Genomic DNA, 134,828 nt, shown 5'->3' on the forward strand with positions numbered 1-134,828 from the left:
AGGGGAGAGTTGTTCATCTGTGACATCATAGATCTTGGTCGCATTGCCAATGGGAGGATCTCCATAGCATTTGTGATCTCGACATTCAAATGCTCATAACTCTTCTATTGCTAGTCCTATTTTACTCAAACTTTTGTTGATCTTATTCTTTGATTTTTCTGCTTTCACAAAAGCTAACTTGCTCCAAGAGTTTCATTCTCCTTTAATGAAAAAATGAGGGATGGTTTAGATAGCATATAGTCTCAGCTACAACATACTCGAAAATCAACAAAATCCAAGCATAAATAACGGCGAAATTGCTCGCAAAAGACAGCAATGTAGAATCCAGATTTGAGAAAAAGTCATCTCGCATAGGGATTACTAGTCCAGAATCTGCACGGTCCTTATTTTCCCTACACACTTGATTCAAGCCGTCGAAGATGGCGTTATCAACAAACTCATAATAATGCTACGCAGCCCACCCAGGTGTCACGCGCGTAAAACATTCCCCATAGACTTGTGTGTTAAAATGGCACTTTTGAAAAATTCATAAAAAATAAATGTGAAATTAGAGGGTGGAATGTTTACTATCAATGGATAGGATATATATCTGACATTCCAAATCTGACCAGGAAAGGGTACCGTAGCCAGCTCATTTTAAAAATAAATCGCCATTTATGAAGATAACTATGAATCGATCGAATTCATCAACTGAAACAGTAAAATAGCCCTAATTATTCCGCCAGTCAAAAAATAGTTCCAAATCACTTATTTATCTTCCCAATTTGGGCGAAGTAAGTTCAGTAGTTACCATTTCTAGAATCAGTGTTAGATTTTGAATCACATTCATACATTTTTGTCAATCAGCAATATCAAATTGACAAAAATTCGAATGGGTTGGGTCGAACGAATATCTTTAGCCCTCCTGATGTAATTAGGCTCGTGGAACCCCCAGCCTTTTTCGCCGGGCGTCCTAATTTAATGATCACGCCATCATCGGCTGGTAGCAAGTAAGTAGGGAGAGGTAGCGTCAGTGTGGTGGAGATCAAAATTAAATAGGCCAGATTCTGGACTAAGGGATTACACGCCAAAAGTAATGGATCAAGTGATAATAGGGTAATAATAAAGTAAATAGGGTTGTTTATTACATTATTTGCGATTCTACGTGATTCAATATTCAAAGGAGACGGTATACTGTACAGTGAAAGGTCGAATAGACAAAAAAAGTGAAGGAGAAAATTGTTGGAGACGCCCGGACTCGAACCAGGGGTCTCGAGGTCCGAAGTCAAGTGCGTTACCGATATACCAAAACATTTCCCATAGCGATTAAACGTAAACGAGAAATGGAATTCTCAAATCCCACGTTGCAAGTGAAATATGAGCATGATCTCGGCATCTGATCGAAAAATAAAGGGCACATTTGTGATAGCTTTTTGTCTCAGCTACAACATACTCAAAGCTCAGCGTAAACAAAGATAAAACGACGGAGATATTGCTCGCGAAAGACGAAAATGTAGAATCCAGTTTTGAGAAAAAGTCATGTCCCATAGAGAATACACGCAAAATGTGAAAAATTGACATGCCTCCTTTAATCGCAAAAATACGCCATGAAGCCTTTGTCAAAATGAAATATCGTGGCGACTACATTTGTAGAGAATATTCTAAGGTAGAACATATCAAAATTTGAAAGATAATTGATCAACATTTGCATAGATACAATCAATTTTCCAAAAATCTGCTGACGTCATAATATGAAAATTTAAATTTTGAGTTCGGAGGCCATTATGATGACGTCATGAGCTAATTGAGGGTCAAATGAAACATGAAATCATATCTCCGATTCATACTCTATCAAAATATGAAAAAAAACTTGGGGTCACCTTGCATCCTAAAGCGCTACAATGGATTTTGTACAGGCATGTTTTTGCCCATGTATGCTGTGTATTACAAAAGCTCGCACGCACGGTAATTATCTTAAACGGACGCTCATTCCGTTATTAATGGGCAGAAAAAGTTGAACAAGGTATCAAAATGCTTGAAAAAATGTGCCAAATATGATGACAGAAAAAAATTGGCGATTCTATTTTGGAAGATGCAATTACGCGCGAAAATGCGCGCGCATGTGCGTGCGCGCGTTTTTTTGCAAAATGCTTAAAATGGCCTGAAACGTATGGAAAATTAATTTGGAACGAATTTGAGCATTTTAAAATTTTAATGCGCGCGTACGTGCGCGTCGAGGTGCGCGCGCGGAATTTGATGAAATTTTTAGTTGACCGTTGACCTGAAGTTGATGTATACCAAATATAGTTGATTTTTGATGACTCGTTATCGAGATATGATAATGACCTGATTTTTACAAAATGGCGCCTGGATGACGTCACGATGACCTAATGACCTTGAAAAAAGGAGGGCACACTTCCGAAAGCTTAGAATCTCAGCTACATCATACCAAAAGCTCAGGGATAACTAACAAGAAAAAATGGAGATATAGCTCACGAAATAGATTATAGAGGAATGTAGAATCTAGTTTTGAGAAAAAGTCATGTCCCGTAGAGATTACACGTAAAATGAGGAAAAATGACATGCCTCTTTTCATCGCAATTTTACACCATGATGCGTTTTTCAAAATGAAAATTCAAGTTAACTGACGAGAAAGAATACATTCTAAACCACAACATATCGAAATCTGGGCGAAAAATGATCAATATTCACGGAGTTATGATCAAATTTGCATAAATTTGATGACGTCATTTTTGAAAAAATGAAATTTTCAGTTTAGGCGCAATTTTGATGACGTCATGATCAAATTGAGGGACAATGGTGACATAAAATCAAATCTACAACTCATACTCTATCGATATATGAAAAAAAATTGGGGTCAACGGACTATTTAAAGAGCTAAAGTGAATTTTTAATAGGCATGTTTTTGCCCATATATGGCCTATAGTAAGAGCTCGCGCGCACACGTGCTGCAAACTTTAACGGGTGATAATTTCGTTATTAATGGTCGTAGAAGGTTGATCAAGGTATCAAATTGCTCAGAATTATATTATCAATGCAATGATATAAGAAAAACGGCGTTTCTGCGTTGCGTTGAAGGCGTTACGCGCGGAAACGCGCGCGCATACCTGTGCGTGCGCAAATTTTTGAAATGCTTAAAATGACCTAAAACGTACTTTACTTTGGTCAAAAAGTTATTTTGAGCATTTTAAAAATTTGACGCGCGCGTCGTGACCTCCAGGTGACCTTTGATGACATGACCTGTTGACCCTTGACCTGAAGTTGATGTGATGTTAATTTGATTGATTTTTTATTATTGATAATGGAGATATGATCGACAATGTGATTTTACAAAATGGCGCCTGGATGACGTCATCATGACTTGATGACCTTGAAAAAGTTGATTTTACTTGAACTCATAGGGCTTGATGACTGACAGAAATTTGAAGGAAATTGACCATGTCGATTTCGAGTGAACGTGTGTACAAAAAAGTGTACGGAAGAAATAAAAATAAATAAAGAATAAAGAAAATTCTGGCGAAATCAATAGGTGATCTGTCGTTGACAGACCACCTAATAAAGAATAAAGAAAGAAAATTCTGGCGAAATCAATAGGTGATCTGTCGTTGACAGACCACCTAATAAGTAGATCTAACATGTTTTTTAACATATTTATCACATTTTTACATGTTGTTTCACAACCACAGGTATGGCAAATTTGAGACGTAAGCCACGCGTTAATTACCTGGAACTTTCACGCGGGCCATCATTACCAAGCAGTCGTACAAAGTCTGAACGTTGGTCATCTAAGAAGCTCTACCCTCTGACAGTAATCGACACCAAAGTGGAAAATGGCAGCTTGAAAGTATTAGTGCATTATGTCGGATGGGGAAACAAGTACAATGAATGGCGTGATGCTGCTGAAATTGTAGACATACCCTTGGAATATCTGCAATCAGATGATTCGTCAAAGAAATTGTTTTATATGAATTTGGCTACTGCCATCAAAGAGGCACTGCACGGGCAACGTAAAGTCATCAGTGTAGTTGAACTTCGGATCCCCATCGTAAAAGATATTTTTGAAGATCTTCGACGAAGATGTAAATGTAATTACCATTCATCTGCACCAGCAGCGCTTATTTTGAGAAATTTGAAAGCTCTAAATGAATGTGTGGGGGACAGATGGTACTACAGAGTATTCAACAAGGCAGGGGACTTTGCATACATCAGAGATGGGACATTCTCGTGTCGACTAGTAGAACGCGTACCCCTGGTGGAATTTTCTGGTGAAGGAATGCCCGAATTCACCCACCGTGGATTTGTTATTGTTGTCAAATTTCAACGCATGCTTGGCAACAAGATGGATTTTGCCTTGTATGAAGCTGCAAACAATTGAATAATACATTGTGTACTTCTGTGCAGATGTTTGTAGTATTGGGAGTTTATATTACTATCTTAAACATGTTTACATTAACATGTAATTTGACCTTACATACATTGCAGTAGAATGTTCAACAGTGCAAAATATTCATGACATGTTTTTAAACAGCTAGAAGTGGCTTTATTGATTCACCACCCTGGGTATTCGAAACAACATAATACTTTAAAAAAAAATCCAAAGAATAGTATTCATGTATGTTTTATTTTAAATTAAATGTATGTATATGTTTAGCAATTTGTATTAGGTATATTGTACTTGTATTCAGGATTCATTTGATGCCTTGAACCAATGTACTTTGTATACATGTAGTTATAGCCATGGCTAATGTAAGTAGCATGTGTGTTCTGATATCTTTTGCACTATCTTGTGCTGTGTTGTTGGCAAATGGTATGCCACAGCCCACCGAAGAGTATCCATATATTGTTGAGCTTGATGTGAATAACTTGCTCTTGTACAATATTGCCTCTAAAATTAGCAGTGGCCCAGAATTGAGTGATGATGAGGTTCGTTCAGTTTTGACCAAGGTACTAAACACCCATCACATCACTCTTGAAGGAATAGATCTGTCTTCTGTTTTCAAAACCCTTAAACAGAAAGTAAAGAGTTTGTTTCAAAAATCAAAAAAATGTGTCAAGGCTGGAGGCAAATCAGTGGAGATGCAATTAAGGAAATGGAAAGAAACGGAGTATTCATTAAAACTACCTCATAAATCAGGCAGCCCCACGAAGCGTAAACTACAGGAAGATGTTCAGGAAGAAAAAAGTAAACGGATTAAGTTAGAAAGTGAATTAACTGTGTTAACAAATAAACTGGAACAAACAGAAGGCAAAAACCTAGAACTAGAACGTAGAGTTCAACGCCTGAAAAATCCAATGAAAAAACAAAAAGGTGGGCGAGGAAAAAACAAAAATAAACTCAAATATACGCCATCCCAAAAATACAGACACCAAGCTAATGCACTGAAAGAATTTAAAAGTACAGTACAAGAAGGGGCAAAAAAGGCTGGTTTTACCCCCATTAAAATTGAAATTCAAAATGACAAGGCCAAGACAATCAATCTCATCTTTGAGGAGAGAGAAGGACCTATTACTGAAACTGACATTGATGAGATGCTGTTTATTTTGGACTCCTTTAATATCCCACAAAAGGGATATCATGAATTAGCACAACGCTTTGCAGCTCTGCCACGATTGTTTTCAATCAATGAAAGAAAACAATCTATAAACTCTGAATGCCGGGTCAAAGAAATTGATGTAGTACATGGAAAAATAAGAATCACTGGAGTTTACCGTTTCTTAGAAGACTGTCTAACATCAGTACTCTCTGATCAAAAAAGGTCTCACTTAAAGGGGAATCCAACCCAAATAAAAACTTGTTTTTATAAGGAAAAGAAAAATCAGACAAGTTGATAGGTGAAAGTTTGAATAATATTGGACAAACAATAAGAAAGTTATGAATTTTTTAAAGTTGTAAATATTGGTAATCACTATACCCATGGAGACTTCAAATTGGCCGCATATGGGATGTCATAGTGATGTAAGGCAAGGACTACTCTTCCATGTACTCCAATACATATTATGGCTAAAATGTCATTTTTCCCAAAAGTTTATTTCAAATCAGATTTTTCTTTCATGAGGACATAAAACAATATACTACCTGGGTTATATTTAGATTACTGCCCCAGGGGAATGGGTACTTAGAAGAAAACCACAAATCCCTGATAATAAAGTACATGGCCTATGGGAAAGTTGTCCTTGCCCTTGTCATAATTTACTTACCCAGTTGCCAATTTGAAATCTACATAGTATTAGTGATCTCAATTTTAAAGCAGCTATAACTTTCTTATTGCTTGTCGTATTTCTTTCAAACTTTCACCATTCTGTTTAATTTATTTTTCTCCTTCCCATCACAACATTTTATGGCCAAGGCTGGATTCCCCTTTAATTGTAAATAATAAAGTGAAAATAAAAATCAGTGGTGATGGTACAAGAGCCGGTAAAAAAACACATCTAGTCAATGTCACAATTACAATTATAGGAGAAGAAAGCTGTAAATCTGAACAAGGTAATTACCTACTTGCGATTTTAAAATGCCCTGAAACTCATTCTTGTCTGAAAGTAGCTTTGTCAGATCTGATAGAGGAGTTTGATGGGTTGAGTGAAATAACTATTGATGGTAAAATTGTGAGTGTGGAAAAATACCTGGGTGGCGATTTAAAATTTTTAAATCAAGTTACAGGAATTGCTAGCTTCGCAAGCAAGTACTCTTGTTTGTGGTGCAAGTGCCCAAAGGAATCTCGATATGACATGACAAAAACATGGTCCATGACAGATGAAATGAAAGGTGCTCGTTCTGTGAAGGAAATTTTAAACTGTGCCTCGAAGAAGATGTTTGGGTGCATTGCAGAGCCACTTTTTAGATCTATTCCTGTCATTAATATTGTTCCAGATACATTACATTTGTTTCTGAGAATTTCTGACCAGATGATTTATCAGATCATAAAATACTTACAAGATGAAGACAACTTTGTTCGGATATCTGAAGAACGGCTTAGCAAGTGTCAACATTTACAGCGTTTTAAACAGTTTATTGAAAATGTTGGTATCCCAGATTGGAAATTCTTTATCAGTGATAGTAAACTGAATTACGACTCATTTACTGGCCCTGAACATCGCACAATTATGGAAAATATAAACTTGACACCCTTATCCCAGACCATCCAAAACTGTCTGGTATTAAGTCTTTGTGGACCGATTTCAAAGTGTTGATGGATAGCCTAAATCAGAACATGTCTGATGATCAGATTTCAGATTTTGAAAAGGCCGCACGAAAATGGGTGGATTTGTATGGCAGTAATTTGTTTCTTTCTAAAGATGTCACTCCATACATGCATATTTTCTCCAACCATTTGCCTGAAGCTATGCGGTTACACGGAAACGTTGTAGATTTTTGTCAACAAGGACTTGAGAAACTAAGGGTGCGTTTATCCGCCACTTTTTCACCCTAGAATCATGATCTGAATCATGATTCAAATCACGATTCTGCAGAATCACGATTGCATTTAGTCGAAATTGAATATAATCATGATTAGAATCACAAACATGAACTACGAAAAAAGGGGCGTTTGGAAAGACGTTTCTACAGAATCACGTATGAAAATGTTCGAATAAACGATATCGTGATTTGAATCATGATTATATGACCTCACTGTGTCGGGCTACTTTCGGTTTGACTCTTGCCAAGCTCAAGGCTCTCTATATGCTCATTGTATGTACATGGTTACTCTGCATGCATTTCTTGTCATGTTCAAGTTCTGTGTTGGTCATCGCATCGTCCACTACTTTTCATTTTTTGGTCATGTCTTCAACTTCAAGTTCTAGTGAATGAATTAACTGGACAGACAATGATCTCAGTTGTTGTTGAGTATAGAGTGTTAATATTAAATTGGATCTACGCTGAAATTCACTTCCGAACACCATTTTGGATAAACTAACAAGATGAATAGAAGCATATGGACCCTATAGAAGTAAACAAAATTAGGTATAGACTGAATTCTGGAAGCAAAAGATTTTTCGAGAGCCGAAACACGTGCGAAAAACTTCCTCTGTCAAACTGCGCACTAGTGATGCGCACTGGATTGGCCCGAATCTGAGGAGAAACAGCATTGTAATGAAGGTCGTCTAAACGCTGATTCTGTGACATCGTGATTCATGTTTGTGTTTTGAATCATGATTCAAATCATGATTCAAATCATGATTCTGGCTTGAGGTCGCATAAACGCAGCCTAAATCACCTGGTCACAAAATGGTATTTTCGCTCTACGAATTTCAGTAAGGCCGCTCTTAAACAGATTATACACAAACAATTCAGGATCAATAAACTAGAGGGAAAGTGTAGGCGTGCCCCAAAATTTCAAATGACTTGTACTGCTTGTAACAAAAGTGGTCATAATAAGAGAACTTGTAAAGGGCCAGAAAATACAATTTAATTTAATGTGGAGCCTTGAAACATTTGTTTCAAAGAAGCATTTTGAAGTTGGCTTCAATTGATTTGGCTAGCCAACTAGAATGAAACATTTTTTGTGTATATACATGGCTATACATTAGCTTATGTGTGTTTGGATTTAAGCTTTTACGCTTTACATTTGGGTAGATGTAAGCTGGTATTCTCTATTTTATCATTACTTGAGTCCTTGTCTGTTATAAATTGAGATGCCTACAATAACTTATTTCTTATCCATAATATATATGTATGGGTGGTGCATATATACTGGCAGGAAAACTTAATGTATTGATTTAGGCAGTGATTGTTTCATGTTCGCAGTGAGCGAAGTTTTGCAAGATTACCCGACAGTTGTCGTTTTTGTCACCATGATAATTTCACACCTCGATGTACGCAGTTGATTGCAGTATGCATTGCATTCTGTATCATGTCAACATTCACGTTTGTAACAACTAAAAAGCTGTAATAAAAAAAATAATTATATGAAAGTGAAACGTGCTAATAATTGACCATTGGTCTGCATCATACACCTCATTTATATTTTTATGCTGTTATACAAATTGCAATATGTGTGCTATTGTTTACCTATTTTGTGTCATTTTAGATACAGTTTTAACTTAAAAATTATTGTACATTACAACATCAATCTCATGTCTGTATTTTTTTTTTTGTAATGTGTGCTATTGACAACTCATCGTGCAACTCAAAAGAGGTTTTGATATAACGTTAATATTTTTTTGCCAAACTGGTCAAAGCTTGCCAAAGAAAAGTTACAATTGTTTATCTGTCAAGTTGTTTTTCAAATGTATTTTATTATACTTCGGTTTGGAAGTGAATGGATTGTACAGGGTATTACTATTAGCAGTACAAGGTATGCTCAGGAATCACGAGGCTTAAATATGCAATTCCATTTTTCATCAAATTGATCCAAGCTTGCCAAAGTTATTTGTGTATCTTTATATCCATATTTATAAATATAAATGCAATACAAAGAACATAAGCATAATGTAAACCAATTTACTAGTGTTGGAACTGCCGAAACTGTGCTTATATGCAATCAAATCTTTAAAAAGAATTTGTGGTTACATAACATTAAAAAAAAATGAAAACAAAAAAATAAACACTGACATCATACATGTGCCAAGTTCACACACACAAAAAAATAAAATGCAACAGTGTAAGACCTAGAGCGAAGCATGATGATGTACGTACTATGTTTGTTACATTTTACATACTGCTGTGCATAGATTTGTGCATGTATTAAAATGATGTGTTTGATATATTGTGTTATAATTTTTACAAGAGCTGTCATACATTAACACTGAGCTCTTTGGGGAGTGCAAGAAATACTCCACACAAAGAAATTACAGAGGCATAAATGTTACCAAAGATTTTCATGAACTCTACTACTTTTGTGAATTGTGTTTTCCAAACTTGATCTAACGTTTCTGAGCCTGATGATTTATGCTGGTTGAATGTATACATGTACTTATTGCTGTACATAGACTTGTGCATGTATTGATATAATGTGTTTGATAATTGATATACTGTACTTTGTTTGATATACTGTACTATGACAAGTGTTGCCATACGGTACACAGCTCTTTGGGAATACTCCACACAAGGAAACTATAGAGGAATAAATGTTACCAAAGATTGAATGTACTCCACTACTTTTGTGAATTGTGTTTTCCAAACTTGATCTAATGTTTCTGAGCCTGATAATTTATGTTAGTTAAATGTTGTAAACATGTACTTATCGTTGTACATAGACTTATGCATGTATTGAAATAATGTGTTTGATATACTGTGTTTTATATTTGACCAGAACTGTCATACAGTATACACTGAGCTCTTTGGGGAGTGCAAGAAATGCTCCACACAAAGAAACTACAGAGGAATAAATGTTACCAAAGATTTAATGAACTAATTTTGTGAATTATGTTTTCCATACTTGTTCTAATGTTTGTGTGTGTGTGTGTGTGTCAATTTGTGTATGCACGTTTTGTGTGTTTAGGTGTATATGTATGTGATGTTTTTACCAAGATGCAAAATGACACCAAGGAGCTATTTATAGCTCCTTGATGATACACTGTCATGTGTGTTGTGTGTATGTGTGTGTTTCAATGTATGTTTGTTTTTGTATATGTGTGCGTGCATGTTTATGTGTTTATATGTACATGTGCTATAGCGAATGATTGTGTATGTGTGTATACTTTGCGTGTATGTGTGGCCACACAGGGTTTGTAAACTTTGTATGTATGTATGTGTCCGTGTTATATAAATATGTGTGTGTGGGTGTGTGTGTGTGTGTCATGATTCTCTTTTGACCAACAAGCAAAAATACAATAACTTAACTAAGAAAATACATGTATGATGTAGTATTAGTCACCAATGAAGATGCTTGTAATCATGCCAAATCTTAAGAAATATAAAATTTGTCATAATACCAAAATAATCACATAACAATATGCAGAAACAACATAAACAACTTTTGTATTTACATGTAGATCTGCCCACTATAAAAAAAAAAAAAACGAAAGAAAATGCCAAAAACATCAAGCCTACAGTGTTCTGTATGCATGTAGATTTTACGATAATTTACCCATTTTCCATAATGGACGCGTCCGTATCGTAGTTTCGTAAGCTGGCGTGCGCATTGGACCGGAGAGCTCATGAATAATTCATGAAGCGGGCGGCGTACGTCGGTGACCCGCGGAACCCGGTCATTTTGAGCAAATGCGAATTTCCACCCCAAACTTTTCCATATGAATTCTACACCCTACACATACTATAATAGCCCCCTTTCAGCTCAGCAAACGCAACATATGTTATTCACATCTGGTTCCAAAATACACTGGGTCATTGATTGCAAGAAAATTGCCTTCTCAACGCTAACCTGTGTGGATTTGTTTACGTTTTGTGAGACGTTGGGGTCGATTAACCCTAAAAGGACTGGGCTATTTGAGATGTATTGAGGACGAGGTGGGGGGGGGGGGGAGGGCCATGATGCCCCCATCTTCTGATCTCAGCCGCCGTTCGCGCCAAAACTCGGCACGTACATTCTTTACCACATAAACTACGAGCCAGTATAAATTTTTTTTTTATTCATGAAAAACATTATTTGCCTATTTTACACCCAATTTCACTTCACTGTTATTCGATTTTGATGAACTTTTCAGCATTATGCTCTGTGAATTTTACTCTATTCATTCAGATATGAATTTGTTAAGCCCGGAGCATCCCTTACATTGATCTCCCCTTGTATGGATTTGTTTGTCTTTTGGGGTCACTAGATTTATAAATTTCCTTCCCACATTTATCATATACATAGAGGTTTTGAGGTGACAAATCTTTTTCTGTTGCAGGTCCCCATTTGTGGAATTCACACCCATAAATGTTGCCAGTTGAAAGAGCTCTTCTACAACAAATTATAGACTCACCACATGAAGCAAGAATTTGCTTAATTGTTGTGGGATTACTTGTTATTTTGACTGCCAACTTCAAAATATTGCATATTTGTTTTCTTGTCAATTTGTTCAATTTCTGTGTATTTATTGATTTCATTTTGTGTATTGTATAAGTTGTTAATTGTGGGCCTTGAGTGTCATCGACAGATAAGTGCGCTATACAGTGCGTATCAAAAAAAAGTTTACACTTAGAAAAAATCCTGTAAAATTATATATTTGTAATATCCTGAAGATTTTTCCACATTTTAACATTGGTACAGATCCATTTCAGCAAATGACGATATAAATGTCGAAAAATATTTCCGCTTGAATGAGCACCACTTACTTTTGAAAAGTTAGTGAAAAATGATTTGCGCAGAACTCTGAAATAGTGATGCGAATAAAAGTAGACCTTAATCATGAAGAACACGGAGAATGTAGCTAGTAAAATTGATTTGAAGATATCTTTTACCTTTTTAAACTTGTTTCCTTGCCAAAAACACTTCAAAGAGTGCATTGCACCCCACCCCACTCCCCCACACACCGAGGCCATCGTGACGATATTTGCTTTCCACTGAGCTGTGATTTACATGAAATGGCTTAGGCTTGATTTTCATTTTGTTAATCATTGTCAAGCTTGGGAAAAGTGTGGAGAAACAAGTATTAAATGAAAAATGAAATATAAACCCCTTTAAATGATAAACAAGTGGAATGCCTCTGGCCGTCTCACCTGCATCACGCGATTCAATATAGCAGCAGTGCTGATTTTGAAAACTACTATAACTCGCACAAGATGTTCAGTGATACTTGGTTACTCTTATTTCCACGTTTTATGAACTAGACCAATACACTTATAGAGATATGATGGCAATTCAACAAATACCCCCAACGTGGCCAAAGTTCTTTGACCTTACATGACCTTTGACCTTGATCATGTGACCTGAAACTCGCACAGGATGTTCAGTGATACTTGATTACTATTATGTCCAAGTTTTATGAACTAGACCAACACACTTTCAAATTTATGGCTGTAATTCAACAAATACCCCAATTTGGCCAAAGTTCATTGACCCTAAATGACCTTTGACCTTGATCATGTGACCTGAAACTTGCACAGGATGTTCAGTAATACTTGATTACTATTATGTCCAAGTTTCATGAATCAGATCCATAAACTTTCAAAGTTATGATGGTAATTCAACAGATACCCCCAATTCGGCCAAAGTTCATTGACCCTAAATGACCTTTGACCTTGGTCATGTGACGTGAAACTCATGCAGGATGTTCAGTGATACTTGATTAACCTTATGTATAAGTTTCATGAACTAGGTCCATATATTTTCTAAGTTATGATGACATTTCAAAAACTTAACCTTAGGTTAAGATTTTGATGTTGATTCCCCCAACATGGTCTAAGTTCATTGACCCTAAATGACCTTTGACTTTGGTCATGTGACGTGAAACTCATGCAGGATGTTCAGTGATACTTGATTAACCTTATGTATAAGTTTCATGAACTAGGTCCATATATTTTCTAAGTTATGATGACATTTCAAAAACTTAACCTTAGGTTAAGATTTTGATGTTGATTCCCCCAACATGGTCTAAGTTCATTGACCCTAAATGACCTTTGACCTTGGTCATATGACATGAAACTCAGGCAGGATGTTCAGTAATACTTGATTAACCTTATGGCCAAGTTTCATGAACTAGGTCCATATACTTTTTAAGTTATGCTGTCATTTCAAAAACTTAACCTCAGGTTAAGATTTGGTGTTGACGCCGCCGCCGCCGTCGCCGTCGGAAAAGCGGCGCCTATAGTCTCACTCTGCTATGCAGGTGAGACAAAAACTTAGTGAAAAAAGTGCTGGAGATGTCTGATATAAACTTTTGTTCAGATTCAGTTATGTCCTCAGATCCAGCTGGCACAAAAAGGGTAAAGGTTGTGCTTACTAAGTGTTGAAATTTCAATTTGGGTGTCAAAATTGTTACATAATGCTTAAATGTATCTGTTTTATATCAATTGACAAAAATAGCAAGGGAAATGTATGAGAAATGTTTCGCAGGGTAAGTTTGATTTCGCCCTTTCCCCTTGACACAGTGTGAAAACAAGCATTTCTGCGCAAACAGATTTATGCGAGCTTTACAAAAATGGACAGTGCTCACTCAAGTGTAACATTCTGTCAAAACTTTTACTTTCATTGGATAGAAGAGACCCAAATCAAAGATTATATGTGAAAAAATTACCCACATGTAGTATATTTTTTAATTCCCAGGGCTTTTTCAAAGTGTAAACTTTTTTTTTGATACGCACTGTATTATAATTATTACAGAGTTTTCATAAAATAGCCTCAACACACATATAGAAATTCTTAACTCTTAACCTGTGTGATTTGTTTGGTGATAAAGTGGGGTCGATTAAATGCCTTACCACATTGATCGTACACATAGCGCCTTGGCCCTTAATCAATGTGGATTTGGTGCTTTAGAAATACTTTTTTATTATGGGTTTCTCCCCTTGAATGGATTCGTTTATGTCTTGTTAGATCATAAGATTGACTAAATGCCTTACCACATTGATCGTACACATAGCGCCTTGGCCCTTAATCAATGTGGATTTGGTGCTTAAGAAATACTCTATATTTTTATTATGGGTTTCTCCCCTTGAATGGATTCGTTTATGTCTTGTTAGATCATAAGATTGACTAAATGCCTTACCACATTGATCGTACACATAGCGCCTTGGCCCTCAATCAATGTGGATTTGGTGCTTTAGAAATACTCTATATTTTTATTATGGGTTTCTCCCCTTGAATGGATTCGTTTATGTCTTGTTAGATCATAAGATTGACTAAATGCCTTACCACATTGATCACATACATAGGGCTTCTCCCCTGTATGGATTCGTTTATTTCTTACTAGATGACAAGATCGACTAAATGCCTTGCCACATTGATCACAAACATTGGGATTCACATCTGTATGAATTCGTTTATGTGTCGTGAGACCATTAGGGTGATAAAATCCCTTACCACACTAATCACATACAGAGGGCTTCTCATCTGTGTGGATTTGTTTATGTCTTGTTAGAGCACTAGATTGATGAAATGCCTTATCACATTGATCACACACATAGGGATTCACATCTGTATGGATTTGTTTGTGCTGTGAGACTATAAGGTTGATAAAATCCCTTACCACATTGATCACAAACATACGGCTTCTCACCTGTGTGGATTTGTTTATGTCTTATTAGATCACTAGATTGATGAAATGCCTTATCACATTGATCACACACATAGGGATTCACATCTGTATGGATTTGTTTGTGTTGTGAGACTATAAGGTTGATAAAATCCCTTACCACATTGATCACAAACATACGGCTCCTCACCTGTGTGGATTTGTTTATGTCTTGTTAGATCACTAGATTGACAAAATGCCTTATAACATTGATCACACACATAGGGATTCACATCTGTATGGATTCGTTTATGTGTTGTAAGACTATAAGGTTGATAAAATCCCTTACCACATTGATCACATACATAGGGCTTCTCACCTGTGGATTTGTTTATGTCTTACTAGATGACAAGATCGACTAAATGCCTTACCACATTGATCACAAACATTGGGATTTACATCTCTATGAATTCGTTTATATGTCGTGAGACTATTAGGATGATAAAATCCCTTACCACACTGATCACATACATAGGGCTTCTCATCTGTGTGGATTTGTTTATGTCTTGTTAGATCACTAGATTGACGAAATGCCTTACTACATTGATCACAAACATACGGCTTCTCACCTGTGTGGATTCGTTAATGTCTTATTAGATCACTAGATTGATGAAATGCCTTATCACATTGATCACACACATAGGGATTCACATCTGTATGGATTTGTTTGTGTCTTGTTAGATCACTAGATTTACAAAATTCTTTATTAAATTGATCACACACATAGGGATTAACATCTGTATGGATTCGTTTATGTGTTGTAGAGACTATAAGGTTGATAAAATCCCTTACCACATTGAACACATAGATAGGGCTTCTCACCTGTGGATTTGTTTATGTCTTACTAGATGACAAGATCGACTAAATGCCTTACCACATTGATCACAAACATTGGGATTCACATCTGTATGAATTCGTTTATGTGTCGTGAGAATATTATGGTGATAAAATCCCTTACCACACTGATCACATACATAGGGCTTCTCACCTGTATGGACTCGTTTATGTCTTCTAAGAGCACTTGATTGATTGAATGCCTTACCACACTGATCACAAACATACGGCTTCTCACCTGTGTGGATTTGTTTATGTCTTGTAAGATCACTAGATTGACAAAATGCCTTATCACATTGATCACACACATAGGGCTTCTCACCTGTATGGACTTGCTTATGTCTTCTAAGAGCACTTGATCGATTGAATGCCTTACCACACTGATCACAAACATACGGCTTCTCACCTGTATGGATTTGTTTATGTGTTGTGAGACTATAATGGTGATAAAATCCCTTACCAGACTGATCACATACATAGGGCTTTTCACCTGTATGGACTCGTTTATGTCTTCTAAGAGCAGTTGATTGATTGAATGCCTTACCACACTGATCACATACATAGGGCTTCTCCCCTGTATGGATTTGTTTATGTGTCACTAGATGATCAGATCGACTAAATGCCTTACCACATTGATCACACACATAGGGATTCGCATCTGTATGGATTTGTTTATGGGTTGTGAGAGTATGTTCTTGATAAAATGCCCTACCACACTGATCACATACATAGGGCTTCTCACCTGTATGGATTTGTTTATGTGTTGTGAGACTATTATGGTGATAAAATCCCTTACCACACTGATCACATACATAGGGCTTCTCACCTGTATGGACTCGTTTATGTCTTCTAAGAGCACTTGATTGATTGAATGCCTTACCACACTGATCACATACATAGGGCTTCTCCCCTGTATGGATTTGTTTATGTGTCACTAGATGATCAGATCGACTAAATGCCTTATCGCATTGATCACACACATAGGGATTCACATCTCTATGGATTCGTTTATGGGTTGTGAGACTATTAGGGTGATAAAATCCCTTACCACACTGATCACAAACATACGGCTTCTCACCTGCATCGACTCGTTTATGTCTTCTTAGAGCACTTGATTGATTGAATGCCTTACCACACTGATCACAATCATACGGATTTTCACCTGTGTGGATTTGTGTATGTCTTGTTAGATCACTATATTGACAAAATGCCTTATCACATTGATCACACACATAGGGATTCACATCTGTATGGATTTGTTTATGTGTTGTGAGACTATTATGGTGATAAAATCCCTTACCACACTGATCACATACATAGGGCTTCTCACCTGTATGGACTCGTTTATGTCTTCTAAGAGCACTTGATTGATTGAATGCCTTACCACACTGATCACAAACATACGGCTTCTCACCTGTGTGGATTTGTTTATGTCTTGATAGATCACTAGATTGACAAAATGCCTTATCACATTGATCACACACATAGGGCTTCTCACCTGTATGGACTTGCTTATTATGTCTTCTAAGAGCACTTGATTGATTGAATGCCTTACCACACTGATCACAAACATACGGCTTCTCACCTGTATGGATTTGTTTATGTGTTGTGAGACTATTATGGTGATAAAATCCCTTACCACATTGATCACATACATAGGGCTTTTCACCTGTATGGACTCGTTTATGTCTTCTAAGAGCAGTTGACTGATTGAATGCCTTACCACACTGATCACATACATAGGGCTTTTCACCTGTATGGATTTGTTTATGTCTTTTAAGAGAACTTGATTGATTGAATGCCTTACCACACTGATCACAAACATACGGCTTCTCACCTGTGTGGATTTGTTTTATATGTATATTTAGCTCAAATTTTTCACTAAATTCCTTACCACATTGATCACATACATACCGTTTCTCACCTGTATGGATTTGTTTATGTAATGTGAGATAATAAGATTGACTAAATGCCTTACCACATTGATCACATACAAAGAACTTCTCATTGTCAATAACTTCCTGGCATGATGCAAAATATGAATCTATACGTGACTTACACTCAACTGTCATATTTACTTCATTTCCTTCTTTCAAAATCTCCTTATCACCAAGTTCAAAGTCATTCGATTTACAGGCAGGTCCATGTATTTCTCCATCAACAATCTGTAGAAAGCCTTCATGCAATGCATACGATGGAAAGACGATACCATCAACCCCATGTTTGTACTTGAGATGTCTTGATAAGATGAGAGGAATAGCATATAATGATCCACAGAACTCACATCGGTAGATTCCAGAATCTATTTGGATAGAAATATTGTCATATTTATATATGATTCAGAGATTAGGCATGTAAAGGTATCTATTAAAAAAACTCAAACGTAATGAAAAAGTACATGGTACATGGAAAGGCCCCCCCCCCCCAAAAAAAAAAAAAAAAATTGAGGACTTAAAAGGATGGTCCAGGCTGGAGATATCTATATTTCAATAAATAGAGTAAAATTCACAAATCGAAATGCTAAAAATTTGCTCAAAATCGGATAACAAAGTTATTTAATTTCAAAGATTTTCATTATTCCGGTGAAACAGTTCTAATCATGTCTTTATGAATATTCATTAGGTGGGCTGATGATGTCATATCCCCACTTGTTCTTTTGTATTTCATTATATGAAATTAGGTTTATTCAAAATTTGTCTAACAAGAATTAAAACAATTGGATTGACAACTGATAAAGTGCATTAGTTATTTACTGCCGCAACTTATTTCATCATAATGGAGACACATCATTTACACATGCATGAAATAATTAAACATTTATGATTTCATGCAATAACATAAGAAAAAGGAAAGTGGGGATGTGACAACATCAGACCACCTAATGAACATTCATGTCAATGTGCATATAACTGTTTTCACAAAATATTGATAAACTTATAAAATTCAATAACTTTATTTTTTGTCCGATTTCGATTATTTTTTCAGCATTTTGCTCTGTGAATTTTACTCTATTTATTATTCATATTCAATATTTTTAGCAAGGACCATTCCTTTAAGTGTAATGAAGAGTTTTGGAGGACAGTCACGTCATCAATTGCATGCAGATATATTACCAAGTGACTTGTTCCAAACCAACATACAATCTGGGATGATATATCATCCATGACTGCACATATAAACTAGCCTTGAAGGCAAGGGATAAAGTTCAGCAACCAAGAGAACTGCCCTCACCCCTATAATTTTTCAAGTAAAGAAATGGAGGGGGGTGGAAAACCAAAGGAAGAGAAGACAATCAAATAGAGATGCATTGGTTATGTCGAGAAAAGAAGACCATAAGCATAAGTTTTAAAGAATGAATGATTCTAGAACTTCTTCTAGAATATCCATTGGGATAAAATGTGCTTATAATAATGGACAGATTTTTGTTGACTGTGGCTGAATATGGCATACATGTCCTTCATGTACACAACGGTGTGAGTAGATTAGATTATGATCTTTAAAGGAGAATGAAACCTTTGGAACAAATAGGCTTGTGTTGAAACAGAAAAATCTAAGAATAAGAACAAAGTTTGAGAAAAATCAGACAAATAATGAGAAAGTTATGAGCATTTGAATATTGCAATCACTAATGCTATGGAGATCTCCCATTACCAAAGGATGTGTGATGTCACATGTGAACAACTTTCCCTTTGATCATTTGATGGACTATAAAATACTCCCAAAATTTCTCTTTTGGCTTTTTCTTCTTGTGATACAAACAATTTATCCATTACGCATTCTTAAAAAAAAAAAAAAATCTGTATTACATGCCCTCCTATAGAAATAACACACGATCTACTAATAGATGTGATACAAGTTGCAGTTTAAGTGAAATATATACTAAAGTAATGGAGAGAGATGTTCACAAGTGACATCACACATCTTTGTCGCATTGCCAATATGAGGATCTCCATAGCAATAGTGATCGCAATATTCAAATGCTCATAACTTTCTCCTTACTTGTCCGATTTTTCTCAAACTTTCGTTGATCTGTTTCTTTGATTTTTATGTTTTCACACAAGCTATCTTGTTCCAAAGGTTTCATTCTCCTTTAATAGTCAAGGAAGAATGTATTATTTCTCTCATTTTTGGGCACTTTCCAACTCTATCAAGAATAGATACTCTAAAGAAGACTTGAGATGGGAATTAAAGCAGATATGAACCAATAGCGGCATCTCGAGTCCTCAACTACTCATACCTGGCCAGTTTCCTGACACATAATGCAAGTGTAGTCTAGTGATATAGACCCACTTGAATGATAACATGTTAATTAACTACTCAATATATTTATACTTCAATAATTATGCTACCAAGTAGCAAAACAATTACTTTTCCTCTCAAAACATTTTAGTTTCTCTATACAAATACAATCATAGGTCAATTTATTCTCTGTAGTATTAATAGATATCTGATGTTTATTTTAAGACTATGTGTTTATAACGCACAATCAATGAGAGAACACACACACTTCACTTCCTCTTTAAAGGGGAATCCAACCTAAATAAAACCTTGTTTTTATAAGAAAAATAAAAATCAGACAAGTTGATAGGTGAAAGTTTGAACAATATTGGACAAACAACAAGAAAGTTATGAATTTTTAAAAGTTGTAAATATTGGTAATCACTATACCCATATGGGATGTCATAGTGATGTAAGGCAAGGACTACTCTTCCATGTCCTCCAATACATATTATGGCTGAAATGTTATTTTTCCCAAAAGTTTTATTTCAAAATATATTTTTCTTTCATGAGGATATAAAACAATATACTACCTGGGTTATATCTAGATTACTGCCCCAGGGGAATGGGTACTTAGGATAAAAACCACAAATCCCTGATAATAAAGTACATGGCCTATGGGAAAGCTGTCCTTGCCTCTTGTCATATTACTTACCCATTTGCCAATTTGAACTCTACATACTATTAATGATCTCAATTTTAAAGCAGCTATAACTTTCTTATTGCTTGTCCGATTTCTTTCAAACTTTCACCATTCACTTTAATTTATTTTTCTCCTTCCCAACACAACATTAATGGCCAAAGTTAACTCTTTGTGCGCTGGACCATGAACCCATCTGTACTGAATTATTTTCAGGGAGGGAAACAATGCATTGTTTGTTGAGTGTGAAATGCGAAGTTCGCACGGCACCGAGTGTGCATTGGTGGGAAGTACGCGTGGAAAGGGTTAAATGGATGTACACAATTTCAGTACCTTATAGGGAAGATTCTTTCTTCACTGGTTAAACATAACCCATTCGTAACTTGAAAGAGGTCAAATACATATTGGTTCGTATTCTGAAGTCGGGTTTAACTTAAACTCAGGTTTAAAGTTGTGGTTAAAGTATGGATAGGCAATTGTTACATAAATCACTAACAGTAGAGATATCATATTTCAGCTCATTTTTGGCTCTCAAATCATTCATAATTGTCTAGGAAGTATAAATAGATGATTGTCTTCACCATCGATGAATAAGGAAAGAGCACAGAAACATACAACTTAATACAAATTTTGACACTTTTGGCTTCCCATAATTTTAGCACAGAGTTAGACCATGGTCTAAGTTAAACCCGACTTCAGAATACGGGCCATTGGGTTTTTTGTTTTACCTGAGAGTGTTCCATTCTGTCCATCATCTCTTCCCTCCACTTTTGAATACGGTGGGCGGGATTGCTTTGGAGTCTGGTCGCCCCCTGGAGCCACTTCTATCAAAGTTTGTTCTTTCTTCTGATCACATGACTGAGAGTTGAGATCACCTGACTGGGTTCTGAGATCACCTGATTGCTTGGGAGTCTGGTCACCCCCTGTCAAAGTTTGTTCTGTCTTCTGATCACATGACTGAGAGTTGAGATCACCTGACTGGGTTCTGAGATCACCTGATTGCTTGGAAGTCTGGTCACCCCCTGCAGCTACTTCTATCAAAGTTTGTTCTGTCCTCTGATCACATGACTGAGTCCTGAGATCCCCTGACTGGGTTCTGAGATCACCTGATTGCTTGGAAGTCTGGTCACCCCCTGCAGCTACTTCTGTCAAAGTTTGTTCTGTCTTCTGATCACATGACTGAGAGTTGAGATCACCTGACTGGGTTCTGAGATCACCTGATTGCTTGGAAGTCTGGTCATCCCCTGCAGCTACTTCTATTAAAGTTTGTTCTGTCTTCTGATCAAATGACTGAGAGTTGAGATCACCTGACTGGGTTCTGAGATCACCTGATTGCTTGGGAGTCTGGTCACCCCCTGTCAAAGTTTGTTCTTTCTTCTGATCACATGACTGAGAGTTGAGATCACCTGACTGGGTTCTGAGATCACCTGATTGCTTGGGAGTCTGGTCACCCCCTGTCAAAGTTTGTTCTGTCTTCTGATCACATGACTGAGAGTTGAGATCACCTGACTGGGTTCTGAGATCACCTGATTGCTTGGAAGTCTGGTCACCCCCTGCAGCTACTTCTATCAAAGTTTGTTCTGTCCTCTGATCACATGACTGAGTCCTGAGATCCCCTGACTGGGTTCTGAGATCACCTGATTGCTTGGAAGTCTGGTCACCCCCTGCAGCTACTTCTGTCAAAGTTTGTTCTGTCTTCTGATCACATGACTGAGAGTTGAGATCACCTGACTGGGTTCTGAGATCACCTGATTGCTTGGAAGTCTGGTCATCCCCTGCAGCTACTTCTATTAAAGTTTGTTCTGTCTTCTGATCAAATGACTGAGAGTTGAGATCACCTGACTGGGTTCTGAGATCACCTGATTGCTTGGAAGTCTGGTCATCTCCTGCAGCTACTTCTATTAAAGTTTGTTCTGTCCTCTGATCACATGACTGAGAGTTGAGATCACCTGACTGGGTTCTGAGATCACCTGATTGCTTGGAAGTCTGGTCACCCCCTGCAGCTACTTCTATCAAAGTTTGTTCTGTCTTCTGATCACATGACTGAGTCCTGAGATCCCCTGACCTCTCATCACCTGATGCTGGATTGGTTTGTGTCTGGATAGCTTCATCATAGTCCTTCCATTCAAATAGTCCGATGATTCCCTCTCCTCCGATATCATGAGCATTAAGCAGATTCCCATCATCATCATACTCAGTCTCCACTTTAATAGTGAACTAAATAAAGAGAAAAATGGACAAACTGTCACATCTATGTGATGACATGATATACCATGTTACTTTGACACATGATCAGATTCATCTTATTCTTAGTCTGCAGTCAAAACGCAAGTTGTGATAACATACAGTTGGAGGATTATACTATCTAGATTTTCCCAATGATTTCATTTTATTTATTGGACTTTGATGACTCTATTGATCTCCAATATATCATTTAAAAGTCAATTCATGAGGACTTTGCATTGTTCTGTTCCAGTCCATAGATGATTCAAACATTATCAGGGCCCCTTTAACTGAAGTGGGCTAGACCAGAGGGTGATTTTTTAGGCTGTGGAACAGAAACTGAATTGAATGCAGACAACTGTATCTAGATTAAATCATATTTCATGTGGGTAAACGGATGTAAAGTGGTTGGCTTGGTTTTCTAAATGAATGAATGAATGAATCTTTATTTCGTTTCAATTCCGATATCAAACAACAAAAGTAAATAATTACAGGATAATATACATAATACATGCACTACTTTTTATGGAACATTAGTAACACCCATGAGAACAGATGGAAATGAAATGTGGTGACCTACTAAGAAGCTTAGCTTGTTGGCCATAGACCACCAGAATGTTAAAAACTTATATTAGCAATCATTTTAAAACATCATAGAACAAGCAAACAAAAAATTTGAGTAAATAACCAAAGTACAGATATACATATTTACAAAAGATACACTAAAAAGTAACAAAAAGGTGAAATGCAGAATGCAAACATTCTATTAGACCTAAAGTATAAGAATCTGAAATTCGAAAAGAAGAAAGAAAAGAGGAAAATATAAAGAAAATAGGCAGAGCTCTATTTTTGCATAGATAATTGTGGGAAGAATACAATTTATAAAGTTAGACGAGATATAACAAGCAGGCATTCGTTTACTGATTTAAGTATTTCTTCAGTAAATCGGTCTTTAACTTGTTTCTAAAAACACTAAGGCTAACTGATTGCTTCAATGAAGAAGGAAGGGAGTTCCATAATTTTGGCCCTGTATAAACAAATGTATTTAGCACCAGAATCGGTAGACTAGCTTAGCCGGGGTAATATAGGAGCGACCTTGAGCAACTAGCAAGGTGGATACGTGCGCTATTCAAATCCTATATTATTATTATAAATTATTACATGAGGTCCTTTCACTATATGGACATATCGAGCATGGTGTGTAATCTGGTAATTCACTAGCGAGTTAAGTGACACTGGAGTCGATTCATCTTGGAACCGAAGCCTTAGGTCAGAACCAAAGTCAGTTCTGGGAAGCTGGGAATCACTCGAGCCTAAAGGGAAAAACTAAATTGTTTTGATTTCAATATAGTACGCTATAATTTATTATTTGACAGGTACTTACATGGTTTGTACTCTCTTCATGTAAGTTGTTCTCCTTTATGTCATCTGGCTTTTCATCATTGACAAGTACATGGGAAGGTTCTGGATTTTAATAAATACCCGGTATATGAAAAGAAAAAAAAAGAAGTCAACATTTTCTTCTCATCTACATGTATTCTTGCAAAACGTATGAAATGCATATAATTTGTTGTGCAGCACTTGAAAGAAATAATAACCAAAAAAGGTGAGTGTGGATAAGAGAAATGCTTCAAGGAGCAATGGGTAAATTAAAGTTCAGTGTTGACCTTTTGGTGTTGGTGTTAGGTCAATTTTTACACGATTATAACGCCAAACATATTTGAAGATGGTCCCGAAAAGTCAATCCCTAGTTGTTGACATGTCAATAATGTGATTTGGATCAGTTTTACAAACTATGAATAAGTTTTGGAGCAAGGGGAAGCAATCCAAATTTCAACACCTACACCAATGCCCAGGCCAACACCGGACTTGAAATCACCCAATGAGCGGGCCATAACACCCTCCGGTACCCCCAAATGAAAGCTTTATTAACAAACGTACCTAACGTCATTTCCTCATCCTCGCTATCATTTTCCTCTTTGATCTCTAGTTTTATGTCTTGCTGACGTTGCATAAACATAGGTGGATTGACCTGTAATCCTATTTAAAAAAACAACAAGAAAAACAAACAAACCATGGGTTAATAATAATCAGAGATTTGACAGCAATCTAGAAGACTTATGGATAAAAGAAACAGGTTGCCTTTGTGATTGAGCTACACGGTCTTATCATCTCTCAATGAAGAAACAAGGATTTCCATGTGAGCCTGAGAATTATTTATTTAAACATCATCTACAAACGTTTTTAAACATGATCACCGAGCCGATCATAAAATAATACGTCTCACCAAGTATAATGCTCTTGGCTATTCTTTCAATTCTTAATAATATTCATCTGTATCTCACTCATAATCTGGAGTTCACAATCTGATCATGTAGGATGCCTTTCTGAGATCTTTTTCATAAAATTGCCTTGTAATCAAACAAGAAGTTAATGGTTTTCTCCTAAGCACCTTTACCCTCCAGGCTGCAATCAAACATTGAAAACAAAATTCTATAGGTCCTTATAAAACAAAAATAGCCTTCTGAGCTAAATCATTATTTTGTGGCCCCTGTAGGCTGGCTGTAAGCCTACATAAGCAGACAATTCTGAAATCCTCATACCATTTTGTTCAAACTAACAATCTCTTCTGATATTTCTTGTTAATTTCTGTTTGGGTTGTATACCCATATCATGGCACTAACTTCTATTCCTAAAACATAAAAAGAAAAAAAAATTCTGTAATAGGTTAATGCAAGTAATAAGTATAAAGATGAAACACAGAAATTTAATGGATTAATAAATAATGTTATTAAATAATGAGCATCGACCATACATACCAACTTTGTTCACCATCTCATAGTTTTCTTTGACGTTCTTGATACAAATTCTCTCATAACTGCTGAACATTGCCCATTCCTTGGCTGTGAAATAAACCTGGACATCTAAAAGATACTGATCCATCTCTGGCAGGGACATGGTGGCTTGCTTGCAAACTGAAGGCAAAAATATTTTCCTGTACCAAGAGTGAGACTGGAAGAAAAAGACAATTTTTTTTAAAGATTACATTTGAATTGCAGTTAAGACATCATGCACTGGTCTCACTGTCACTGTCAATCTCAGCATAACTCAGCAGACTGAGATTTACTTGCCTAAATCATTCCTTTTTTTCAACATAAAGATAAGGACCCGAATTCACATATGTTCCGGCATTTATTGAAAATTGCCCGAGTCTAAAAGTCAGAAAAATCAAACAGAAAACTATTGAAGCTTCATAATGCAAAAACAAATTATAGTTATACAAAAGACATACGACTACCATTGTAAAGCTTAGAATCCAATCTTTCGCCTGATAAAAATCTTACGTTATATTCTATTCATTCACCAAATTTATGTACTGATTTGAGCGAGAACAATTTGAAAACAGGCTAACAAAACTCACTCACTCAGTCTCATCTCACATTCTGTCTATAACTTACAGCCTAGATTTGACATGTTAAGCCTTTTTGCTATATTCTTTGTTCTAAAATGTCTTTTCACAAAATGAAATTTGCATCACTGTTTGTTGAATATATTTATCTATTTTTAATTGCAATGTTTATTTTGTCCTATCTCACTATTCCACAAAATCTTGAAATGTATCGCCATATTTTGCATCCTCCATTCAACATACTACATAGCGCATCACATACGGTACATCATGTTCGAAAGTCAATCATCAATGCATATACAAGCGTAGTCAGCTGGCAGCCGTCTGTTTCGAGTTTTTAAACATTTTTTATTTTTCTGTATTTGGTGAGTGAAGCCAACGGAGTTCAGCTGAACGCCCAACATAAGAGAGACCAAAGCTTTTGGTCTAATAGTAATACAAGCGCTGCTAAATAAATTGCACCGCACATGCACTGATGCAGTCCTGAAACTGGACTTCTGTGATCTATGCAAATTCAATGGCAATGCTTTAGATTTTTTTCAGTCTTTTTCTTTTTAGATTGGTCAGTTTGTGTTTTTGATCAAGGAATAACGACGTTCTGAGCTTCGAACTCAATAGTTTTTTTTTTTACTATCTCCAACTCCAAGTAGCTTCACAATCACAGGCACACAGCTCAGCTCAGCGCAGCAGCGGTAGTGTGTGTTAAGACGCCGTGGGTTCCCGGTCGCGTATTTTTTTTTTACACCACTGCTCCGCCAAAATTCTCCGAAATACGAAAGAAACGGCTCGCGGGCAAGTCTAATTTGTGTGCTCAATTCATGCTAGCGCTAGTACTTGTAGCAGCTAGCAACATCAAGCGATCGAGCTCGCGCGGTGGATTCGATTTCCCTTAAGTCCCCACGTCACGTGCGTGATATCTTCATCATCATCACGATCATGGTCTGATCTTTGGTACTGTTAGAGCTCATAAAAACACCATTTCATCATGGACAGTAATGACCGTACAAGTCGAGATGAAACTGTCAATCCTCATGATGTCATTCCCATTCAACTTAAGGTAAATTTGTTTTCTTTAAGACTTTATAATATCTGCTCAGCAGATGTTTTGTGTGCAGTTTTGCATTGCCATTGCATTGGGCTTTCTCAAACATGCATGTAAAACTCAAAGTTTCTGCCTTTTTAAAATTTTAATTCTGGAGTACGGTAGTGGGGGAAGGGTATTTTGAAAGCAATTCTGACACTTGATGTTATGTTATACCGAGGTTTTTACCCGACTGCTAAGAAAGCAAGAATGCCTGTGACTATGCACATGCATGCATGGTCATGGAAGTGCACTGCCATGCCCATGGCATGCCGGCTATGCTAAGCTGCGCTGCGGTGGTACGTTGGTGCAACGTAAGACGCGCGCTGATGAAGCATTTGGCCGACCCCAGCCGGCCAGCATACACACTCCGTCTCCGTCGACTGGCTTTGATTTGTGCAACTACAAGTACAAGACTCGATACTTTTTTTATTTCGTCAACAAAGACAACGATAATAATGATTATTTTTATTTACCTTATCACGATCTGTCCTCTCTCTTCTTTTGTCGCTGACATTAGAATTTCTTCGATTGGGGGGTTTCCGGTGAACAAATATCGTCGGGATAGCGTCAGATTTCAGCATTTTTTTTCGGGGAGTGTACCCCATTATCTTTGCACGGACATCTTCTCGGAAACAATCCAGCTCGAAGTGGTCCTCGCAAACGACTCTACTCGCGTTATATTTATATGTTTTTATGTCAAACTTGTCAGTCCCAATATTGTGAAGCCACTGGGCACATCTCTCTCGATCTCGGATCGGATTTGGTATAGAAAACGCACTTTTATGGTTATTTTCTCCCGGCCGAACCGAGCAGCCGTACGCCTGACACATAGGCATATTGCAGCTTAGACCAAAAGCTTCGGTCTCTGTTATGTTGGTTGTTTCAGCTGAACTCCGTTGGCTCCACTCACCAAATACAGAGACCGAAGTTCTAGCGCGATCTGTACAGGGGACAATGGCCATATGTTTATGTGTATTAAGTTCGGATAAAACAGGGCAGTGAAGTTGCGCGACAGCCGAGATAAGTCACTGTTTTTGTTTCTTTTAACTTGATTTTCCCCGTTTTTTGGCAATTAATGCCAAGAGGGAATGTTAATTTGCATTTCGGTCGCGTTAATTTTCAAATGTTTGATTCATTAAAAAGACAAAAATTGAAGAGCCCCGACGGGGGGATTTTGCATTGTAAGTCCCCTAATGGTGGCTGCACGATAGCGAGCCGTCTGTGTATGAGGAAACAAAAAAAAAATTAAAAAATGTTAAAAAACTCCTCGAAACAGACGGCTGCCAGCTGTCTAATTGCAGCTGTGAGACGTCGCGCGCTGGATCATGATTGTTGCGAAACCAAAGTGGAGATGGTACGTCACAGTCACGTGACCGATCTCGCTACATGTGCGCGAAATTTAATTCTTTTTGCCCCAAATAACCGTTACAAGAAATGCTCTTAAAAATCTCCAAAGTCGAGTAAGGAGATAATACTTTTTGAAATGGCTCCTGTAATTATTTACTACGGGCTAAATATTTTTTGGAGCTGGCCTGGACCACCCCTTTAAGGCGATTATTCAAGTTATGCAACTTTGCACTTCTGAAAGGTTGAGTTTATAGCCTTAACTTTATTATTATGATAACCAAATATTATTTCATTGATATATTGTACATATTAGTATACTCCCATTATTCATATACCGTAAAACAGGGCGAACAGGAACACCAAGGTGACCAGGGACAAAAGGATCCGCTTTTACGAGTTGGATCACTCTGTGGACCCTGTTCTGTGATAGACCTTTCAACCTGTTTAGAAATGAACAAAAAAAGTTAAAGCAAAACATGGTCTAAGTAGTTTGAAACAATGTCTGTAAAATTTGTCCCTATTCACCCCGGCATTCGTGTTCGCTAGGATTTAATGTATTTCTCCCTCTTTTCTTATTTTTATGCATCTCCCAGAGGCATTGTGTTTTAGGGTTGTCCGTCCATAGTCCATCTGAAAATCGTTACAGCAATTACTTAAGAACAATGGAGCCAATTTTTACAAACCCTTCCTCAAATATGTACTCTGTATCAGCATGTAATGATGAGCTGATCAGATCGTGTGTTGAGGGGATAAAAGGTCACATGGCTGAGAAACTTGTGAGAGGCGCGACTTATATATATATATGATAAGGAATTATTATGCTTGTCATTAAGGGTTAAGCCTAAGGGGTTTAATTTCTAATGGACGTGGTTCGAAATCCAGCTGTGTGTGACTGTAACAAAAGGGAATTTTCTCCTTGAAATTTTGTGATATTTTCCCAGGTAACAAGCCAACGTTGGCTCCACGTTGGAAACTTGAAAGTCGTTGGACGTTGGGAAAACTTGATGGATTAACGTTGAATCGACGTTGGAAACTAGTTTGATGGAAAGATGATGGACAATCAACAATGACACGACGTTGGCAACGTTGGAAACTTGTTAGTCGGAGAGTTGTTGGACAGTCGACAATGTCACAACGTTGGAAACACGTTTGATTGGATAGTTGTTGAACAGCCAGCAAAGGCACAACGTTGGCAACGTTGGAAACTAGTTCGCTGGAAAGTTGTTGAACAACCGACAATGGCACAACGTTGACAAAGTTGGAAACTAGTTTGTTGGAGATTTGTTGGACGGTCGACAATGGCACAACGTTGGAGACTAGTAAGTTGGAGAGTTGTTGGACAGTCGACAATGTCACAACGTTGGAGACACGTTTGATTGGATAGTTGTTGACAGCCAGCAAAGACACAACGTTGGCAACGTTGGAAACTAGTTCGCTGGAAAGTTGTTGAACAACCGACAATGGCACAACGTTGACAAAGTTGGAAACTAGTTTGTTGGAGATTTGTTGGACGGTCGACAATGGCACAACGTTGGAGACTAGTAAGTTGGAGAGTTGTTGGACAGTCGACAATGTCACAACGTTGGAGACACGTTTGATTGGATAGTTGTTGACAGCCAGCAAAGACACAACGTTGGCAACGTTGGAAACTAGTTCGCTGGAAAGTTGTTGAACAATCAACAATGACACGACGTTGGCAACGTTGGAAACTTGTTAGTTGGAGAGTTGTTGGACAGTCGACAATGGCACAACGATGGAAATTAGTAGGTTGGAGATTAGTTGGATAGTCAACGATGACACAAGGTTGGCAACGTTGGAAACTAGTTCGATGGAAAGTTGTTGAACAACCAACTATGGCACAACGTTGTCAAAGCTAGAAACTAGTTCGATGGAGATTTGTTGGATAGTCGACGATGGCACAACGTTGGAAACTGGTAGATTGGAGATTAGTTAGATAGTATACAATGATCGACACAACGTTGATAAAGCTGGAAACTAGTTAGATGGAAAGTTGTTGAACAACTGACACTGGCACAACGTTGGAAACTGGTAGATTGGAGATCAGTAGGATAGTCGACGATGACACAACGTTGGCAACGTTGGAAAGTTGTTGAACAACAGACAATGGCACAACATTGGAAACTAGTGTGTTGGAGATTTGTTGGACAGCCAACAACGTCACAACGTTGGAAACGCGTGTTTGATTGGATAGGTGTTGAACAGCCAACAAAGGCACAGCGTTGACTACGTCGGAAACTAGTTCGATGGAGAGTTGCTGAACAACCGACAAAGGAACAACGTTGGAAACTATTTTCTTGGAGATTTGTTGGACAGTCGACAATGGCACAACGTTGACAAAGTTGGAAACTAGTTTGATGGAGAGTTGTTGAACAACGGACAATGGCACAACGTGGACAGCGTAATTGGAATAGTTTATTGGACAGTTAACATTGACACAATGTTGGAAACTATAGTTTGTTGGATATTTGTTTGACAGTCAACATAATATCCTGGCATAATATACACAGTGTTGAGAACGTTAGAAACTGGTTCATTGGAGAATTGATAATTGATAAAGTTGGCGGAGTACAGCAAGTCTGCATATGCCGACTTAACCCAAGACAAGACAAGACTACTGGCATAATTTCCAATGGGGCCAAGGGGGGGGGGGGGGTCGATCAAGTAAGTTTGCTTGTCTATCCATGTCACCCTTGGTATCCCCCAGCAATAAGGGGAAAAGTAATCGAGAGAGAAGGAAAATAATGGGAAGGGAAAGAGGAACTAAAACTAAGTCTAAGGGGAAAACAAAAATAAAGATGGGGTAGAATAGCTGAGGCTGCATGCACCTGGGGATGCAAATGTGTCGATTAATATAGAAAATAAAGAAGAAAAACAAGAAAAAAAATGTAGTTCAAGACCAGAATTTCCAGAAACGCCCTCGTCGATCCTTTGCAGCTGGCAAGGCCTTTCACAGTAAGTACGAGATATGTCATAGGCCTACCGTCACATAACTAGAAGAAATTGAAGAAGGAAATACAAGCATCAAATGTGCCTATTTAAAAATACCATACTATTCTGATGCGCAGAATTAGTCGCGACGTCGGACTCCTTCTGTCATGTCTGTGTAGTCTGCTTCCTTCAATTTTGAACTTGAAGAATCTGGCAGAATTTGGACTGGATAGTGGATATAGATAAGTAAATTCCAGAATATCTAGTGATCTGGAACAGTACTTATAAGCTGTATATTTAGGACCTACAATCTACAGTTGAATTTTCTTTGCACTTGCAGATAATCGGTAACTGCAACCATTGATCCCCTCCGAAAGATCCCGGAGTCAGCTTCTGTGTGCGTACAGTCCGACGCTAGTATATTCGTGTACTGTAAGTAGTAGTAAAGTAGTACTTAACACCAGTCACTGCACAGTATAACATACTAACTAACCTCGTAATTAGCTTGTGTGAGTGACTAATACTAACCTCGCAATACGTGTGAGTGGGAACGAGTATGCGATACCAATGGCAAGGCAACAGTCATTGGATGATTTTCAAAATTCAAGTACGTACAGTGTTGAAATCTGGTGTTGGTGTAACCCAGTATACTAATACTAACCTGGCAATACGTGTGAGTGTAACCCAGGGAGCTCCGGCCCGCTGCGCGGGCCGGAGCCCAGGGGCTTACCGTGTAATTCACCATACCCACGGTAGTAGCGTGAAGTATGGTCTAAATATTAAATAATTATCCGAATAAATAGTTAAAACAGAAATTAAGCACTTACCACGATTATATGGATGAAGGTCTAACGAGTGGCAGCTTCCTGACATCGAGGCACAGACTGGAACCTAAAAAAACGAAAAGTTCTGTCGCGGTAGCTCTCCTCTTTCAGAATTCAAAACAAAATGGCCGATTGAGACCTCGATGTCAGGAAGCTGCCAATCGTTAGACCTTCATCCATATAATCGTGGTAAGTGCTTAATTTCTGTTTTAACTATTTATCCGGATAATTATTTAGACCATACTCCCGGGGGGGCCACTTACATTGACGAGTGGATACCATGCGCGACCAAAAAAAACACGTAAAAAGGATGTCCTTTTCACGATAGGGCACGTTACGTACGTAACGTGATTAGGGTGTCAAAAACACAAAAATAATGAAAAAAGGGTGTCTATTTCGGTAGGAAAATTACGTGTTTAGGGTCGAATTTGCGGGAATGATAAAACAAAATTAAAATGTTTTATAAAGGATGTCCATTTTGCCCCAACACTTCGTGTTTATAGAGTCCGATTTGCGCGAGGTGTAGAAGGTGGGGTCGTACTAAACCAAATAAGGTAAAGCCGACGACAGAAGGACCCGTAACAATAAAACATTCCTGTACTTGTTTAGGGGTTCATTTCAGGGAATATTTGCCAAGAGTATCGTTTTATTTCCAATACTTGTTAAGGGTAGGGTTTCACACGCCAATACTTGTTAAGGGGTGCATTTTCAGAATATGGAAATTACGTGTTTAGGGTGCTTTTCGAGACCCTATGGTCGCGCATGGTATCCACTCGTGAATGGAAGTGGCCCCCCCGGGACCATACTTCACGCTACTACCGTGGGTATGGTGAATTACACGGTAAGCCCCTGGGCTCCGGCCCGCTGAGCGGGCCGGAGCTCCCTGGGTTAGTGTTGGTGTTGTGACAACACCGTACTTGAATCAGGCTGGTGTTAAGATTGACCTCGGAAAATATGGTGTATTTCCGGCAGTTTGTGTTGAAGGCTGGTGTTGATTGTCATCTGCTGAACCCAACACTGCACTGTGGCTGCATGGTGTTGATGATCTACAAGCAATTTCCCCATTCAGCAACACCGACGTACCCCAGGGATTGGGAGAATCGTGATTTAAAGTTCAGTGTTGGTGTTGATGAACTGTAGCTATTACGAACAGGGGGCGAACACGACGAACCATCTCCGTAAAATTATCTTTTACATTTAAGATGAGAGCAAATCATTAGAGTTTTAATACATTTCAATGAAAAATAATATTACGCTTGGTGTTGGAGCTCAGTTCAGCAGCCCTTTCACGCACTCAACACCGTACACCGTACTTGAAATCACCCAAATGACTTGCTACCTGGCATTCCTGCCTTATTTATTATACGCTGCCTTGAATTGACTTGGTCGGTCCTGCCTGGCCTAGCCTGGACCGAGTGTTTTCCAACTGCAGTCAAACCTGTAGTTGCTATGTGAGGCATGCTACACTTGACGCTGAAATATCATTTAATAGTTATGGCACGAGCGAGACTAGGCCATGGCCATGCATATTGAGATATCAGTTGACTTCTATCTTAATCAAAAAGAGGCACTCTTTAGTTACAGTAGGCAGTAGCTACGTTACTCTGAGTGAGGCCAAGTTACGCGACCTCCTTTTTTGATTTTGTAAATACTGAGAGACTGCAATTACACATGTGAGTTTTTGTGATGATTACTGACGTTGCAATTGGCATTGCATACCGAGTCATTAAACAATTGTAGACAGAAACAGAGATTGCAACTCGCAAGAAAATGTAATACATCTTAATTTTTATTACATATGCATATGTTTTTTTGGTATTAGTCTTGTTTGAGAAAAAGAGGATGTCAAAAAAGTTTGAATGCTACAAAGGCCTCAATAAATATCACACGTAATTATCTTGATTTCTCTTAATTATGTGAAGAGACTTGTAACAGAAAGAATGAAAAGAAATGAATAGCTGTAATAATAGTTGTAATGTTTTTTGATAGAATCATGAACAGATTACAGATGATGATGGCACAGTGTTGAAAACTGTTTGATGGAGATGGCGCATCGTTGGATTTGTTTAGAATTAGACCAACAAAGAATCAACGTTACAACAACATTTAACCGATATTAGACAAACATTGAATCAACGTTTACGCCAACGTTGGACTAACATTGGACTAAAGTTGAATCAACTTTCCATCAACATTGGACCAACATTATACCAACGTTGGATCAACGTCACCCAACGTTGGACCAACATTGGACCAACGCTGCCATACCTGCCTCATCTGGACAATGATTATGCACTCATGAATATTCATTACATCAGTAAATGACCAAAATTTTAGGTAATATTGCTATAATAATTAGAGTATTTATGTTTATTCAATATTTCCACCATGAAAAGTTTCAGAAAAGTATGTGGCTCCATTACCATATCATATATAATCAAAACATATTATTCTAAGTGAAATATTCAAGGTTAAGTGTGGAAAATGATATTAACTGTATTCTGCCAAGTATAGCAAAGTTGCTCTATATATAGGAGTCAATGACAGGTTACAGTGGATAGGTGTAGGATGATAGGAATAGGATATAGGATTAGGATGTAGGATTTTAGGATAGGATAAGACATATGATGATAAAGATTTGAGTGTAGAGTTGTAATGGTGGACTTCACCTTGAAACCAATTAATGTTTTGTTAATTACTGCCATACGTTGGAATAACGTTGGAGCAGTGTTGGAGCAACGTTGTGACAACGTTGTAACAATGTTGGAGCAATGTTGCCAGACAACGTTGGAGCATTGTTGCTGGACAGCGTTGAACCAACGTTGTAAACATAGTTGGACTGACGATGTATGCAAGTGCACGTCCATCGCTGCTTCAACGTTGCCCATCAACGTTGGAGCAACGCTGTTATTGATGACTCAGCCGACATTATACCAACGTTGGAGCATTGATGGTGGACAACGTTGAACTGACGTTGGAAATGTTGTTGGTCTGACGATGTATGGACGTGCACTTCTATCGATGATACAACGTTGCTTACCAACGTTGTAGCAATGTTGTATTTGTCTATTTAGCCAACATTGGATCAACGTTGCCAGACAACGTTGAAACATTGTTGCTGGACAACGTTGAACTAACGTTGGAAATGTTGTTGGTCTGACGATGTATGCGCGTGCACTTCTATCGATGATGCAACGTTGGCCTGCCAACGTTGAGGCAACGTTGGGAAAAAAATTCCCAACGTTGATCCAACGTTGGTCCAACGCTGTATTGTTACCTGGGTTGTTTTCTACTGAAATGTATGTGATAATCAAGAATTGAGGTTCACGAAGGTTATTGAAATGATTAATGGAATCTCGCTAATAACATTTATCCTTCAGACTGGAGAGAACATGTACACAGTAAGAAGTCAGAGTGAGGAGGGAACACATGCTGTGGACATGAAGGTGGGAGTTATTACTTGCTTTGTCGGAAGAACTGGCGGGGCCTGCAAAGTGCAAACATCAGGAAGCTACAATCAAACATTTCAACGAGACATCTACTAATTTTCTTCCATCATCTTCAGAAGAAAGGGCTCTCATATTGAAGATTGCTACTGGAAGTAAGTATGTTGGATATGATTTGTTCATTTATTGTCTCACCTGCATAGCAGAGTGAGACTATATGTACTCCTCTTCCGACGGCGGCGGCGTCAACATTGGAATCTTAATTACTAAGGTTAAGTTTTTGAAATGGCACCATAACTTAGAAAGTATGTGGACCTATTTCATGGAACTTGGACATAAGGGTAATCAAATATTACTAAACATCCTGCCCGAGTTTCAGGTCACATGACCAAGGGCAAAGGTCAGTTAGGGTCAACAAACTTTGGCCATGTTGGGAATATGTCCCGGGGGGGGGGCACTCAGTATATAATGCATAGTGGGTATGTGCCGCGGAGGGGACCCCCATTTTCACACTCAAATTTTCGTTCCGAGGCATAGCATTTTTGTCTTATCGAGACAAAAAACAAAGAAAGCCGCTCCAAGGCATAGCACTTTGTTCTTATCGAGAAAAAAAAAGAAAGAAATCCGCTCCAAAGCTTCGCATATTTTTCGTTACGCCGTTCCGGTCGCAAGAAAAGCGGCCGCCGAGCGCTGTCCGACCATCGTCTCTGCGCTAGCGCACCCAGCGGAGGCCGCGTATAGCTGCATCATGCACGCATATGCCCGTTCCATAGGGGTACATACGCACGTACTCGCACGCTGGCGATCCGTTCCAAGGACCCCCGTTTTGACAAAATTTTAGTTCCGAAGCCCGTTCCGAGGACCCTCCTTTTTACAATAAGCCCGCTCCAAGGCCCCCGTTTTTTGTCTCGCCCGCGGCACACCCCTACCACTTTTTTGGTCGAGTGCCCCCCCCCCCGGGGAATATGTGTTGAATTGGCATTATAATTGAGAAAGTTCATGGATCTAGCTCATGAAACATTGACAAAAGGGTAATATAGTATGAATGATTGTTTTGCACATGTCTTAGGTCACATTATTATGGTCTAAGGTAATTTTTGGACAATGGACATAATATTTTATTATCATATTGTTTTCTTCTGTGAATAATTATTCATTAGCTCTTTTCAAAGGCAGCTCTGCTTGCTATATCAAATTGCGTATTGCAGGCGAGACCGCCAGAGGCGTACCACTTGTTTATTTATCTATTTAAAAATTTATTTTTACTTTCTTTCACTTGAAATTTAGTGCAGTTAAAGTGATCTCTGATCTCAAGTCCCCTTTAAAGTGGGATGTTTCTCATTCACTTGTACACAAATCTCAAGTGAGAGGCCAGCCCGGTCAATAAATGTTTGGAAAGCATGAAGTTCACCGAAATTTGGAGTCTGATGCTTGGATTTGTAATGATCTCTCTTAGAAGTCTTTCTGTAATTCATCCAACATCCACGTATGATGTAATGTACACAGAAACGTTCTTAAAGCCAAACCATAGTCTACTTGCTGAGACTAGCAATTCTATAGCGTTACCATCTTCCAGACAGCGCCGCATCTATTACGTAACAGCTCTCTGGAATGGAGGAGACAAGTAACTTTGCAGGCGCGAAGTTTAAAAACAGAAGTTAGAACAAATTGCCCTGAGAAACCCCCTCGGGCTATTAAATGATTGACGTGTAGGGGCTTTAGCAAAACCCTAGTTAATGTGAGAACTGAGAATATCGGCATTACATTGAATTTTGTGTTATGGTTTCTTAATGCGGTTGAATAGGATGTCCTAAAACTTGTAGAAACATACTATTGCAACACAGCCCTGAGAGGGTGACCTGCGAATAAACATGAAGCTACTAATCTCTGGTCTGAAGCCTTGTCTGACTGGCCCATACTTTCTGAACGGTCAGACCCTTTAACATATTCTATTGTAGGGGGAGTGAGTAATCAATCAAATTGTTTGTAACGCCACATACACAATTATTTTTATTCCGTTTAGATGATGTGAACGTTCCATTCAGATGGCTAGAATCACTCCAGTCTGTTGAACCAATGGTAGGATCAGGAGAAGGTCAAACAGAACCATCTCTGCAAGATGTGCCAGATGCGAGTGGATCTATGCCTTGGAGCACGTTGGCTGGATCCTTTGATGCAGACAGTGGTGATGACTTCGAAATGGAACCAAAGAAAGTCCAAGACCCACAGCTTGTGCGTATCCAGAGTTTGGAAGTTCAAAGAGACTATTTCACAATGCTTTTGATAGACGTCTTCATGGTGGCAGTAGTTCAGGAAAGTGTGAGTTACATTCATACTATTCATTGAAATTGACAAATACCAAAAAACATGTTTTATTCAATCTATAGATGACATGAGTGCCACTATGCTCTTAAAAATAAATTTAAAACAAAGTCGTATCATGTGAAAAAGTGATGCTACAAATCAGTATTTATTTATATTCTGATAAATATTCTGAGAGTAGTGACATTATTATTATTACTGTTATTATTTTATTCAGCAATTTCAGAGTAATGAATACAGAAAAAATAGGCAATCACAAGTTACATGCATGAAAGTAATCGCAACATAGTGTTGTATTCTCACTGATTTGACCTCAAAACAATGAACATTTTCATGATGAATCATGGATTGACAAAGCATTCCACTTAAATGATAGTGTTCTACATTTGTCGTTTCATATTTTTTTTATTGTGCATGAATTATTTTGATGATGTTTGCATGAATTTGTTATTTGCCATCCATTTACATGTTCATTGTTTCAATGCATGTGTCTAACAGAAACACTTTCACAAGAGGAAGAAGAAGAAGCAGCAGGCAAGGTGATTGAACAGGGAAAGGGTTTGATTCGGGGGGGGGGGGGGTTGACGAGTGGATACCATGCGCGACCATGAGATCTCAAAAAGCACCTTAACACGTATTTTCCATATTCTGAAAATGCACCCCTTAACAAGTATTGGCTGGGGAAACCCTACCCCTAACAAGTATTGGAAACAAGACGATACTATTGGCAAGTATTCCCTGAATTGAAATACGGACGTCGGTCATGGGTTTTACCTTTACCTACATCATTGGTTTTAGTACAGCCCCACTCGCGCAAATCGTAATCTTAACACATAGTGTTGATTCTTGGGGCAAAAAGTGCTTTATAAAACATTTTTGTCTTGATTTTTATACCCTCGCAAATTTTGACCCTAAACACGTAGCTTTCATGGAAACCCTTTTTTCATTATTTTAGTGTTTTTGACACCCTTATTATGTTACGTCAGTAACATGTCCTATCTTGAAAACGACATCCTTTTTACATGTTTTTTGGTCGCGCATGATATCCACTCGTCAATGTAAGTGCCCCCCCCCCCCCCGCGTTTGATGATTTTAACCCAAAACATTTGTATCAATCAGGTACAATGCAAATGATCAACAGTGTTGAATGTTCAAAATCTAACAGATTCTAAATGTCATTCATGTGTTGAATATAACTCATTTTTTATTATCTTTAATATAATTCATTTTTTATTATCTTCATTTTCCATTCTTGTTCTGCATGACTTTTATGATGTGTTACCTCAATATTGTGCCAATGGATTAAGAGCATCTGATCATTTTGCATGAGTAAGTAGAATTATTTGATATGTGTTTTTAAACCATTAATCTTCACGTCCCAACATACAATAACATGAATATCAGTCATTGTTTGTTAAATTTTCACAGATAAAAAAAAGCAAAGGGAGTAAAAAATTAATGAAGGCATCTATCAATCCATCCATCCATAGATATGTTTATCAGTTTATCTAAAAATAATTAGTATGTGCATTTGATATTTTTCCCTAAAATAAATTTTCAATAACATCTAAACTATGCAAATAGTACAACTTGTTTTGATGAGGATCATGCCTTTATAGAGTTGTGCATGCATCAGCATTTTTTTATGAGGCAGTAAAGGTCATGATAACACTTTGAAATCGACCAGTAACCTTATTTGAGAATTGACCTCAGAGCATTTTGATTTGCAATTGCCTTTTTAAACAGCTCTCACATGTTACAGTTACTGTAGTTATATTTTGTTTGATAAATTAAAATTTAACCTATTTTTGAATCACTGTTATTTTTATTTTAAATCATGTTTATCATTCATTTGTGTATTTTTTATCTATGAAATACATGTGCCTGTTGACTTGAAGTATTTTCTTTTCTTTGGTTTCAGCTCCAAATCATTTGGAGGAAGGTCTTCAGGAAATGTTTGAAGACATGAAACGAAGACTTCAAGGAAATCCTGAGGTGTTTGAGGGCCCTGTAAAGAAAATGTTGAAAAGCTATTCAAAGTTGAAAGGGAATAACAGTTTAACCTCAGCCATGAGTATGTTTGGTCGGTATAATGGTATCAACTTTGCAAAGCGTACATGTACATCATCAAAGACCAAGGCTACTGATCAGTCACCTCTCACCTCTGGGCCCAGCATTGGTGTTCAACCGTTGTCAATCGCCAGGAGAAAAGTGAAGCTTGGGGGTAGGAGAAGCTTAACAAGGGGCCGGCCAACCAAGCAAGCTGCGACTCAGGAACATGGTTATGCCAAAGGATCCCACTCTCAATCAGGGATTCCAAAGAGGGCAAGAGTAGCTGCACCACATTCACTGAGCCATGCCACTACAATGTGCCAGTCTCTTGGAAAGACTCACAGTTCTAAGTGAATCTTAACAGTGCATATATGCCCAGGGGGATCAAGAATAGTTTGATTCCTTAACTATAAAATCTGGGGTCTTCATTCAAAAGTTTTTTCTCTAAATACTGGTCATAAATCGCGACGACCAGGTATGCAGCTCTGATGTTTCGCGTGTTAGAAAAAAAAACGTGGTTTCATGTAAAAAATCAGTGCAACTTGTGTTGTCTCACCTGCATAGCAGCCACCGCTCTTCGGCGGTGACTATCAAATCTTAACCATAGGTTAAGTTTTGAAATGACTGCATAACTTAAAAAGCATATAGACCTAGTTCATGAAACTTGGCCATAAGGTCAATCAGGTATTACTGAACATCCTGCCTGAGTTTTGAGTCACATGACCAAGGTCAGAGGTCATTTAGGGCCAATTAACTTAGACCATGTTGGGGGAATCAGCATCAAAACCTTAACCTAAGGTTAAGTTTTTGAAATGTCATCATAATTTAGAAAATATAGGGACCTAGCTTGTGAAACTTGATCATAAGGTTGATCAAGTATTACTGAACATCCTGCTTGAATTTTACGTCACATGACCAAGGTCAGAGGTCATTTAGGGTCAATGAACTTTGGCCAAATTGGAGGTATCTGTTGAATTACCATCATAACTTCGAAAGATTATCAATCAGATTCATGAAACTTGGAAATACAAGTTATCATGTATCACTGAACATCTCATGCGAGTTTCAGGTAACATGACCTAAGTCAAAGCTCATTTAAGGTCATTGAACTTTGGCCATTTTGAAGGTACATGTAATTATTAGATTGCTGTCATAACTTTCAAAGTTTATAGATATAAAATATAAAGATATAAAATGTGGATATAGGGGTAATCAAGTATCACTGACAAGTTTTAGATCACATGATCAAGGTCAAATGTCAATGAACGTAGTATTGTATAATATGAATGTTTTTTTTTGTGAATATTTATTTTAAAGTAGTTTTCAAAGTCAGCACTGCTGCTATATTGAATAGCGTGATGCAGGTGAGACAGCCAGAGGCATTCCACTTGTTTTTTTTTTTTTGGGGGGGGGGGGAGCACCCCGAGTGCCCAACCGTCAGTATGTCACTGTCCAAAGGCACCATAACCTTTGTAGCACACAATGAAAGGATTTGAAAAAAAGAAACACTCTCTCCCATACTTTGGTAAAAAAAATTGTTCTTACCTAAAGAAGGAACATTAAAAACTAAAAAAGGACATATAAAAAGGAACAACAGAACTATTCAAGCAAATAATTAGACTTGGAAATTAATTTTGACTGTATAATTCGAAAATTATGGCAAAAATAATGAAAAAGATGAGAGGAAATCTGCTGATTAGCAAGAAGTCCAACCATCATATTTATCATTTCATGCCATTTTGGCGCAAGCCTCATTTTTAGCTCCAGAAAAAAAACATTCCAAAAACATTACGCTCAAGCATGAACAAAACTAAATCATTTTAATGGCAATTGAAGTATAAGACTTCAGAGCACCTATTGACACCAAAATATAGAGATCATAATTTGAAACAAAAATTTTATAGACTTTTCAAATCTGTCCCGTTTTTTTTTATACGCACTGTAGGGGTAATCAAGTATCACTGACAAGTCTTAGGTTGCATGATTAAGGTCAAATGTCATTAATTGTCAATGAACATAGTATTGTATCATTTTATGAATTGTGTTTTTTGTGAATAATTTTGGTATAGTCTTTTTCAAAGTGATTAAAAAAACCCAAAGGGAATAGGGTTACGTTCTTATTTGTATGAAGTTGAACATATATCCAAAACCATCTAAAGTCATCCTGTTACCACATTATTGTCTAAAGGTTATTGTTGATATTACGTAAAAGGGTTCCGAAAACTATTTGAGTTTGTAACAGAGCTGATATCAGATATCTTTCTGAATGCATTTCAAATAAAGAGGAAACGACGTTTTTTAATCCGCTGTATTCCAATGTGATTTTGTATTGAAAATGAATATTTGAAGATATTGTCTAGTGATGAAGAGTGATGCTGAGCAAAGTGCTGAAAGAATGTGTGAGGGCAAGTTTTTGTAGTATTTTTCCTAATAGACCTTCTGGTATTGACTTGTTCTGAGGTTTTCCCAACCTGAAATACTCTTCAAAATCACAGAGTATACATTTGCAGCAATGCTTGGTAGTACGCACCTGTTGGACAAAGTTCAGTAGTAGCTGTGATAAAAGACTGAGATAGATGAATAGAGAGGGGAAAAGGGAGAGGAGTGAGAAAGAATGAAAGGGTAGGATGAAGTACAAGGAGATTGATTTTGGAGAAAAGATTTAGAAGAATTGGGCCTTAAGCAAGAGGGGATAATGCTGAAAAAGAAAGTCTATCCAAGCAGAAAAACCAGATGAATAAAACAAAACGTTTGAGGAAAATTGCACAACTAAAAGAAAATTATGAAATTTTTATCATGAAAAACTAAAAAAATCACAAGACAAATTGCTGATTTTATGAAGTCATGGATGTACCACTAACCATTTATTTGTATTCATACTGTAAAAATTCATCATTTGACCAATCACATAATTTATTCAGAACTTCAAGTTAACCTTTTCATATTGTTATGTACGTAGGCCTTCTTAAAATATCTAATGAACTCAAAATATTGAGCTTGTCTATACTTATACCTTAAATCACTCAATTATAAATATTGAATCATTAATTAATATAAAGTCTGTAGTAATGGAAACATGAAAAAAAAACATATCTATCATCGAGATATCCTGGTAAAAGTGTTGAGGAAATCGAAATTTCGAAACAGTAAAATTTCATAGTAATGATATACTAGCAGATAAAATAAATGGTTAGTAGTGCACGTATGATGTCAGCAAGTTGGTTATTGCCCAGTGATTTTCATTTCATTAAAATTTCATAACTTTCTTATTGTCTGATTTCCCTCAAACTTTTTAGTTCTGTCAATCTGATTTTTCTTGTCCTGTTGATTTTTTTTTTTTTTTTGGGGGGGGGGGTTGGGTTATCTTTCCTGTTAAGAAAAATTTGAGAAAGAAAGAAAGAATGGAGGGTAGAGACAGGGGAAGCGGTGGGGGGGGGGGAGCCCCCCCCCTCCCACACACACACACACACATCTTATCTGCCCCATAATAATGATAATATAAAATCGTATTTCTATAGCCATGATAGCGCATATAACTGCAGAAGCAGTCCCTGTATATGTGCTTCATAAACAGCTAGAGAAAAGCAAACGTTCGCATATCAATACCGTAAATACAGACAAAATTCAACGACAAAATGAGCCTATTTAACAACAAATGCAGGTCTTGAGTTGGTAAATCGCAAGAGAGCAATGCTACGGAAGCTTAAAAGTGCCACCGAGATGACGAGATAATTCCTCGTCTTCTCGACTTTTTGGGTCCGATAAAGCGAGAAGGCGTGATCCGGTATCTCATCTTCTCAGCCTTTTTTGTCCAATAAGGCGAGACGGTGAAATTCCAAATCTCGTCTTCTCGACTTCTCGGATACGAGAAGGCGATAAAGCGAGATTCCAAATCTCGTCTTCCCGACTTCTCGGCTATGTGAAGATGAGAAAGCGAGATTCTAAATCTCGTCTTCTCGACTTCTCGGGTATGTGAAGGTGAGAAAGCGAGATTCCAAACCTCGTCTTCTCGACGTCTCGGGTATGAGCAGATGAGAAAGCGAGATTCCAAATCTCGCTTTCTCACCTTCTCGTACCCGAGAAGTCGGGAAGACGATATTCGGAATGTCGCCTTCTCCCCTTCTCGTACCCGAGAAGTCGAGAAGACGAGATTTGGAATCTCGTTTTCTCATCTTCTCATACCCGAGAAGTCGAGAAGACGAGATTTGGAATCTCGCTTTCTCATCTTCTCGTATCCGAGAAGTCAAGAAGACGAGATTTGGAATTTCACCGTCTCGCCTTATTGGACAAAAAAGGCTGAGAAGACGAGATACCGGATCACGCCTTCTCGCTTTATCGGACCCAAAAAGTCGAGAAGACGAGGAATTATCTCGTCATCTCGGTGGCACTTTTAAGCTTCCGTACAATGCAGAGGCCACTGTCGCCCAAATATAGAAAGGAGAATGCTGGAGAAAGAGAGAGAGAGAGAGAGAGGACGAGTGCTGAAATTTACACGAAGAAAAGAGATAGTCTGCAGCTAAAAACCCTATTTCTTTGTTTCATGCATCTGAATATCTGCAGGTGCCATAATTGCGAACAAAATGTTCATAAAATCTTTTTCGCATATGTAGGAATTGATATGTAATTCAAGCGAATTAGGTCCAAACAAACTAAACGCTTTTTAAAAGATTATCTTATTCATATGTTGAAATAAGGTTTGTTTTTTAAGGCTAATTTTTTTTTTACGTATCGCGTGGTCAACTTGTTAGACTTTTGCGCGAGCCGTTTCTGTGGTTTTTTTTAATGTTTTGGCGGAGCAGTGGTGTAAAAAAAAAAATACGCCGGACGCGGTCTTTGGTCCCCGGTATAGACTCGGCGCCGCGCCCCGTCTACCGGCATCGCTGGAGCGCCCGCGAGCTCGGAGCTTACCTCGGCTCTGGATGAATATTGCAGAAAATACAAGTCTGCAGTCTGATTAACCCACCAGAATTATATGATGATTATCTAAAAAAATTATAATTAAATCATTACAAAAAAATCATAAATATTTTCGTTGATGGGTTGAATATAAATAAGAGATTGTTCTATCACAACCAGAAACAGACTTATTTTTCTTTCAAGTTAAGGTAGTTATGGAAAGCTATTTGCGGTGGTACGGTACAAGGGAGTAGGACCCAGGGGCCCGTTTCTCAACACATGGACAAGTTAGTCATATCTTTATCCACCAACCACGGAGTTAGTTCCAATCTTACTAAACCTGTTTCTCGAAAGGCTTCCTAACTAGAATACCTTGATATCGATATACTATCGGTAAAAAGAGCAGACGAGACGTAGCCTTAGTCACAACAGAGCATAATTTTCCAAAAGAATAATTATGACAAAGTTGCAAATATTATGATGAATTGGGAAATAAATCTTTTCAAAATAATAGCACAGGTGAATTATGCATCATACATACTTAGACCATGAAGACTGGAGCATTCAATTGCAGAGAAAATTAAATTATGAATACTTCATTTCATGACTAAAAAATCACTTGTGGACGTTGAGATGGGTACCCCCGGGATACCCAATTTTAATAGTTTACGAAAGTAAACCATAACGGTTTTCTCTGTAAAATGATGATAATTATACGGACTTTTACGATTCCAAACGTCATCAAAATATAGTTTAACGAAATATTTTTAATCATTGATACCGAAAGATACGATATTGGACAAATTATATGCATAAATTAGAGATAGAATTTATCCAACTGTTTATAGGGGTCTGAAAACAGCAAATACGAGTTCAGTTATGGATGGCCTGACGTGGTAGAATCTTTATCGATTAAATCATTTTACTATTTCAAAATGAATGGTTCTGTGGCGTTTACCAACAGTTTTTATAGTTTCTTTGTATTACAATTATCATTGAATGCATTAACCCACTTGTTTTGTGATGTAATTTCAACCTCTATGATTGATTACGTAAGATTATAATTTTAAAATATCTAGGCACTTTCGCATGTCATAGTCTACCCACGTGATGCCATACGTCATTAAGAAAGAAGTTATGACAGGTTCGGAGGTGTCATAAATATTTAGTGAGGTTGTTGTACCCGATCTTGGTAAAGAGGGCTTCGTGAAACGGTTAGCGGACAAGTAGCTCACTATCTCCGATTTAGTCAAGAAGTTAGACTTATGACGGTGTTGAGAAACGGGCCCCTGATCGTAAAGGATAGGAAGTCCCCCTTCGACGAAATTTTGCAACTACTGGGCTGGGGATTTATATTGCAGAGGAAAGCATGTAGTCATAGGCGGATCCAGGGGGGCCGAGGGGCCCGGGCCCCCCTATTGGCGGAGCAAAAAAAAAAAAAAAGGGGAAAGAAAGAAGAAAAAAAAGGGAAAAGAGAGGAGAAAAAAAGAGAAACATAAGAGGAGGTAGACGAGTGAACAGTGCAGTGGCGTACCGTGGGTCACGGCTTTGGGGGGGGGCACCAGCAAAAATTTTGAGTCACTTAGTGAGCGCGCGAAGCACGCTCAGTTGTCAGGTATACTGACCTAATAGAGACATTTTAAGGAAGCACTTGCATGTAGTCATTGTAATCATGAATAACATACGCATCTCAGCAATCAAATAATGCGAGCGCGATGCGCGAGCTGGAAATTGTTGATATTCAGACCTAAAGAGGGACTTTATAATCGAAAATTTTTGTATATATTGATCCCAAACAGGGAGATCTTAAAGACTATATTTTAGGAATCTGTTAATAGTATACATATCTCACCATGTAGTCGTCTAATGCGAGTGCCAAGTGCTTGCTGATTTTGTTAGAATTACATTTAAACACATATGAAACACTTGTAGTCATTGTTATCATGAATAACATAGGCATCTCACTAATCAAATATTGCGAGCGCGAAGCGCGAGCTAAAAAATTAGGAATTTCAAACATGAGGAGGGGCAATTTAAGGCTTGTTTGTAGGAATTCACTTAGACCATAGGTATTTCACTAACCAAATGATGCGAGCGCGAAGCGCGAGCTGAAAATTTTGGATATTTAGATCGGAAAAAGGGACATTTCAAGGACTGATTTTAGGAATTCATGGAGAGCAGACATATCTCACCAATCCATTGAAGCGAACGTAATCACGGACAGGAAATGTTTTATATTAAGACCTTAACATGGGGCAATCACTTTAAGTAGTCATGAAAAAGAACCATATGTCACTACATAAAACAATAATATATTTGGTGTATATTGACTTGAAAACGGGAGGTTTTCGTACAACAGGTTTATATATCTCATTAAACAGACAATGCGAGCACCAGGAACAATGAAGTCATGGACCCTAAGCGAATTATGTTTCATAAAGTTATGATAAAAATGTTTCCTATGTAAAATAACATAACATCATAACATGATTATAATACAATATACAATTATAATAAATAATAATTTCTTCTTTCCCACTACGTTCCTCTTCCTTTCTCCCTCTTTTTCTCCTTTTCCCCGTTTTTTTTTTTTTTTTTTGGTCTGCCGATTGGGGGGGCACGTGCCCCCCCATGCCCCCCCGTAGTTACGCCACTGCGAGTGAATAAAATAAGATGAGGGGAAGACTTGGAAAATAATTTCTAAAATCCGTCATGTCGAGATATAAAATTTTCGCTCGCGCTTTGCGCTCGCATTGCCTTTTAGGTGATTTACATATCTTGCTCAATATGGAGCTTAAAATATCAAATTTTGAAGTCAATAAACAAAACATATTTCAGCTCGGAAATTGAACTTTTATTATTTTGTTTGATTTACAAATTGATTTTCAAAAAGTGCTATGTACGATTTTCTGTTTTATGGTCTGAATATTAAAATTTTCTGCTTGCGCTGCGCTCGCAAAATTTGATTGTCAGGTACCTATTATTTTCCTGTATTCCATTTCATTTTATTTCATTTATTTATTTATTCAAGTCCATTAAAATACATTGAGCATATAAAAATATCAAAATACATAAAGAAACAAGTAAACAAAGATACATAGTAAGATGCAAGTAAGATTTTAAAAAAGGCTAAGATTGTATAAGGATAATTACAGTACATGCATAAAAAATGAATATCCCCATTCAGGTCAGATTGCTGTGTAAAAACTTATCAGCTAGCGCTGCACGCTCGCATTTTGATTGGTGAGTTATGTATATCTCAATATTAATTCTAAATTTAAAATCCCCATTTGATGACAGTTTAACATAAATTTCGGCTCGCGATTTCCGCTCGCATTGATTGTTGAAAGATATCAACTCATGCATCTTATTCATAATTACAAAAATGCGTTAAAATAATGTCCAGTTTTCAGGCCATAATATTAACAGATTTTGCAAAATATCAAAAATTGTCTGTTCGCGCTTAACGCTCGCATTATTAATGTAGGAAACTTTCTAATTACTCATGATTTACAAAACATGAACAGAGTGTCCAGAATTTTTCCGCTTGCACTTCGCATCAATTGTTTAGTTATATACTTATCCTTTTCACGATTACAAAAAGTGCTTAGAATTTCCATTATTCAGGTAGAAATGTCAAAATTTTCAGCTCGCGGCTCGCGCTTCGCGCTCGCATTTGATAGTTTAAATAGTTTAAACGTCTTCATGGCTAACAAGCAGCCGTTAACAGATCCCTTTTTCGATCAGATCAAAACGCGTATATTAAAATTAAATAAACAAATTCTGCTCGCATTAAATAGGAAGATTTCCAATTACTCATCCTTTTCATGATATACAAAATGAATAGAGTGTCCTATTTTTAGGTTTAAATCTCGAATTTTTCAGCTCGCGCTTCGCGCTCGCATCAATTATTTAGTTATATACATTTTCCATTCTTCAGGTAAAAATGTCAAAATTTCAGCTCGCGCTTCGCGCTCGCATTATTTGATAGTTGAAATATGTAAGATCTTCATTGCTAAGAAGATGCCGTTAACAGATCCGTTTTGTATCAGATCAAAACGCATATAAAAAATTCGCGCGAGCACTTTTTATTAAATAAGGCTTATGATATTAAATGAATATATATATGCATATATATATATATATAAAGCTTAGAAGTGACTATATATTAGGACTACCCCTTCTAAGAAACAAACAAAAATTAACTTCGAGCGACCGATCGGGGAAAATGTGGGTGAAAAAATTTTCGGCCCCCCCCCCCCCTATTGCCGAAGGCTGGATCCGCCCCTGTGTAGTGACGAGGGAAAAGCAAAGGAAACTGGGCAGAATGTTAAAGTGGAAGAGAAAAAAAAAAAAAAGGGGAGAAACCTTAGGATTGAGGGGTCAAGACCCAGGGGGACTCGGGGAGGGGGGGGGGGAGGGGTACTCAGTATAAGTGTATGATACCGGTAAGTATAAACAAAACAATAACATATCAAATTATTTTACATAGTTCTTTTTCAGCATACATTCATTCTTTTTACATGTTGTCCACATGACATACACTATTTTATATAAAGAGCTCTAGTGATGCCTACTTCATAACATAAATAAAAAATAATGACCACAGAATGATCGCAGAACATTTTTCTACTATTGATTACATAGACTACACTGTACGATTCAGGGGCGGATCCAGCCTTCGCCAATAGAGAGAGGGGGGGGGGGGCGGTGGATTTTTTTTCCAGCCACATTTTACCCGATCGGCCGCTCGAAGTTGATTTTTGTCTATTTTTTGAAGGGGTATTCCTATAATAGTAAGCTTTATTCTTATAAATCAACATACATATATAATAATCTCTTAAACCTCATTTTAAAAAGAAATTCGAACGCGAAGCGCGAGCTATTTATTTTAAATTTTATGTATTTTGTCCCAGAATTTAAATATTCTGGGCAATATGTTTGTGATTCTAAACAAGATGTGTACCCAACTAAATCATTACTGCGAGCGCGAAGCTTTGATCTGATAAAAAAAGGATCTGTTAACTGCTGCTTGCATAATGGAGACGTTACATATTTCAACAATCAAATATTGCGAGCGTGAAGCACGAGCTGAAATTTTTACATTTCTACCTGAAGAATGGAAATTCTAAGCACTTTTTGTAATCGTGAAAAGAATACGTGATGATGATGATGGCTTCTTGTAAAGTGCCGGTATTCGCCTCAGCTGGGCCAGCGGCGTAACAGGGGTCGGTGGCCAGGGGGGGCAAGAGCCAAAAATTTCCCGGTCATATTATGGAACAGGCAATGGCGTCATAAGGCAAAAATTTTGAGGGGGCGACATGGCGTATCGGGCAAATATATATATATAAGCGAGCGAGCAAAATTTTTTGACATTTTTATTGCAAAAATCAAATTTTGTGATAGATTTTGACATAATGTTAAAAAGATGATATCATATTTCACCCTCCTCTTTCCTTTTTTCTCTCTTTTTTGTACGACACGGTGATTCAGAACAGGAATTTTTGTTATGATTGTGAGCATCAGGGCGAAGCTCGTTATGCTCTAGGGGGCCGAGTATGGCGCTTCTGGCAAGAAGTAGCTTAATATAGGTCCCGAGCGAGCGAAGCGAGCGAGATAAAAATCACCTTTTCATGAGAATCTAACATGAAGATAGATTTTAACGTGATATTCAGAAAATATAATACACTTTCCTTTCTTTCCTCATTTTTTTTTGTTTGGTTGTAGAACTTTTGGGGGCCATGGTCCAAACTCATCCATATAACAGTGCTTTATGGGTGGGGTCCGTGGCAGAGCCCCGGAACCTCTTGATATCAAAGCCATTTTAAACCTTACAGATGGCCACTTATTTTAATCAAATTGCGTGTATATTTATATAGCTTAAACATAAATTCAATACAGTTGTGTATCGTAATCATCCAAATATTGTGAGGGGCACACCATAGCAAATGTGGGAAAAATTGTAAAAAGTCGCCAGCGAGCGAAGCGAGCCAGAAAAAAAATGGCCTGTTAAAATGAAATTCTAATTATGTGATAGATTTTTACATCATTATAGCAAATATCATGTCATTTTTTTTTTTTCATTCATCTCATTTCGCTGCCTCCTTCATTTTCTTTTATTTCCCCTTGGCTGTTGAACCACCCCCCGGTACGCCAGTGCTTCAACGTAAAGCTTATGATGCAGGAAGGGTCCATATAGGGGCCCGTTATAGAACCCATTAAAGGTTACATATGAAGAGCCCCCACTGCACGGGCTCTTGACTCTTGGACAGAGCCTTTGGAGATTTAGCAAGTTTATGATAGACTTTCATACGACATTATGCTATATACCATCCATTTTTCTTCCCGCTCGTTATCTCAATCCTCGGCAGCCCGGTAGTGTACGTTATCTTGTCCCTATTCTTTATTTTCCAATTTAGATTTTGGCTAATTCCATTCTGCCTTTATTTCCCGCTTTTGTTTGCCTTTTTGTCATCTTTAATTTATTTCCCTGTCTTACTAATCATGCTAATGTATTTGTATATCGGGGCGAATTGTTCTTTCTCACTTGTTCTTTTTTCCTTCTTTTTCCCGTTATCTTTCCGTTTTCCCTTTTTTATGTTTTTTCCTAGTTTTCTTTCCCTTTTTATATGTTTTTTCTTAGTTTTCTTTTCCCTTTTCCTTTCCCTTTCCCCCTTTTTCTTTCCTTTCCCTTTCCCTTCCCTCCCCCCTTTTTTTTTTCTTTTTCCCGTTTTTTTTATTTTCCCCGGTGAGCTCCGCCAGGGGGGGGGGGGGGGCAGCTTGCCCCCCCTGCCCCCCCCGCCTGTTACGCCACTGAGCTGGGCGCTCATGGCGCTTGCTCAAAAATAGGAAATATCTCACAAATTTCAATGTCTTGAAACAGTGCTTAGGATCATCATTCAGTTCAAGTACTGATATAACTAAACAATGGATGCGAGGGTGAAAAAATTGAGATGTGCACCTAAAAATGGGAAACTCTATTCATGTTTTGTAAATCATGAAAAGGATAAATATAAAGGGGGGGGGGCACGAGCCGGCTTTGCCCCCCCTGGATCCGCCAGTGTCTCCATGGGTAAAGTGATTACCAATATTCACATCTTTTGAAAATTCATGACTTTCTTATTGTTTGTCCGATATTGTTCAAACTTTCACCTATCAACTGAATTGTCTGATTTTTTTTTCTCTATAATAACAAGTTTTATTTGGGCTGGGTTCCTCTTTAAGCAAAATGTGCAAGCAATGATGATCTGGGGCCCGTAACACAAAGGTTAGCAATGATCGCAGAACATTTTTCTACTATTGATTACATAGACTACAATGTACGATTCAGGGGCGGATCCAGCCTTCGCCAATAGAGAGGGGGGGGGGGGGGGCGGCGGATTTTTTTTTCAGCCACATTTTACCCGATCGGCCGCTCGAAGTTGATTTTTGTCTATTTTTGAAGGGGTATTCCTATAATAGTAAGCTTTATTCTTATAAATCAACATACATATATAATAATCTCTAAACTTTAGTTTAAAAAAGAAATTCGAGCGCGAAGCGCGAGCTCTTTATTTTGAATTTTATGTATTTTGTCCTAGAATTTGAATATTCTGGGCAATATGTTTGTGATTCTAAACAAGATGTGTATCCAACTAAATAATTACTGCGAGCGCGAAGCTTTGATCTGATAAAAAAAAGGATCTGTTAACTGCTGCTTGCAGTAAGCCATGGAGACGTTACATATTACAACAATCAAATATTGCGAGCGTGAAGCGCGAGCTGAAATTTTTTACATTTTTACCTGAAGAATGGAAACTCTAAGCACTTTTTGTAATCGTGAAAAGAATACGTGATGATGATGATGGCTTCTTGTAAAGTGCCGGTATCCGCCTCAGCTGGGCGCTCATGGCGCTTGCTCAAAAATAGGAAATATCTCACAAATTTCAATGTCTTGAAACAGTGCTTAGGATCATCATTCAGTTCAAGTACTGATACAACTAAACAATGGATGCGAGCGTGAAAAATTTGAGATGTGCACCTAAAAATGGGAAACTCTATTCATGTTTTGTAAATCATGAAAAGGATAAGTATAATGGAAATCTTCCTTCATTAATAATGCGAGCGCAAAGCGCGAGCAGAAGATTTTTGATATTGTGATCTGAAACTGGATGATTTAAATAGAGAACAAGCTGCGTATCTGAATAAACACGCGAACGCGTATTTCAGATCACTTTTTACGACCTAGAATCTGGGCATTCTAAATACCCCTTTTTTATCATGAAAATCAATAAGGCGAGCGCGAGCTTAAAACTGATATTCCGATCTGAAAAAGGGTCAATTTAAGCTGTTAATAAAACAGCCTAAAATGAGTCATTTAAAGCACTTTTCTAATATGAATAAGATGCCTGAGTTATATTTCAACAATCAATGCGAGCTGAAATCGCGAGCCGAAAGTTTTGATAAGCTGTCAATGGGGATTTTAAGTAGTTTGTTACCATGGTTACTGAATTTATATTAATATATACATATCTTACCAATCAAAATGCAAGCACTAGCTGATACATTTTGTCAATCTGACCTGAATAGGGATATTTTTAGATCTTAATGGAATACAAGAAAATAATAGGTACCTGACAAATCAAATTTTGCGAGTGTGCAGCGCGAGCAGAAAATGTTAATATTGATTCAAACCATAAAACAGAAGTTTTTACATGCAGAGCACCTTTTAAAAATCAATTTGTAAATCAATCGAAATTTTTAATTTCCGAGCTTAAATATGTTTTATACAGTATATTGATTTCAACATTTTATATTTTAACCTCCATATTGAGCAAGAGATGTTAATCCCCTATAAAAGGCAATGCGAGCGCGATGCGCGAGCGAAAAATTCATACAGTGACATGAAATATTTTTTTTCAATTATTTCCCGATTCTTCCCTCATCTTATTTTCTCGTCTTCCTCCTGTTTCCCCTTTTCTTCTTTTTCTCCTCTCCTTTCCCTTCTTTTTCTTTCCCCCCTTTTTTTTTGCTCCGCCAATAGGGGAGTCCGGGCCCCCTGGATCCGCCCATGCGATTAATCGTGAAAATCAAGCGTACGATTAATCGCTACCCTATGTGTTACGGGACCCAGCTTCCTCGTCCTCGGGCTAGATCTTTTTCTCTCCTTCTATTTCTCCCTCGAACTGTTTCTCCTGGAACTTACAATGTACTTCATCTCTCTTTCATTCCGCTCCTCTCCATTCACTCTTAAAATGAAATATTAAATCAAGGATTGAAAGGTTGGAAGAGCGACAAAAATCCAAATCCAGCCATCCAAAATAATGTTATATCCAACCTTGCATAAAGCCGAATCCAACAATTTAAAGGTCAAGTCCACGCCAGGAAAATGCTGACTTGAATAGAGAAAAATCAAACTAGCATAGTGCTGAAAATTTCATCAAAATCGGATGTAAAATAAGAAAGTTATGTCATTTTAAATGTTTCACAAAACAGTGATATGCACAACTATAGGTGAGTCAGTCGATGATGTCCATCACTCACCTTTTCTTTTGTTTTTTATTGTTTGATTATACAATATTTCATTTTTTTAAGATTTGACAACGAGGACCAACTTGACTGAACCATTATTATGCTAATTCCACACGTCCAGGGAGGAATTAATCGTTGTATCACTTGACAATGAGGAGAAAATTAGAATATTTCATATAATAAAATACAAAAGAAAAAGTGAGTGTATGACGTCAAAGTCTCCTCATTTGGATACTAGCCAGGATGTGCATATAACTGTTTTGTGAAATCAAGCGAAACTTTAAAAAGTCATAACTTTATTTTACATCCGATTTTGATGAATTTTTCAGTGTTATGCTTGCTGGATTTTCTCTTTTTATTCAAATCAACTTTTTGTTGGGGTGGACTTGTCCTTTAACGTTACTCTAATAAAAGTCTCTATAGATCTAGAAGTCTATAGCCTAGCCTTAGGCTACTTAAAAATATATATATTTAAAAAGCCCATGGAAGCCATAGAAATCTTATCTTTTTATCACAATTAACATCTAAAACCTTTTCTCTCTCTCGGTCTTTTGTATTCTTTATGACTTCTCTATATCTCTCTGATTTTCACACTGTCTCTCTCATTTTCCCCACTCTCTGTCTGTCTCTCATTCATTTTCCCCGTGTAGGTCTCTTTAATTTTTCCCTCCCTCTCTCAATTTTCCCATTGTCTGTCATTTTCTTCACTGTCTGTCTGACTCATTTTCCCACCACTGTTTCTGTCTCACTCATTATCACCCCCCCCCCTTTCTCTCACTTTCACTTCTTTTTGACATCCCGCTGTACTTATGATTGAGCAACGTTTAAAAAGTACAAACAACCGCAGTCTAATGTACATTGTAAGGTACATGTGCAATGTACTTACATATTTATTTCTGACCAAATACATGTAATGATAACATTTCTATATCAATATAATTGCCTCTTGATCGACTGCTTACTGAGTACACCGTATTGTAATACATGTTTCCATTGTATAGTTAGATTTGGATTTCACTCTCTAATGATTATTGAAGTTCTTCCTCCAGTTCAACCGAAGATGCTTAACTTAATTGAACCTATCTATATTGAAAGAGAAGTCTGCTATGAATCAGCTTAATATATTTCATCAATAAACTGATTGGCTTTCAGTGTCAATAGGCAGTCTAGCTGTACATACAAGAATGTCGCCCCCCACACACACCTTGATAAAGAAAAATGACTCCTACCCCCTGTGCTGCCACGGGTAATTGCTGCTTGTGTATATAAATTGAGTTAAAGGCAAAAACATACATAAAAAACTAATTTAGGGCAGATTTCATGCGCTTATTTACAACATCGATCACAAAAAGGTGGCTTCTCACCTGTTTGGACTAGATGCCTTGTTCCTGGAACGCCGTGTGCAGCGCTCTTCACATCTTAAGCTTTTTCGGAACATTTCATTAACTTTCGTTAACAGAATCTTTGTCGTCACTAAATAACGCTCGTTTTTTATGTTGGCATTTTTTCATTTTTTTTGGGAAATACATGGATACAACACTTAATGGTTTAACTTACATATCACTGACTTGAAATTAAAAAAGTTGAAACTGATTACAAAGAAAATACAGTTTTTTATTATATGTCACGTGATTGATGACGTTTTTTGACCCCTGTACCATAATACGTTCGGGGGGAGCCACTTCCTTTCAAAGATGCACAACATGATTGTCCAAGAAAACTCGTAAAGCCGGTTTAAGTTTCATCGTCGGGCGATATATGCGCGTACAAAAGAATGGGTATCAATAGCAACTAATTTATTATTCTTTATTTTGAATGAATACTCAGGCGTTGTTGTTTTTAGTAGGTTTTCTCATAGTGTAAACAACGTCCCCCGGGTACAGAGGTTTTGTTGCTCTCGGGTACTTTCCGATTTGAGAATTATCTTGTTCGTTTTGATCATCGTACACGTTTTTTATTCGGAAATATTCGGAAAAGAAAACGCAGCTATATTTAGTGCATCACATAATTATGTGCACACTGCATATCGCATATGTGGGTCATCATTGAAATTGTTCGCCGTATCATTCAGGGTGATGGGTAAGTGAAAAGTATGGTCGTGTGACCTTACTTCGCGCGTGACCATATTTCGTGGACGGTCGTATATCTCAGAAAGTACTTAATATCGTGAAAATCTGATATCACTACAAGAAAAAGCGGTCAAAATTTATCCTGTAGTGAAAGTTTCTAGTTGATAAGATTGGAATTTGTTTAAGCTAGGGCTAGGCGATTGGGCAGGCGCGCGCACCTGCCTCGGCCGATCCTCGCCCACCACTAACTTAGCACTTAGCAGGCAGGGTAGGACTTCGGACACATCGACACATAAACATCTCCAACTAAAGTGAGTACACTAACTACCCCAACATTCACTTCCAATCTAAAAAAACACAAGGTGAGAGGATATATTCCCTGTATGGGCAATGCATCCTCTCACCACCCAAATTTTTTGATCAACAACTGTCCTTTTTCCAGCCAAACGTTCTCTGCTCTTTAATTTATGATTAACATCGGCAGTGAAACCTGATCTTATCCTCAGCATCCTAACATAGCTTCAGACCACTACCTCTCTCTAAAAAACGCCCATTGTCAACCACAATACAATCCATGAAATAAGCACAATTTCAACACAAACCAAAACCAAAAAGCCTGTGTATCCATTTACATCTTTTATGATTGATAAGATATCCACGCATAAAGGATTTGGACATGTTCAAAACCATCACCCCACCCCATGTGCGCCACAAATTCTACACCCTACACATACTATAATAGCCCCCTTTCAGCTCAGCAAACGCTCAATATGTTATTCACATCTGGTTCCAAAATACACTGGGTCATTGATTGCAAGAAAATTGCCTTCTCAACGCTAACCTGTGTGGATTTGTTAACGTCTTGTGAGACGTTGGGGTCGATTAACCCTAAAAGGACTGTGCTATTTGAGATGTATTGAGGACGAGGGGGGGGGGGGGGAGGGCCATGATGCCCCCATCTTCTGTTCTCAGCCGCCGCTCGCGCCGAAACTCGGCACGTACATTCTTTACCACATAAACTACGAGCCAGTATAAATTTTTTTGAAAATTATTTATCATGAATAAAATATTCAAATTTATTCATGAAAAACATTATTTGCCTATTTTACACCCAATTTCACTTCACTGTTATTCGATTTTGATGAACTTTTCAGCATTATGCTCTGTGAATTTTACTCTATTCATTCAGATATGAATTTGTTAAGCCCGGAGCATCCCTTACATTGATCTCCCCTTGTATGGATTTGTTTGTCTTTTGGGGTCACTAGATTTAAAAATCCCCTTCCCACATTGATCATATACATATACTTTATCTGTTGCAGGTCCCCGTTTGTGGAATTCACCCCCATCGGACATTAATGTTGCCATTTGAAAGAGCTCTTCTACAACAAATTAAAGACTCACCACATGAAGCAAGAATTTGCTTAATTGTTGTGGGATTACTTGTTATTTTGACTGCCAACTTCAAAATATTGCATATTTGTTTTATTGTCAATTTGTTCAATTTCTGTGTATTCATTGATTTCATTTTGTGTATTGTATAAGTTGTTAATTGTGGGCCTTGAATGTTATTGACAGATATATGCGCTATATTATAATTATTACAGAGTTTTCATAAAATAGCCTCAACCACATATAGAAATTCTTAACTCTAACCTGTGTGATTTGTTTGGTGAGAAAGTGGGGTCGATTAAATGCCTTACCACATTGATCGTACATATAGAGCCTTGGCCCTTAATCAATGTGGATTTGGTGCTTTAGAAATACTCTATATTTTTATTATGGGTTTCTCCCCTTGAATGGATTCGTTTATGTCTTGTTAGATCACTAGATTGACTAAATGCCTTACCACATTGATCACACACATAGGGTTTCCCACCTCGATGGGTTCGTTTTGTCTTGCAAGATCATAAGATTGACTAAATGCCTTACCACATTGATCACATACATACAATGTAGGGCTTCTCCCCTGTATGGATTCGTTTATGTCTTACTAGATGACAAGATCGACTAAATGCCTTACCACATTGATCACAAACATTGGGATTCACATCTGTATGAATTCGTTTATGTGTCGTGAGACTATTAGGGTGATAAAATCCCTTACCACACTAATCACATACATAGGGCTTCTCATCTGTGTGGATTTGTTTATGTCTTGTTGGAGCACTAGATTGACGAAATGCCTTACCACATTGATCACAAACATACGGCTTCTCACCTGTATGGACCCGTTTATGAAATTTGAGATTGTCAAATCTATTACATGCCTTACCGCATTGATCACATACATAGGGCTTATCACTTGTATGGATTAGTTTATGCCTAATGAGATCCCTATATCTATTAAAGGCCTTACCACATTGATCACATACAAAGGGCTTCTCACGTGTATGGGCTTGTTTGTCTTCTGAGATGATCAGAATGACGAAATGCCTTATTACATTGATCACACACATATAGGGATTCATATCTGTATGGATTCGTTTATGTGTTGTGAGACTATAAGTTTGATAAAATCCCTTACCACACTGATCACATACATAGGGCTTCTCACCTGCATGGAATTGTTTGTCTTACAAGATGATCAGATCGACCAAATGCCTTACCACATTGATCACACACATAGGGATTTGCAACTGTATGGATTCGTTTATGTCTTCTGAGTGCACTTGATTGATTGAATGCCTTACCACACTGATCACATACATAGGGCTTCTCCCCTGTATGGATTTGTTTATGTGTCACTAGATGATCAGATCGACTAAATGCCTTACCACATTGATCACACACATAGGGATTTACATCTGTATGGATTTGTTTGTGTTGTGAGACTATAAGGTTGATAAAATCCCTTACCACATTGATCACAAACATACGGCTCCTCACCTGTGTGGATTTGTTTATGTCTTGTTAGATCACTAGATTGACAAAATGCCTTATTACATTGATCAGACACATAGGGATTCACATCTGTATGGATTCGTTTATGTGTTGTAAGACTATAAGGTTGATAAAATCCCTTACCACATTGATCACATACATAGGGCTTCTCACCTGTGGATTTGTTTATGTCTTACTAGATGACAAGATCGACTAAATGCCTTACCACATTGATCACAAACATTGGGATTTACATCTCTATGAATTCGTTTATATGTCGTGAGACTATTAGGATGATAAAATCCCTTACCACACTGATCACATACATAGGGCTTCTCATCTGTGTGGATTTGTTTATGTCTTGTTAGATCACTAGATTGACGAAATGCCTTACTACATTGATCACAAACATACGGCTTCTCACCTGTGTGGATTCGTTAATGTCTTATTAGATCACTAGATTGATGAAATGCCTTATCACATTGATCACACACATAGGGATTCACATCTGTATGGATTTGTTTGTGTTGTGAGAATATAAGGTTGATAAAATGCCTTACCACATTGATCACAAACATACGGCTTCTCACCTGTATGGACCCGTTTATGAAATTTGAGATTGTCAAATCTATTACATGCCTTACCGCATTGATCACATACATAGGGCTTATCACTTGTATGGATTAGTTTATGCCTAGTGAGATCCCTATATCTATTAAAGGCCTTACCACATTGATCACATACAAAGGGCTTCTCACGTGTATGGGCTCGTTTATGTCTTCTGAGATGATGAGATTGATGAAATGCCTTATTACATTGATCACACACATAGGGATTCATATCTGTATGGATTCGTTTATGTGTTGTGAGACTATAAGTTTGATAAAATCCCTTACCACACTGATCACATACATAGGGCTTCTCTCCTGCATGGAATTGTTTGTCTTACAAGATGATCAGATCGACTAAATGCCTTACCACATTGATCACACACATAGGGATTTGCAACTGTATGGATTCGTTTACGTGTTGTAAGACTATAAGGTTGATAAAATCCCTTACCACACTGATCACATACATAGGGCTTCTCATCTGTATGGACTCGTTTATGTCTTCTGAGAGCACTTGATTGATTGAATGCCTTACCACACTGATCACATACATAGGGCTTCTCCCCTGTATGGATTTGTTTATGTGTCACTAGATGACAAGATCGACTAAATGCCTTACCACATTGATCACACACATAGGGATTCACATCTGTATGGATTTGTTTATGTGTCTTGAGACTATTAGGATTATAAAATCCCTTACCACACTGATCACATACATAGGTCTTCTCATCTGTATGGACTCGTTTATGTCTTCTGAGAGCACTTGATTGATTGAATGCCTTACCACACTGATCACATACCTAGGGCTTCTCCCCTGTATGGATTTGTTTATGTGTCACTAGATGACAAGTTCGACTAAATGCCTTACCACATTGATCACATACATAGGGATTCGCATCTGTGTGGATTTGTTTATGTCTTGTTAGATCACTAGATTGACGAAATGCCTTACCACATTGATCACAAACATACGGCTTCTCACCTGTATGGACCCGTTTATTAAATTTGAGATTGTCAAATCTATTACATGCCTTACCGCATTGATCACATACATAGGGCTTATCACTTGTATGGATTAGTTTATGCCTAGTGAGATCCCTATATCTATTTAAGGCCTTACCACATTGATCACATACAAAGGGCTTCTCACGTGTATGGGCTCGTTTATGTCTTCTGAGATGATCAGAATGACGAAATGCCTTATTACATTGATCACACACATAGGGATTCATATCTGTATGGATTTGTATATGTGTTGTGAGACTATAAGTTTGATAAAATCCCTTACCACACTGATCACATACATAGGGCTTCTCACCTACATGGAATTGTTTGTCTTACAAGATGATCAGATCGACTAAATGCCTTACCACATTGATCACACACAGGGATTTGCAATTGTATGGTATAGTTTATGTGTTGTAAGACTATAAGGTTGATAAAATCCCTTACCACACTGATAACATACATAGGGCTTCTCATCTGTATGGACTCGTTTATGTCTTCTGAGAGCACTTGATTGATTGAATGCCTTATCACACTGATCACATACATAGGGCTTCTCATCTGTATGGACTCGTTTATGTCTTCTGAGAGCACTTGATTGATTGAATGCCTTACCACACTGATCACATACATAGGGCTTCTCCCCTGTATGGATTTGTTTATGTGTAACTAGATGATCACATCGACTAAATGCCTTACCACATTGATCACACACATAGGGATTTGCATCTGTATGGATTTGTTTATGGGTTGTGAGACTATGTTCTTGATTGAATGCCTTACCACACTGATCACATACATAGGGCTTCTCACCTGTATGGACTCGTTTATGTCTTCTTAGAGCACTTGATTGATTGAATGCCTTACCACACTGGTCACATACATAGGGCTTCTCCCCTGTATGGATTTGTTTATGTGTCACTAGATGATCAGATCGACTAAATGCCTTATCACATTGATCACACACATAGGGATTCACATCTGTATGGATTCGTTTATGGGTTGTGAGACTATTAGGGTGATAAAATCCCTTACCACACTGATCACAAACATACCGCTTCTCACCTGTATGGACTCGTTTATGTCTTCTTAGAGCACTTGATTGATTGAATGCCTTACCACACTGATCACAATCATACGGATTTTCACCTGTGTGGATTTGTTTATGTCTTGTTAGATCACTAGATTGACAAAATGCCTTATCACATTGATCACACACATAGGGATTCACATCTGTATGGATTTGTTTATGTGTTGTGAGACTATTATGGTGATAAAATCCCTTACCACACTGATCACATACATAGGGCTTCTCACCTGTATGGACTCGTTTATGTCTTCTAAGGGCACTTGATTGATTGAATGCCTTACCACACTGATCACAAACATACGGCTTCTCACCTGTGTGGATTTGTTTATGTCTTGATAGATCACTAGATTGACAAAATGCCTTATCACATTGATCACACACATAGGGCTTCTCACCTGTATGGACTTGCTTATTATGTCTTCTAAGAGCACTTGATTGATTGAATGCCTTACCACACTGATCACAAACATACGGCTTCTCACCTGTATGGATTGGTTTATGTGTTGTGAGACTATTATGGTTATAAAATCCCTTACCACATTGATCACATACATAGGGCTTTTCACCTGTATGGACTCGTTTATGTCTTCTAAGAGCAGTTGACTGATTGAATCCCTTACCACATTGATCACATACATAGGGCTTTTCACCTGTATGGACTCGTTTATGTCTTCTAAGAGAACTTGATTGATTGAATGCCTTACCACACTGATCACAAACATACGGCTTCTCACCTGTGTGGATTTGTTTATGTCTTGTTAGATCACTATATTGACAAAATGCCTTATCACATTGATCACATATATAGGGATTCACATCTGTATGGATTCGTTTATGTGTTGTGAGTGTATGTTCTTGATCAAATGCCCTACCCCTTTCATCACATACAAACGGCTTCTCCCCTGTATGGATTTGTTTTATATGTATATTTAGCTCAAATTTTTCACTAAATTCCTTACCACATTGATCACATACATACCGTTTCTCACCTGTATGGATTTGTTTATGTAATGTGAGATTATAAGATTGACTAAATGCCTTACCACATTGATCACATACAAAGAACTTCTCATTGTCAATAACTTTCTGGCATGATGCAAAATATGAATCTATACGTGACTTACACTCAACTGTCATATTTACTTCATTTCCTTCTTTCAAAATCTCCTTATCACCAAGTTCAAAGTCATTCGATTTACAGGCAGGTCCATGTATTTCTCCATCAACAATCTGTAGAAAGCCTTCATGCAATGCATACGATGGAAAGACGATACCATCAACCCCATGTTTGTACTTGAGATGTCTTGATAAGATGAGAGGAATAGCATATAATGATCCACAGAACTCACATCGGTAGATTCCAGAATCTATTTGGATAGAAATATTGTCATATTTTTATATGATTCAGAGATTAGGCATGTAAAGGTATCTATTTAAAAAACTCAAACGTAATGAAAAAGTACATGGTACATGGAAGGGCCCCCCCCAAAAAAAAATAAATAGAGTAAAATTCACAAATCGAAATGCTAAAAATTTGCTCAAAATCGGATAACAAAGTTATTTAATATCAAAGATTTTCATTATTCCGGTGAAACAGTTCTAATCATGTCTTTATGAATATTCATTAGGTGGGCTGATGATGTCATATCCCCACTTGTTCTTTTGTATTTCATTATGAAATTAGGTTTATTCAAAATTTGTCTAACAAGAATTAAAACAATTGGATTGACAACTGATAAAGTGCATTAGTTATTTACTGCCGCAACTTATTTCATCATAATGGAGACACATCATTTACACATGCATGAAATAATTTAACATTTATGATTTCATGCAATAACATAAGAAAAAGGAAAGTGGGGATGTGACAACATCAGACCACCTAATGAACATTCATGACAATGTGCATATACTATAACTGTTTTCACAAAATATTGATAAACTTATAAAATTCAATAACTTTATTTTTTGTCCGATTTTGATTATTTTTTCAGCATTTTGCTCTGTGAATTTTACTCTATTTATTATTCATATTCAATATTTTTAGCAAGGACCATTCCTTTAAGTGTAATGAAGAGTTTTGGAGGACAGTCACGTCGTCAATTGCATGCAGATATATTACCAAGTGACTTGTTCCAAACCAACATACAATCTGGGATGATATATCATCCATGACTGCACATATAAACTAGCCTTGAAGGCAAGGGATAAAGTTCAGCAACCAAGAGAACTGCCCTCACCCCTATAATTTTTCAAGTAAAGAAATGGAGGGGGGTGGAAAACCAAAGGAAGAGAAGACAATCAAATAGAGATGCATTGGTTATGTCGAGAAAAGAAGACCATAAGCATAAGTTTTAAAGAATGAATGATTCTAGAACTTCTTCTAGAATATCCATTGGGATAAAATGTGCTTATAATAATGGACAGATTTTTGTTGACTGTGGCTGAATATGGCATACATGTCCTTCATGTACACACCAGTGTGAGTAGATTAGATTATGATCTTTAAAGGAGAATGAAACCTTTGGAACAAATAGGCTGGTGTTGAAACAGAAAAATCAAAGAATAAGAACAAAGTTAGAGAAAAATCAGACAAATAATGAGAAAGTTATGAGCATTTGAATATTGCAATCACTAATGCTATAGAGATCTCCCATTACCAAAGGATGTGTGATGTCACATGTGAACAACTTTCCCTTTGATGGACTATAAAATACTACCAAAATGTCTCTTTTTGCTTTTTCTTCTGGTGATACAAACAATTTATCCATTATGCATTCTTCAAAAAAAAATTAAAATCTGTATTACATGCCCTCCTATAGAAATAACACATGATCTACTAATAGATGTGATACAAGTTGCAGTTTAAGTGAAATATATACTAAAGTAATGGAGAGAGATGTTCACAAGTGACATCACACATCTTTGTTGCATTGCCAATATGAGGATCTCCATAGCAATAGTGATCGCAATATTTAAATTCTCATAACTTTCTCATTACTTGTCCGATTTTTCTCAAACTTTCGTTGATCTGTTTCTTTGATTTTTATGTTTTCAGACAAGTTTTCTTGTTCCAAAGGTTTCATTCTCCTTTAATAGTCAAGGAAGAATGTATTATTTCTCTCATTTTTGGGCACTTTCCAACTCTATCAAGAATAGATACTCTAAAGAAGACTTGAGATGGGAATTAAAGCAGATATGAACCAATAGCGGCATCTCGAGTTCTCAACTACTCATACCTGGCCAGTTTCCTGACCCATAATGCAAGTGTAGTGTAGTGATATACAATGTAGACCCACTTGAATGATAACATATTAATTAACTACTCAATATATTTATACTACAATAATTATGCTACCAAGTAGCAAAACAATTACTTTTCCTCTCAAAACATTTTAGTTTCTCTATACAAATACAATCATAGGTCAATTTATTCTCTGTAGTATTAACAGATATCTGATAATGTTTATTTTAAGACTATGTGTTTATAACGCAAAATCAATGAGAGACCACACACACTTCACTTCCTCTTTAAAGGGGAATCCAACCCAAATAAAACCTTGTTTTTATAAGAAAAAGAAAAATCAGACAAGTTGATAGGTGAAAGTTTGAACAATATTGGACAAACAACAAGAAAGTTATGAAGTTTTAAAAGTTGTAAATATCGGTAATCACTATACCCATGGAGACTTCAAATTGGCCGCATATGGGATGTCATAGTGATGTAAGGCAAGGACTACTCTTCCATGTCCTCCAATACATATTATGGCTAAAATGTTATTTTCCCCAAAAGTTTTATTTCAAATTATATTTTTCTTTCATGAGGATATAAAACAATATACTACCTGGGTTATATCTAGATTACTGCCCCAGGGGAATGGGTACTTAGGATAAAAACCACAAATCCCTGATAATAAAGTACATGGCCTATAAGAAAGTTGTCCTTGCCTCTTGTCATAATTTACTTACCCATTTGCCAATTTGAAATCTGCATATTATTAATGATCTCAATTTTAAAGCAGCTATAACTTTCTTATTGCTTGTCCGATTTCTTTCAAACTTTCACCATGCACTTTAATTTATTTTTCTCCTTCCCAACACAACATTAATGGCCAAAGTTAACTCTTTGTGCGCTGGACCATGAACCCATCTGTACTGAATTATTTTCAGGGAGGGAAACAATGCATTGTTTGTTGAGTGTGAAATGCGAAGTTCGCACGGCACCGAGTGTGCATTGGTGCGAAGTACGCGTGGAAAGGGTTAAATGGATGTACACAATTTCAGTACCTTATAGGGAAGATTCTTTCTTCACTGGTTAAACATAACCCATTCGTAACTTGAAAGAGGTCAAATACATATTGGTTCGTATTCTGAAGTCGGGTTTAACTTAAACTCAGGTTTAAAGTTGTGGTTAAAGTATGGATAGGCAATTGTTACATAAATCACTAACAGTAGAGATATCATATTTCAGCTCATTTGGCTCTCAAATCATTCATAATAGTCTAGGAAGTATAAATAAATGATTGCCTTCACCATCGATGAATAAGGAAAGAGCACAGAAACATACAACTTAATACAAATTTTGACACTTTTGGCTTCCCATAATTTTAGCACAGAGTTAGACCATGGTCTAAGTTAAACCTGACTTCCGAATACGGGCCATTGGGTTTTTTGTTTTACCTGAGAGTGTTCCATTCTGTCCATCATCTCTTCCCTCCACTTTTGAATACGGTGGGCGGGATTGCTTTGGAGTCTGGTCGCCCCCTGGAGCCACTTCTATCAAAGTTTGTGCTTTCTTCTGATCACATGACTGAGAGTTGAGATCACCTGACTGGGTTCTGAGATCACCTGATTGCTTGGAAGTCTGGTCACCCCCTGCAGCTACTTCTATCAAAGTTTGTTCTGTCTTCTGATCACATGACTGAGAGTTGAGATCACCTGACTGGGTTCTGAGATCACCTGATTGCTTGGAAGTCTGGTCACCCCCTGCAGCTACTTCTATCAAAGTTTGTTCTGTCCTCTGATCACATGACTGAGAGTTGAGATCACCTGACTGGGTTTTGAGATCACCTGATTGCTTGGGAGTCTGGTCACCCCCTGCAGCTACTTCTATCAAAGTTTGTTCTGTCTTCTGATCACATGACTGAGAGTTGAGATCACCTGACTGGGTTCTGAGATCACCTGATTGCTTGGAAGTCTGGTCACCCCCTGCAGCTACTTCTATCAAAGTTTGTTCTGTCCTCTGATCACATGACTGAGTCCTGAGATCCCCTGACCTCTCATCACCTGATGCTGGATTGGATTGTGTCTGGATAGCTTCATCATAGTCCTTCCATTCAAATAGTCCGATGATTCCCTCTCCTCCGATATCATGAGCATTAAGCAGATTCCCATCATCATCATACTCAGTCTCCACTTTAATAGTGAACTAAATAAAAAGAAAAACGGACAAACTGTCACATCTAAGTGATGACATGATATACCATGTTACTTTGACACACGATCAGATTCATCCTATTCTTAGTCTGCAGTCAAAACGCAAGTTGTGATAACATACAGTTGGAGGATTATACTATCAAGATTTTCCCAATGATTTCATTTTATTTATTGGACTTTGATGACTCTATTGATCTCCAATATATCATTTAAAAGTCAATTCATGAGGACTTTGCATTGTTCTGTTACAGTCCATAGATGATTCAAACATTATCAGGGCCCCTTTTACCGGAGTGGGCTAGACCAGAGAGTGATTTTTTAGGCTGTGGAACAGTGCCTTCAAGAAACTGAATTGAATGCAGAAAACTGTATCTAGATTAAATCATATTTCATGTGGGTAAACGGATGTAAAGTGGTTGGCTTGGTTTTCTAAATCTGTGCGGAGATCGCTCTCGTGATGCATGGTGAGGCAACACAACATAATAGGTAAGGGATTGGAGATAGATGGTGATCCTTCAACTGTGGGTGGAGTCATCAAGGGATTCGGTTCAATGGCTAAATAAAACTGTGTCTAGATTGGGGTCTGTTTTGGCAAGTTAAAGGGATGGTCCAGGCTGGAGATATTTCTATCTCAAGAAACGGAGTAAAATACACAGAGCAAAACGCTGAAAATTTGATCAAAATCGGATGACAAATAACAAAGTTATTGAATTTTAAAGAATTGCATTATTCAGGTGAAACAGTTCTAGGCATGTCTTTATGAGTATTCATTAGGTGGGCTGATGATGTCATATCCCATCTTGTTCTTTTGTATTTTATTATATGAAATTAGGTTTATTCAAAATTTTTCTACCAAGAACTAAAATAATAGGATTGACAACTGATTAAGTGCATTAGTTATTTATTGCGGTAACTTATTTCATCATAACGAGGACACATCATTTACACATGTATGAAAAAATTAAACATTTATGATTTCATGTAATAACATAGGAAAAAAGAAAGTGGGAATGTGACATCATCAGCCCACCTAATGAATATTCATGACGATGTGCATATAACTGTTTTCACACAATATTTATAAATTTTAAAATTCAATAACTATGTTACTTGTTATCCGATTTTGATGAAATTTTCAGCATTTTGCCCTGTGAATTTTACTCTATTTATTTAGATATAAATATTTTCAGCCCAGAAAGTCCCTTTAATAGTTGTAGAGGCCTAAGCTCCTCTTCTAATTTGCGCTGAGGCAATACCAACAGTAGGTAAAGATTATCAACTCTTGTTGGCTGCAGACAGCCAGTGAAGGCTCTGGAAGGTGCACTCAGGATAGAGTCAATCTCTAAAGCATGGAATGACCTAAACTAATTGAGCATGAAGGGGATTATACCATGCTTACGGAATGACACTACACTAAAAGTACAGCGTAGATAAGAAATAGGCTTTGGCATTAGAGCCGAGTAATCGAGTCTACCCGATTCCTGTCACCAGAGTCAAGGAGGCGACACCTATTGTTTCAGAGCCGATTACATGAGCCTGAGGGTTTCACTGCAAAAGAGAACCGATTCTGTTTGTAACACCACCTAAAAGTCCCGTTGATAATCTTTCAAGACTTAGTTTATAATTCTAGGCTCAAACCGTTGTTTGGAAATCTTATACATTAGTGAGTTTATTGTGGAGGTGGACCCTCCAGACCTGCTAGTGTCGTGGAGGGACTGCGTAAGCAGACTACTCCAAAATCCAAGCAGACATTGGGTCAGGTTTCTCTTATCTTTTGACAACATTATTGCCCCCTTCAAGATACACACTTTCAAGGTGTCAAAAAAAAGAAAAAAGAAACCCAAAGCGTTGATTTGAGAAAGAGGAAACAGAGAGGGGGTAAAAAAATGAGAAAACAGAGAGAGAGAGGGAAAAAGAAAGATGAGGACGTTTATAGTCTGCTGTGTACATAGGAAGGAAGTAATTCCTCAAAAAGCTGTGCGCACCAGAATCGGTAGACTAGCTTAGCCGGGGTAATATAGGAGCGCCTTGAGCAACTAGCAAGGTGGATACGTGCGCTATACAAATCCTATATTAATATTACTATTATAAATTATTACATTAGGTCCTTTCACTGTATGGACATATCGAGCATGGTGTGTAATCTGGTAATTCACTAGCGAGTTAAGTGACACTGGAGTCGATTCATCTTGGAACCGAAGCCTTAGGTCAGAACCAAAGTTCAGTTCTGGGAAGCTGGGAATCACCTGAGCCTAATGGGAAAAATTAAATTGTTTTGATTTCAATATAGTACGCTATAATTTATTATTTGACAGGTACTTACATGGTTTGGACTCTCTTCATGTAAGTTGTTCTCCTTTATGTCATCTGGCTTTTCATCATTGACAAGTACATGGGAAGGTTCTGGATTTTAATAAATACCCGGTATATGAAAAGAAAAAAAAAGAAGTCAACATTTTCTTCTCATCTACATGTATTCTTGCAAAACGTATGAAATGCATATAATTTGTTGTGCAGCACTTGAAAGAAATAATAACCAAAAAAGGTGAGTGTGGATAAGAGAAATGCTTCAAGGAGCAATGGGTAAATTAAAGTTCAGTGTTGACCTTTTGGTGTTGGTGTGTTAGGTCAATTTTTACACGATTATAACGCCAAACATATTTGAAGATGGTCCCGAAAAGTCAATCACTAGTTGTTGAGATGTCAATAATGTGATTTGGATCAGTTTTACAAACTACATGTATGAATAAGTTTTGGAGCAAGGGGAAGCAATCCAAATTTCAACACCTACACCAATGCCCAGGCCAACACCAACACCCAGGCCAACACCGGACTTGAAATCACCCAATGAGCGGGCCATAACACCCTCCGGTACCCCCAAATGAAAGCTTTATTCACAAACATACCTAACGTCATTTCCTCATCCTCGCTATCATTTTCCTCTTTGATCTCTAGTTTTATTTCTTGCTGACGTTGCATAAACATAGGTGGATTGACCTGTAATCCTATTTTAAAAAAAAAACAAGAAAAACAAACAAACCATGGGTTACTAATAATCAGAGATTTGACCGCAATCTAGAAGACTTATGGATAAAAGAAACACGTTGCCTTTGTGATTGAGCTACACGGTCTTATCATCTCTCAATGAAGAAACAAGGATTTCCATCTGAGCCTGAGAATTATTTATTTAAAGATCATCTACAAACGTTTTTAAACATGATCACCGAGCCGATCATAAAATCATACGTCTCACCAAGTATAATGCTCTTGGCTATTCTTTCAATTCTTAATAATATTCATCTGTATCTCACTCATAATCTGGAGTTCACAATCTGATCATGTAGGATGCCTTTCTGAGATCTTTTTTCATAAAATTGCCTTGTAATCAATCAAGAAGTTAATGGTTTTCTCCTAAGCACCTTTACCCTCCGGGCTGCAATCAAACATTGAAAACAAAATTCTATAGGTCCTTATAAAACAAAAATAGCCTTCTGAGCTAAATCATTATTTTGTGGCCCCTGTAGGCTGGCTGTAAGCCTACATAAGCAGACAATTCTGAAATCCTCATACCATTTTGTTCAAACTAACAATCTCTTCTGATATTTCTTGTTAATTTCTGTTTGGGTTGTATACCCATATCATGGCAATAACTTATATTCCTAAAACATAAAATGAAATATTTCTTTAATAGGTTATTGCAAGAATAAAAATGAAAAACAGAAATTTAATGGAATATTATTAAATAATATTATTAAATAATGAGTGTCGACTATACATACCAACTTTGTTCACCATCTCATAGTTTTCTTTGATGTTCTTGATACAAATTCTCTCATAACTGCTGAACGTTGCCCATTCCTTGGCTGTGAAATAAACCTGAACATCTGAAAGATACTGATCCATCTCTGGCAGAGACATGGTGGCTTGCTTGCAAACTGAAGGCACATATATTTTCCTGTTCCAAGAAAGAGACTGGAACAAAAAGACAAAGTTTTTTTTTAAAGATTACATTTGATTTGCAGCTAAGACTTCATGCACTGGTCTCACTCTCATTATCAATCTGAGCATAACTCAATAGACATAGATTCACTTGCCTAAATAATTTCTTTTTTCAACATAGATAAAGACCTAATTCACATATGTTCCAACATTTATTAAAAATTGCCAGAGATTGAGTCTAAGAGCCTTGCATTGTTTACGATACTGGCAGCTACAATCTGTTCAGAGTTTCTTAAAATTTAATTTACCTAGTGAAGCAAGAAAGGCATGATGAAATAGACTGCAAGCTTTCGGTCTAACAAGATATGTAGTACATGTACAGTCTATTCATTGACCTTACAAGCTTGGACAGAGGTCAGAGACAGAGTGCGTCCCAGAAAAATGAAACAGAAAACTATAGAAGCTTCACAATGCAATAACAAATATACGAAAGGCATGTGACTACCTTACGTTATCTTACGTTATATTCTATCCATTTACCAAAATTATGTACTGATTTGAGCGAAAACTATTTGAAAAAGGCTAACAAAAATCACTCACTCGGTCTCATCTCACATTCTATCTAGGTATGATCTAAATATTCTCGATATTTTCAAACAATACCAATATTTGATAGGAGTATTTATGCACGATTTAATTAATAATCGGTTGCCACATCGTTTTATTTATCATTTTTCATTCATAGACCATCCTTACAATACGAGAAATAGAGAAAAGCGAAATGTTAATCTTGACAAAACTAATACCAATTTGGGAAAACAATCAATTTCATTTTCTGGTCCTACTCTATGGAATCATCTGCCAAGTAATATTAGAAACACCCCCAGTCGAAAGATATTTAGGAAATTGTTAAAACTAATGCTACTGGAAGATTATAATTAATTTGGTACCGTATGGTAAATACTGCCTGAAAACAAATAATTCTGTATAAAGATTTTGTGAACAATTAAGGTATTTTTTCTTGTAAATAGTGTAAATATGTTCACTAAAAATGATCGCAATTTTCTGCAACAGTAATAAGTAGAGTTTATACTGAAATTTTTTTCCCAATAAAATGTGCGAGTAATATTCTTACCGGTGCAGGAGATGCAAAAGCAGAGGTGCATGTACGTGTAGATTGGATGTTACTCTGAAAAGTTTGGCCATCATTTCCACTGGTTGGTGCTGCCAAGACTGTTTGGATATACTGAAACATAACATGATAGATTATTGGTATTATGATACTGTACATCTAGGGGAGCGTTTCATGAAAGGACTTGTCAGACGTTTTATCCGACAAGTCCTATTTTATCCGACAGTTACCATAGTAACATTGCTTATCAGCCAATCAAAATCAAGGAAAGATGTCAGATCTGACAACATGTCGGACAAAAATGTTGATGAAACGCTCCCCAGGGGGGCGTTTCATGAAAGGACTTGTCGGACGTTTTATCCGACAAGTCCCATTTTATCCGACAGTTACCATAGTAACAGTACCTCTCAGCCAATCAACATCAGAGAAAGATGTCAGATCTGACAACATGTCGGATGAAAATGTTGATGAAACACTCCCCGGGTTACCCTAAATGATATCAATTTGTAGTAAGGTATCATACCTAAAAAAACTTGATGGCCTACCTCCCCTCAATGCTTTGCACAATATTTTCGGAGTGCACAATGATAGCGCTGAAAAATTCCCTGACTTTGAAGTCTTTTGCAACTTTTGAGACCGAATTCGCACTTTTTAGGAGACAATGTCATGCAAAATTTTTTTTTTTAATACTTTGCGTACAAAATAATTAGGAGATGGAATTCATTCGGCATGATCACACGGACAACAACCGAGATATAAGGGGGGGGGGGCGCATCATGGCCCTCCCTCCGGCCCTCTATCTCAGAAAGCCCAGTCCTTTTAGGGTCAAGTCGCCATTTTTAACCTTCACATATTCTGTATTAACTGTACACATACAGGTAATTTTACTTTTCCCTTTGTGTTTAGCCAGTGGGTCAAGCAGGATTTCTCAAACAATTTTTGACATATATAAACTGGATGGATTCTCGACTACCAAAAGTAAAAATTCACGCCTGTGCCATTGTCAAATCAGAAACAGATTACAGAACTGACTTCTTAACTTTTCAAATATGAGCCAGATGAAATCAGATTGTCACTTCCATGTTTTCTGGTGCATAGTGAGTGACCCATGTGACTTTTGACTTCTGATATAAATACCCCCCCCCCCCCCAAAGAAAAACAGCATTGCCCCCCCTATGCACACACTGCACATGTACGTGATCCAAGTATGACGTTAGTTGATCTGTTAAAGGATTCCTGAGTAAAGAGTATCATAAAATCGAAACGGGGCGGACGTGGACTGTGGGGCAGACCATTAAAAGAGTCACCCTAACACATATTTGTAGCTCTCGCATCAACTACAGTGAACATAAACATCTAGGGGTTTTATGTGTGTATCAAAATCCTCATTTCAGTTAATGGCCTCCCCCTCTCTCAAAAAAATACAAAAAATAATAAAAATACAATAACATAATGATTAAAAAAAAATATGCCAAATAAATTATGTATCTGAATACTGTAAAGAATTTGTAATAATGTAATTCTTCGGCAAGACAGTATGCTTAGAATGCCTGTATTGATTTTATATGAAATCCAATAACATTAAGAATTATATGCAATCTAAATGATGCCGCAATGTATCCTTCAATATATTACACTTGTTATCAATATCACTTTCACAGTAAATATTATTCCAGTCATTATGAACAATCCAATCTCCAAAGCTTTGAATTCCATTTCATGGTTTTAAGACTAAGTATGTACATGTATGGTCCATAATCAGGGGCCAGGGAAGCAGGGGGGGGGGGGGGGCTGGGGGACTTGTTCTTCCCCAACGTTACGCGACGCAAGCGTCCGTATCGTGGGTGAAGAACAATAGAAAACAAGATGGCGGCGTAAACATCGGGCAAGTCTCTTCCGTCTATTCATGATATTTTCCTCATTTTTTTGGATGAATTCTTGTCTAGAAATAAAATCCATAGCGAAGAAATGTCGAAAATGAAGTTGTATCCCATGTACATGATTTAGGGCCACTCACACAACATGCGAGGTTAGTATACTAACCTCGCACAACGCATGTCATTTCATAATGAATTTTGACGTTTTCATTCATCACACGAATGTGAGAATATTCAGATTCAGATTCAGATTCATTTATTTCACACCTCTTTAAAATACAAAAATACATAAATACAAATAAAAATCTTATACGACAGAACAGATATTGACAAGTATAAAGTATAAGTAGTCATAAACAGATAGTAAAACACAGTAAATATAAACAATGATTTCCGCTGTATGGCGGATGTGGGGGAAAGACAGAAAGCCATTGGCCTATCGAGGTCTATCCCCCTGATTACCGTACAACAGGAAAAACAAAACAAACACAATGCAAGAAAGGGGATAACAGAGGAATTAAAATCCTAACTAACGGGGGAGAGGGGGGGGGGGGTGGCAGGCAAAGGAGGGGACACAAGTGTTAATTATTTAATATTGTATAATATTGTATTGTAATAAGTCATTATGGCGTATATACACATAAATATACTGATACAGATGTATATATAACATTTAGAAGTTCACTTAATTATTCTATATTTTATGATAAATATGAATTAAAAGAAGAAAAAAAAAAAATAATAATAATATTTGCACCAACATGCTGTATGACATAAGATGCAGATTAAGCTATATTACAGTATGTAAGAGAGCATGTTTGTATTTTCTCTTGAATATGTTTAATGATTGACTATCTTTTAAATGATTTGGAAGGCTGTTCCAAATCTGGGGCCCTTGATAGCATATACTTGCTCTGGAAACATCATATTTAAGAAGTGGAATATATAGGTCTGTAGAATTTCTGCAGTTATATTTATTTACGTTATAGTTATAGAGGAAATATTCATTAATTGAGAGAGGAAGTAGATTATGTATAATAGAATACATAAAGACTGCAACGTGAAACTTATAAAGGTCATTCAAAGGGATGATTTGTAGTTTTTTTAATAATGGTTCGGAGTGAGCATAATAATTTGAGTTTGTTATAATACGGATAGACTGTTTTTGAAGTTGAAATAATCTTTGGAAAAGGTATCTATGACATTGTCCCCATACAGTTATACCATAAGTAAGATGCGAGAAAATCATCGAATAATATAAATTTACAAGGACCCTCAGTGGGAGGAGGTCCCTTACTCTGTATAATGCTCCAGTAAATCTTGATATTTTCCCTGAAATATAGCCGACATGATCTTTCCAAGTTAATTGTGAGTCTATCCATATGCCAAGAAATTTCACAGTATTTTCTCGTTTTATTTCGATGTTATTTATCATTAATTGCATATCACAGTTGATGGATCTGCCTTTCGTGTGGAATATAACATATGAAGTTTTTTTAAACAATCTTATAATGTAATCTAATTTTAAAAATCAGCACGAACTTATCTATAAAAATGGATTTTAAACGCTTACCTCCAAATCTCAGCCAGTTACTCCGTCCGATCCTTAATACTGCAGTGGAAATTACGCAAACAACAATCGAAATGCGAATTTTTCCTATCGAACAGTCTAGATTCAAGTCGCCGGCGCATAATAGGAAATTGTACAAAAAATCAACAGGTTGCATGTCATGTATAATCGCTGATGGCGCTACATCATAAAATAACGCTGAACAGCGAAAAAAATGCGGAGCGCCTAGAACGCAGCCAGCAGTACAGCTGATTTGACGTAAACAGGCAAGTTTATTAAATAATATCGCGCGCCTTCTCTGTGCGTATAGAGAGAACCAGCGAATCGGGGCCATGCCTGCTTCGACATCAAGAAAAATCATCGATATAAAGTACCAGAAAGACAGAGAGGAATTGAAATTGGCTTCATATCGTTTTGTAAGTTTCATATCCAAAGCTTATCTGATCTTAAATCCATATATATTGCTTATTTAAAATATATAGCCCGAAAGGCATTGCAAGTGCCGTGCAAGTGGTTATCCTGTGGACGGCGGCGGTAATGTACCCATACTCCATAGGTGGATTTAGGGCTAGGCCTAGATCTTTTAGAAAGAAAGTAGAAATCTCGGGGGCGAAAGTTTCAGGTTTTTTGGTGGTACACGCAAAAGTATAGGAAGGAAGACCTGGCTTCGTATGAGAGTAACCTTACGTTAGTAAATGATTTTTAGAAGCCTCCTGGCTAGGGCTACAGCCTCAGCTCGGGACAGGTGCACCGTACAGCTGTATCGGCGAGGATGCCGAGGCTTTCCCTCGCCTCGGCCCTCCCTAGACAGCTGGCAGCCGTCTGTTTCGAGGAGTTTTTTAACATTTTTTAATTTTTTTTTATTTCTCCTCGTACACAGACGGCTCGCTAGCGTGCAGCCACCATGGCATTAGGGGACTTGCAATGCGAAATCCCCCCGTCGGGGCTCTTCAATTTTTGTCTTTAATGAATAAAAATTTTGAAAATTAACGCGACCAAAATGCAAATTAATATTCCCTCTTGGCATTAATTGCCCAAAAACGGAGAAAAATCAAGTTAAAAGGAACAAAAACAGTGACTTACCTCGGCTGTCGCGCAAATTCACTTCCCCGTTTTATCCGATCTTAAGTACATAAACATATGGCCATTGAGTCCCCTGTACAGATCGCGCTAGAACTTCGGTCTCTGTATTTGGTGAGTGAAGCCAACGGAGTTCAGCTGAACAACCAACATAACAGAGACTGAAGCTTTTGGTCTAGGCCCTCCCTAGACAGCTGGCAGCCGTCTGTTTCGAGGAGTTTTTTAACATTTTTTTATTTTTTAAATTTCTCCTCATACACAGACGGCTCGCTATCGTGCAGCCACCATTAGGGGACTTACAATGCAAAATCCCCCCGTCGGGGCTCTGCAATTTGTGTCTTTAATGAATCAAACTTTTGAAAATTAATGCGACCGAAATGCAAATTAATATTCCCTCTTGGCATCAATTGCCAAAAAACGGGGAAAATCAAGTTAAAAGGAACAAAAACAGTGACTTACCTCGGCTGTTGCACAACTTCACTGCCCTGTTTTATCCGAACTTAATATACATAAACATATGGCCATTGAGTCCCCTGTACAGATCGCGCTAGAACTTCGGTCTCTGTATTTGGTGAGTGAAGCCAACGGAGTTCAGCTGAACAACCAACATAACAGAGACCGAAGCTTTTGGTCTAGGCCCTCCCATGATTACATGGCCATGGCATGGTAGCGAGTCGATCGTTGACGTTGTACCACTACCACAGTCATGACAGTCATGACAGTGCAAAGATACATTATTTACATACAAGCGACAAAACGGGAAAAAATCATTCTAGGCCTACTTACTTTTTGAGCTTCCATCCTTGCCAATCTCTTCTCCGTACTTTCCCGGGCTTTCGGCTGGGGGCCACGATGGAGGAAAATTGAAGGGACAGCATCAAATTTCAGTCGTTTTGGGGGGACTTTCCCAGGCAACTCTATCACGATCTTTTCAAAGCAGTCGTCGGTAAAATGCTCGCTACAAACAACATCACTCCTCGTGAATTTGGAGGAAGGCTTGTTGAATTTCTCTACCTTTAGTGCAGCCACCCATTTTTTAGTGATTTCTGGCCTCTTCTGCGGATCAGGAATTCGGTAAAAGCTGCATTTGTTGCCCTTTTCTGACCGATTTCGGCAGCCATACGCCTGGCAGTATACCATCCTGATTTCAGACCAAAAGCTTCAGTCTCTGAACTAAAGTTGTGGTTTAACTATGAATAGCCAATTGGAGCACAAATCCCTAACACTACAGTACACATTCAATTAATTAACTCTGTCATATGACACCCAAATTGTTTATAATTGTCTGTGAATGATAAATGAAGCACTTTTCTTCCTTATGAAAGCAAAAGGAAACAAAATTGTAAACATAAGAAATATACAATATAAACATAATTTTTTAACTTTTGGCTTCCCATAACTTTAGCACAGAGTTAAACCGTGGTTTAAGTAAACTTGTTAACTAAAAAAAAGGGGTGAACGCTTCATTTTTTTGTACAAATGTGCCTCTTGGCATGTACAGTATATCCCTTGAACCCATTGGAAATTTTTTATCAAAAGAGACACTCTGTATCTATGGAAATTAACCCTAATTAGCATAAATTATGTAAATTAGGCTAAAATGAGTAATTTACTAAAAACAGCTACTTCATAGAAATGTCAGTCAACATCGATGCAAAGCGTTTGTGGAAGTAGCATAAGAAAACTAATGAAAAAAAAGAATGCGGTAACCGTACATTTTCATTACCTAATTTGCATAGATTATACACATTTTCAATAAAAAATGCCTCTTTTTCAAATGATTCTGTATAATATAGATTGAATAAAACTCAATAAATGTGGTAATAATGGTAGGAATGTGTCTTAGGGTTTGGGAAAGACATTGGACAAACGATTTTTTTGAAATATGCAAATAATCCCTAATTACCGTAATTTATGCATAAAACTGCAAAATGCTTTGAACATTATATAGAGAAACCGCTTTAATTATGTAGAAAGGAAAAGAAACTGTGCATGAGAAAACTAGTTCTTTGTATATATTGCCTTAAACTTTTCATTTGTTTGTGATATTTTTAGTGCATAATTTAATTGCATAAATTATGCAAATGAGTATATATTAAGCTTTTGTGTGATGTTGAATGATCTGAATTTAACTGATATAACAATATATGTTTAAAACAAGGTTATTAGAAGTATTCGGGCACAAGGGATTCACTTCATCTATGCAAATGACCACTTATTACCATAAATACTATAAATGAGTTAACCTATACTAATTCCCTTTCAACATCAGCGGAACTAGCCATTGTGAGTCTGAACGTTAAAGGGGAATCCAGCCTTGGCCATTAAATGTTGTGTTGGGAAGGAGAAAAATAGATTAAACAGAATGGTGAAAGTTTGAAAGAAATCGGACAAGCTATAAGAAAGTTATGGCTCCTTAAAAATTGAGATCACTAATACTATGTAGATTTCAAATTGGCAACTAGGTAAGTAAATTATGACAAGGGGCAAGGACAACTTTCCCATAGGCCATGTACTTTATTATCAGGGATTTGTGGTTTTCTCCTAGGTACCCATTCCCCTGGGGCAGTAATCCAAATATAACCCAGGTAGTATATTGTTTTATGTCCTCATGAAAGAAAAATATCATTTGAAATAAAACTTTTGGGGAAAATGACATTTTAGCCATAATATGTATTGGAGTACATGGAAGAGTAGTCCTTGCCTTACATCACTATGACATCCCATATGCGGCCAATTTGAAGTCTCCATGGGTATAGTGATTACCAATATTTACAACTTTTAAAAATTCATAACTTTTTTGTTGTTTGTCCAATATTGTTCAAACTTTTACCTATCAACTTGTCTGATTTTTCTTTTCCTTATAAAAACAAGTTTTTATTTGGGTTGGATTCCCCTTTAATGGATTGAACAGTAGACTGAACTTAGGTATTTTAGATCTATACCTAAAGACTCTTTGATGTTATTTGTCTTTCGGAAACTAAAAGTGATATTCCTGACCTATCTCAATCTATTCTACATGATTACGAGTGTTGTAGTATGCAGAAAAATATACATGCTCAATTTAAATACGGGGGCTTTCATGGTATGTGTACTTTTATGAAAAAAAGATTTTTGCTTTTTCTGAAAGAATCCAAGGTACAGTGTCTGAATCGATAATTTGGATTAAAATTGATAGCAATGTTCGTGGTTACGGTTTCGTTTTGGCTGCAGTTTATTTACCTTGTGAAGGGTCTATACATCACTCTAATGAGGTTTTCGATAATTTTGTCCATGATGTAATTGACATTAGAAGTAGAAATGATTTACCTTTTTGTTTTCTGGGCGACTTTAATGCAAGGACTGGTACACTCAATGACTTTTTAGATTCAAAAGGCAAGGTTTGAACTTGACTGGATTTGACTTTTTTGATGATGATGATGATGACAACGGTATTCTTAAGGCATTGCAGGAATTTGGTATAAATACCAATCGCTATAATTATGATAAGCATGTGAACAATAATGGAAGTAAGCTTATTGATATTTGCCAGAGTTTTGATTTCAAAATAGTAAATGGAAGGTTTGGAGATGACAGGAATTTGGGGGACTACACATGCTTTAATAAAAACGGTGGTTGTAGTACAATTGATTATGCTTTGGTATCTTACCCACTCCTTTATCATGTAAATGATTTTCGAATGATACTTTTGATAAATGTTTATCTGATGTGCATTCTCCTATTATGATAACTCTGCAGTCAACTCGTTTTCAGGCTCATTCGTCTGGGAGCGAATTAGAGTCTGTACTTGTAAATGATGAAGGTGTAAGTATGCCTGCAATGACTTTCAAATGGTCAAACAATGTCATAAAAGATTTTTCACAAAATATTAATGATTCAGTTGGTACTATTCAAAATAGTTTGGACTGCCTTATGGAAAATGTTAACCAAGAGGAACTTGACTTATTTTACTCGCAAGTCTGTCAGGTTTTTCAAGATGTTGGGGCATCTAAATGGAAACATCTCAAATCTAAAAATCAAAGAAAGAGAAGTGTTGAGAATAAACTGTGGTTTGATGCAGAATGTAATGCAGCAAGGAGTGAGTATTTAAACATTAAGAACTGCATAAGAAGAAGAAGGAAATTGAACCCTGAAATACACACTGATCTTGATAAAGCTAGTAAACATTATAAAAGGTTTTAAGAGGAAAGAAAAGACAATATGAGAAGAATTTAAATGACTCTCTTCGTTCTTTGAAGACAGATGATCCAAAGGCGTACTGGAAAAAGTTGAATGCTAGTGAGAATGAGAAAAACTCTGGTGACAAAGTTTTGTTATCTGATTTTGCAAATCACTTTCGCTCCTTAGGTAATAGTCTGTCTGAAAATGATATACCGTTAGTAGACCTTGTAACTAATTTAGGTGATACAAATGACGTATTGAATGCACCAATTACAATTAACGAAGTTGAAAAAATGATAATGAACTTGAAAAATGCTAAAGCCTGTGGAAAGGATTTGTTACGAAATGAATTTATGAAAAGCTGTCCACGAAGCATGCTTAAGATTTTAGTAAAATTTTTCAATGTTGTTTTGAATAGTGGCTATGTCCCCACAGAATGGTGTATTGGAATAATTGTCCCCATCTATAAAAACAAGGGGCAAGATACCAACCCAGATAATTATAGGGGAATCACACTGTTAAGCTGTTTAGGTAAGCTTTTTACATCTATTTTGAATCAAAGGAATACGCAGTTCCTCGAGGCTGAACAAATAATTGGGGAGGAGCAGGCTGGTTTTCGTTCAGGCTATTCAACGACTGACCATGTGTTCGCTTTGAATTCTATAACTGATTTTTATGTAAAAAAAGAAGAAACGTCTATACTGTGCTTTTATCGATTATTAAAAACTTTTGATCTAATCGATAGAACAAGTTTATGGCTTAAACTGTTGAAGCTATAGGCGTTAATGGCAAAATATTTACTATTATCAACAACATTTACAAATATGCAAAGTCTTGTGTTACTGTAAATGGTAAATGTTCTGAATTTTTTACATGTAACATTGGCGTTTGCCAGGGGGAAAACCTTTCCCCCTTGTTATTTGCAATATACTTGAATGATTTTCAAGAACATCTTAGCAGATTCTATGGTGGTCTTAGCTCTTTGGTAAATGACATACGTGGCTACCTAGATGATGAAGATGTAGAAACCTTTGTTAAACTACACTGTCTTTTGTATGCTGATGATACCATGATTTTAGCAGAAAGTCCAGAAGAATTGCAAAAAGCATTAGACGGCCGAGTAGAAAATTATTGTAATACTTGGCAGTTGACTGTCAATACAAGCAAAACCAAGATTGTTATTTTCTCAAAAGGAAAAGTTTCACTTTTAGTGGTGATGTGATTGATGTTGTAGATGATTTTGTATACCTAGGAATTCGATTCAATTACAATGGTATAGTTTTAAGAAAGCAATATCAAAGCAAGTAACACAGGCCAGAAAGGCCTTATATTGTATGCAGGTAAAAGCAAAAAGATTACAACTTTCAGTATAGATACACAGTGCCACTTATTTGATCATATGGTATCGCTGGTATTACTGTATGGTTGTGAAGTGTGGGGGTTTGAGTGCATAAAGCAAATTGAAATTTTCCATAGGAAATTCTTGAGGACAATGCTACATGTAAATAGATGTACACCAGACTGCATGGTGTACGGTGAAACAGGACGTGGACCGATATTGAACCAAGTTAAATGTAGAATGATTGGATATTGGTTAAGAATAATTAAGGGAAAACAACAGAAGTATTCAAATATTTTCTATAATATGCACACTGTCAATGAATCATCCTTCACATCACTCTGGCTAAAATGTATCAAAGATATTTTTTTAAAATGCAGGGTTAGGTAACATTTGGTTGCATCAGGGTAATGGACATAGCAGTCAATGGATTCTCAATGTTCTGAAAACACGTCTTTCTGACATGTGTCAACAGGATTGGAAATCATCAACCTGGTCTAACCGTATTTGTACGAATTATAGGATGTTTAAAAATTATCCTCATATGGAAACATACTTTTTAGTAGTAAGCCAGAAAGATATTGTTACTCTGAGCAAATTTCGTTGTCGGTCACATACACTCCCTGTAAATAATAGTAGGTATGATTTAAGTTTATTGAAGGCCGATACAAATTGTCCACTTTGTTTATCCTCAAACTCAGGTGATGAATTTCATTACCTTTTTGAATGTCCTTTCTTCCAGAAGGAGAGAAACTTGTATATACCAAGACATATCAATTACATCAGGTCAAGTGGACTTAAAATATCTAAGTTATTTAATTCTGCTGATACTTGCCAGCTAAAAAAAAATAGCAAAATTTGCCAGAACTATCATGTTGCAATTCAACCAGTCACCCAAGTCAAATATTGAGGACGATGTGCCTAATAACAAAAGTAATACCAATATAATTGTACGTACCCGTAGCGGTAGGATAATAAAACGACCAGACAGGCTAGTCTTGTACAACGTTTTAAAATACAAACAAAAACAAAATCAAAGAAAAAAAAAAGTAGCTTAAGTATGATACTAGTTTTTGTTTATTTAATCTATACAATCCATATTAAACTCTTATGCTCTGTGTTATATCATTCATGTACATTACATGTTGTATTTACTCTGTATTCAATATAGGCTGAATATTTTTATATACTATTATGTTCACATTTATTATGTTTGTATATCTTTTGTAAATATGTTTCTATGTTTGTACTCTCATACCCCGAGAGGGGGTCGATAGAGTCAATAAATCTTATCTCTCTATAAAGCCCCTTTCACAATTGACGTACGACCATTTGCGACCTTTTGGTCGTGCGACAGGCTGCAACAGGCATCAATCGCTAGTCATCTCATAAGATCGCACAGAGGCTTTCACAGTTGCAACAGCTGTCGTACAACAAAAACAACCAGTAAACCCGTTGCACGAGTAAGTCGCATATGCTCTTATTGTGCTCGTGCGATCACATGCGAGTGTTGCACGAGGGATTGCGAGTGAAACGGTCGCATACAAGCGAATGAAACGGTAGTGCAATGTTGTAAGCCGTTGCGATCGGTCTTGCAACAGTCTTATGGCCCATATTATTATCGCAACCAGTCGCAAGACAGGTCTCTGTACATGTAGGTCACTTGCACGACCTCCAGTCAAGTAAATGCGACTACTTAGTTGTGCCACCTCTCGCACCAAGTCGTACAACGTTGAACAACACTCGCACGATGATCGCCCGACCGATGGTACGACCCCGGGTACGGCCTGATGCGAGTGAATCGATCGTATTTGATCGCGTTCGGATTTTAAACATGTTCAAAGTTCAGATGTGACCAGTCACGACCACCTCGAGTTCGTGCGACCGTCTACAACGACTGCGAGTGCTCGCAAGACACCAAGAGATCGATCGTGCAACAACAAGAAACAAGTGGAATGCCTCTGGCCGTCTCACCTGCATCACGCGATTCAATATAGCAGCAGTGCTGATTTTGAAAACTACTATAACTCGCACAAGATGTTCAGTGATACTTGGTTACTCTTATTTCCACGTTTTATGAACTAGACCAATACACTTATAGAGATATGATGGCAATTCAACAAATACCCCCAACGTGGCCAAAGTTCTTTGACCTTAACATGACCTTTGACCTTGATCATGTGACCTGAAACTTGCACAGGATGTTCAGTGATACTTGATTACTATTATGTCCAAGTTTTATGAACTAGACCAACACACTTTCAAATTTATGGCTGTAATTCAACAAATACCCCAATTTGGCCAAAGTTCATTGACCCTAAATGACCTTTGACCTTGATCATGTGACCTGAAACTTGCACAGGATGTTCAGTAATACTTGATTACTATTATGTCCAAGTTTCATGAATCAGATCCATAAACTTTCAAAGTTATGATGGTAATTCAACAGATACCCCCAATTCGGCCAAAGTTCATTGACCCTAAATGACCTTTGACCTTGGTCATGTGATGTGAAACTCAAGCAGGATGTTCATTGATACTTGATTAACCTTATGTATAAGTTTCATGAACTAGGTCCATATATTTTCTAAGTTATGATGACATTTCAAAAACTTAACCTTAGGTTAAGATTTTGATGTTGATTCCCCCAACATGGTCTAAGTTCATTGACCCTAAATGACCTTTGACCTTGGTCATGTGACATGAAACTCAGGCAGGATGTTCAGTAATACTTGATTAACCTTATGGCCAAGTTTCATGAACTAGGTCCATATACTTTCTAAGTTATGCTGTCATTTCAAAAACTTAACCTCAGGTTAAGATTTGGTGTTGACGCCGCCGCCGCCGTCGCCGTCGCCGTCGGAAAAGCGGCGCCTATAGTCTCACTCTGCTATGCAGGTGAGACAAAAACTGCTGCAGGCGGTCGTAAACTGGTCGGACGTCAATTGTGAAAGGGGCTGAACGGTCGCATACATGCGAATGCAACGGTAGTGGAATGTAGTAAGCCGTCATTTCGATCGGTCTTGCAACAGTCTCATATTATCGCACCCAGTCGCAAGACCGGTCTCTGTAGGTCTCCAGCACATGTGCAAGTGTAGTACGACCTCCAGTCGACTAAATGCGACTATACTTAGTTGTGCCACCTCTCGCACCAAGTCGTACAACGTTGAACAACACTCACACGATGATCGCCCGACCGATGGTACGACCTCTTGCGAGTTCGAACATAAAATGGCTAATTTTCGCAGTTTATACCTGATTCCCAATTAACATGTGGCACAACTAAAATTAACGTTCATATTATGACATGAAGATAAAAGTAAATACAAATAGAACAGTTTGTTTGGTGTAGATACAACTTTTACAATTGGTATAATTATATAGTTCAAGACTGTCTATTATTTAATTGCTTGTATCATCTAAATTGATTCTCTTCTAACATATACGAGGGCGTTGGTCCAAAAGTTAAAGAAACTTTTAGAGTTTACTATACGCTGCGATGCCACATTTAGCAAAACAAATTTTATATTTATGAAACCTCTTCTGCTCTTGGAAAAATTAGAGAAAGACAGAAAAGGTTTCTGTGAATGCTTATTTTGAGCCATGTTTTAGTCAAACGAGTTACTTACATACGATGTTATTTAAGGAACTCTGCACTTCAAAAATTTATATTATTTATATTCATATTATGACATGAAGAGAAAAGTAAATACAAATAGAAAGTTTGTTGGGTGTAGATACAACTTTTACAATTGGTATAATTATATAGTTCAAGACTGTCTATTATTTAATTGCTTGTATCATCTAAATTGATTCTCTTCTAACATATACATATGTTATTTAAGGAACTCTGCACTTCAAAAATTTCTTGTTTATGCTTAGTCCCTACTATATTATTATTATCAATGTAACATTATTCTATCAATTTATGGAGAAAAATAAAACATTGCTATGCATGTTACATGTTACAATGACGTTCTGGTAACCAAAGCCTAACCCCATTAAGAGCATCTCGAAGGTACTCCCCACCCCTTTCTCAATATTAAGAGTTATATCATTTTTATTCGAAATTATCGCTATCATTTCCACTGATCTTTTGAGAAAAAAGACAAAGACGTCCTGGTACATTAAAGCCTATACCCTTTACTATTTACGTTGCTTGTCAAAGTAGCCCCATCACTTTCCTTTGACTCTATCAGTCTATTTAAAATATCCTGTTAATATCGCCCCTTCTGTAACAGCAGCGCTTTTGCTGAATATTAAATCAGCTTTTATTTTCATTAATGTCCAGGAAGGATAAAGATTAAATGAAGAGAAATCCTGACAAAATAAAGCCTATTCCCATCGAAACCTATAAGAAATTACACGACTAATTATCTTATTAATTACATGTCTGCAAATTCTGCTACACTGTATAACACTTCAATACTAGTTACATTAGCATTTGGAACATCAATGCCTCTCCCAAAGGAAGCCCCCATTCTAGTATACGGGCACACATCAAACTATATTATTGTGCGTAATATAGACATGTATTCTTTAATTTAGATGGGTATTGGTACATTTTCCACTATCAATTGTAATATAAAATATGAAGAGATTCCATTGGAAAAGGTGCCTATCCATTAGCTAGCCATGGTAACCATTGACAAGTAAGAGGAATGTTTTTTTTGCCTCAAAGGGGTTTTTAAAAGTGTAGTATATAAAAGGAGTGGGTACGCTCTGTACCATGAATTTTCTACATGCAACTTGTGAAATGATGCCTCTTATAGATCTTTTCAAGGATGGTTTATCTAATAAAATGTAGAAATGTGGGGGTACTTCGACGGGCACACGATGTTGGATATGTTTCAATGTGCCGGATTTTCTCTACCTGTAACTTGCAGACAGGCAGAGTGTCCCCTTTATGTTTTTTTTTTTTTAGAAATCAATAAAAAAGAATGGAAGTGACTTTTCCATGTAGAAAAAAAATGACGTTTTGTCAAAATTGAGAGTACAAAAAGGACGCTAGTTTCAAACATAGAGTCAAATGCGGAAGGAGGTGTGATACTTTCGACATGCAGGCTCCTTTATGGGATGGGATCTAATGAACTAACATGAAATCGACAGAGCAACGTCTCGTCTATCTATTAAATAGAGGTTCCATAAAACTAAAATTTGCTTTGATAGGTACTAAAGACGCATTTTTGCCACAGTTGGGGCTACAAAAACATGAAATATTTCAATATAGTCAAAATATGGAAAGGGATGGGAAACTAGCTCCCTTAGAAGTAGGCTTTGATTTGACAGAATTTCTTATTTACCTGTGCAATAGAACAATGCCTCCTCCAGGGCACTTTGAACAATTTTTACAGGGGGTGCTGAAAAGTAAAAAAGATCCATTATAAAATGAAGGTCACTTTGGGCCCCAAGACATTTAACAAGCAAAGAAATAAAAAGGATTGCACTGCAAAATGAAGGTTATTTTGGTAACTTTTTTTTCGTTTTGTCACATCTGCCGGAATTCCAGGGGTTGCTGTCTATGGAGAATAATACACGCAATACCCCTCCCCCGAAAATCTTGGGGTGCTTCAGCCCCTGCTTCCAGTGATGCAGGGCCTCATCTATCGTTATAGACGCTGCTTTTAATAAGTGCCCTTTTCCAAATGAGGGCTTCATTAAGACGATATTTTCAATATACATTGTCAAAACAAATTAAGGGGTGGGGCAACTTCGACAGGCCCCCGTAATGTACACTAACTTATTTTCATGGGATAGAAACAATGCCTTCTCTGTTTTTCCAATAGGAGAATGTAAAGCGGCTTTACTTTGTAGTAGAAATGCATCTTTCTTCCGATGGGGCACTAAAAATATTTCATTTTAACGTAGAGTGGAATCAATAAAGGGTTGGGGTAGTTTAGAGCTCACGTGTAGCTGTTCTTCAATGTACCACAGCTCCTCTACATGTCACTTTAGAGTATTTTCTCCTCAATCTATTCCAAGATATCAATACAAACAAAAGTAATCTTTTGGGAGTACTAAAGACAATAAATTATTTTCGAATACATAAAATCAAAAGGGGAAAGGGTACCCTAGGCATGCTCATGTTGTGTTATAGACTTTACTGTGCTAGAGCATTATTACAAACTGCAGTGTACTCCCCTCTGAATAAAAGAGGTTCCCTAAATATAAAAGTTGCTTTACCAAAAACGCCATTTACCTTGCCGGTGGCTTTAAAAACACGATATCTTTATATAGTGTTAAAATACGGAGAGAGGAGGGGGTAAATTCGGGGGGGGGGGGGGCTCCCGTGGGCGTAGGAAACTTTTTGACTGATGTATCATAATTCTGTCTTTTCCAAGTCGATAATACAAGTCAAACTGGCTTTGTAAAGTAGCGGGAATCCAGTTTTGCCATTTCGGGGTCCCCAAAAGATAGATATTTTAATAAAATATGGATTGAGGTGGGGGTACTTTCGTCATGATTCATGTGTCTATATTTTTGATGTGCCAGAGCTTCATTATAGTAACCTGTAAAGCGATGCCTCCTCTTAATTTTCCAAGAGATGCCGTAAAACAAATGGCGTTTTACCGATACCGAAATGTATTTTGCTCGTATATACCCATAGCTTACTGTGTGGCAGACACACCAACGAAAGCGATACGAGAAGCCGATGAAAGCTTTTGTGTTGGGATTGTGTTACTTCGAATGACATACCATTGATCGCTTTAAGTCGGATTCGTGAGTGTGACTGCATAGAGGTTTGTTTTGGTCTCGTTTTAGCGCGATACCACGTAATACATTTGACGTAATTATTTGCCCTCATTCTAATCAAATTAAGACACTAATACTGTCGGTAGGAATCCCAACTTTGAAAGTAGGAAATGTTTACTATGTATCCAATGAGGAGAAAGCTAATGATCTAAGTGCTCAGTTCTCTTCAGTTTTTACACATGATAATACTTCATGATAATACTTCATCGGTACTACCGTACACATCAATTGAAGATCTCTTCATCAGCTTACGAGGAGTGAATAAACAACTGAAAGAACTTAACACCAACAAAGCCAGTGGTCCAGATGAAATACCTGCTAGAATGTTAAGAGACTTTGCTGAGATTAGCCCAGTCCTTACTCATCTCTTCCAACAATCCTATGATGAGGAAATTCTTCCAAGTGATTGGCTAAGAGCTCAAGTGGCCAGCATCTACAAGTCTGGCGACAAGAGTAACCCAGCCAATTATAGACCGGTGTCACTCACATGCATCTGCTGCAAGATCCTAGAGCACATTGTATTGAGCCACATGTCAAAGTACTTGGAAAAGAATAACATCATCAACCCAAACCAACATGGATTTAGGAAGGGACTGTCATGCGAAACACAACTTGTTGAGACCATCAATGACTGGGTATACAACATCGACCAGCAATGTCAGACAGACGTCTTCTTTCTCGACTTTAGTAAGGCCTTCGATAAGGTATCACGCAGGAAGCTGCTCTACAAATTGGAGTATTATGGCATTACTGGTCAAACGCATGGATGGATCAAAGCTTTTATATCAGGCAGATCTCAGTCAGTTCATGTTGATGGAACATCCTCACCACGAGCCAGTGTTCTCTCAGGCGTGCCGCAAGGCTCAGTACTCGGGCCTGCGTTATTCCTGTTGTACATCAATGACATCTGTGAATGCATCACAACACCAATCAGACTCTTTGCCGATGACTGTGTGCTGTATCGCAAGGTCGAGACAAGAGATGACCACGCAATTCTCCAGCGAGATCTTCAGCATTATCGGATTGGGCAAAACTGTGGGATATGTCTTTCAATGTCAAGACATGTGCCCACATGTGTATCTCATTGAAACGACAACCTTGGCTTGCACCTTTACCATCAGTGCCAACCTGTTCCAACGGCAACCTCCTGTAAATACCTCGATGTGACCATCACAGACAACCTGAGTTGGAACTCCCATGCACAGATATCCTCCAAAGCTGCTCGAACTCTTGGAATCATACGTCGAGCATTGGGTAAATGTGACCTGAAAGTAAGAGACATTGCGTACAAGCAACTTGTCAGACCTCAACTTGATGCTTCATGTGTATGGAATCCTCATATACAGAAAGATGTAAACATTATTGAGAACAACTCTTCACTGGGATACTCTCCAACACAGACGTCTTCTTAGCCAATGTGAGATGTTCTACAAAATTCATCACAATTTTATTTACATCAACATGCCACATCAGATTAAGCTAAGCAGCAATTCTCGTCCACAACGTTCACAACACACTGGACATCAGCCCGAGTACACCCAGCCTTTTTGTAGAGTGAACTGATACATGTACAGAATGTTTCCAAGAACCATCCGTATTTGGAATACTCTCCCAAACGCTGCTGTAATAGCTGGCTTCCGGGGAGCAACATTGCCTATCATTCAGCAAATGTTGCCTCCCCCTCCCCTTAATATGTTGTAAGAGGGACACACACGCACCACCCGCACACTGCACCTAGCACACTGTATATAGTGCACCAAGAATACCACCACAGGATCACCACATCACCTGAAGCACTGGCAGCACCTGACACAGCATAACCCTCTCTAGGACAGCGTGTACGCTTTTTGGGAGAGTACTTCTTCAAGGTCATGAAGCATATCAATGTTTTTGCTGATATATTCTATTTCATGTAGAATGTTGACATTGTGCATTAATTGCTGTTATTAATAAAACAGTTCAGGTGGGTGTTTCATAAAGCTGTTCGTAAGTTAAGAGCGACTTTAAGAACGACTGGTGATCCTTTCTTACGCGCAAAACCATCGCTAATGAATATACCATTCGCCATAAGAATCTATAAAGCAAGTTAAGACATTCATACTGTTATGAAGCATATCAATATTCTCGTTGATATACTAGTATCCCCTTTCTATCGAATTCTGATATTTTGCATTAGTTGTTGATGTTAATGATAAAACAGAAAAATATTAATTCACATGCAAAATTTTGGCCGAAAACATGGAAATTTTTGGCGTAAATTCTCACCTTTTTCGAAAAATATTAACCGGACAGTCCCGAAAACGATTGCAATCGATTTATAATATCTTAATCATAGTGAATTGTGTTTTCATTTCAAGATTTTCCCCTTGTCTGTGCAAAAAATGTTAAGGATAAGGCATATCAATGCAAATTAGATGCATTTCCCCTATTCGGATAGTTCGGGACTTTTATGGTATGTTGTACTATAGTGACCTCACAGGAATGCATTGTGGTGAAAAAAATTATGTTGCAATTTGTTCCGAGTTTGGTAAAAATTTGGGTTAAAATGACTGGACTAATGTGTTTTACGCTAGCAATCACAAGCGCACGCCGGGGTCGGACCGGTCGGACACCGAGTTGTTCGTCGCTGACGTCACCCCCCCCCCCCCCACGGAGATATGAGCAAAATGGCGACCTCCACGGGTCTTTCAAATAACTTTGACTTGGCATATCATGGGAAATAGGAAACCGCTCTTCCTCATTTTAATTTTATTTTAATCAGTGAAATGTAATCGGCTTATGACCAGATAATAAATCTATCCTTTCATTTTCCTTTAACATGATTTTGTTTTCACACTTCAATATAAGCCTATAACCACTGGTTGACACGATTATATTCGGTTACACTTCATAATTCCGAAGGTTCGTTATTCAGAAGGTTCTTTATTCCGAAGGTTCTTTATTCCAAAGGTTCGTAATTCCGAAACACGTCAATTGCCTATACCTCGATTTTCGTTAATCCGAAAACGTAAAAGGGTTCGTTAATCGGAAAATTTGTGGCGTTATTCCGAAGGTTCGATAATCTGAAAACGAAATAAGGTTCGATGTTCCGAAGGTTCGTTAGTCCGCAAACGAAATAAGGTTCGTTGTTCCGAAGGTTCGTTTGTCCGAAAACGAAATAAGGTACGTTAATCATTACGTTTTCGGACTAACGAACCTTCGGAATTACGAACCTCATTTCGTTTTCGGATTAACGAACCTTCGGAATTCTAATCTCACTTTGTTTTCGGACTAACGAACCTTCGGAATTACGAACCTCATTTCGTTTTCGGACTTACAAACCTTCGGAAATACGAACCTTCGGAATAACGAACCTTCGGAATATCCGAACCTTCGGAATAACGAAGCTTCGGAATTACGAATGTATATACGCGTTATATTCAATCGAAATTAATACTTTTGAAAAAGTCAAATTTAACTTCTTAGTCTTATGTGTCTGGTGAAAATGGACATTTCGTATATTGACAGGGTCAAAGAAAAGCAAACAAAACAAGTCGTGTATTTTTACAGCAGATCTAATTTATTTATCAAAGTGAGAGTATGCATAAATAATAATAAATACAGCATCATATTTTTCTCTGGTTTAAAAAAAAGGGAAGTGTAATACGCATAATACATTTATAGATCGTTCTGAAGTATGATTTCGTTGATGTGCGTCGGATTTTCCGGTCAAATAAATCGATTATAATTTTTTTCTTTATTGGTAATGTCAGTCACCCAGGGATCTGGGAACGATTTTTTTTTTTACTGGGGATGCTAATTTAAATTTGACCCCCCCCCCAAAAAAAAAGGGTTTCACTACAAAATGAAGGTCATTTTGTTCCCGAGAAATTCGACAAGCAAAAAAAAAGTTGTTTCACAATAAAATATTTAGGTCACATTTATCTATTTTTAAACACCTACCAGAATTCCAGGGGGTGCTGCCTATGGAGAATAAGGGCCATGCAGTCACCCAGATATAAATTCACTTGAGAAAATTGACTTTGAAATAAAATGAATACAGCAACAACAATAATAAATCAATATTGAAACGCTGTGAACCAGTGGATAAGTCTCCGGACTTTGAAAGAGAGGATCGTGGGTTCGAATCGAAGCCATTGCTCTATTCTTTCAACAAGGATTTGATTCACAATATGCTTCCCTCAACCCCAGTGAGGTAATTGGGTACCGGCAGGAATCCCATTTCCTAAAAAAGCTGTAAGTATCGGAATCGGTAGACTATCTAGCCGGGGTAGCGCCATGTGCGCTTAACAAGGTGGATATGTGCGCAATTACAATACCCTATAATAATAATAAAAATGATAATAATAGTAATAATAATAATGAAAATAATAGAAATAATAGTTATATTTAAAAAAAAACCATAATAATCATAATAATATTAATAATAATAAGGATGATAATAATAGAAATAATATAAATCATAATAGTATATAATCATCATCATAATGATATCAATAGTTATACAAATGATAGAAATAATAATAATAATATTAAAAATAAGGATGGAAATAGTGATGAAATCGTTCGAATAAGAAAGATAATTTCCCTAAATCATAGCGCACATTTCGACCTAATAGGTTCGCAACATTACCCCGTCTTAGCTAGTCTACATATTCCGTTGCTCTCACAGCTTTTTGAGGAATTACTTCATGACAGTACCCATTTACCTCACCTGGTGACCGTTTCATTAAGCTAATCGTAAGTTAAGAGCGAATTTAAGAACGACTGGTCACTGGTGAGCCTTTCTTGTGGGAAATTCATTGGTGATATTTAGAGCGTCAGAAAGGTATTTGAAGTCGCTCTTAAAGGGATGGTCCGGGCTGAAAATATTCATATCTAAATAAATAGAGAAAAATTCACCGAGCAAAATGCTGAAAAATTCATCAAAATCGGATAACAAAAATAACGAAGTTATTGAATTGTAAAGTTTATCAATATTTTGTGAAAACAGTTCATGCACATCGTAATGAATATTCATTAGGTGGGCTGATAATGTCACATCCCCACTTTCCTTTTTCTTATGTCAATACATGAAATCATAATGTGTAAATGATGTGTCTCCATTATGATGAAATGAGTTGCGGCAATAAATAACTAATGCACTTAATCAGTTGTCAATCCATTTGTTTTAGTTCTTGGTAGAAATTTTTTGAATAAACCTAATTTAATATAATAAAATACAAAAGAACAAATGGGGATATTACATTACCAGCCCACCTAATGAATATTCATAAAGACATGCCTCGAACTGTTTCACCGGAATAATGCAAATGTTTCAAATTCAATAACTTCGTTATTTGTTATCTGATTTTGATAAAATTTTCAGCATTTTGCTTTGTGACTTTTACTCTATTTATTGAGATATAAATATATCCAGCCTGGACCATTCCTTTAACTATAACGAACAGCTTCATGAAACACACATGAGTGTAGCCTATAATCTAGGCGGAGGCTGCAGTTATTGTCTTTGCTGTTATGCTGAACGTAAGCGATACGTCTGATCTGATCATGCAGCCACAATGCGTAGTCTTCGCCAGATCAGACGTATCGCTTACGTTCAGCATAACAGCAAAGACAACAACTGCAGCCTCCGCCTAGATTAAAGCCTAACATCAGTGTTGAGTGAGGCACATTGTGGATTTTTTTTTCTGTAGCGCCGCTATGACCTCCAAATATAATCAATGGTGCTGTTCAAAAACACAATCATCATGCATATTTGCATAGTTTACCAAAAATAGGCCTATACACTAAAAAATACCAATCTTGATTACACATTACTGTAATGAATTATACACATAAATTATGTACTATACTGTACATCTAAGAACTATTGTGATTGTCATGTACATGGAAATGAGAAAGCACCTAATAGATTAGGAATCTATATATGAGGAAAGAGATGATAGTGAATAAGTCTTTAAAGTGGAATCCAACCCACATAAAGAATGTGCTTTGAAAGAATAGGGACAATCAAAGAAACAGATAGGGTAAACTCTGTACAAAGATGGATGAATTAGCGGTAAGAACGTTAAAAATTTTGAGTTGTAAAAAGTTGTAATCGCTATTGGGAATTCAAACTGGCAACGTATACTTGTGATGTCATTGTAATGTAAGAAGGGATCACTATTCCAGTTTCATTTTTCTCCAATACACAAGATAAACTAAAATGTCATGATTAAAAAAGGATTACAACTTTTTTTCCTTCGATCTGGAAATATCGCTATATATATTATTTCTTTCTTACATGCAGGCTAGGGTCTCGTTTCAGACTTGTTTACTTTTCATCAGTCAATCAAATTGAATGAATTCGGTAGCTTTAAACTATTATTGCGAATTTAAGTTTTATGAAACTGACTCCTAATGGAAAAATTACTTATAATTTAAAAAAACTATTTAAAATTACTTAAATTTCTTATAATATTGTTACAATGCATACTCACCCCAAATTGCCGATTTGATATTGATATCGTCATATGAATCTTACATAATTTTGAATTGTATATCTAATCTGATCTCTTTCAAACTTTCGCAATTATATTTTTCCCTTCACTAATTAGATCAGTTCATAAGGTTGGATTCCACAGGGAGTAAATACAGATCAATGGATAGGATGAAAAGAATAAATTAAAATGAATGTGAAAATAATTAATTGTACATATTTACCCATCAGAGTATATCGCATCTCTCCACGAACGAATATATTTTTTTTTCTTTATTGATTTTTTCCTAACCAAATATATAGACCTATATATACAAACAATGTTCATCAGATTGTATGTTTTCAATCATAAAATACAAAACCCTTGTGACTAGCTTGGTCTCTTCCAAATCTTGCTTAGTTTTCAAGATATTATCATTGCTTTGCCCCTAAAACGAAAAAAAAAAAAACTGCATAAACGGGACTATATAGCGTCGAGAGCGAAATAATTCCATTCGAAAATCCCTTCTGTGCATGTGGTTATTATTTCAGGTTAGCTTGTGAAATTCCACACATCTTCAGAGTTCATTTAATGATAATTAATTAAGAAAAATTGGGTCAGTCTTGTATCAAGGCCTTCAGCACTTTTGGGGTGGTACTATTCAATATTGGTCGAGTGCGTCGTAGAATTTATCCCTCATCAGGATGACAAGGAGATTGGCACCCTTCCTGCGACCAGCATAACCTGTAAATTATGGATGACAACAAAGTATATAAATTAGCTCGAAATAATAATTATTATTCAGCTTCTGTTCCATTATTCAGGATAAAGCATGATTAGTTTTTCTTCATGACTCATCGATAGCAAAAACAAGCAAATTATTTGAGAGGGTGCATATGGCTTTAATTGGAAACGAATTCGAGAGCGCTCAAGGTAAATAATTTGACATTTCAAAATTATGTCGTAGAAAATACATTTTTGTTTTACTTGTAGATAACCTCAGGAAGAGAATGACATCCTTAACCCCAATCGCTTCCCCCTGTCAAATAATATGGATATTTCAGAGGTAAATAGCCAAAAAGTCACCATTTATGTATTATTCTTTTCTTGAATTCCACCCCTTTCTTCCGCAATATCTATCTCACGTATTATATCCTATTTTCGTAACTACTTTTTGATTTACTATAACTATTATATTACTATAACTGTTATGATTTATTATAACCACTGGAGGGGGGGGGGGGGTTGGGGTCGAGGGATCGCGCCTCTGATTGAAATTAATTACCTTGGCTAAACCATGGTTTGGTTGTATCACAAAAGTCGGCATAATCATCAAATCCCGCGTTCTCTGAGCCAATGTCGAGGAGACTGTTGGCCAACTGCTCGTAAGGGGAGTCAACTGGCACACCAATGGCCGTGTAGAAGGATTTCCGGTCGTGACAGAGAGACACCAAAGCGGGGATGGCTTCGGTGAGCAGCTCGATGTAATACTCGGTCATGATGTCCTCAAAGAGCGTGCCCAGTGTCGGCTCGAACAACTTATTCGCGTTTGGACAGATGGTTGTCGCGTTATTGGGGTCAATTCCATACAAGTTTCTTGTGGCATTTGCCACCAATTCAAAGACAAGATCGTAATCATCACGACGTTGACATATGTTGCCAGTACCAACGTCCCGGCCAGGGTCCAACAGGGCAAGCGTGCGGATATACTCTGTCACGAACGTGCAGAATTTGGTGGGGTCAAAATTGTCGGCCTCCTGCAGGATGTATTTACACACGGGTTGTACCAATGTCTTCGTACTACCAAAGACACGATCGACGTACTTCAGGTGATCCAGTAGAGGCAAGATGTCAGTGCAGGTGTATTCCAGAGCATCGAGTAGTCGGTACGACTCGATCGGACGGTTGTCATCGAACCGATTTCTTGACCTCGACGAATAACCGGTTGCGATGACGGCAGAGAAGAAGACGAGTGCAACGATCACCTTCATAATTGATGTCTATAAATAGGCTTCCTCGGCTTAAACTTGTTTATCTGTGGTAGAGTAATAATGCAATAATTAAATTTAAAAAAAATGTATGAATTCATGGTTTTTAAATGAAATATAAGAAAACAATGTTTATTCTTGTATAACTTCATTCTATTTTGCAAGGCTTGGCAAAGTACTGTCTCATTACAAGTTCGAGTTGGGAGTCATACTTTGCAATGGAATAGTGTTATGTGTTACATCTATTTGATGACGACTTCAAATATTGGTTTGGGATGATATAAGAAATTATGCTACTCGGCTGATGAACGTGTAGGAACATGGAAAGTTTAAGATATCTCATAGATAGGCCCATGTTTTAATGGTGGAATTGCACTTATACTACCACGAAAATAATGCATCAATAATCGAACGCTGTGCTCTCTTTCAAGGCATAGCTTCTAACTTGCAGATGAAGTTGATACAATGCCCGGCGTCAACAGAGAAACATGAGGGGGGGGGGGGGCGGGGAGCAACAGGAAAATATTAAGGATTATGCACACTTTTTGCACGAAAAAATAGGGAAAGCCGATATAGTTCAATTTTTTAGTGGGTCCATCCATTTCCATCTTAATTTAATTTCTATTGAAAAATAGTATACTTATTTAAAACCTCCAATGTGTTGCCCAAATTGTCTAAGTGTTTTTTTTCACAACATTTGCATTATTATTTTGTTTTTTTGCAACGGATAAAAATACTTATGTTTATATATGGTATACAATTTGTTTTTGTTTGATGGAAGTAAAATAAATAAATTTGAAATTGAACATTGTATTATGATGAAAAGAAATTAAGTGATTTAATTTAGTCCTTTGCTCGAAATGTGAAACAAGGGCATGCAGTCGTGGACAGCATAAAATAGTAAATATATTTTTGAAGGGAATTGACAGTGATATGCATACGATTTGTGGTATGCATCTCTCTTACCTATCATGTTTTGTTTATAATATGTTGTCATTATGAAAAAAATACTTCTGTCATGACAGAGAACATATACTCTAGATACAGTGATTTTTTTTGGCTCATCGCGTCGCTCAGTTGCCTTCTAAAAATAACCCCATTATCTATAAGAATAGCAATGAGATAATTCGTTGCCCCCATATACAAAATGATATGCAACTTAATTCTCATAAATGTACATACGCCCTTTGTCTGTTCATGCGTCAGAAAATTTCTTACATTTTGTCAAACCAAGCGACATCTGCACTGTAATTCGATGCGGCTTGGGTTTTCCCAACATGAGTAACAGGGCTCGAGGTTGGGGATTCCCCGAATGGCTAACTAATATATACATGCAGAGGCGTCGATCCTGGGGGGCAGGGGGGGGGGCGATCACCCCAGCAATCAAAATATTGGGGGTGGGGGGCAAACATGTCGTTTTGCTCCCCAATAATTCTGCATGTGCACAAATAAGATATGATTGTAATGTTACAAAGAAAGCGAGATTGAGATAGACAACTCGTTCTTTATTTAAGATCGTACAAAAATGTCCGCTTTTCAGAAATTGAAATGGAAAAATGGAATATAAAAATTTTCAGCTTGCGCTTCGCGCTCGCATCATTTCTGTAACAAAAAACCACATTTTTCATGATCAAATAGATGAATAAAATGTCCCGTTTTCAGTTCTAAACCTCGAAAGAACTCCCGGTTCGATTTGCAATAATCTATTGTTGGATATATATCTTGTTCTTTATTAAAAATGTCCATTAAACTGTCATTTTTTTTAGATCAAAATATCAAAATTTCCAGCTCAGGCTTCGCGCTCGCGTCTATTGTTCTTTTAGATACCCGTCATAATCATTACTACCGAAATATCAAGCTTTCAGGTCAGAATATAAAGAAATTTCAGCGAGCTCTCGGCACTCGTATTATCTGTGCAGTGAGATATGTATCCTCCTCATGAGTTACTACAGTCATAAACAGGTACCTTTTTCCTGTTTTCAGGTCAGTATACTAATGTTTTTTTTCTCTTTCTCATGCATGAGTCATGTATATATATATATATATATATACATGACTAATGAGAAAGAGACCAAAAAAATTATATATATACATATTATGTATACACACACACACACACACCCACACACACACACACATATATATATATATATATATATATATATATATAGCCCTATGTGTAGTGGGTGAGTTTGTTTTGTATGATCGAGCGCTTTTGGAACTTGATTCATGATTTTGCCCCCCCCCCCAATCTGAAAATGGATCGACACCCCTGACTACATGCATTGCCCACTGATGCTGAAGCATCCCCAGTAAATTATCACAGCTAAGATTATATTATAGACATCATAGGCGACTAAAAATTGAAATGAAAAGTAGGAAAAGGGGAAAGAAAGAGCGAGGATCGAAAGATCGCCGACCCGCATAATTATGAAAATACTCTGACTCCGCCTCTGCAAAGATAGATAACTAACGTTTAAAGGACAAGTCCACCCCCAAAATAATTGATGTGAATGAATAGAGAAAAATCAAACAAGCATAACACTGAAAATTTCATCAAAATCGGTTGGAAAATGAGAAAGTTATGACATTTTAAATTTTTGCTTGATTTCACAGAACAGTAATATTCACATCCTGGTCAGTATGCAAATGAGGAGACCAATGACATCATCCACTCACAATTTCTTTCGTATTTCATTACATGAAATATGAATTATTGTAATTTTGTCCTCATTGTCATGTGAAACGAACGTTTAGGCTTATTCCTCCCGGAACATGTAGAATTACCACTGTTTTAAAATTATGTGGTTCAAACAAGAGGGTCCTTATTGTCAAATCAGTAAAACTTGAATTATTGTATAATTCAAACAATGACAAACAAAGAAATAGTGAGTTTTTTGTATTAAGAAATGTTTATCGACAACTTCAATTTATATACAAAATAAAATACATATACTGAAGTTTGATGTCTTTACAAATTGATGAATACCTTGACAACTCATAAATTTAACACTATTTTTCCCCCTTAACTGTTACAATAAACTATATCAGGCATCTTCAAATACATTATTATGAATAACATTGACCATGTTGACGATAATTATATACATTAGGAATAAGCTTATACAATAAATTCAACATGTTCATTTTTCCAAGTGTCAAATATTAACATAAAAAGAGATTTTCCAAATATACAAAAATAAATCATTAATAAAACCTAAACGAATTGAAGCTAAGATAAAAAAAACTGTCATATCATCTGCATAATGTTCTAATTTAATCTAAAGTGAGGGACATCATCGATACTCTCATTTGCATATCACTGAATTGTTAATATTACTGTTTTGTGAAAAACAAGCCAAAGTTTAATATCACAACTTTCTTATTTTACATGCGATTTTGAAGATATTTTTAGTGTTATGCTTCTTTGAACTTTCCCTATTGATTTAAATCAACTTTCTTCTGGGATGAATTTGACCTTTAGGGGGTTCGAATAGATTTCATAATATCTCTTAATTTGATTCTGACGGCTAGACATGGCTAGAAGAGACCTCTGACTAAATCGAAAAATGTCAACTAACTCAGTTTGGGGTAAAATCTAACACACATAAATTGTGAGGGCGAGTTTAAAATAAAAGGATATAGCATTCTAATGGGGCTATTCTTTTCACTACGTGGTTACGCAAAAATCGTCTCCCGGAATAACTCCTATTATCATGATGGAAAATTAGCGGACAAGTCAATCGATTCGTGCATCCTGTAAGAAGTCCCTTAAAACTCTTTTGTTCTAGGCAACTGCCTTCATTAATATATGTCATTCTATTTTTTTGTTTGTATATATAAGTTAACTGAAATTTTGAGCCCTTTGAGCAATGTGGGAAAAGCGCGTTATAAATGTTGAGTATTATTATTATTATCATTATAAACTTGAATTTGAAGCAATGCGAATAAATATTTTTTATGGAAATATACTTACCTCTTGAATTCAGGAAACTCTAGTTTAGCGCAAGACTTTGATGCAAGTTGGAGATCTAATCTAGATGTACGATCGATGCGGTTAAGATTAGTGGTATGAGGACCAAACCCGTTGGAAGGTATTTAAGTAGCTTTGCTTTCGCATAGGAGGGTGTGTGGGTGTGTGTGTGTGTGTGTGTGTGTGGCTAGGGAAAGGGGTTTAGTCATAAGTGAATCATCACATTCTTGTGCAATTCTTTCATGTGGGGACTTTTCTATGAGGACATAATATACGTGGCGCCACGCCATACGCTTCTTCATTATGTTGACATTTATTATGTGTGGAAATCCCCAGATTTCAAAATAATGTTTTGACTACGATCACAAATCCCAATGGATTTGTTATAATTTGTTATGTTATTTTACAAATATTTTGTCAGATTTGTATGTTTTTCAAACTGAATAAAAACTGCTACACTCTAAATTCCAAGGATTTAAAATTAAAGGTCAAGTCCACCCCAGAAAAATGTTGATTTGAATAAATAGAGAAAAATCAAACTAGCATGATGAAAATTTCATCAAAATCGGATGTAAATAAAGAAAGTTTGGGCATTTCAAAGTTTCGCTTATTTTTCAAAAAACAATGATATGCACAACTCAGTAACATGCATATGAGTCAGTTGATGATGTCCATCACTCACTATTTCTTTTGTTTTCTATAATAGCAGGGCCCGCTGGGAGAACAGTTTTCGGAACTGAAGCGGCTTCCCTGGGTAAATATACCTGTATTATTATTATTATTATTATTATTGTTTGAATTATACAATATTTCAATTTATACAGATTTGAAAATAAGGACCAACTTGACTGAACCATATAGTATTAAACAATGCTAATTCCACATGTTCAGGGAGAAATTAATCATTTTTTCACTTGACAATGAGGAGAAAATAATATTTCATATAATAAAATGCAAAAGAAATAGTGAGTGGATGACGTCATCAGTTTCCTCATTTGCATACCGATCAGTATGTGCAACTATTTTGTGAAATTAAGCGAAATTTTTAAATGTCATAACTTTCTTATTTTACATCCGATTTTGACGAAATGCTTTTTGGATTTTTTTCTCTTTTTATTCAAATCAACTTTCTGTTGAGGTGGACTTTTCCTTTAAGTAGCATTACATTCGCACGGATTGGTGTGTGTTTGTTTGTGTGTGGGTGAGTATGGAATCCATGGAAAGAGGTTTGGTCATAAATGAATCAATACATTGTTGGCGCCATGCCATACGCTCTAAGTTGAGATGGCACTGCACTCTAATACAATTTCATCTTTGTGGAAATCCCCATCTTTCAAATATATATTTTTTTAAAGTTCACACCTAGTTACCAATAATGCATATTATAGCATTTCCATTTATTTGAAAGCAGGATAAAAGAGGATTGTAGATTAAATGCCTTGCTCACGGGCATAGCTGCCGTGGCCGGGGATCGAACTCCGGACTTTTTCATGTATAGCCAGGCGCCTTATAGACCACTCGGCCACGGTATCTCCACATGATGTAACAATGATGTTTTGACTACGATCACAACTGAATGATCAATAAAGACTACGACACTGTAAACTCCAAGTATATGAAATAAATCCAGATCGGCTGTGAATAGTGACCAGTCGAATATTAGATTGAGTTTAAACCTTGTAGATTTAAATATGAATCTGAAAGATTTGAATTTAAATCTTTTGAGATTTGAAAGTTAATCCTAAAGATTAAAAATAAATCCAACATTCAGCTGATCACTATCCACAGCCGACCTGGATTTGATTTAAATCCTTGGAACATAGAGTGTAGTACAAAAAAGCTGACCAGGGGCCCAGGCCCTTGTAATCTTAAGCTTTCTTTTTTCTTACACCCATAACAGGGGCATTTATTTCCATTAAAAAAAAATCAATTTCACATACAAAACTCGGAAATATAATTGCAAAATATCTGGCAAAATATTCCCTTTTTCCTTAAGTCCTTATTAATGTCTAATCCAATTTTCGATTCGTTCACAAAGGTAACCCATACATTTCTTTCCTCTCTTCTTTCTTCTGTACGTTTCTTAAAATTATCGATTTATAAATACACCAAAGTGCTATAGAAATGATACCATCGATCGGGGTAAGGATATGTTGTAAAAAGTTTTGAGCCGTTATCGGAAAGGCGCTTTAAAAACTAGCTATAATTATTATCTTCTTTTCTTGGTAATTTTTCAACAAAATGTCAATATCAAGAGCAAGGTCTACTTCATACACATCTTTAATCAATGAAAATGAAAAATTTGTGAAAGAAAGGTCTAGTCAAATTCCATATAGATCAAAGCTATCTCTTTGCCATTACATAACTTTTTTTGTGGGAATCTATATTTATACAAGAGTTTTAAATTCAATTGTTTCAATTTGTTTCTTTTATATTTGCAAAATTTCTCTGAATCTAAAGCTTATAGTGTAGTGGCTGGCCGAAAGGGAAGGGGGGGGGGCAGCTGATTTTATCAATCATTTGTTACTTCTAATATTCATACAGGGTGGCACATATCACTTACCAGATGGTCTTTCATGTGGCCATGTTAAAAAAACACAAACGATAATAATAGTAATAATACAATACAATAATAAACTTTAATGTACAGACACAAATGGTATACAAACATGTTATTCAATAAAATATAATGACATCCTTCTGAATTATTTTATTATCAACTCTGACGATATGAATCAAATTTGTGAATTTGGATTTCGAATTTACAACAATCGAAATTATATGAAGTATATAGATTAAATGATAATTATGAAGTAAATTTGACTGGAAAAACTTTGATAACCACATATCAAACTGGAGAGAATGATTATCAGTGAACATGAGATACCAACGATTTCTATGTACAATTTCGACTCCAATTTGACTGCTTACAATGGAGTGGAGCGTTGTGGCCCAGTGCATGGATTAGTCTCCGGACTTTGATATGTGCTGATATTTCTGATAAATATCAGAAATAATTCATGAATGAAATCAGCTGCTCCCCCCCCCCCCCGAATCCAAGCCGTGTCGTAATTTCCTTCGGCAAGAAATTTATCCACATTGTGCTGCAATCGTATCAAAGTATCAAAGCGCAGTTAATTATATGCACATAGTAACTTCGTTATGGACATATTACTTTTATTGCAAGACCGCTGAAAATTTATATATTGACGTGGACCGTGCCTAAAAAATAAGATTATTATTGGTACCAAAAGGTGAATGTATTTACCAACTATTTTAAGGAAGCTGGGATTCAGTAGTTTCCTTTTAAAATGTGAATATGCATATATATATATACATATATATATATATATATATATATATATATATATATATATATATATATATATATATATATATATATCTTTTGAATTAATTTACACCTCATCTGCAGATAACATAGATTGTAGATTGTGTTTAAAACTTTACAAAGTAGGTGACATTTTGATAGAACTTTCAAGTTGGTTAAATTATGTAATTCCTGAAATTAAAGGACTCTGTTTATACATATCTGACTGCATGATCAATCGTAAAACCGAGAAGATTCTATGACTGGAGTTCCAACAGGCAACAAATTTATTCAAGCAGCTGTTCATTTCTAAAGAAGCACAAAAGAAAGAACGGCAATAAGGACCCTTTTGATGTCCACCTTCGAAGCCGCCAGTTTTAGTGAAGAAATCCGAGGGGTGAAATTTTGCGAATATTCATTTGTATAAATTTTCCATCTTTCATAGTAATAAACAAACTGAAATTCGAATGCATGACAAAACATCAATAACCAAACACTATTACGACAAGATAATTGCCCAGACTATATCAATTAACCTTTAGTTGCTGAAAAAAAGAAAGAATTTGACCTTTACTGAAACCAGATTTTAACACTTTACCGATCGTTTGCGGCGAATAAAAATTTCAAATGTGGTCGGTGGAATATTGTTGTTCATTACTGTATATGCCAGATGAGTGCCCGCACATGCCCAGTCGAGTAAATTTGAGTCATATTTCAGGACAAATTGCAGTTTATTTTCGCATGCCTCCGAATTATGTACTACACGTATAACCAGACCAAGATCATGAAGGTGCCGCGAAAAAGTAATTATCATCACAAAAGCATATTTCCCTTTATGTATGACCTATAGCTGCGAGTCATGCGGGAATCATTTGTCTACACAATTGCAAGAGATGTTGAGCAAAGTGCATGCCTGACATACTTTCTGCTGACGGCTTTTAACCTTGTTCAAAGAGGTTTTATATGCTGTTACTCCATCTCATTTGAAACCTCCTTTGTAAAACCAACCTCATGATCAGTTACTAAGCTTAATGCATTAGGTCCTGGGCCCCGTCGTACAAAGACGATCCAATCAACATAAACTATGGAAAGCCATCAACGTCAACATCTAAAATACATGTTTGTTCAAAATGTTTTCTAGTTATGATGTATATTCACACATTCCCTGTTTTCTTGGCAATTCAGTATACTTCTCTGTGTTTTCATAGGACATTGTGCAAACTTCTTAAAGAAAAGAAATATGACATTGATGGATTTTCATATACCTAAGGTTGATCGGATCAATCGTAACTCTATGGAAATCCATCAGTGTCATAAGTTTTTTTCTACAGGAAACTTGCAAGATGTCCTTTCTTAACAAAGAAGAACACACCAAATTATCAAGAAATCAATGAATTTATGGATATACATTCATATCTAGATTTTTTTTTGAACAAACATGTATTTTATATGTTGACTTTGCTGGCTTTCCATAGTTGCGATTGATCGGATCAATCGCAACTCTTTGTAAGAAGGGGCCCTGGTCACTATGAAAAAGAAAAGTTGTGACTGTATTGAAAAATCAGTAATGACAATAGAGCTTATGTGTCGTGGCCGAGTGGTCTAAGGCGTCTGGCTACACCATGGAAGGCTGGGTTCGATTTCCGGCAAGGTCTAACAATGCATTATTCCTCTTTTATCTTGCATCAAATGAATGAAGAATAATATTATGTATTATTGGTACCAAACGGTGAACGTATTAAAAAACTATGTTTAGGAAGCTCTTGGATTTCCACCCATAACGATATTCTAGACAAGTAAGGAGCAAATGCCACGTATTATTATGATGTCATAGAATATCCCCCATGAAAGAATTGAGCAAGAATATTGCCGGCCCCCTCAACCCTGCATCCCACCGCATAAAACCAGTTAGTGAACAAAAGGCTCTTTGATTTTTACAATGTTTCACCATCACAAAAAAATCTGGATTGTTACTGAACGATAACTGGATAGTTCATTATTTCATGATATGGTGCATGGTTTTGACAAATAATGTATTTGCACAAAATATCCCAACACAAAATACAAATATTTGCGAATATCAGTATTCCATGCAAAGTTGCTGAAAATACAGTTTACACCTATTTTTGCACTGTATTAAGGGAAGAAACCAGAATTAGAATGAAAATATAATTCTTATAGGATGGGGATAAATCTCATTGATTATTAAAAAAAAATCTGAATCCTATTTTGGTTTGGTCCCCAATAATAGGTGCCTATAGATTGACTTCTAAGAGTTTAAGACTTTCAAAGAATTTTAAGAGTGAAGGCACATTCTCCCAAAATAATCATTGCAGACAAATTGTCAATTTTATTTCATTTTATTATGCATTCTGATGAAAAAAGCAACATTTCCCATTATAAAGTACATATGATTGAATATATATATATATATATATATATATATACATGTAAAAGGATATCTACTGTTCTTATTTAAAAGCACAATTATGGCCCTCATTTCTTTCAAAAGTAGTACAGGTGTGAAAATCATGATACCTCACTCTTGAGAGGATATGCTCAAATGGATTCTGACAACCCCCCATTTTTTATTTTACAGCAATATATTATAAAAGACCGCTATATATTTTCTTCTACTACAGCTACTACTACTACTTCTACTACTACTACTACTACAATAGCAGCAATAATAGTAATGATAATAATAATAACAACAACAATAATAATGATAATAATAACAACAACAATGATAATGATAATAGTAGTAATTACGATAATTATAATAATTATTATTACAATAATTCTTATTATTATTGCTAGAATAAAATAGCCCTATTACTTTATCAGAAGTCTCTTAGAGTTCTATAAAAATACATCTTGAGTAGAAGAATTAACCAGTTGTCTCACGATGTAACAAACGTAGTGTGAAAGCGACGTTTCGTCTGCAAGCTGCTAGACTTCGTCAGGCAATGAGCAAAGACGCTGCTGCGCACGGGTTATATAGCGTCGGGAGCTATTGTCTGGCTCCACTCGGGCGTGAGCCGCGCTGTGATTGGCCGAAGCCGCTGGCCAATCAGGGTCCGCGCTGGTGCTTGGTGTCCGCTGGAGCGTGCACCGCGCGCTGTGATTGGCCGATGCGGCCGGCCAATCAGTGTCAGGCACCCGCTGGTGCGGGCGCCGTGCGCTGTGAACGGTGGATGCAGTATGCCGTCGGATGGCCGGTAACCATGCATCAGGGATCTCAATGCCGCTGTCCCTATTGATATTGCTCGGGTGCAAACGGATCTGAATCGCTTCCTTAACGCGCCGCGTATACCAATGCTTATCATGAGCAACGCAGCTGACCTCATCCCAGTTAGGTGGATGATCGGAGTCCCAAGCATGTTCTGCAACAGCAGAGCTATCAGTGCGCCTAAGCCGAACATCACGGCGATGTTCCTTCATGCGTTCCCCCACAGGTCTACCAGTCTCACCGATGTAGACTTTGTCGCAAGTCGAGCATGGGATCTTATAAACAACCCCATCGCGTCTGTCGGAGATCGGGCGGTCTTTCGGACGGACCAGCTGGCTGCGGATGCTGTCGGACTTGAATATAACTCGGATGCCATGCTTCTCCAAGCGCCGGCGGAGAAGATGCGCGATACCATCAACAAATGGGATTACTATAGCGGATTTAAATTGCGCAGGCTGTTCGGACGGAGCGCTCTTCTTCTTAGCAACGCGGTTAACGAAGGAGCGCGGGTAACCGTTAGAAATAAGAGCCGAGGTGATGTGTTGCTTCTCTGTAGCTGTGCAATGGGGCTTAGTAACGATGCGTGAAGCTCTGTCATAAAGACACTTCACTACCCCGCGCTTAACAGACTTCGGGTGATGCGAATCATAAGCAATGTACTGATCGGTGTGCGTGGGCTTCCTATATACGGTGGTGTACAATCGGCCGCTGGTGTCACGGTGCACCATAGTGTCTAGAAAGGCAATGCGCTCGTTGCACTCCATCTCCATGGTGAAACGGATGGATGGCTGCTGTGAATTCATGTGGCTCAAAAGGTCATCGGCGGCGGATCTATGCGTGATAATAAACGTGTCATCTACGTATCGTTTCCAAACTCTAGGGGCGCAGTCGGGCGGGCAAATACTCAGTGCGCGTTCCTCAAAAGCTTCCATGAACAAGTTAGCGATTACTGCGGAAACAGGGCTGCCCATGGCTGCTCCTTCTTGCTGTTCGTAGAAGTTGCCGGCAAACATAAAATACGTAGATTGTAAAACAAAACTCAAAAGCTCAGTTACCTGGGCCGGAGATAACTGTGTGCGCTCGGGTAGACTCTCATCGCGTTCGAGTCTGCTAAGTGCGACCTTGCATGCGGCGTCGATGGGTACATTGGTAAACAATGACACCACATCAAATGAAACCATGACCTCGTGTTCCCGTATGGTTTCGCTGCGCAGGAAATCAACAAACGATGCAGAGTTATGGACAGCATGTCCTTTAGACCCGACTAAGGGAGCAAGAATATCAGCGAGATACTTAGACGTGTTGTAAGCAAACGAACTCACGCATGATACAATCGGACGGAGCGGAATGTCAGCTTTATGGATTTTAGGTAGTCCATAGATCCTGGGCGGTTGCTTCTGCGACGGTTTAAGCTTACGGTAGGTAGAATCATCGATGTCACCATTCTTGTGAAAGCCGCGAAGAATAGTGGTAAGCTTGCGGGAGAGGCGATCGGTCGGGTCCTTCCCGATAGCGCGATAGGGGCCGGATTCAATTAACTCGGACATCTTGGCGCGGTAGACATCGGTGTCCAGAATAACACTGGCGCGGCCTTTGTCTGCTGGCAAAATCATAATAGACTCGTCTTCCTTGAGCGATTTCAAGGCTTTGCGCATGCCGGGAGTAATGTTAGGTTTAGGCGGATCGGCGGAGGAGAGGATAGCATTTATCTCTCTTCTTACGGAGCCGATGGTCTCGGCATCAAGTGAACGAATGGAGGATTCCACCTTCGCAACAATCTCGGTAGCGGGAACACGCTTCGGGGCTACTGAAAAGTTAAGTCCCTTGGCGAGCAGCGCACTCTCATCAGAAGTCAATTTGCGTCTAGACAAATTGACGACCCGAGAGCTAGTATCGGCACATACGGAACTATCCTTACCCTCTGAACTAATCTTGCGATACTTATCCTGTTGTCGGGACTTGCACTTCTCAAATTCGTAGCGGTAGATCTCGAGAGCACTGTTGTAGTGCTCTTCGGCGAGCGCGGAACGGACAAGGGTAGTAATGGACTCAATCTCGGCGCGGATAGACTTAAGAGTCATGCGGGTGAGGCGGATTCTTTCACGAAGGAAAAGGCGGGAGGTCCTCTCGGCGATGATGCGTGCTGACTTGGTGGGTACTAGCGGGCGAACTCTAAGATCTTTCGGGATAACGGTGTTCTTGATGCAACGGGTTAGGAAGGTGAGGTGGTTGGTAAATCTCGCGAGTTTCTTCGAGCAGCGTTCGTGTCTTCGGACGAGCCTTAGGGCAGGGCGCCCATACTTCAAAGAGATGATGTGGAAGAGGTTCATCGTGGTGAAGGATTGAGTAGAAGAATTAACCAGTTGTCTCACGATGTAACAAACGTAGTGTGAAAGCGACGTTTCGTCTGTAAGCTGCTAGACTTCGTCTTAATAACACTGGTTTTAGCGATGCAGCTGTTACCATCTTTTGCGTTTCAATTAATAAATGCTAATTACCCATTTACCTCGCCTTAGTTGAGTGCAATGAAATATGAACAAATTCCTTCCTGAAAAAAATAATAACGTCATGGTGGGATTCGAACCCACGACCCTCTGACTGAAAGAGACATAACCATTATAAACGTATAGACCACTCATACTCCAACCCCACTTTCAAAACCATTCTGTGGCCCTAGCTGCTAATACTAAATAGGGAGTTTTTGCACCGGAACGCAGAACGTTCTTCAGAACATAGAAAATATATTGTGAAATGGTCTTCATGTCAATGAGCAACCAAGAAGTCTTTTCGAAAATTGATGAATCAAAACAGCAGTTTCGTAGTTAAATCTGCATTTTTTCCCCGTCAGCTCCAAAACTTAGGACGAACTGTCCTTGCGGTTCTCCAATTTTCGACAAAGACTTCCCTGTTGTTCATTGTCATTTTACGGGCATTTCAATACATTTACTATGTTCTAGAAATCTGCGTGGCGGTACGAAACACCCTATTACCACGAAAGGAAATCCCCGTCTTCCACGAATTACATTCCATATATTTACTTTTTGCAAAGTTACTTAAATCGTTATCAATGCAATTTCCAACATTTCGGAGAGGAAAGGTTTCAAATAGAAATCATTCAAGGGTCTTCTGTATATAATGGAGGGATATTATGGACAATACTAGGACAAGCGTCATATAGCTAACATCTTTAGCATATATATATTGCTTTTTAGTTAAACATAATCAAAGCACTTTCTAATATTCTACTCTCCAAGAGCTTGTAATATACAAAGTGGATGTCATACAGAAAATATATACATGTACGGTAGGTTTGTAGTTTTTTTTAATGTTCTTGGGGACTATTACAAATACTAAGGCCAGTGAAACAACCATTGTTGATCTTTCATGGAGTTCATTCTGGGAATTTGATATATATATAAACTCCTCAAAAAAAGTTTGGAAATCTGACTTTGATCGATAATCCCTCCTCGGTTTTAGTAAATATCAATGTGTTATTAATATTAATAAATAGAACATTTATTTTGCTTTAAAATTATACCCTACATGATATGATTATGGGTCACATGGAGGTGCAGTGCCTTGAAATGTGGGGCAAGGTCAAATTTCAAAAGTTGCAAAATGACACAATATTGAAAGTCACTGTTCTTTTTTCCGTGGTGATGAGTGAGTTTTTCAGCGGTTTCTTTTGACTTTGATCGAAAATTCCTCATCGGGTTTAGTACATATCAATGTGTAATTAATATCAATGAATAGATCATTTAAATTTCTTTAAAATGATACCCTACATGATGTGATTATCGTTCACATGGAGGTGCAGTGCCTTGAAATGTGGGGCAAGGTCAAAATTCAAAAGTTGCAAAATGACACGATATTGAAAGTCACTGTTCTTTTTTCAGTGGTGATGAGTGAGTTTCTCAGCGGTTTCTTTTATTTTCATGCACCTTAACATCAACATTAACATGGAATCAAACACACCTCTGCACAAGCAAACACATAACAAACTAACACACAAACATGCATGGGTATATTTCAAACCACGACTAAAACCATGTTATCTCACAGAACCATCACTACAGAAGCAGGGGCTTGATTTGAATGGATTTTCTATTTTTCTCTATTGACACAGACAAAAGAATCATGTTCTGTATTGACCCTTCATGACTATTTCTGCTCGTTTTGCAGCTTTTCAATGCACACCTCATCCAACACTTTTGAGTCCTGCTCTTTTTGTTATGGCATGATCATAACAAGCATGGTATCAATTTAAAGAAAATTAAATAATCTTTTGAATGATGTAAAATATGCATTGAGTAAAATTGGGAGTTGGGAGAAATTAATGGCCAAACACAGATTTTCCAAACTTTTTTTGAGGGATTTATATCGTTTTATATATATTATACAGATATTGCCTACCTAGAGTTTGAATATAACATTTCCTCTCCCCGACTGAGTTATATTTTTCCCAAGGGATTATATTTTGCCCGAAGCGCGCAGTGCTGAGGGAAAATATTCTCCCGAGGGAAAAATATAACTTCGGAGGGGAGTTGAAATGTTATTTATTAAAACGATAGACCAGGCAATATCTGTTATATTGTATAGTCTATGTGGATTCGCCATCAGAGATTGTATTCATCATCCGGCTCCAACCCGAAATTCTTGCTACAGCTCTGATCCATCTACGTCATAATAGAAAATATTTTGAAAATGCATCAAGCGCGCGTTCTTCATGCAATCGACGCGTTAACAATAGCGCGTACATCAAACTACCTGATTACGCAACTTGTAAGCAGCGAGTGACGTCACCTTGGTGAATATAACGCTGCAATTGACAATACAACGCAGTTATATTCACTGAGGTGACGTCAAAACCTAGAATATAACAAATGCGATCCTCGCAGCTATGGTCACGTGTTCGCGTATTGACCTATCACTGATTCGAATCTACATAACCTATGTAATATATCATTTTATACATATATATCATTTTATCCAGAATCCGTACAATTTGACGAGATCGAAAGGGAACATGATTTTGTTTGAAAATTAAACCAAGTTTCATTAAAAGGAGGGTGCGAAAAATACATTTCATATATATACAAAAAATACAACGCACTCATTGCGGAAGGGGGGGGGGGCGCAAATAGTTAAGAAAAGACATGTAATTCACGGTTACACGGTGGTACTTTCACATTACTTTGCGTGCGTGCGAGTGGGGGGAGGGGGTCACGGGGAGGGGGGGGGGGTCAGTAGTAATTGGTTAATACCACAAACAGTGTTGAACAAACCTCTTAATTGCCGATGTAGATAAATGAAGGGTACATATTTTTCTTTTGTTGAAAAAAATCAAAATATTACAAGATAGGAATGATTTAAAATATATAAGTACAAAATAAAAAAAAGGAATGAAAAAAGAAAGGCAAGGCATATAAAACATCATTAAACAGCGATGTTATGTCACTCACCTAACATTACATTACATTGCCGAGTTATTTTGTAATATTTTTGTGAACACCTATTAAGATTTTAGGATATCATACGATTCTACAGTTCCAAGTAATGAATTCACTATTTTTCTGGAAGCGCCTTAGTTTTCGTATAACCACACATATTTGCAGGGTCTACAGCTCTTCTTTGAGTTTGGTAGACATGGTAGAGTCGACCTCGATTCCGAGCACATCATGCACTCTCTCTCTAACCGTGAGGACAATCTTTTTGGAGCTCTTCCTGCGATCAGTATCATCTGTATTTTGTAGGATTAAAAAAAAAACACATACCCTGTTACGGCACATTTTGGTAACAATTATTGTTTAAACCAAAATTTGCAGTTACCAAAAATGTGCAATTTACTAAAATGTGCCGTCTTCTTAGTCACGGCTAATTTTCGTAACTGCACATTTTGGTTTAAAATAAGTAAATTGCACATTTACTAAAATGTGCCATTTTTTTTTAGTTACGGCACATTTTGGTAACTGCACATTTTGGTAAAAAAAATAATTGTTTCCAAAATGTGCCGAAAGTGCACCTATGCCTGACAGGATTTTTTTTGCTACAAAAAATGTGCAGTTATAACGTGATGTGTATGCACATTTTGGACAATATGCACATTTTGGTAACAACTTAAAGACTTAATTTGACAGTTAAAGACCAGATTAAACTATTAAAGACCAGATGTGACGGTTATAATGGATTAAAGATTGATAATAGGGTATGGGTTGGAGACAGGGATAGTATATTATGTGTGTGTGTGTGTGTGTGTGTGTGGGTGGGTGGGGTGATTTGCCAGTAGGTCCAATGTCATTACGTCCAATGACCATGTCATCTAATTTGGTCCAACACCATTTTGTTCAATAGCAAGTTTGTCCAATAGCCACTTCCTCTAAGAGCCATTTTGTATAAATGTCACTTCATTTAATAGAGATTTCTTCCAATAGCCAGTTCGTCTAATTTCATTCCCAGTTGGTTCAATTGTCAATTTCGTCGAATACTCACTTGGCCCAATTGACAGTTGGTCCAATATCCGCTTCGTCCAATACCCACTTGGACCATTTGACAGTTCTCCCAATTGGTCTAAAACCCGTTACTGGGGGCAAGCACTGATCCAGGGGGTAAATCGGTCCCCCTTCTCAGAGCCATTTTTTCAATAAACACTTTCTTATAGCCATTTCCTTCAAAAGCCAGTTCGTCTAACTTCATTACCAGTTGGTCAAATTGCCATTTTCTTCCGACAGTTTGACAGCTCCAATAAATGTCCACTTGGTCCAATACCCATTTGGTCAAATTCCAACTTGGTCTAATACCCGTTACAGGGGGCAGGCGCTGATCCAGGGGGTGAATCGGTCCCCCGGCCTTCTAAGAGCCATTTCGTTCAAAAGACACTTCTTCCATTAGCCATTTCGTTTCATAACCAGTTGATCTAATATCCATTTTATTTTCAATCATTTTGGCAAATTAACACTTAGTTCAATTAAATCAAATGGTATAAGGATTGAATAGCTATTGGACCAACTGGTTACTAGACGAGATGACGAGCGGACGAACTTTAGACCATGTGGAAAGTGGACGAACTTTCAACAGGACCAAGTGGGTATGGACAAACTGTCAATTGGATGAAGTGGGTATTGGAGCAAAATGGCAATTACACCAAGTGGGCCTTGAAACAAAATGACAATTTTACCAACTGCCAATGAAGTTAGACGAACTGGCAATTGTAAGTGGGTATTAAACGAAATGGCTTTTAGGAAGGCGGGGACCAATGCACCCCCTGGATTTGCACCTGCCCCCATATAGTAACGGGTATTAGACCTAGTCGAAATTGGCCGAACTGTCAATTGGGCCAAGTGCATGGGTAGGCCTATTAATTGGAAATACTGTTAATTGTCCCAAGTAAGTATTGGAGCAAAATGGCAATTGGACTAAGTGTGTATTGGACCAACTGGCAATGAAATTAGACGAACTGGCTATAGAAGTGCCTATCAAACAAAGTGGAATTTAGACGAAATGGCTCTTAGACTAACTGGATTTTGGACGAAATGGCTATTGAACGAACTTACCATTGGACTAAAAAGCATTACACGACAAGGTTATTGGACGAAATGGCATTGAACATAGTGGGTAGATCTTTAGACCAACTCGAGATTAGACAATATTAATGGTAAACCAAATGGGTTGAGCCGATGTGGTTTTACAAAATAGAGACCCATAGAAACCGGGCGAACGTTGCACCACAAATTGTCGCCCCGCGACAATTTGTGGTGCAACGTACGTCCGGATTTTTGGAACCCCGTTTCGTGGAAAGTAGTTCGAATATATATGCAGCCTGACATATCTCAATATGTTTTTTTTTTTGCGGCGAAGATTGACACGTACGTTATAGGCCTACTTTGAACTTTTGTTGGACTTTTATCAACATGCAAATCAGAGAGTTCTGAAGGTATAGGCCGCCTAAAGTGACCGACCTTATACAGGACTACAGGAAATGATCGAAATTTCAATTAACTTATATAATTTCTTACCTTGGCTGGCTATTAACGTGATATCCTCACAAAAGCTATCAAAACTTTCATACCCTGCAAAGTCTGAGCATAGGTCCCGGAGGATTTCAGGAAACCGAGACCCATTTGGCATGTCACGTGTTTTGTAAAAACGTTGTCGGTCCTTACAAACGGAGTCCAGCTCGTTTAAGATTCTGAGGCCTTTCGGAGCTGATAATTCAACTGTGAAAAGCTCGGTGAGGAATTCATCAAGAATTAAGTTCGTTGAGTGTAGGCTCAAAGAACCTGTATGCGTTTGGACATAGAGTGCGGGTGAGATCACCGAGGTCGATTCCATACAATCTTTGCAGCATTTTGATTTCAGGAACCCCGGGGGGGGGGGGCACTCAGTATATAATGCATAGTGGGTATGTGCCGCGGAGGGGACCCCCATTTTTACACTCAAATTCCCGTTCCAAGGCATAGCATTTTTGTCTTATTGAGAAAAAGAAGAAAGAAATCCGCTCCAAAGCTTCGCATATTTTTCGTTACGCCGTTCCGGTCGCATTGATCTGCTACAATTTTGGTGAAAAGCGGCCGTAGAGCGCTTTTCGACCATCGCCTAAGCGCGAGCGCAACCGGCGGAGGCCGCGCTAGCTGCGTCATGCACGATTGCCCGTTCCATAGGGGATGCATACGCACTCACAGAGATACCGTATCACGGAGATCCGTTCCGAGGAGCCCCGTTTTCACAAACATTTGTAGTTCCGAAGCCCGTTCCGAGGACCCTCCTTTTTACAATAAGCCCGCTCCAAGGCCCCCGTTTTTTGCCTCGCCCGCGGCACACCCCTACCACTTCTTTGGTCGAGTGCCCCCCCCCCCGGGTCAGGAACATTGGGATCGGGTTTTGGGCCTGTGCGATCTCTGCCATCAAACAGGACAATTGCCTGGACGTAGTGCGTTGTGAATTTGCAGAATTCATTGAAGTCAAAGTTGTCAGCAACCTGAAGAATGTAATTGCATATTGGTTGAATAAGTGTCTCGAAAGTGCTCAACGTGGAACTCCAATCATCAGGAAAGAAATACTTCAGATGGTCAATGGCAGGCACGTGAGTGCAGGTGTACTCCAGGACGTCTTGTAAATGGTACGAGTCCGACCGACCACTTGACCGAGTATGGCCACTTCCGATGACCGCGAAGATGCAGATTAGGAAAGGGATGACCTTCATGTTTGTCAGCTATAGCTTTTAGGTTTCCCGATTCAATAATTGCTTAACTGTTGAATAAAAAGAAATATTAAAAAAAAATGCGTTTTAGCTTTCATTGCATTGAATATGCAGGATTTTGTCTTCGTGATTTGCCTGTGCAAGATCAGGTCGTATTGCCTGAAGCACCAAAATATCACGATTTCCCTATAAGCATTGATCGAGGGTTACCTCAAGGGGGCCGCGGGAAGGGGTCGGTAGGGGTATTTAGCTCGGAGCGCTAATGTGAGGATGTTTTTATATATCCATACAGTTGATTTTGACAGTAACATAATATGCTTTTCACACTGCATTTCCTTAGCCCCATACTATCATTAACACCGGATTATATCCTTCACCCCATACTACTTCTTCTTTTTTTCACACTGTCTTTCTTAACCCAATACTCTTTCCAAAATTGTTCAGTTTTTTACGAGAGTTGTTCTGAAACCTATATCTTAAAAATACAATGCATGTATTTTTAAGAAATAGGTTCAGAACAACTCTTGTGAAAACTAAACCCATATGTCGCAATGTTTTATGCATTGCATAAAACATTGCGACATATGGGTTTTCCCCACTTCGGATACGACACTTAGGTTATGGGAATATTATACACCGTGGTTCGAATGTTGGTTATAGGACTGTGGCGAGGATAGGTTTATACGGTATGATAATACCATGAATGGCTCATGAAATGAATTTTCTTATTAACACACGTCTCTTTGTGAGCTATATATTATGATTTCATGAAAAGTCTACCCTTGAAAGCAGTATGATTGATAAAAGTTGCTTCGTCATATTCTCGAAATTCCATACCTCCATGAATGCCGCGATTTTTTACACACATACATTATTTTTTCAAGTTCTATATTCTAACCATTTATAAAGATAGGTAAATTACAGAGCCTTTCATTTTTTTCAAAGCATGGCTGGTGCTACAGGGGGGGGGGGGACTCTATGATTTTCCATGCAGTGAAAAAAACTAAGAAAGAATAGAATAGTATATAACAGGATATTTTTTTAAATAGTAAGGAAGAGAGAAGAAGAATCATGTGGTATAGATCGTATAATTATATATTGCTGCAGTCGCTGTAATTCAAATGAGAGGAACAAATGAAGAGTTGTGCCCCCATCAAATATACCGGCCGTGACGTCAACCCTGGTACGAAGAATGAAAACAATCTTACCTTAATCATTGATTTGAGACAATTCTGGTCCGCAATTTTACGAGTTTCCGCGTGCACCGAAGCGATTGGAGAGCGAAGTACTGTCGCAGAGTACAAGTCGGCCTATTCAGACAGGACCCGGTTATGTGTGTACAAGTGAGTGGGTGAGGGTGTGTGTGGGGGGGGGGGGGGGCAGCAGTGGCGTACCGATCGATTCTGATAGGCGAACTTCATGAAATCAAACATTCCGAGGGAAAATGTTACAATATTAAGCCTCTATCCAACCCGGCTGTGGTTGACCCTGGGGGCTATCGCACTGAGAATGCACGGTTTCAAATTCTAGACACACATGTTCCTTCACTTTATATTTTGTTTGTTTCTCTTCGTCCAACCGTTCTTCCTTTAAATTACTCTTTCGCCCTTCTCCCAAGGTTTTGTTTCTTAATTTTCCCCTCTATGAAAAAATAATAATCATATAGGAGCGGTAACACTCTACCCCCCCCCCCCCCGTGGTGCCGCCTGCTATTAGCACTGTATTATGTGCTTATGTTCTACAAATAATGTTAATAGTATTAATTCTCGTACTACTACTACTAGTATTACTACTACTACTACTACTACTACTACTACTACTACTACTACTAATACTACTACCAGTGGCGTACCATACGTGGGTCACGGCATCAGCCAAAATTTGAGTCAATTAGTGAGCGCGCGAAGCGCGCTCCGTTGCCAGTTATACTGACCTAATAGAGACATTTTAAGGACAGTGCCATTAAACGGATATGTATCTCTAGGGGCGGATCCAGCCTTCGCCAGTAGGGGGGGGGCGAAATTTTGTTCACCCATATTTTCCCCGATCGGCCGCTCAAAATTGATTTTTATTTGTTTCTTTGAAGGGGTAGTCCTAACATTCGTCTCTTAGCTTTATTCTCACAAAACAAAAATAAATAATGTCATATAAGCCCTAATTGAATAGTACGAGCGCGAGCTAATTTTTTAAAGTAAATTTCATGTATTTAACTAAATAATTACTGCGAGCGCGAATCGCGAGCAGAAAATGTTAATAAACGTTCTGGCCTGATGGAAAACAAACCGTAAGGACTGTTTGCATACCCATGGAAACAATACATATTTCAACAATCAAATAATGCGAGTGCGAAGCGCGAGCTGAAATTTATGACATTTTGACCTAAAAATTGACATTCTAAGCACTTTTTGTAATCATACAGAATAGGTGTATTACTAATTATTCATGCGAGCGCAAAGCGCGAGCGAAAAAAAAGGAGATTTATACCTAAAATCGAGACACACTATTCATGTTTCGTAAATCACAAAAAAGGATGAATCATTGGGTATCTTCCTACATTAATAATGCGAGCGCGAAGCTCGAGAATAAAACTCTTTTTGATATTCTGTTATGAAACTGGATAATTCAAGCACGTTTTGAATAAAGAACAAACTGCGTGACTTTGAAATTTAGACCTAGAATCTTGGCATTCTAGATACATTGCTTTCATTATGAAAATCAATAAAGCGCAAGCGCAAGCAAGCACCCGGGGAAATTGTATAAGGACATTTTGTCATCATTTGAAAATGATATTCCTCTTCCTAAGCGAAAGATGAAACTTGTCGATATCGATATTTCATTCTGAAAAAAGGGACCATTTCATTAGGAATTCATGAAACTGTTACCTTATTTATCAAATATTGATGAGAGCTCGAAATTTGTTGATATTAAGGCCTGAAAACCGGACATTTTAAGCATTAATAAATATTGTTTTACGGCCTACTTTACGACCTACTATAGCTTACTCCATCGGACGTTGAAGGAGTGCAGGAGACCCATGTGCAGGAGAATGTCTTGATGCGCGCAGAACTTTGCGGTAGCGTGGTTTACCTACATGTGAACTATAGCAGAATGCGATGCCACTGCAAGTAGGCCTGGGATCGGGCCGGCCGTTACGAGGCTGTAAATTAACCATAATACCTCCTTCGTACTTTTCTTTCTGTTTTTCAGCGTTTCTCTCAAGTTAAAAGGAAATTTTTAGGGGTTGTAAAAAAATAGGGGGGGGGGGCGGCTCGGCCCCCTCTACGATCCGCGCCTGATCTCACTAATCAAATAATGCGAGCGCACTGAGCGCGAGCTGAAAATTTTTTATATTTAGACCTGAACAGGGACATTATAAGCAAATTTGTGTAATCATGATACGTACCAGTTCCGCTAAACAAACAATGCGAGCGCGAAGCATGAGCTGAAATTTTTGTCTATATTGACACCAAACAAGGATATTTTAAGGACTATATTTTAGGAATCCATTAATAGTATACATATCTCACCAGAGTCATCTGAACACATGAAGCACTTTTGTAGTCATTGTAATCATGATTATCATACGCATCTCACTAATCAAATATTGCAAACGCGAAGCGCGAGCTGAAAATTTAGGAAATTCAGACCTGAAGAAAGGCATTTTAACCCTAACTAGGCCGGGCTTTTTTGGCTGTTCTGTGGCCGGGGGGGGGGGGGGGTTGAGATCTCGCCCGCCGATCGCGCGAGCGCCGCAAAAATTTGCACACTGGTAGTGTGCGATGTAATCTACAAGGCTGCATGGGAAGAAATTTTCCAAAATAATAATATTTTATTTTATATGAATTAATTATTCTAATTTATGCATAAATCATACTTTTTGCTCTAATTCACTAAATAAAGCTCCTAGAATGCCAATTTTTGGTAAGAGTATTCTTTGTATTATTCTTAACAATCGCAATTGAAAAAAACTTCGGTTTGGAAATCAATTTATGTATTTTATTGTTTTATGAATTTCTTATGTATTTCTTTGTTTTTCAACCTTTTGTTTTTCTTTGTTTTTTCTCCAGATTTATTGCACAACCTTTTTGAAGCATAATTATGCTAAAATCAATTGATTTAAGCTGTTTAAAGTAAAAATAATCATATCGTTATGAATAAGATGAGAAAACTCAATTTGCATTAACTTTGTACACAAAATCACGTTTTGGAACAATCTTTGGTCTGACATGCACTTACAAAATGTTGCGTAATTTCGGAACCGCGTACCCGGGCGTCATAAATTTTGTCTCAAAAGATACGCCAGACTTAAAAGTATAAACTCTGCGAGTGGTGCGGTCAAAAAATTTTGCGCGGCGGAATGATCGCAGAAAATGTTGATATTCAGATCAGAAAAAGGGACATTTTAAGGACTGATTTAAGGATTTCATGAAGAGCAAACATATCCACCAATCCACTAATGCGAACGTAATCAAGGACAGGAAATGGTTTATATTAAGACCTTATGGGGCAATCACTTTAAGTAGTCATGAAAAAGAAGCACATGTCACTACGTAAAACAATAATAACTCGAAGTGCGGGAAATACATTTGGAGTACATTGACTTGAAAACGGGAGGTTTTAGTACAACATGATTATACATGTATAGCTCGTTATACAGACATTGCGAGCACCAGGAACAATGAAGACATAGGCCCTGATCAAATTATGTTTCATTAAGTTATGATAAAAATGTTTATTATATGTAACATAATTATAATATAACATTATAATAAATAATAATTTCTTCTTTCCCACTACGTTTCTCTTCCTTTCCCTTTTTCTCCTTTTCCCCGTTTTTTTTTGGTCAGCCGATGGGGGGGGGGGGGGGGGGCACGTGCCCCCATGCCCCCCGTAGTTACGCCACTGCATGTACTAATCAAATAATGCGAGCGCGAAACGAGCTAAAAATTTAGGAAATACAGACCTGTAGGGACATTCTAGGCTTGTTTGTAGGAATTCACTAAGACCATACGTATTTCACTGTCCAAATGATGAGAGCGCGAAGCGCGAGCTGAAAATTTTTGATATTCAGATCAGAAATAGGGACATTTTTTAAGAACTGATTTTAGGAATTTATACAGAGCAGACATATCTCACCAATCCACTAATGAGAACGTAAGCACGGACAGGAAATATTTTATATTAAGACCTTAAAATGAGGCAATCACTTTATGTAGTCATGAAAAAGAAGTATATGTCACTACATAAAACGATAATAACTCGAAGTGCAAGGACATATATTTAGTGAATATCGACTTGAAAACGGGAGGTTTTAGTACAACAGGATTATACATGTATATCTCGTTAATCAATGCGAGCACCAGGAATAATATAGGCCCTTAGGAAATTATGTTTTATAAAGTTATGAAAAATTATTCTTATGTAATATAACAATCATAATATAATATATGATAACATTATAATGAACAATAATTTTTTATTTCCCACTACATTTTTCTCCCTCTTTTTTCTCCTTTTCCCCGTTTTTTTGTATTGCCAGCCGATCGGGGGGGGGGGGGGGGTGTTACACCCACAAATGTAATAATCGCCCACAAATGTAATAACGCCCACAAATGTAATAACACTTTACCCACAAATGTAATAACGCCCACAAATGTAATAACACTTTACCCACAAATGTAATAATTTTGATCGCCCACAAATGTAATAATGACTTTACCCACAAATGTAATAAATTTGAAGGGATTTTTGGCGAATCCGTTCTAAACTGAAATCCTATAGTAATACGCTCATATAGCACAAAAGTGCAAAGTCTTTATTTCCAGACCCGGTCAATAAAGAAAGTATAATATAATCCAATGTCTTTTCTTCCAGACCCGGTTGTTTCAATAATTATAATATAAGTTCAAAGTCTTTTTTCCAGACCAAGTTGTTTAAAAAATTATAATATAAGTCCAAAGTCTTTTTTTCCAGACCCGGTTGTTTAAAAAATTATAATATAAGTTCAAAGTCTTTTTTCCAGACCTGGTTGTTTAAAAAATTATAATATAAGTTCAGTCTTTTTTTCCAGACCCGGTTGTTTAAAAAATTATAATACAAGTCCAAACTAAAACAACAAAACAAAGACCTATGGTGTAGTCTTTGCTCCAGACTCAGTTATTTCAAAATAGGAAATAATAAGGAACAATTAAAAAAAAAAACTATATCAACAAAGACCCCACAATATCATTGATGTAGAATAACGTTGTTATTGTTATCTTGGGTTTTAAGGTGCGTATCATTCAGATATGAACATTTACGCCTATGATTAATTTGTCGTTTTTGTGGTATGCTTTATCACAGGGTTTTAATAGTTAAGAAGATGCTGGGGTTAAGTCTTAAGATTAAAGTTTCGCTTAATTTGTATTTTTTCAGAAAACTGGGTGTGGGGTACAGACAACACTCTAAACCCAAGCATTTAAACTGGGCTTAATTTTGAAATTTGGTCTTAGTTTTTTTTCTCAATATTTCTTTATTTTTTAAATAACCGGGTCTAGACGTAAGACTATGCATAATACTCGTGTTATTCCACAGGAATAAGAATATGACAAAGTCTTGTGTTTTTAAGACTGTTTGAATTATTATTTAAATGACTGGGTCTGGAATAAAGAAAACACTCTAAACATGTGCTTTTCTACATGGTCTTAATTTGGAGGATTGTTGGTTCTTAGATTCGTTGTTGGGGTTGGGTTTTATTGTTTTTTTATTCTTGAAATAACTGTGTCTGGAGGAAAGTCTACAATCGATCTTCATGTTATTCCACAGTAATTAGATTTTTGGGTATTAATTTTAGAATATTTGTAAAAACTATTTTTTTTTTCAAATAATAACCAAGTCTGGAGAAAGGATGTTTGCTTTACCCATGCATTATTACAATGTTTTGAATGTTTTGTAAGGGTCTTAGTATTATTTAAAAAAAAACTGGGTGCGGGGTAAATACATATTTCTACACCCAGTTACACCCAGTAAGGGTGTAACTTTTGAAGATTGGTCTTAGATTTGAACTGTTGAAGTTTTTTTTATTCATTTTTTTTTAATAACCGGGTCTGGTGAAAAGAGTACGTTTTAAAACTCGTGTTATTCCAGAAGAATAAGAATATGATATAGTCTTACGTTAGAAGATTTTTTTTGGGTAATTTTGTTAATGATTAGGTCTGGAATAAAGACAATGCTCTAAACCTCTTTTTAAAACAGGTTCTTAGGTTGAAGGATTGTTTGGTCTTAGATTTGGAATTTTCTTATTATTACTGTTAGCGTTATTTTGAAAAAAAAACTGGGTCTGGCTGAAAGACTATGCTATATGTCCATGTTATCCAGCATTAATAGGATTATGGGGTCTTTATACTGTTTTTGTTGTTGTTATTTTGTTATTTATAATTTTCGAATAACAGGGTTTGGAGAAAAGACTAAGCTCGATTTTTATTTTTATTCCACTGGAATATCATTATGGTATCTTAGTTTGGACTTATATTACAATTTTTGAAATAACTGGGTCTGGAAAAAAGACTTTGGACTTATGTTGTAATGTTTGAAAAAACCGGGTCTGGAAAAAGACTTTGGACTTATATTATAATTTTTGAAACAACCGGGTCTTGAAAAAAGACTTAATTTAGACTTATGTCATAAATATTTAATTAACCAGGTCTGGAAAAAAGACTTTGCACTTTTGTGCTATATGAACGCATTACTATAAGGATGTAGTTTTTAGTTTTAAGTAACCGGGTGTGGAGAAAGACTACGCTTGATTCTCAATTTACTCTTAGCGCATATATTCACAAAACGCACCGTGTAAGTTCAAACAACAACAAAGACATTAATTCCATCAGTTTTAATTAACTGGGTCTGGAGAAAAGACTAAGCTCGATTCTCATTTTCATTCCACTGGAATATCATGATCGTATCCTAGTTTGGATATATTTTATATTTTTTTAAATAACCGTGTCTGGAAAAAAAAGACTTTGGACTTATATTATAATTTTTGAAACAACCAGGTCTGGAAAAAAGACTTTAAATCATATTATAATTTTTGAATTAATCGGGTCTGGAAAAAAGACTTTACACTTTTGTGCTATATAAACGCATTACTATAGGATTACAGTTTAGAACGGATTCGCCAAAAATTCCTTCAAATTTATTACATTTGTGGGTAAAGTCATTATTACATTTGTGGGCGATCAAAAATTATTACATTTGTGGGTAAAGTGTTATTACATTTGTGGGCGTTATTACATTTGTGGGTAAAGTGTTATTACATTTGTGGGCGTTATTACATTTGTGGGCGTTATTACATTTGTGGGTGCAACAGGGGGGCACGTGCCCCCCAGTAGTTATGCCACTGACTACTACTACTACTACTTCTACTATACTACTACTACTACTACTGCTGCTGCTACTGCTACTACTACTACTAACTACTACTACTACTACTATACTACTACTACTACTACTACTACTATATTACCACTACTACTACTACTACTACTACTACTACTACTACTACTACTACTACTACTATACTACTACTACTACTACTACTACTACTACTACTACTACTATACTACTACTACTACCACCATCCCCGGGGTTGCTACGTCAACTATTATCTGATTTTCAAAAGGGTCAGGCTGCATTACATGCTCTTATTACCCTTCTCCATTCTCAAAAGTCACGTACCCGACAAGGCAGCAGAAGATCTCATTTTTCAAGTTTTCGGTATAATATGACTCAGCTGGGGATTGAACCCGGGACCTCCGGTCATGAGGCAGGTGCTCTACCACAATGCCAAATAAAAATGGATGAGAATATTGATCTCACAAAGAAAGGAAAAAGGTAGGGGCGGGGGGGGGATGTTGGTATCATATATGTATAATTATATACAGTGCGTCCCACAAAAACGAAACCGAGATTTAGCGATGATTTATCATAACTTAATCATAAATACAATAGACAAATGACCTACCAATGTAAAGCTAAGAATCTCCTCTTTCATCTGGTATTACTTAGATTATTCCCCATTCACGCATGAGTGAGCAAAAACAATTTGAAGAAAGGATACCAAAAACTCATTTGGCGGGGGGTATCTGAATTTCAAAAAGAAAATCACATGCCTAAAAAGTTCAATATCTAGTCTTTTATTTGATACCGGGGGGGGGGGGCACTTCCATTGACGAGTGGATACCATGCGCGACCATGGGGTCTCGAAAAGAACCCTAAACACGTATTTTCTATATTCTGAAAATGCACCCCTTAACAAGTATTGTCGTGTGAAACCCTACCCTTAACAAGTATTAGAAACAAAACGATACTCTTGGCAAGAATTCCATGAATTGAACCCCTAAACAAGTAATTGTTATGTCACGGACGTTGGTCGTCGGTTTTAGTACTTTACCTACATCATTGGGTTTAGTAATACTCATTGGCGTAAATCCGTGTTAATGGGTGGGGGGGATGACTGACATATTTTGGCATTTTTTTGCAATCATGTTTTTAGATATGCAAGGAATTGTCATTGATATGTCTACAGTGGCGTACCGTGGGTCACGGCATTGGGGGGGGGGGTGCACCAGCAAAATTTTTGATTGACTGAGTGAGTGATCCTAATAGAGACATTTTAAGGACAATGTCATTAAACGGATATGTATCTCACTCATCAAAAAATGCGAGCGCGAAGCGCGAGCTGATTTTTTTTTATATTCACACCTAAAAAGGGACATTATAATCAAATTTGTGTAATCATGATAGGTACCTGTCTCGCTTAACAATGCGAGCGCGAAGCGCGAGCTGAAAACTTAGATAATTCAGACCTGAAGTGGGGCATTCTAAGATTTCTTTGTAGGAATTAACCAGGACCATACGTATTTCATTAACCAAATGATGCGAGCGCGAAGCGCGAGCTGAAAATTTTTGATGTTCAGATCAGAAGAAGGGACATTTTAAGGACTGATTTTAGGAATTCATGAAGAGCAGACATATCTCACCAATCCATGAAAAATGCGAACGTAATCACGGACAGGAAATGTTTCATATATACGAAGACCTTAACATGGGGCAATCACTTTTGAGTCATGAAAAAAAAGCATATGTCACTACATAAAACAATGATAATTCAAGTGCTAGGAAATATATTTGGTTTATATTGACTTGAAAACGGGATGTTTTGGTACAACAGGATTCTATATCTCGTTAAACAGACAATGCGAGCACCAGGAACAATTGAGACGTAGGCCCTGGGCAAATTATGTTTCATAAAGTTATGATAAAAATGTTTCTTATGTTATGTAACTTAACATAATTATAATATAATATAACATTATAATGAATAATATTTTCTTCTTTCCCACTACGTTTCTCTTCCTTTCTCCCTCTTTTCTCCCTTTTCCCCCTTTTTTTTGGTCAGCCGATGGGGGGGATGTGCCCCCCATGTCCCCCGTAGTTACGCCACTGTATGTCCATATGGCAAATACCTAATACCCCTCCAATATTATTATTTTTTTTACCCCATGATGGTTTAATGGTTTATTAGAGATTACATTCAAAAATTTTTGACATTCCATCTTAATCCCTTCCCAAATACCACAACATTGATGAATTGGAAGTATTTCGTTTGGAAATGGTGAACTGGCTCTTTATTTGCATTTTATGATTCAATAATATTATTTTATTTGTTAAGCGGTATTTTTGGAAGAATTTTCACCAATAAAACAATTATCTCTTGTGATTTTTTTTTCATTTCTTTCGTAAAAAGTGGGGGGGGGATGTTTGTACAGGCCATCCCCCCCCCTCCTCGAAAAGTGGGGGGGGGGGATATATCCCCCCCATCCCCCCGGGATTTACGCCAGTGGTAGTACTAATAGTACGGCCCCACCTCGCGCAAATCGTACTCTAAACACGTAGTGTTGACTGTTGGGGCAAAAAGTACATCACATTTTAGTCTTAATTTTTTATACCCTCGCAAATCTGACCCTAAACACGTAGCTTTCCTGGCGAAATAGATAGCCTTTTTTTATTATTTTAGTGTTTTTGACACCCTTATTACGTTACGTACGTAACGTGCCCTATCTTGAAAAAGACATCCTTTTTACGTGTTTTTTTGGTCGCGCGTGGTACCCACTCGCCAATGTAAGTGGCCCCCCACCTTAATCACAGAATATGGTCAAGAAGTAAAAAAGTTACGTTCCCTCGAATCAATGCTTGTATTTCCATAATTTCAAAAAATAAACGTGTTTTCACCGGTTTCCCACATACAATATCGCACCCTTATCAAAAGACTGAATGCATGGCTGATCGTCAACAAAACGGAGTGTCGAGTGCGTTTGAACGCTAGCCTGTAAAACCTCTTCATTTTATGAAATTTAAGCCTTATTTCAAATAACCAGAACTTTGTTATTTTTTGAACATTTTCTGTAATTGAGGTATCTCATTAAAGAGCAGATATTGAACTTTTTAAAAATGTGGTTTTCTTTTTGAAACCCAGATACAGCCCGCCAAGTGACTTTTTGGTATCCCCTCTTCAAATTGTTTTTGTTCACTCATGCGTGAATAAGAAATAATCTAAGTAATTTCAGATGAAAGAGGAGATTTTAAGCTTTACAATGGTAGGTCATTTGTCTATTGTATTTGTGATTAATACCATGGTCATATTTGCTCTACGGCGAGTCGAAAACAGCCGTTTCAACATTTTTTGGACCAACTACATATAGGTGGTTTGAATTAAAATTAATAAAACGGCTGTTTTCGACTCGCCGTACGGCCGCCGTAGAGCAAATGTGACCAAGGTATTAGTTATGATAAATCATCGATAAATGTCGGTTTATTTCTCCATAACATTAGTGATCGCAGTATTCTCATAACTTTTTCATCAGTTGTCCGATATTTCTCAAACTCTCTTTGACCTTATTCTTTGATTTTTCTGTTTCCACAAAAGCCCACTTGTTCCAAGGGATTCATTTTCCTTTGTATTGTATACATGTCCTCTGAGCATGACATGGGGGCTGTTACACAATCACCATAAAACATTTCTCACGCCCGATTGCATCGATTACAATGTACAATTAATTAAGTTGACGTGCCGTGGCCGAGTGGTCTAAGGCGCCTGGCTATACATGGAAAGTCCGGGGTTCGATCCCAGCCGCGGCACCTATGCCCGTGAGCAATTTAATCTACAATGCTCTTTTATCCTGCTTTCAAATAAATGGAAATGCTATATGCATTATTGGAAACTAGATGTGCACTTGCTTTTTATTAAAAAAAAAAAAAAAAAAAAAAATTAATCGTGAAAATCATTCTTACGATTAATCGCTTACTTTTGTGTGACACTCTGATCATGATGCAATGATGCGTTATTTCATTTTTTCCATTTCATATCATGGGGCCCTGTACAGATTATACAAATAGACAATTTTTTTAAATAAAAAAGTGTGATGTAATAAAAACAAAGAACGTACCTCATACATATACATGCACACTATCGCATCAGCACACCAACATACACTTAGTAGGTTTAAAGGAAACCAAAACCTTAGAAGAGAAGCAATCTTATTGGAAAGTGTAAAAATGAGAGGAACAGTTTAAAAAGTTTCATCAAAATCGGTTATGAAATAAGCATTTGTTGTGTACACAAATTTTTAGATTTCCCCTTTCACATTATCTCCTCCTGAACTTGACGTGTGATGTGAATTATATTTTCCCATGATATATGTTGTGCTCAGGAGGCAAGATGCAATTTGAAAAAAAGAGGAAATTCTGAAAATTGGTGCACAAAACAAATGGAGAGTTGTCCACAAAATCAGCCATTCTGAACACATTTGCCAATTTGAGGATCCCCATAGAAAGTACATGTACAAGACTCTTTAAACGTCCTTAACTTGCTTAATTCATAATCGATTTTGATGAAACTTTTTTTTTCATTGTTCCTCTCATTTTACTCTTTCCAATGAAATTGCTTCTCTTCTTCGGTTTTGGTTTCCTTTAAGAGTAATGAGAAAAATCATACTTGAATTCCCATTTGCCTGTACTACACTTAAATCTTTGTGAAACCCCAACCCTTGCACTGCATCCATACAAATGAAATTAAACAACAGTTAAGATCTCTTAAAGTGTACTTCATAACTTTATAGAACGAAAATATACAAAACAAAGAAATAATATACAGTTCCATATCCATTGATACATTTACATTGACATAGGCAGGGGCCACGGAACGGTTTTCAAAGTGGGGGGGCTGAGCCAAAAGTGGGGGGGGGGGCTGACCATGCTAAAAATCACAATCATATGGTCATTTTTAAGTTTTTGTACACGGTTTTGGAAAAAAGTGGAGGGGGGGGGGGCTAAAGCCCCCCCCCTCCCGGGTCCGCGGCCCCCGATAGGTAGTATAAACTTAACTCACTCAGGGTTCCCAGCTTTTCAAGAAATACAAAATTCCCTGATTTTTCCCTGATGAAGTTTAACAATTACCTGATAATTATTTAAAACCATTCCCATTTTCGCATGTTTTTCTAAGTTGTTACAGTGAATTGAATTATTTTCAGTATAAAAATAATGTAAAACTAATTAGTATTATTACACAGGCATGTAATGGCCTCCCTTCTCCCCATACAGCCATCCTTTCCTCACCTTAAATACAGAAAGAGGTTGGTTCAAGGCAATCCTAGTACATATCATTCAATTACAACACACTATGTTAAAGACGTCACTTTCAACACTGGTTCACATTGGAATGTGCAAAGACATGAAGATAGATACATGTCATCGAGAGTTAAATCAACATGACCGTAGTTTAAAAGATAACGGTAGAGGCCTTATTTATGTTGTGTGCTACTGCTACCAGTACTTGTATTGCAGTCGATCAGGCTATACTAAAAAACCACCATAACCAGTCATTCAATGGATGTTGTTTGAATATACAACAAAATATAACAGAGTCTGACTGACTACCGTGCTTTCAACTTCTGGGCCAATCAAAATTCCCTGATTTTTCCCTCATTTGAGGCATTATTCCCTGATTTGAGGTATTCTTTATCACATTCCCTGATTTTTCCCTGTCTGGAAAAAAGTAAAATAATTTTCTGTGATTTCCCTGATGGACTGGGAACCCTGTACATATTATTAACCCCTTGGAGACTGTATGATTCTGCTATAACACACGTTTTCAATAGACTTCAGCCTACATATATGCGGGCTAAGTCTACAACGGGTTAATAAACAAGTAAAGCAAGTCCTCACAAATATTTCTTTGATAAAAATTGTTGTTGCATAAATGATCACATCATGTAAAAGTGTAAAGTATTAAAATTTCAATTCTTAAGGACGTATAACAAACATGTATTAGTGTACCTAAAACACAAGTTTTTTACAGAAAAATATTTAAAAAGACACAAAGCATCTACATTCAGCCCCCCCCCCCAAAAAAAAATGTCTGAAATTCTCTCTCTTTCAAGAAATAACATAAACAGGCCTGCTTGATGTCAGGTGTGTCACCCTCACTTTTTTTAATTAAGACATCTTTAGCATTCTTTTATTTAAACATTGAGAAATTACGAGTGTTTAAACACTTACCGTGTTTACTCGGCTTGGGGGTTCGACGCGCGAGCCATGCTCACTACAGCAATGTGATCGTGTTTATACTGAAACAAAAAAAGGCGAGTTCGACGCGACCTGCAGGTTGAAACCTACGATTCTGGCAGATCGAAAAGTTGTGTTCGACACTGCTCGCGGAACCCACTCATCGCATTTACACGGCATAATATTGCCGTGTTGAGCACGGGTCGCATGCCGAACCCCGAGCCGAGTCAATGTGTAAATACAGTGTATTTTACTCTTACACTCATACCCCACCACATAAAATACATATATGGGCTGATTCGTACGTCTGTATTTTTACACTGTGAACCAAATCTATTGTCTTAATCATGAGTATCGTTTTTGGAGTCTGACTTTTAATGCTATCTGTTTCTGAAGCAAATTAAAAAAGAAAAAGAAAAAGAAATCTTTAAAAAATATTTATGTGATAAAAACAACATCAAATTATGAAATGCTACATAGTTATTAAAACACACCATTTAAAAAAAATTGCACTTGAGCTGCAGTGATCTACTTGTTGGTCAGTTTTCATACAAGTTTATGAATACAATAATAAGGATTTATACAAAGTCTGCATTTATTAATAAATGTACATGTAGATAAAAACAAGTATCCATATTGTTTAGCTTCTTCAGTAAGTTCAAAGTTACTGTTGAAATGACAATATATATTTTTTTAATCAATCCAATACCTCATCATTTCACCAAATCGCCAGAATATCTTTTGTAAAAAAATATATATCACGTAAAATATGAATGGTGCAAAATCTATTTCTTCATACATGTAAATGCACCCAATTAATGACCTGTTTACATAAAATTCTTTTACAATTTAAAGCAGTGACATTTCAGCCAGACAGAATGTCTAGAAATTATTTCTCTTTCGAGAAATGTCCGAATTATACTTTTTATAACAATAGACATGCATGTATATGTCGGGCAGCATATGCGTATGTTTACTAAGTGAAATGTACATAACAGAAACACTTAATCTTGTCCTCCGCTTGAGCAGTCATATGACCCCTGATAAAACATAGTGACCTTAAGAAATTACTGAATTTTCTGTAAAAAATACTCTACTAAGTACTTAGAATAGACACGTGCATAATTATATGCCAGGCAGCTAGATGTATGTTTATTACCTGAATATATGCAATGTACACAACGGAAACACTTAACCAACCTTCTTATCTGCTCGACCAGTCAAATGACTTCCACTAAAACCTTCAGACCTTTAAATAATTCCTGAATTGTTACATATGCATAATTATATGCCAGGCAGCTTAATGTCTGTTTATTAAGTGAATATATGCAATGTTCATAATAGAAACACTTAACCTTAATATCTGCTTGACCAGTCATATGACTTCCACTAAAACCTTGAGACCTTTAAAAAAATCCTGAATTGTTTCTTAAAAATATTCTATTTAGTACATACAATAGACATATGCATAATTATATGCCAGGCAGCTTAATGTATGTTAATTAAGTGAATATATGCTATGTACATAACATAAACACTGAACCATCTTATCTGCTTGACCAGTCATATGACTTCCACTAAAACCTTGAGACCTTTTAAAAAATCCTGAATTGAATTGAATTGAATTGAATTGAATTTATTCAAACCAGTCAAAGGAGATCAAAATACAAACAAAATAAATGGTTACATTATAAAGAACTAAAACAAATGACAGGTTTGGGACCCCAAAGAAGCACAGCTTGTAATCAGGGGCCCCTGCATAAGATATTTTACTCAAACATGGAATAACTATGAGAATAAGAAGAAAAAAAAAATACAAGGTATTTAAAGATCACAACAGGAACATTACCCACACGCAGGCATACACACACTCACACAGACAAACACACACATTCACACTCCAAACATGTCACCCCCGGGTGCAACTAACAACTGGTCTTAAATTTATCAAGTAGGTATTTATGACATAATTTCTTAAACCGAGACAGGGTACTGCTACTTCTTATATCAGCAGGACACATATTCCATTCTTTAACACAAATTGTTCTGAAGGATTTCAATGTAGCATTAATTCTAGCATAGGGTTGGTGAATAAGATGTCTCTGACGTGTGTTATAATTATGAATCTTAGAATTAACCACAAAAGTTTCTTGTAAAAAAGAACAATGCAGGGATT

The 134,828-nt window shown here is 37.3% G+C and overlaps 6 protein-coding genes and 1 long non-coding RNA gene across 8 annotated transcripts in view; 2 read left to right on the top strand and 5 right to left on the bottom strand.

Annotated features, from left to right (window-relative positions):
* The window catches only part of LOC129258221 (uncharacterized), a 17,278-nt gene extending 15,416 nt beyond the window's left edge, over positions 1 to 1,862 (top strand). The window contains exon 5 of the long non-coding RNA XR_010296780.1: positions 1 to 1,862. This exon is cut by the window's left edge and continues 2,742 nt beyond it. This is a non-coding gene — a long non-coding RNA (uncharacterized LOC129258221).
* A 12,320-nt stretch (positions 1,863 to 14,182) lies between these two features.
* Positions 14,183 to 32,829, bottom strand: LOC129282373 (zinc finger protein 721-like). Of its 2 annotated transcripts, none has more exons than XM_064114734.1 (6): positions 32,706 to 32,829; positions 25,909 to 26,101; positions 25,031 to 25,129; positions 24,474 to 24,553; positions 21,595 to 23,083; positions 14,183 to 18,250 (listed from the first exon to the last, which is right to left on the bottom strand). In XM_064114734.1, the coding sequence occupies exons 2-6, from the start codon at positions 26,045 to 26,047 to the stop codon at positions 15,933 to 15,935; spliced, it is 4,125 nt and encodes a 1,374-aa protein (XP_063970804.1). In that variant the 5' UTR covers positions 26,048 to 26,101; positions 32,706 to 32,829; the 3' UTR covers positions 14,183 to 15,932. The 2 variants fall into 2 exon arrangements, with proteins under 2 accessions (XP_063970804.1, XP_063970803.1); XM_064114733.1 differs by lacking the exon at positions 32,706 to 32,829 and adding an exon at positions 28,056 to 28,484.
* A 6,736-nt stretch (positions 32,830 to 39,565) lies between these two features.
* LOC129261103 (uncharacterized) lies at positions 39,566 to 42,824 on the top strand. Its single transcript, XM_054899150.2, has 2 exons — positions 39,566 to 39,799; positions 40,392 to 42,824. Exons 1-2 carry the CDS (start codon positions 39,796 to 39,798, stop codon positions 40,874 to 40,876), a joined length of 489 nt encoding a protein of 162 aa, XP_054755125.2. The 5' UTR covers positions 39,566 to 39,795; the 3' UTR covers positions 40,877 to 42,824.
* A 17,960-nt stretch (positions 42,825 to 60,784) lies between these two features.
* On the bottom strand, positions 60,785 to 61,726 carry LOC135157845 (zinc finger protein 724-like). Its single transcript, XM_064114893.1, is given in 1 exon segment — positions 60,785 to 61,726. A coding segment is annotated over 1 exon segment (942 nt).
* Positions 61,727 to 61,809: 83 nt separating this feature from the next.
* Positions 61,810 to 78,821, bottom strand: LOC129282883 (zinc finger protein 107-like). The gene is made up of 7 exons (XM_064114892.1): positions 78,410 to 78,821; positions 73,100 to 73,210; positions 71,805 to 71,997; positions 70,932 to 71,030; positions 70,349 to 70,428; positions 67,270 to 68,017; positions 61,810 to 63,956 (listed from the first exon to the last, which is right to left on the bottom strand). The coding sequence occupies exons 1-7, from the start codon at positions 78,761 to 78,763 to the stop codon at positions 61,873 to 61,875; spliced, it is 3,669 nt and encodes a 1,222-aa protein (XP_063970962.1). The 5' UTR covers positions 78,764 to 78,821; the 3' UTR covers positions 61,810 to 61,872.
* A 16,747-nt stretch (positions 78,822 to 95,568) lies between these two features.
* LOC129282544 (uncharacterized) lies at positions 95,569 to 102,398 on the bottom strand. Its single transcript, XM_064114963.1, has 3 exons — positions 102,302 to 102,398; positions 97,623 to 98,372; positions 95,569 to 97,081 (listed from the first exon to the last, which is right to left on the bottom strand). Exons 2-3 carry the CDS (start codon positions 98,326 to 98,328, stop codon positions 96,999 to 97,001), a joined length of 789 nt encoding a protein of 262 aa, XP_063971033.1. The 5' UTR covers positions 98,329 to 98,372; positions 102,302 to 102,398; the 3' UTR covers positions 95,569 to 96,998.
* A 6,180-nt stretch (positions 102,399 to 108,578) lies between these two features.
* Positions 108,579 to 111,188, bottom strand: LOC129267809 (uncharacterized). The gene has a single exon (XM_054905434.2). The coding sequence runs from the start codon at positions 111,186 to 111,188 to the stop codon at positions 108,579 to 108,581; it is 2,610 nt and encodes an 869-aa protein (XP_054761409.2).
* Between the last annotated feature and the right edge of the window lie 23,640 nt (positions 111,189 to 134,828).

Source organism: Lytechinus pictus, unplaced genomic scaffold, assembly GCF_037042905.1.
Source record: "Lytechinus pictus isolate F3 Inbred unplaced genomic scaffold, Lp3.0 scaffold_20, whole genome shotgun sequence".
Classification (NCBI taxonomy): Eukaryota; Metazoa; Echinodermata; class Echinoidea; order Temnopleuroida; family Toxopneustidae; genus Lytechinus; species Lytechinus pictus.

Excerpts from the sequence above, each read along its gene's own strand:
- LOC129282373 (XM_064114733.1), bottom strand. The coding sequence starts at position 28,418 with ATGCCTATGTGTCAGGCGTACGGCTGCTCGGTTCGGCCGGGAGAAAAT. Across the intron at positions 25,130-25,908 it reads TGAGATGGTGAACAAAGTTG|GATTACAGGTCAATCCACCT; the intron begins GTATGTATGGTC and ends TTTTTTAAATAG. Across the intron at positions 18,251-21,594 it reads ACAGAATGGAACACTCTCAG|ATTCTGGAATCTACCGATGT; the intron begins GTAAAACAAAAA and ends CTATCCAAATAG.
- LOC129282883 (XM_064114892.1), bottom strand. The coding sequence starts at position 78,763 with ATGGTATACTGCCAGGCGTATGGCTGCCGAAATCGGTCAGAAAAGGGC. Across the intron at positions 73,211-78,409 it reads CAAGGATGGAAGCTCAAAAA|TATATCCAAACAGTCTTGGC; the intron begins GTAAGTAGGCCT and ends GTTATGTTTCAG. Across the intron at positions 70,429-70,931 it reads GGATGAGGAAATGACGTTAG|AACCTTCCCATGTACTTGTC; the intron begins GTATGTTTGTGA and ends ATTAAAATCCAG.
- LOC129282544 (XM_064114963.1), bottom strand. The coding sequence starts at position 98,328 with ATGAAGGTGATCGTTGCACTCGTCTTCTTCTCTGCCGTCATCGCAACC. Across the intron at positions 97,082-97,622 it reads CAAACCATGGTTTAGCCAAG|GTTATGCTGGTCGCAGGAAG; the intron begins GTAATTAATTTC and ends CATAATTTACAG.
- LOC129267809 (XM_054905434.2), bottom strand. The coding sequence starts at position 111,188 with ATGAACCTCTTCCACATCATCTCTTTGAAGTATGGGCGCCCTGCCCTA.